At 40.4% G+C, this 120,860-nt stretch overlaps 13 protein-coding genes across 17 annotated transcripts; 7 read left to right on the top strand and 6 right to left on the bottom strand.

Annotated features, from left to right (window-relative positions):
- Positions 1 to 1,913: 1,913 nt before the first annotated feature.
- tmem208 (transmembrane protein 208) lies at positions 1,914 to 7,591 on the bottom strand. The gene is made up of 6 exons (XM_086292290.1): positions 7,405 to 7,591; positions 4,219 to 4,314; positions 3,880 to 3,939; positions 3,647 to 3,783; positions 2,676 to 2,760; positions 1,914 to 2,590 (listed from the first exon to the last, which is right to left on the bottom strand). Exons 1-6 carry the CDS (start codon positions 7,408 to 7,410, stop codon positions 2,453 to 2,455), a joined length of 522 nt encoding a protein of 173 aa, XP_086148416.1. The 5' UTR covers positions 7,411 to 7,591; the 3' UTR covers positions 1,914 to 2,452.
- Positions 7,572 to 10,920, top strand: LOC147339309 (stomatin-like). The gene has a single exon (XM_086292279.1). The coding sequence runs from the start codon at positions 7,745 to 7,747 to the stop codon at positions 8,597 to 8,599; it is 855 nt and encodes a 284-aa protein (XP_086148405.1). The 5' UTR covers positions 7,572 to 7,744; the 3' UTR covers positions 8,600 to 10,920.
- A 2,752-nt stretch (positions 10,921 to 13,672) lies between these two features.
- Positions 13,673 to 20,878, top strand: slc39a1 (solute carrier family 39 member 1). The gene is made up of 4 exons (XM_086292267.1): positions 13,673 to 13,915; positions 15,274 to 15,404; positions 15,813 to 16,115; positions 18,726 to 20,878. The coding sequence occupies exons 1-4, from the start codon at positions 13,801 to 13,803 to the stop codon at positions 19,077 to 19,079; spliced, it is 903 nt and encodes a 300-aa protein (XP_086148393.1). The 5' UTR covers positions 13,673 to 13,800; the 3' UTR covers positions 19,080 to 20,878.
- Positions 20,879 to 24,911: 4,033 nt separating this feature from the next.
- Positions 24,912 to 31,473, top strand: LOC147339307 (retinaldehyde-binding protein 1-like). Its single transcript, XM_086292253.1, has 8 exons — positions 24,912 to 25,022; positions 25,698 to 25,738; positions 26,170 to 26,298; positions 26,393 to 26,597; positions 27,800 to 27,978; positions 28,062 to 28,220; positions 30,206 to 30,316; positions 30,408 to 31,473. The coding sequence occupies exons 2-8, from the start codon at positions 25,730 to 25,732 to the stop codon at positions 30,552 to 30,554; spliced, it is 939 nt and encodes a 312-aa protein (XP_086148379.1). The 5' UTR covers positions 24,912 to 25,022; positions 25,698 to 25,729; the 3' UTR covers positions 30,555 to 31,473.
- A 2,977-nt stretch (positions 31,474 to 34,450) lies between these two features.
- LOC147339306 (monoacylglycerol lipase ABHD2) lies at positions 34,451 to 52,329 on the bottom strand. 2 transcript variants are annotated; one of them, XM_086292230.1, is made up of 11 exons: positions 51,897 to 52,329; positions 50,836 to 50,913; positions 49,961 to 50,176; positions 47,106 to 47,281; positions 44,753 to 44,920; positions 43,684 to 43,867; positions 41,895 to 41,987; positions 41,189 to 41,290; positions 40,953 to 41,022; positions 40,765 to 40,849; positions 34,451 to 38,374 (listed from the first exon to the last, which is right to left on the bottom strand). In XM_086292230.1, exons 3-11 carry the CDS (start codon positions 50,167 to 50,169, stop codon positions 38,166 to 38,168), a joined length of 1,296 nt encoding a protein of 431 aa, XP_086148356.1. In that variant the 5' UTR covers positions 50,170 to 50,176; positions 50,836 to 50,913; positions 51,897 to 52,329; the 3' UTR covers positions 34,451 to 38,165. The 2 variants fall into 2 exon arrangements, with proteins under 2 accessions (XP_086148356.1, XP_086148365.1); XM_086292239.1 differs by lacking the exon at positions 51,897 to 52,329 and adding an exon at positions 51,510 to 51,705.
- A 2,347-nt stretch (positions 52,330 to 54,676) lies between these two features.
- LOC147339305 (lactadherin-like) lies at positions 54,677 to 64,330 on the top strand. Of its 2 annotated transcripts, none has more exons than XM_086292217.1 (10): positions 54,677 to 54,942; positions 56,926 to 57,051; positions 57,132 to 57,263; positions 60,005 to 60,118; positions 60,310 to 60,491; positions 60,579 to 60,734; positions 61,465 to 61,609; positions 62,333 to 62,517; positions 62,988 to 63,140; positions 63,550 to 64,330. In XM_086292217.1, exons 1-10 carry the CDS (start codon positions 54,867 to 54,869, stop codon positions 63,691 to 63,693), a joined length of 1,413 nt encoding a protein of 470 aa, XP_086148343.1. In that variant the 5' UTR covers positions 54,677 to 54,866; the 3' UTR covers positions 63,694 to 64,330. The 2 variants fall into 2 exon arrangements, with proteins under 2 accessions (XP_086148343.1, XP_086148334.1); XM_086292208.1 differs by having other exon boundaries at positions 54,679 to 54,942; positions 62,315 to 62,517; positions 63,550 to 64,328.
- Positions 64,331 to 66,125: 1,795 nt separating this feature from the next.
- LOC147339304 (hyaluronan and proteoglycan link protein 3-like) lies at positions 66,126 to 70,819 on the top strand. Its single transcript, XM_086299276.1, has 7 exons — positions 66,126 to 66,181; positions 66,310 to 66,365; positions 67,010 to 67,171; positions 67,250 to 67,472; positions 67,568 to 67,713; positions 68,887 to 69,189; positions 69,620 to 70,819. Exons 1-7 carry the CDS (start codon positions 66,126 to 66,128, stop codon positions 69,913 to 69,915), a joined length of 1,242 nt encoding a protein of 413 aa, XP_086155402.1. The 3' UTR covers positions 69,916 to 70,819.
- LOC147339303 (uncharacterized) lies at positions 69,897 to 73,289 on the bottom strand. Its single transcript, XM_086299263.1, has 4 exons — positions 73,114 to 73,289; positions 72,409 to 72,586; positions 72,119 to 72,333; positions 69,897 to 71,379 (listed from the first exon to the last, which is right to left on the bottom strand). Exons 1-4 carry the CDS (start codon positions 73,135 to 73,137, stop codon positions 71,041 to 71,043), a joined length of 756 nt encoding a protein of 251 aa, XP_086155389.1. The 5' UTR covers positions 73,138 to 73,289; the 3' UTR covers positions 69,897 to 71,040.
- Positions 73,290 to 79,528: 6,239 nt separating this feature from the next.
- Positions 79,529 to 81,876, top strand: mibp2 (muscle-specific beta 1 integrin binding protein 2). Its single transcript, XM_086292194.1, has 8 exons — positions 79,529 to 79,796; positions 80,190 to 80,280; positions 80,479 to 80,527; positions 80,752 to 80,941; positions 81,025 to 81,096; positions 81,192 to 81,298; positions 81,405 to 81,495; positions 81,584 to 81,876. Exons 1-7 carry the CDS (start codon positions 79,771 to 79,773, stop codon positions 81,488 to 81,490), a joined length of 621 nt encoding a protein of 206 aa, XP_086148320.1. The 5' UTR covers positions 79,529 to 79,770; the 3' UTR covers positions 81,491 to 81,495; positions 81,584 to 81,876.
- An 11,562-nt stretch (positions 81,877 to 93,438) lies between these two features.
- bloc1s6 (biogenesis of lysosomal organelles complex-1, subunit 6, pallidin) lies at positions 93,439 to 97,886 on the bottom strand. The gene is made up of 6 exons (XM_086292181.1): positions 97,684 to 97,886; positions 97,386 to 97,484; positions 95,932 to 96,091; positions 95,116 to 95,203; positions 94,916 to 95,002; positions 93,439 to 94,812 (listed from the first exon to the last, which is right to left on the bottom strand). Exons 2-6 carry the CDS (start codon positions 97,447 to 97,449, stop codon positions 94,693 to 94,695), a joined length of 519 nt encoding a protein of 172 aa, XP_086148307.1. The 5' UTR covers positions 97,450 to 97,484; positions 97,684 to 97,886; the 3' UTR covers positions 93,439 to 94,692.
- Positions 97,374 to 108,214, top strand: slc30a4 (solute carrier family 30 member 4). 3 transcript variants are annotated; one of them, XM_086292159.1, is made up of 8 exons: positions 97,374 to 97,564; positions 98,327 to 98,836; positions 99,462 to 99,608; positions 102,501 to 102,654; positions 102,797 to 103,022; positions 103,444 to 103,549; positions 103,664 to 103,798; positions 107,016 to 108,214. In XM_086292159.1, the coding sequence occupies exons 2-8, from the start codon at positions 98,443 to 98,445 to the stop codon at positions 107,168 to 107,170; spliced, it is 1,317 nt and encodes a 438-aa protein (XP_086148285.1). In that variant the 5' UTR covers positions 97,374 to 97,564; positions 98,327 to 98,442; the 3' UTR covers positions 107,171 to 108,214. The 3 variants fall into 3 exon arrangements, with proteins under 3 accessions (XP_086148285.1, XP_086148276.1, XP_086148295.1); XM_086292150.1 differs by lacking the exon at positions 97,374 to 97,564 and adding an exon at positions 97,680 to 97,995; XM_086292169.1 differs by lacking the exon at positions 97,374 to 97,564 and adding an exon at positions 98,058 to 98,195.
- Positions 108,215 to 113,805: 5,591 nt separating this feature from the next.
- On the bottom strand, positions 113,806 to 115,229 carry coxfa4l3 (cytochrome c oxidase associated subunit FA4L3). The gene is made up of 4 exons (XM_086299249.1): positions 115,030 to 115,229; positions 114,835 to 114,923; positions 114,620 to 114,680; positions 113,806 to 114,311 (listed from the first exon to the last, which is right to left on the bottom strand). The coding sequence occupies exons 1-4, from the start codon at positions 115,066 to 115,068 to the stop codon at positions 114,243 to 114,245; spliced, it is 258 nt and encodes an 85-aa protein (XP_086155375.1). The 5' UTR covers positions 115,069 to 115,229; the 3' UTR covers positions 113,806 to 114,242.
- Positions 115,230 to 115,496: 267 nt separating this feature from the next.
- On the bottom strand, positions 115,497 to 119,943 carry afg2b (AAA ATPase AFG2B). Its single transcript, XM_086292134.1, has 11 exons — positions 119,809 to 119,943; positions 119,020 to 119,620; positions 118,712 to 118,897; positions 118,307 to 118,591; positions 117,882 to 118,067; positions 117,453 to 117,611; positions 117,141 to 117,350; positions 116,815 to 117,042; positions 116,109 to 116,243; positions 115,829 to 115,954; positions 115,497 to 115,711 (listed from the first exon to the last, which is right to left on the bottom strand). Exons 2-11 carry the CDS (start codon positions 119,611 to 119,613, stop codon positions 115,574 to 115,576), a joined length of 2,247 nt encoding a protein of 748 aa, XP_086148260.1. The 5' UTR covers positions 119,614 to 119,620; positions 119,809 to 119,943; the 3' UTR covers positions 115,497 to 115,573.
- Between the last annotated feature and the right edge of the window lie 917 nt (positions 119,944 to 120,860).

Here is a 120,860-nt window from a genome sequence, read left to right as displayed (position 1 = left end):
GTTTTACTGCCACGGTAAACAACATCCTCGCTCTCCCACTCTTTCCCCCCCCTTCCATCTTAAATCAGCAGCTGCGATAGGGATGTTCACATGCAGCACTGTGCTTTTTTCCATACTGTTGTACTTTACAGTAAAAAGCGAGACGACTTCATGTTATAGAGAAAAGGGGAAAGTTTGAGCCTGCAGAAAAAGACGTTTTCCTGTCTGTCTCAGGTTTCTCGCTGAACTCGCTGCACGGTTAGAACGAACATCAAATTTCGGTACATCTTATTATAGAAAGCACAACAGTCAGAAAACACAAAGTACACATGCAAGCCCCTTTGGGGGGGGTGGGGTTATGTGCGTGTGAGTGGCCCCGGCACTAAATTACACTGCAACATGCTCCCTCTCAAAGCCCACATCTGGGATTGGCCTTGACAACTGGATGCTGTGCTGCTCTAATTTTGGTTACTTTTGTTTATAACCCTATAATAGAGACAGTACAGGACCACAGGGCTGGGATGAAGGAGGACAGGACACAGGCAAAGTAAAAGCAGTTATTTTTAAAAAGCCTGTGGGGACACTGACTTTTTAGGAAAAGCATGAAGTTATATAAAATAAATAAAGCTGGTTAAATTCATTTTTGGGGGGTTTGTTTTGTTTGTAGATGCTTTTTCTCTTCTGTTTCCTTATAAAAGGATTCACACCATCACAGCAGTTCCCCGTCAAACCCGACGACTGCAGGTCGTAGCTTGTTGCGTTGGGTAAGCATGAACAGAACAACAATGCCAATCTGTAATTACACTGGAAGCAGATCAGGGCTTTGCCAGCCTAATTGCGCTCTTTGGAGTTTCAACATAATCACTAAATTCTCTTTACTAGCAACGGTTAGATGGTGCAGAGCAGGCTTTTAAACCAACAGCATCTCATTTCTCAATTGCTGCTGACTCGGGTCACATTTTTTCAGTCTTCTGTCGTCCAGCTTTGGTGACAGTGTGGAAACTGTAAGCTCAGTTACCTGTTCTTAGGACAGTGTGATCTTCTGCTGCTGTAGCCTGTGTGCATCCAGGTTCAGTGTTCACTGTTCGGAGGTGCTCTTCTGCATACCTTGGTTTTAATGAGTGGCTATCTGAGTTCAGCTCAGCTCAAAGCCGTCTGGTCGTTCTCCTCTGACCTCCAACATCAAGGCATTTTCACCCAGAGAACTGCTGCTTACTGGATACTTTCTCTTTTTCCAAACATTCCCTATAAACTCCACAGATGGTTGTGTGGGAAAACTCTAGTAGATAAAATCATCCCTGTTGCCCGTTCTGATGTTTGATTTGAACTTCAGGAGGTCCTCTTGACCACATGTTGAGCTGTTGCCACGTGATTGGCTGATGAGATATATTCATTTACAAGCAGTTGAACCCAATTAACCTAATGAATTCGCTGGTGAGTGGATGTGAGTTGAGAACAAGCTTAAAAACTGTATCATAGTTAGTTTGAAATAAATGGATGTCATGTGGATAATAGTACTGTTAGTTGTTTTATATAAGAGTTTCTGTAAACCATTTTCCTCCTCTGGCATTTCACAAAATGAATTCGTGAATTTAATAATCCTTATTATAACCGACCATTACAATTACTCATGTTTCTCTTTGTCTAAACTAGGCCATGAATATTTGATTGCAAATGACCGTGTCCTATGTGGATCATCTGGCTTCAGCTTTTGCCAAACATGACATTTTTCTTCTTCTTGGATTGATTTTAAAATCCGACATTTCTCTGAGAGTTACATTTTAAACCCATGAAACACCTGTCAGGTTTATTTACACCAAAACCAAATTTTAGTCTCGTAAGGAAACTGATAATCATCTCTCAATCCTTTAGTCGCGTTTAAGCCAAACATTACGTCTGCAAATAAATAAAATTTTAAACTCGAGACACTGAAGGAAGATTTCTTTTGTTTATTGCAAAATTGTTTCAATTTTCTTATTAAAACTCACTGGCATTCAGTTGATTTGACGACAGCAATAACTCATAAACGTCTCTTGATTCTCCGATGAATGCTCACAGTTTTTGAAAAATAAAACAAACCGTGCACCACAATAAAAGCGGCACTGACAGATTCAAAGAAATTTGGACTCATCTTGCTGTGGAACTGAAATCTGACTCACTGTAACTCAAACCTGCATGGGACAGCGCAGCAGCATTGTGCAACAGCAAAACCCCTAATCTCTGCCTGGGGACAAATTACATTTGGGCTGTAATATTATCTAAATAAGGAATAATTTGTTTCATAACTTCGGGAGAAAACTCAATCACAGGAGAGCAGAAAGAAAGCAAACACGGAAAACGAGATTCCACAAGATCAGATCTGGATTGAGTTTAATTTAATAACTAAATTTCTTCCTGAATAACTTATGAATTCCTCGCCATCTTCTAGATTAGATTCTGCGTATAAAAATACTGCTTCGCCTGCTCTGCAGCATCAGAATCGTCTCATCTGCCTGCGCTCTTGTCTTCTCTGCTTCTTCTCGTTCACCTCCTCCGGCGCCGACGGGCTTTCTGCCATAAACCAGGGGCCCAGGAAGTTTACCCACAGCAAGTAGAGGGCACGGGCCGGGGCCTGGCACACACACACAGGACAAACTTAAATTATGACGTGTGTGGAAAACAAAATGAAAAGAAGTCGGGACTACAAAAGCTCTTACCAGCAGCCAGAGATACCAGAAGTAAGAGGAGATGGTGCTGAGCACTTGCACTATGGCTGTGAGCAGGATCACGTCCTTCAGGTGTCTAAAACCAGAATTAATCATCACTGAAAAAGAACATGTGACCACAGCAAAGGACACAGAGCTCTCATCAGGCCGCCTGGACCTTTGCACACGTGCCACGGTTCAGGTGGTTTCCAGCAAATGTTTCACCTCGGGCTCCTCGAGGCGTTACAGTAAAGCCACATTCACAGTCTCATCTTGGAGTCTCGACATGGAGTACAACCACATGAATGTCTTTTGGGGTTTTTTAAAGTACAAGCGTGTTACTGGCAACACTCCTGACCTCAGGCGCCACCTTCAGGCCTGCACACTGGACTCTTCCTATGTTTTCATCCGCAATGAGGTTCCTCCTCACAAAAAAGTCAGGTCGGGCAGACACAGAGGTTGATGATTTGTGATGGACAATTTAGAGGTCCATCACCACTAGAGATTCTCTATTGATGTCTGGAGAACACGGCGTTGTACGGGACAGCAGCCAAATCTAAATCTGGTGAAGCCTTTGCTTGAAATTGAACTACTTTTATAAAGCGCTCAAAAAGATGAAGGAGCACTTTTTAATCAGACTATAGCATCAAGTCAGTTAAAGTTGTGGGATATTGATCTGGTCAGGATGTTAATCGGTTTCAGCTGCTTTGGTCTTTATGAAATTATCAACAGGTGCACTAGAGGGGCGACGATGAGCCTCCTTTCATTTGTTGAGCAGTATATTAATTGTGTCATTTTTTTTTTTCAAAGACAAAAAATGCTGTGAGAGCTCATGCATGTTGTTAAGTGGAAAAACACCAAAAACTCTGTTTAGTTTCCACAATGCACAAGTAGGACAGATATACCACCGCACTTCAACAAAAGCTGGAAATGCCTCACACACCTCACTGGACGGTGTGAGACATCTTGGAGGGACGACTTACTCTGCCATTCCCTGCTCCATGTTTAGGTCTATCCCTCCGTCCAGGAGACTTCCGTCGTCAGCAAACGCCGGCTTGGCCATGGCTGCCATGGAGCGGTAACTCCCGACGTACACCGCCAACGCGAACACGAGCAGCAACTGCCAGAGGAGTCGTAGAAGAGTTTTAAAGCCAGAAACATTCAATCCTATTTGCGGACATTCACAGTTTAAATTATGGTCTTTAAATAAACTCACCCATGTCCAAAATGTGGACGAACTGTAGAAAACCAAGAAATTTACAGCGGCGTATATCGCCTGCAGAGGAGCACAAGAGACCTGCGATCACTATTTCAAACAAATTATGAATTACATTTTTTAAAATAAAAAATGCACCTAAATCAATATATAAACACCCAAATCCTACAGTCAGGACTTAAACTGATATTAGATCTGAGTGTCCCAAATAGTCAAAGCCTCAGAAAATGAAGTGTGAACACACTTTGATCCCCTACGAATCAATTTCTCACCCTGGAGACCCTGTAAAGGCCTGAAAACATGACTGAAAACATCCAAAAACAACACAGGGCCTCTTACATTCGCTCCGAGGATGACTCTCGTGTAGAACTTCAGAGTGGCTTCATTCTCCTCGTAGATCTGCTTCTTTCCCTTCGTGCCAACTTTACCTTTGGGCTGATGGGCAAAACACAGAGGGCAATGACAGCGTTACCATACGTATCCAAGCATTTTAATTAAGGCAGGCGCAAAAGCTTTCAGATACTTCTTTCTTACTGTATGGTGTTTGGCTGGATCTATCAGCTTCTACCATAAATATCTGAAATAGAAGAACTCAACTCATCTAAAGCACCAATGTGTGTACGTCTTCAGAGTTATTAGATCTACAACTAGGTAGGGAACAATGTCTTAAAATGAGCAGGTAATCTTAGCGAAGATGTCACCTCTGGACTCGAGCTTCTCTCCAGTGATGATAAAGCACCACAAGACAGTAACAGTGGTTGTTCCACTGGCCCCACTTACATTTGGACATAAAGCATATGGACTAGGGCTGTGCGATATGACCAAAATCTCATATCCCGATAGATGTCCCAATAACGAAAAAATGTAATATTTTCTGTAAATTCTGTGACTCTCGGGTAGGTGAATTGTCTCCAGCTAGGCGTCGTTTACCTGGAGTAGAGTGTTTTAACCGATGCATGAAACTACACATTTTTAGACATTTTAGACACTTTTAGACAGGTTGTAACGTTCGCCGTTTTCTTTGTATTTCTTACACGGCGTGCTGCAGGGAAAAGCCTGTTCTAACGTTTGAGTCTAAGGTTTATTTTTTAGCACCTGACGACTCTTTTTTTGCTTCTCATCCGTCAATACTCTGCATACTTTTTCACGTGATTCCGTTTATTTTGAAAGGTCTCAACAGGATCTTGAGCTTTATTGTGAAAGGTTTATGTGGAAATAAACAAGCGGACATGCGATGGTTTTACCGTCGTTGTTGCTAACAACAACGCATAAAAACAGGCGCTTGTCCATCCGTAGTGTTGCTATATAAAATATAAGAGAAAGAGAAAACTTTAAGAAATTAATATAGCCACTACAGTGACCATCAAAATAATGAAAAGATATTGCCGTAAACAGTTTATTTTGCGACACCACAAAATAAACGATAGCGTAAAATGAAACGATAGACGTTTTTATATCGTCATCCGATATATATCGTTATATGAACAGTCCAAATTTTGGACTACACTTCATTTTCCCCAAAATTAATGTAAACACTTTAAAGCACATTTTTCACGCTTTTCCAACCAGCCAGAGGCCAGCCAAGTATTGTGAGTTTTCGAACACCTCTGGTTAAGAAATAGCATTAAAAAAAACGCCGTTTAATTATTCAAAAAGGGCGCCTTTACTCCTCGCAAAGGGGCGATAGAAAACCGTTCAGTGCCTTTGCAATCCCCAAAATGCGCTGTTATGATGTCGGGGCAGCATGGGTATGTGCAACTTGTTTTTTTGCGGATGCCATGATGCTGACCCTACCACAACTCCCCATGTCGCCCATATCTAAGACCGCTACTGGTTGTACGATTTACAAATGCATGAGCATACACTCAGAACGTTAATTCACTTCTTCAGTCCATTAAATACGACGTTACTATGATATAAAAACAAAAACAAAATTAGGTTAAAAAAGTGCGTCCTACAGAAGGAACACAGATTAAAGCTTCCACTCACATGAAACCTTTTCATTATGTTTTCAACTGATGATATCTGACATGATGCACAATAACTAAATATCAGTGTAGGGGTACAGTATCAGTAATGAATGAAGTGTGAAGGTTTTAGCAGATAAATGTAAATGTCTTTGTCAAGATCAATTTTGTCTTCAATGTAAAATATGATTTTAATGCACATTTTTATGTGATTACATTAAAAGTTTGCCTTTGCTCTGTTTATTGTTCCCTCTGCAAAAATACAGGCCCGAATCAAAAGATGTTTAAATACCTTCTTCTTCTTCATCTGCCTCCATCTCACCCTATCCCTAGCATCCCCCTTTATCACACCAACACTCTGTGCGTCCTCCTTCACTACATCCATGAACCTTCTCTGTGCTCCTGCTCTTTTCCTCCTGCCCGGCAGCTCCATCTTCAGCATCCTTTATTAAATATATCCTCTATACATGTCCGAACCATCTCAGCCTTGCTTCTCTAACTTTGTCTCCGAACTGCTCGACCTGTGCTGTAACTCTGATGTACTCATTTCTAATCTTGCCCATCCTGGTCACTCCCAATGAAACTCTTAGCATCTCCATCTCAGACACCTCTACCTCCTGCTATTCTTCAGCCACAGATCATCCCTGACACTCATCTCCACCTGCTCTACTCTCTTCTTCACCTCTCTCCGTTGTCTTGTATGACTGACTCCAGGTATTTAAACTCATCTACCTTCAGTATCTGTCTGATGCAGGGCAGTGCGTCAGCAAGAAGGTCCTGCGTTCAAACCTTTTGGCTGGCTGGTGCCTGTCTGTATGAAACGCTTCTCCCATACTGCCGATACCAATTCTTTTAACCTGTACAGGCAGCTTATGTAGGGGAGAGCGGTGTGTCATGATTTATGACATGAATCATCATCAATTTGCATATTCTGAACACATTTTAATGACCACCAAATCACTGTGATTTTTACTTAGTAAAATGAGTTAACACAACAAAACACACCTTTCAGCTTTTCATGTATTTTGGGGACCTGGAGTGTAAATGTGCCTGTCTTTAAAGCACTTTGGGCTTCAGGGACAGGGCAGCTTCTGTGGTATCAATGTGGCCATAAGGTGTAAATAAAATAAAACAGACATGGGACTCAAAACGAAAAGGTTCAGACATTTTTTCATAGTGTATATTTGAGGTATTTCTCTTTAATTTCCCCCCATAATTATGATAATAATTTAACACAGCTGAACTGAATCGGATAGAAACAAAGTATCCGCGCTAGTGTCCAATACCAGCGTCGGTATCGACACTCCCGATACATGGATCGATCCCTTCCACCAGTACTGCATAGCAGCACGCGTGAACGAAGCCGGGGTGGGAGAGATCAAACGTGAGAAAGTGACAGAAATTAGATTCTTGTGTTGAGTTTGTTTTCACGCCATCGCAGAACAAACCGCAGGCTTCTGATGCTCTCTGCAGCTGAGTCGGTGCATCAGCTGCGGTACAGCATTGAGGAAATGTGGAAGTGAACTACTCAGCTCTGCCGCATGTGTGTGTGCCTCACCGCCATTCGCTCTCCGGACCGGTGCTGCTGCTGCTCTCCTCCGCTGCCGTCTTCTTGGACATCGACCTCCGAGCCGCCGCTGCCGCTCTGCTCGTTACTGCATTAAACCCGTCCAGACTCTTGAAACACATCAGCACTCACGGCTTGTGTGGGGAATAGCAACACATCCGGCGCACGATTATGGCATCATCAGCTCCATTTCCGTCTCCCGCGTCTTTGCGTAATCGTTGTGTAGTTTTTTTCTGTTTGTGTTTTTTCAGGAGTGCGCAGCAGCTGCTCCAGTAAACTACTGCCATCTTTACCTCAGCTTAACAGTTAGTTCAGATTTTGGGCCCAGACAATGGCTGGCGACAACGAGGACACCGCCCTGAAAGAAGCCAGGAGACGCGAGCGTCAGGTAACTTTGGAGAATACTGACTCGGACATCGGGTTTTGCGGCTGGCTGCTGGTCGGCCTCTCCCTCCTCCTCGTGCTGCTCACCCTGCCCTTATCTATCTGGATGTGCATCAAGATCGTGAAGGAGTACGAGAGGGCCATTATCTTCCGCCTGGGGCGCATTTTGCGTGGTGGAGCCAAAGGACCGGGTTTGTTCTTCATCGTGCCGTGCACCGACAGCTTCATTAACGTGGACATGCGCACCATCACCTTCGACATCCCACCTCAAGAGGTTCTGACCAAAGACTCGGTGACAGTGAGCGTTGATGGCGTGGTCTACTATCGCGTCCAGAATGCCACCCTGGCTGTGGCCAACATCACTAACGCGGATGCAGCCACGCGCCTGCTGGCCCAGACCACCCTGAGGAACGTGCTGGGCACCAAGAACCTGGCCGAGATCCTGTCCGACCGCGAGGAAATCGCGCACAGCATGCAGTCGTCACTGGATGACGCCACGGATGACTGGGGAATCAAGGTGGAGAGGGTGGAGATCAAAGATGTGAAGCTGCCCCTCCAGCTCCAGAGAGCCATGGCGGCTGAGGCAGAGGCGAGTCGCGAGGCCAGAGCCAAGGTGATCGCCGCCGAGGGGGAGATGAACGCGTCGCGGGCGCTCAAGGAGGCCTCCCTGGTGATCGCAGAGTCTCCGTCCGCCCTGCAGCTGCGCTACCTGCAGACCCTCAACACCATCGCTGCCGAGAAGAACTCCACCATCATTTTCCCGCTGCCGCTGGAGATGATGCAGGGCCTCATCAAACACTGAGGAGGCTAAAATCCACACACTAACACAGCACGGATCACCTGACATATTACACAGTCCCTCCCTCTGTTAGGCATTCCTCTGTAACCATCAGGTAACCGAGTGGGCTTATTTTCAAGGTTTCCTATTAATAAGCCACGAATTAGTAATTATTGGTGTGGCACAGCTGATAGAAAGTTATTATATATAACACTGCTGGGGTGGGTTTTATTGTGAATTTCCACTTGTGGTGTTTTGCAGTGAACCATGGCAAACACACCTACAGCAGCCCGATTTACTGCTGTAGAAGCCTTGAGGCAAAGCCTAAGCCAAACCCCTGTTTTACATAGCAGGGATTGAAACCCATAATTAATTATATTAGGGCATTTTACAAGATATGTCATAGATTAAAAAATAAATAAACTGGGATGAACACAAATAGAGTCATTATATTAAAAAAAAGCAGTCATAAATGACTCCAGTCTGTCATTTACATAGCTCTGTGGCTGTGTAATTAAACCACTAGTGCTAAGATGATACTTGGTGAGTTGCTCCCTGTGGTTTATAATACACTGCATTGAGACGGTGGCATTTTTATTTCCTTCTTTCATCTGAACCTAGCCTGCTGTGTTTAACCAGCAGCAGCACTCACACATAGATCAGGAAATAATAACTATATTTTCTTTTAGCAAAGCAAGTTTGCTCACTTCACTTTGCTGTTTAGCTGACCAGCCTCAGCTCTCCATCAGCTCTTGTCCATTCAGCATGCTCGCTCAGTCAGTCCAGAGCCGGAGGTGCCAGACGCCCAGCAAAATCTCCAGCGGCTGGCTCGGCGTGCCTGCCAATAGCTGACCGCTGACTGAATTCGGAAATTGTGTATGAGCCTTAAACCAAATCAGCGAGAGTGCAGTTTAACTCTTATCTTGTTACATTTTGGTTACAAATGTAGAAATTGTGAGTTTAAGTGCCTGATAGATATGTGGTCTACAGCTGCACACACACACACACACACACACACCCTGGTCTATATATTTCTCAGCACTGGTACAGCTGCCAGCATCTCAGTGCTGCAGTTATTTAAAGTGTTTTCATTATATAAGTATTCTGACTGTACTGTCTGTTACTATTGCCAAAACCTTACTGAATGTGTTTTAGACTAATTTTAAGTGTAAAACTCAGACTAACCTTAGACCTGACATCATCGTTGTTACCTTTACCTTTAGTCTCTCCCGCTCGTTGGATGTGATTGTGAGGATGAAGGACAAAAAGCTGACATGTTTGTGTGAAATGTTGAATTTGGGCTTCAAACCTTGAATGCCGTGAATATTGTTAATGTAATGTATTCCACTTCGCTCCACTGACCATGAAGAAGCAGGGAGTCGTGTTTGAATAAGCTGGTCAGAAAGCGAGGATCAGTCAGAGTTACCAAGTAATTATACAGAAACATACACACACACCTTTTCTCTAGTTGCCACTATACTACTACATTATAAGCTGAAACAAGTCGATGGTTGCTGAACTTGTGTGTTTACTCTAAACTCTCTAATGATCCACAGCATGTAACGGGTGGACAAGCGGTTCAAACACCCACAGATTCATCTGACACAGTCAGAAGATGGGCCTGAGCAGCCACACCTCAGTACATGGCTGTCAGTTGTTTCTTTTATCTTGTTCATCCCGTCAACCTGTGTGGCTTCATTGTCTGCTTAGGTGAAGCAGAGACTGTAAATCTTACAACCAAAGGCCTTAATGTACTGACATGTATTCATTTTACAGTCCAGTATCACTCTATGCACTTCTATACAAAGTTATCTAAAGAAGTTACTTTACCTATTTTATTTTTTTTAAATGATATTTTATCACTTGCGCTCAAAAGCCAAATACTAGCCTTTGTATTAATCTGTATTAATCTGTAGTATATCTGCAGTTTGCATGTGTTTCCCTCTTTTTAGCATTTCAAGAACAGAGTTTCTAAATGTAGCTTGCATTGTTTAGTCTGTCTGTGATCAAGCAGTGTTTTATATATAGAGCCCTGTGAAGTTTATTATAGTTTTGCTGTTGCCTCACGAAGGGCTCGGTTTTGTGGGACAAACGGGTTTAAGTTACCTGTCGCTGCAGGATACAAAGGCTGTGACATTATATTACAGTAACTTTTATCTCTTTTTTTGCTGTTACAGTGAAAGAGGAGTATCAGATGCTGTGGAGCTTATGTTAAGTCAAAACATGTGTGTTGAAGTTGGATTCAGGATTATTGTTGGTTTTTGCTTTGCTGACAAACGTATATGATTTTGTCTTGAGATATGTATATGACAGATAAAGGTGACAAATAAAGATCTGACTGAAAAGCAAGTCTCATCAGCTGTCTTCAAACACAGGGTACTAAACTGGATAACTTATGAACAACTGTATAAATTAGCTTTAATTTAAATGATCATCGGGACAAAAACTTTTTTTGATTGTTTTTTTTTTTTTATTAAAAAAACATCACATTCTCTCAACAGCCACTTTATTACATACATTTCAGCAGCACTGGGTTGGACCCTCTTACTTTCAGAGCCTCTTTAATTCTTCATGGCACAGATTCAACAAGGTGCTGATTTCTCTGGGATTTTGGTTCATGTTGATGTGATGGTGTCACACAGATTGGTTCATCCATTGCAGCAGAAATAGACTCCTGAGATCAGACTCGTTTCCACTCTCCTGTTGTTCAGTTAGTGAGTCCATATGAATTACAGCCTTGGTTTCCTGTGGCACTCTGTGCGGTCTTCTGCTGCTGTAGCACATCTGCTTCAAGGTTCGACATGTTGTGTGTCCACAGATGCTCTTCTGCATACCTTGGCTATAACTAGTGGCTGCATTTTTGTCCGGAGAACTGCTGCTCATTGGATATTTTCTCTTTTTCAGGCCATTCTTTGTCAATCCCATTAGATCAGCAGTTTCTGAAATACTCTGACCAGCACCAATAGTCATGCCAGGTTCACTCTTTTTTCATCATACTGATACGCAGTTTGAATTTCAGCAAGTTGTTTTTACCGAGTTGCTGCCCTATGTTTTGGTGATTAGATATTACATTAATGAGCAGTTGAACAGATATTATACCAATAAAGTGGCAAGTGAGTGTCAAATTAGCTAAAAAACAACAACAACAACAACAACCACAAAACAAAAAACACAACTAGTTGGATGAACTTTCCCCAAAATGTTTTATTTTTCTCTTTGGAAGTTATTCTTCCACCAGCCTAGCTGTTCCTGAATTCTCCAACTAATTTGGATTCTTAGAGTGCCAAACCTCCTTCCTGTAGTTGAAAGTGAGTTGCGAACCATGGACACGGGGTTCCATCTGCTGGCCATTTCTAGAAGTCGCACTAAATAAATAAATAAATGAATAAATACATTTAAAGCAGAAACGATGTTTAGAATAGTTTTGCTATTCAAGTATTGTATTTGTTTTTTATGGGGTAAGGATATAATTTCTTTTATAGGGTAATATGATTTTTTTTCCTCTAGAATTTAATGTCATGGTTTAAAATGCCACAGTGCTGTCAGGGTCTCCTGCATGGGGTGGGAGATGTTGTCCAACAGAAATGACAGCTTAGCCACCATTCTCCTGTCACTCAGCACCTCCACTCTGTCCAGAGAGCATCCTAGAACAGAGCTGGCCCTCCGGATCACCCTGTTCAGTCTCTTCCTGTCCCCAACAGAGATGCTGCTGCCTCAGCGGACCACACTGTAAAAGATGGCTGAGGCCACCACAGAGTCATAAAAGGTCTTCAGGAGTGGGCCCTTCACTCCAAAAGACCTGAGCCTCCACAGCAGGTACAGCCTGCATCTGAATTATGAGTCCGGCCAGTTTATTGTTCAACAATAAGGTACCTGTAGCTATCCACAGCCTCAATGTCCATACCTTGGATGTTCAGTGGTTGCAGTGGAGGATGTTTGTGCCTGCAGAAGTCTACCACCAGCTCCTTGGTTTTTCTAGTGTTGATCTGGAGGTAGTTCTGCTGGCACCAGTCCACAGAGTCTTGGGTCAGTTCTTTGTACTCCCTGTCATCCCCATCAGTGATGAGGCCGAATACTGCAGAGTCATCAGAGAACTTCTGAAGGAAGCACTGGGAGTTGTGGGAGAAGTCTGCAGTGTAGATGGTGAAGAGTAACGGAGCCAAAAACATTCCCTGTGGGGCCCCTGTACTGGAGACAACCCTGTGTGACACACAGCTCTGAGTTCTCATGTACTGTGGTCGGTCGGTGAGGTAGACCCAGTATCCATGACGTGAGGTGATGGTCCACTGTGTACTCCAGCTCTCCTTCAGAACTGTGGGAAGAATGGTGTTGAAGGCGCTGGAGAAATCAAAGAACATGATTCTCACAATGCTCCCAGCAGTCTCCAGCTGAGAGACGGAACGATGTGGAAGGTGAGTGACAGCATCATCCACTCCAATGCCAGGTTGGTAGGCAAACTGAAGTGGGTCCAGTGATGAGCTCACCAGAGGCCGAAGCTGAGCTAGGACCAGCCGCTCCAGGGTCTGCATCAGGTGGGATGTCAGAGCCTTCGGACGTAGAGTCTTTGGCACTGGTACAACACAGAAGGGTTTTCCAGAGCTGTGGAACTCTCCCCAGCCTCAGGTTTAGGTTGAAGATATGCTCCATCACCCCACACAGTTGGTCTGTTTCTCCCTAACGTTTAGCAGTTAGCACCACAACCACAGTTTAAAATTTTAACAAGAAATAGCTTTGATCTATTAAAAGTAATAGAAAAAAAATTCAACCACAGTGATTATACGATATTTAAAGTGGGATTTTGTATATATAGTTTTCCGCATAGGTTTTATTATTAAGCAGGACTTGGATTTATTATTATTATTATTATTATTATTATTATTATTATTATTATTATTATAACTACAACAACAATAATAATGTTGTTGTTGTTGTTGTTAGTGGTAGCAGTAGAGGTTGAGATTGTGGTAGCAGCATTAAAATCATTATTAGAGAAGCATTGTTACTATAAAACAGTAAAGAGTAAAAATTCGCTTTTTTCCTCATTTGTTTTTAGCCACGCCACTTTTGTCCCTTCACGGTCCTCGTAGCCTGCTCTTGTCTAAATAACAACCCTGCGGCAGCGGCGGCTCGTCTGTCAGATTCTTTAGTTGGAACTTGCTGGAGTCGTCGTCTTGCGCCGATGTTAACCTAATATTTGTACCTCAGTCCTGAACTGACACTACACGATGGAGTATCTGTTCCAGGTGAAAATCGGCGCTCTGATCGGGTTGTTGCTCCTAACTCTTCTTTTTGGATTTATCCCCGCTCGGATCAAATGGTTCAGAGAGACAAATGGGACAGGTTGGTACACACTAATATGAAAAAGGAATGGCATAAGCAGCTGCTAATAGCAGCAGTATCTGTATTTGAGAGGATAAAATATGTGACTGCTATAATCTGATTTTCAAATACCGAGATCTCACCAATCTCAGCTCAAAAGGCGGAAAAGGGGAACAAATTATTAATATTACTTGTTCTCTGTTAGTTGTGTCTCGATGTCACCAATGCCGAGCTAAACGGGAGAAGTTGCTCATTCCTGTAAGGTATTCCTGCCTCTTTTGGGATTTGCTGCCATTTACAGATAAAGGCGGAAACCTTAATTTGCAAGAAATGTAAACGAAGTTTAGTGTAGCTTCAGAAAAGCCCAGTTACAGGAGCTCAATGGTTTCACCGTTGTAGCTTCCAGTGGATCACGTGATCACATATCACCTCGCTGAAATGTTTTAAGTGCTGCAGTTGATTTTTTTTAGCCCGGTCCTGGAAACTGAACATGCGCAGCACAAGTGTTGAAAAACAGGGTGGGTCTCACACGTGGAGGGCAAGATAATGCTGTAGATATTTTAATGTCTACATTTTGACGGTTTATTATTTCTAATATCACAGCAGTCATTTATGTCAGTCTAAAGGGTTAATCTGTCCAATCAAGTGAACCATCCTCTGACCTCTGGCTTCAGTCACCTGATAGCTGTGAAGGTTAAAACTCTGATGTCACATTTCTAGAACACAAAAGTGAAAATATGAATTTGAAAAAAATGTGTTATAGAGGTGAGTTAAGTTCGGCTTTCTTACAAGGAAGTGAAAGCATCAATTCTGGCTTATTGCTGCTGGAGTCCTCTTTTGAGTCATCATTGCTCATGAGCGTGTCACATGATGTTCCAACAATTCAAAGGGTGGAGGGAAATCCCGTGATTTATAGTTGGACATGTACCATTAATCTTTCAGATTTAGGTTTAGGTTCTACTGAACGATCAGATGAAGCTGAAGGCTAGTAGTGATTTAACAAGAGCCCGGCCCCTCCTGTGTTCAAAAATGATGACATCATTGTCAGTGTTCTTTATTTGTAAACAGTATGTTTTAGTGACAGGTCATAGTTTATTAGATTCCCAGCAATACATTTTGCATACTAGTCAGTAGCATGGGCTTTTTATCTGTTATGTTCTAATAAAAGAAATCAACATATAAGCTAGTACAGCTAGGGGAGTAATACAGACTGCCATCTGGCCAGGCCTCTGTTGTGAAAGAAATTTGATCTCCATTGGGTTTCCTGGTTATAGAAGGCTAAATAAACCAATAAAAAAGCCATTATATAGGACAAGGTTTTACTGCTGTGTTTAAGTTTGTGCTGAAACATAAAGCATGTTTTGTCTTCCTCTTTGCAGATATTCATCGCATGGTTCTCAGTTTGATCAGCTGCTTTGCTGGTGGGGTTTTCCTGGCAGCATGTCTGCTCGACATCATTCCGGATTATCTGTCAGACATTGGCACAGTGCTGGATGCTCGGGAGGTGGAGGTATCTCGGAATAATGATTTAGACGAACTCATAAAGGAAACAATATAATATAAGATAATATATCATATATTTACAATGCATTGATCTGTATTCCCAATTAATGTTATTTTTTTGCATGAACAACCTCAGATTTTCAGATTGTCACCTGTTCAAAGTATTTGTGGTCCAAAATTCAAACATATTTGCTCCACAGTCATGTGAAACCACAAGATTGAAAGGCTGTTTGTTATAGCTCAAAATACTATTACTCCTATTAATGCTGATATTTTCTATTTCATCTATTTTCATCTTCTACAGTAGATATCCTGTCTACTATTTCCTTCCTGTGTTAAACATCTATTCACTAATTCTTGATTTTACCACATTGACCCCGCTAACTGTTGAATCTCTGTATCTGGTCTTAAAAAGACCCCCTTTCCCCTTCCAGAGTTCATCATAGCTGCCGGCTTCTTCATGGTCCTCATACTGGAGAAGATTGTCCAGAGCTTCCGGGAGATGAGAGGGGCTCGTGAGGAGAGTGCTCCCCTTTTGCATGACCATGGGCACGGCCACGGGCTAGCCACAGCCCGTGATCTGGAGAGCAGCGGCCACCACGTTCATGTAGACTTACAGGCTCACTCCTCCTTTCGTTCCTTCATGCTCTTCCTGTCTCTCTCACTCCATTCAGTTTTTGAGGGTCTTGCTATTGGCCTGCAAAGCACTGACTCGAAGGTAAGACAGACCAAATCACCTGACGGTAACTGTGATCGCGTGCTCTTTTTTTTTTTTTTTCTTCTTAATCCACACAAACTTTTAAAGGCTCGTAATCGCACCTCTCTCTTGCTACGTGTCAAACCCGTGTCAGCATTTATTTGGGAAATTAATGCTCAGGTGAAGTTGAAGTCATGTTTGCAGAGCAAGTTTCAGTTCAGAGCTTCAGAAAACTTTGGCAGCAAAATGAGTCGGATTTATTTCTACTGATCGAATGACAGCACAAGCAGCTTTAGCAGAATTTCAGTCAGCATCTTTCATTCACATGAAAATTTGATGTGTGTGTTCAGCTGTACTTTACAACTGAGAACAATATATACAATACATAAAATGTAACTGTACTGTACAAAAGTCTTGAGTAAACCCCAGTTTACTTATATGTTGCTCTGGTCTAGCGCAATAGCTCTCCAAGCTTTCTAACACTTTTTCTGTTTCTTTGGACATTGGCTGCTTTTTCACCCATTTTCGGTCCACTCCCTGTACCTGACCATTTTCAGTACAATGTTTATTTTTTGTTAAGCCACTTAACACTGACATATGAATAGGGATGAGTATCGTTTAGGTTTTATCCGATACCGGTGCCAAATCGTTACTTTTGAAACGGTGCCGGTGCTCAAACGGTGCTCAAACCGGTGCTTAAAGAATGGAGAACACAAAATTGGTCCAAAAACCTCTCATGTTCAGCTGTTTTTTGTAAAAAGATAACAATGTTAGCCTTTTCTGCAGCTATGGGGCATATATGGTATCACTCTTGGCTGGAAGCAGTGCTTAAACAATGGAAAAAACACAAACTTTGTCCAAAAACCTCTCATGTTTAACTGTTTTCCACTTTTTCTTTGGTCATTTTAGCCTTTTTGGCCAGGGTGAAGGGAGTATCTGCCATCAAACAAGAAGACAGCCGCATGTAGCTATGATCATGTTTGCTAGTTCACCTTACATGCATTAATGTAATAACGTGGTTAGCCTACTCAACGTAAATTACACACGAACAACATTAAGCTACTCACCCAGAGAAGAACGGCTGCTGCTGCCATCATCATCCGTCATCATTTCTGCTACACTGGCAGGGCTAGGGGCCAGGACTCTCCTCTTCATGTTTTTGGGGGATGATGCATAACAGGCAACCCACCCGCAGTAGATGTGCTCGGTGTGAGGTCTCGCAGCAAGCTATCATACGGCGCATTTCTTGGCTTTTAACAAAAACGCTATGCGTCGCCAGGTGTTTCATCGGATTTGAGGTGTCACCTCCTTTGACAGTATCACAGTATCAGCTTAAAGCACTTGTTGCAGGCTGCTGAGTTTGCATATTCTGCTGTGAAGTACAGCCAGACTTTTGACCGCTTCGCCTTGGACATTTTTAATCTGTAGCTCTGCTCTAAAAGAACGTACGTACCTGGACCCGCCTACTATCCTCGGAAACGTAAAATGATTGGCTAGAAGTGTATCACAGCTCAGGAAAAAAAAGCACCGAAATAAAGCACCGAAATGTGCGCTGCTTTTCAGTCTGGTTACTATCGTTTATGTCAGAACCGGTGCCATCATGGCACCGGACACCGGTACCCATCCCTACATATGAATCATTCAAGCATAAACTTATCAAAGAACCTATTTTAATTGTATCTTTAGGCACTTTGTTACCAGCAGTCTGTTGTATAAACGTGTGATTTGTTGCCAAAGATAACACAGTTTGACATTATATTGTTTTTTTCACCACCAAGGTGATTTCCAAAGAGCATTTCTCAGCAGGCTGTCTCCTTTATGCTTAAAAAAACCAACAACAAAACACACAACCAAAAGAGTAACGTTGGTTATACCACATATTGATGTTCTAGCTCCTTACAATTATATAAATACGTTGTATTTGTATGTATGTTTGGACGTTTCAGTAAGTCCCCAGGATGGCTTAAGACTTTTGCACACTACTCTACAAATATTGCTAGGGATGGGAATTGATTAGAATATATCGATTCGGTTCCTCATTGATTCTCGCTGGGTTGTTATTGGCTCCATTTTCAGAGTCACCGCCATTGCTAAGCTGCAAAAAGCAAATTACATTCACACAAATTTATTGCATGCTGTGGGTCAAATGTTTGTGCATGTTTGTTGAGGTATTCCCCCTCTTTCCTGTGATCAGTGTTGGAGTCGTGACTCACAGTCATTATTACACATACTACACAGAACACTTTTATTAAAAGTAATGGACTGCATTACTCAATTACTCCCAGGAAAAAATCATTTGTTGTACCACTCACTAAATGAATTCCATATTAAAATAGCTGAAACACTTATCGGAGCCCATTGCAGTAGCTGTCATAAATTTGTGTTTTATAAAACGGCTTCTTCTCTGGCAGCTGGTGAATTTGTTAGAACTAAACACATAATAATTAAAACATGTCACAGAATAGATTCCTTTTAATAATGACGGAATTCCTGCTACCATTAAACTTCTATAATTTAGCCCCAGCCTTAGTACAGCTAGTCATCTACATGCTGTTGTTTGTTTCATTGTAATTACAGCTTTATAACACAAAGTAAATCTAAATATACGCAAAATGTCTTTATTTTTTCCAGGTACTGGAGATCTGCATCGCTATTCTTGTTCATAAGAGCATCATCGTGTTCAGCCTGTCTGTGAAGCTGATCCAGAGCACAGTTCACCCACTGTGGGTTGCCGCTTACATCGTAGTGTTTGCCTTGATGTCTCCTTTAGGCATCGCCATCGGCATCGGTGTGATGGAGGCTCAGCTGACAGCCGGACCTCTGATCCAGGCCGTGCTGGAGGGGCTCGCTGCAGGCACGTTTGTTTACATCACTTTCCTGGAGATTCTCCCGCATGAGCTGAATTCCCCCGGGAATCAGCTCCTTAAGGTGATGTTCATCCTGTTCGGCTTCACCATCATGGCAGGTTTGACATTTTTGGGTTGAAACTGACATTTCGTTACTTTCGGCTGACATTTCCGTCAGGATATCCCTTGCATCTGTTGTACAGCTCCCACAGATTCACTTCACTTTGGTACACAGAGACAAACTTGAAGGAAGACGTAGCTTTGCTGCCACAGGGTCACACCTACTCCTGGAGTCGTTCATATCAAAGGAGCGTGACAACATTTGGCATTTTATTGATTTACATTTTAACTTTTACAGTATTGCATATTGAAATACAGAGGACCAAGACATGAAGAATCAATGTCAACAAATGCTATAAAATACATCAAATAGTATTAAAAATAATTGTAGGCTAACTTGTTTCTAAAATGTGACACATCCTAATATTTCCGTTCTAATTTGCATCTGTATTTAACTTTGTGGTAATTCACCAATTTTTTTTATTTTAATGTACTTTTTCAAGAGTGCTTCCATATGGTTTCATATTTGTGTTTTATTTAACCCACCGCCCAACTAAATCATGTGTTGCCATTTATTTATTACATATTTTTAAGTGTTTTATGCATTTGTGCTTAAACATGGATTTTCAAGGGAGAATTGGTACTGGGGGTTGTTGTGTAAGAGGGAAAATAAAACATAACAATAAATAAATATGAATATTTAAAAAATGAATGATTAGTTTATAATAAAACGGAAATATCACTGGTAAAAATTAAATTTAAAAAAAGATTATTAATACAAAGGTAAATAAATACAGATGCAAATTAAATTAAACCAGTCAAAAGTTTGTCCAAACCTGTGACTGGATTGTGTTTCTGTCGCATTTTATAAATGATATACATTTGTTTATATATCATTTATTTGTATATTGGTTTTTGATTTGGGCACTTTTGGCCCTCCATAAAGATGAACTACTGACTGCAGTGCTGCATTTGTTGAATTCATCGCTGATGTTATTTTGAAATGCATGCTGAACGTTGCCTCTGAACTTTCAGGATATGCACATCACCACTGCAACAAAGGGGCAGTCTATAAGTATGACCTCTTTTAATTCATTCAATCACTATGCCTGGTGCCTCCAGAGCTTTAATATTTATAAATCGCAAGGTCAGCGGAGAAGTTTGACAGTTACTTCTTTCCGAAATGCACTGATTGTTTCTTTACTTTTGTTTCACGCATGTTGTTCTTTACAGTTGGCTCAGTTGGGTATTTGGGGTTTGTAAACTGGTTTTTCACTGACCCGGTCTTGTTTACTAAATGTTGTTTTTCCAGTGATTTTAGTAAGTTCTTACATATTGTTCTTAATACTCTTATTTTACTTCTTATTACTGAAAAGATGATGCATCACTATTATTTTAAAAAGGGTTGCAGGTCTAGTATAAAGTATCATATTTCAGCCTGCTTACACTCCAAGTACTGACTGTTATATTTAAGCAGTGAAGTATCTCTTGTGTAATCTTCTGACTCCACATACGTGCCAAAAGCAGGAAGTATAAATTTGATTGGCATGAAAAGGACACTGTCATCAAAAAAAGTGTTATAATGACATGACATGTCACATGCCTCGCCTTTTTTATTTTTATTTTTTAATGTCACCTTTGGTTAGCCAAAGAAATAAAAGCCACTCCTTTTCTTTAGCACAACATCACCCAGTTTGCACTCTAACATATAAAAATCATTTGAAAACCTTGACTGTCTTTTTATAAGCAAACTACATGTATATTTTGCGCCTTATGGTCATTCTTCTCATGAGAAACACGACTGCTTTTTGTTAACCTTTTCAAAGTAAAAAGGAACTTTAAAAAATGAGTGCAAGTTCTGGTTCTTTCTTTGTTGTTGTTGTTGTTTACAACGGAGCTTTCTCGTTGTCTCATCGTCTCATCGTCTACTTTCACTCACACATGATCTCATGCATGAACCCCAAATGTCATCATTCCCTGACTTCAAACCAAAAACTGCAAAATAAATAAGATATTTAAAGTAATGGAACTAACACACATACAGAGATTCCTTCATTTTTGAGTGGGATGTGAAAAGAGGAAGAATTTTTAAAAGAGGAAGATCACAGAGAGGGTTCATGATTGCAGGGGTGTGGTATGGCTACGGGCAAATGATGTCCTGTGGTGACCTCTAAAGGGAGCAGGTGAAAGAAAAACAAGTCCAATGTGAATATTTAACTTAACAAATTGGGTTTTTAAAATTTTGCGTGGTGTGTTTGGGGGTTTGATTGCATTTGGCAGCAGATTACTGGAGCCACATGGTGGGAGTGTTGATCCTCTGTCTTATAGCCTCATCCAAAATGGACAGCATACCAAACAGACAGAAATAAGAGACTTAAATCTAAGTTTTTAGGAATACCATTTAGTGATTACGTGTAGGCACATGAAGGCGACATTTCAAGGAGGTATTTTAACATTTGCAAACACGCTGGTCATCTCACTTAATTTTCTTTTTAAGTAGTAATTTAGTGTGGAACAACCAGGGTCTAAATCGGGGTGGGGAACTCCAGGCCGTGAGGGCCGGTGTCCTGCTCGTTTCAGATCTCACCCTGAGTCAACACACCTGAATCAAATGCTTAGTTCATTACCAGGCCTCTGGAGAACTACAAAACGTGTTGTGGAGATCATTTAGCCATTTGAATCAGCTGTGTTGGATCAAGGGCACGGTCTAAATAATAAAAACAGTGATATCGAAGTTGTATGCTGGCTGACTGAAGATCTTGAATAAATAATTTTACTTTTAGCATTTAATTTGTAGTACATCATCTTCATTCCCTGAAATCTTTAATACACTGTAGATTTTGCCCTAATAATTCCCATACACTGAATACATTTTACTTCTGTTGTCCACAATGTTAAAAGCATCCCCTTAGTATAGTGTAAGTCCCCTTTGTGCCCCCAAATGTTGGCAGTGCCCATATGGAAAGAAATAGTAAAAACTTATATGTGATTTGCTCATGAAAGTGGCCACTTTCTCATTACTTTCATACATTGTTTTAGTAAGTATCCAAAACATACAAGTTTCATTATATAATTTTTCAAGGGATCTTATATCTGTTTTCACTCTTATATGCTTTTCATACAAGTTTCACACAAGACAGATACAAACTTTATAAGATTTATATATATCTTTTCCATATGGGTGCCTCTACTACTTGCAGTGTCGTGTGGTGCACTGTCAGGGAGTGGCAGCTATGTTTTGAGGGTCTACAAAGTAAAATCCACATGAATGCCAGGAGAACCCTGCACTGTAAAAGGATGCACAGTATACTTCGCACTTCAGAGGTGATCAGAGTGCACTGAAACAGTAAAACAGCTCGAAATTCTTCTTTATTAGATTTGTGGTCACAGAGTCCTGCTTGTTGGCTTGCAGGGTGACATAACTGACAGGAATTCCTTCGCATCTTTGAGCTTTACTCTAACCCAGAGACAAGAACAAAAAAAAAAAAAACATAGCCACATCCGATGTGATACATGGAGGAGTGGTTAACCCCTGACTGCCTCTGTAAGGCAATAAGAGCTTATTCAAAAAAGCAGAAAGAAAATCACTAATGAGAGCCTCTGATAGACGAACAATGACACAGTAAGCCTGCCAGTTCTAGATCACAGAGGCCTCAGTGTGTGGAGGAAGGAGACCCGGCAGAGCATCAAGCTTTAGTGTGGGGTGGACGGTTTACCCATACCTCATTAACCTCCTTACAGTAATGCCATTGAATACTCCCATTTTGTCTCGCCGACATGCAGATTACATCCTAAGTACCTAAAATGCTCTCCTTTTTCATGCTGCGATGGCACAACTTGGTCTTAGGAAGCACAATGTCACAAACCACATAAAAAAAACATGATTTGTTTTTTTATAATTGCACAGAAAAGGTTTTTTTGAATGCACACCACATTTCAAAGATTGTTGCCATTTAAAAAAAAGGAAAAAGATTTAGGTGACAAATGTCATATGACTCATCCAGCCATTAAAGATACAGTCGATCATTGCTTCAACCTTATGTGATTAAAAAAAATGAATGTTTTACTAAAAAATATAGATCGATTTGTGTGTATTTACGTCTTCCAACGAACTGATGCGTTCACATAAACTTGGTAATAATCCATTAAAAATGCATAAGAGCAGGCCAGTTATTGGAAACCGCTATGTTGCCGCCATCTGGACATCTTGGTTCTGACTAATTACATTTTATGTATGTGAGCAGAAACTAGCATGTTTCTGCTCACATACATAAAAAGCATGTCAAATTGATATTGTCTCAATTTTGTTATTGTCAACAGCATAGAAGAGCGACCGTCTCCACTCTGAAAAGCTGACAACAAGCCAGCTGAAAAAAACCCAACAAGCACAGGTTATAAGCTAACATTACGCCATCTATGTTTGCCTTGAGTGTCATAAGAACCTTTGACTCTGATACTGAACGAGCAGGGAGAGCTCAGAAAGCTCACTTTTAAGGAAACTGGTCTTGATCTTCAACAAAATTCAACGGAGTTGAATTCAAGTAGTTCGCTCCTTGTCCGTACTCAGCCTCTCGTTACATTCTGTTCCGTAGATTTTATGTCATCTGTCTTAAAGACAAAACAAGGGAAGAGAAAAAGAATGGGGAATAGAAACTAATGGCCGGCAGTATTAAAAAGCTTAAACTAAAGAAAAACAAACTTAAAACAGACACACATCTACGTTAATACACATAAACACGCATACATATACGTGTAAAGTTTGCATTCTCTCCTGCTTACACTTATGATCAATTAACAAATCACCTAGTTAGACTAATTACATTTTTAACCAATTCAACATCTATTTTAATGAGTTACTGCACTGGCATTTCATAAGTACACAAAAAACTGACACGAACCTCCAGCATGTTTTGACCAGACAATGGCAGTTAGATGATAAAATATTAGGGGGTGCTCATGAACTCACAAATCATAATAAAGGGAACATAACAAATTTCATATCAAACATATGTCACAGCAACTACAAATGCTTAGTGGTATTAAGGTCACTCACGGTCAGCTAGACTGAACAACCAATAAAAGAAACTCTAAAAGAAATAAAGCAAAACATGGATTCTCACTTCCTGCAATTAGTGAGAGGAACTAAAAGAGAGGCCAGTTTGTCTGATATTGTGCAGTCATGGATAAGTAATCCATAATGTGGGACCCAAAACAAGTGATCCCCTCTGAGGAGGATTTCAAAGAATGTGCATAAAGGAATAGCTAATGGTCCTCTCGCTCATATGACATTTCCTCCTTTCATGTCACATGTGCTGGGTTAACAGCACATGTGACATGAAAGGTGGGATTTCTCCTACATCAGTGATAGTGAAATGCATATTTCATGAGAATGTGGAAATAAGTGCTAATAAGAACTGTTGTGGAAGGTTTGGTCCAGGGTACGGTGGTCCTAAGGTGCAAAACAAAAAACACACCACTTTGTTTAATTCATGTGTTTTCTCAATGAAAGGGTTTCTTTTATTCTGATTTTGAGGGCAGCACAGTGGTCACCTCACAGCAAGAAGTTCCTAAGCTTGATTCCTAAAGCCAGACCAGGCTCCAGCCCCCCCACAGTGCTGATTTAGATCAGCAGAAGAAAACGGATGGATGGCTCTTTTGTATATTTCTATGTACATCAAGAGCAAAAAAAGAAAAGAAGCCGAGTCATATACCTGTTCAATAAATCTTTTTTCATACAATTAAAATAAAAAATAAAAAATAAAATTTCACTTTTTAATTTCATTTAAAACAAATTCTATTCTTTGTCTTGCATGTTTCATTTTGGCACCATGGGACTCCATCCCAGCTCACGCTTTGCATCGCAGTTTGCATCATCTAGATTAGCCACCTGTCGTAATCCACTGTGTCATTTTAATCCTACTTTGAGTGTTTTTTCTTCCAGTAACTCCTCCCCTCGTGGTCCTCTCTGTCCCTGCTGTCTCCTCTGCCACTCGCTGTAGGTCTCTGATCCTGTCTGCTCGAGGTAAGGCTGCTCAGCTCTAAATCATTCGATAGACAGATAAACACAGACAAATAACATATGAGCACTTTGAGGATATATGTATCATATTTTGTGTAGTAACTAAAAATCACATTAAAAACAAAATATTTTTGCTTTGATGTCAATTGACAGAAACCTTGTTTTTTACTTTGATTAATACGTCTTTCATAGTTTAAATGAAGGATTTATGCATTTGTGCTAAGTTTCTTCTATTGTTTGCTGCACTGCAATCAGGTTTGAATTTTGCTCTCTAAAGAGCCTAAAACACTCACTGAAGAGAAACTTCAGCACCTGTGTCATGATTCTTGGTTAAAGAGCTTTAACTCAATTATAACAATTATTTGGCTTTATACAGAATTGAAACTATATTTAAGCAAATTGTTTATATATATATATATATATATATATATATATATATATATATATATATAAACTTTTCAATTAAAAAAATGCTTTCAGTCAAGCTGCTTAATGAGCAATACAATGTATTAAAGACCCACCTCTTCATTTTGAATGCTATTGCGTCCTCCTGGTGATGTTGTATTTGTGTAGTTCTCAGATTATGTCATACATCATTAATTGAAAGAGCGTCTGCATTGTTTCTTTTTGGTGTAATGTGGTCACGTTCTGTTTGTGCCAAATCTTCTTCCTCCACAGTTTTAGCGTCGCTGCTGTGAGACGCTGCAACCATGGCTACTGTAAGTTCAATTTCTCTGCAACAGTCCAGAGTGCTCCAGTGTCACTTTATCTCTGTTTACGGCAGTTAGGTCAGTTTCTGGCCTCAGTTCAGTGGTTCAGTGTGGGCTAAAAGCATTAGAGGGCTTTGAGGTCTAACTGTCAGCACATGATGCTGCTTAGTATTGTTATTGTGCCAGTAAATGCTGGCTCTGGGATGGGTCCTTAAGCTGTTTTTAAGAAATGGCTTTAGAAGTCCTTTCTGCGATCATGTGAAGCAGATTAACCAGACGTTCGCTGGCATGCATCGTATGGAGTCCGGAGGTCCTTGGACCCATTTTTTGCACAATTAATGCATACTTTTATTTTTATTTGAAAACTACTGAAGCCTGAAACGATGAGGTAAAACACAAACAATAAAGGAGGATTTTAACGTGGATTTTTTGTCATGCAGACTGGTACTTTTCGCATGGTGTCAGAGGAGGAGCAAGCAATGAGGTCAAAGCTGGAGCATTTGACAGTGAAGGATCATGGGCCTGTGTTTGGGCTGTGCCACAAACTGCCTGGACACACTGTGCAAAAGGTAAAGTAAGCATAGTTTCTAATGGCAGCAAATACACGAGTCATATATATGGTCCTTGGATGGCTCAGGGTTCGTGCTGATGTTACCCTTCCAGGCGAAGGATGAGCTGAATGAGACAGATGAGAGACGGGCATCATCACTGAAGGACCTGCGGGCCTTGATGAAAGAGAGGGCAGCCGATGGAGACGGCCTGGCCAAGCTGATCCTGGAGCGCTTTGGGGACAAACCCGACTCTTTGTTCCTGCGCTTCCTCAGAGCTCGCAAGTTTGATGTCGACAGGGCCCACGAGCTCATGAAAGGTGATTTCCAACCTACTAAATACAACTTTATGAGAAGCACTTTATTTCATTGAGTAGAGAGACAAAAAAGAGAGTTTTTTCCTTGCATCATTTTGGCACCCAAGCGCTTCAGTAATTGATGGTGAGGCCTCTTTTGTGCTCCTCGTATGCATGAATCCCAGGCCATCGCTGAGGCAGGGGGGCATGTGTTCATTAATTGGGAGCTTTGAGATTCTTCTGAGTGAGCTGACAAAGCTGTTCTTTGTGTGTCCAAATGGGACGGCAGGTTTGCTTCACTTGTGAGTCCGCCGCGTTCTGCTGGGAACTTCTGCTGCTCTGGGAGCGGGTTAAGATTAAAAAGAGCAATTCGACAATAGTGAGGACACCTTATGACTTGCCCTGCACACACAAAAACCTCTTAATCTTTTTTTCAATCCTCCGAATGATCAGAATGCTGTTTCCTAACCAGATTGGGTCAAAATGATGCCCATTTATTATTCCAATAATATAATAATGTAATATTCCATTAAACCTTGAGCTGATCTTAAACCTAGTAACCTTAACTCAAGCATTGGCATAATTCTGGAACCAGAATTTCTGAATCTTGGTGCTGCTGTTGTTGGAATACTCCATCCCCACAAAAACAAAAATAAACACCTGCACATTCATCAATATAGAAAAGTTGTTCCGTGTGAGACTGGAATCCATGCACATCCAGATGGACTGTCTTTCCCTCTCTGTCTCTCTCTCTCATAAACACATTTACTGTGGGTTAATTGGTGCCTTGCTTAGATGGACTGGAGCCCCACTGACACAGGACTATCATTGTGTGGGTGCATCAGAAATATGCAGTGCTGTGTACACTGTGGGGTTGTGAGTTATTAGTATCCAGTGAGAGAATTCAATTCAATTCAGTTTTATTTACATAGCACCAAATCACAACAACAGTCACCTCAAGGCACTTTATATTGTAAGGTAAAGACCCTACAAACCCAACAATCCAATAATCCCCTTTGAGCAAGCACTTGGTGACAGTGGGAAAGAAAAACTCCCTTTTAACAGGATAAAACCTCCGCCAGAACCAGGCACAGGGACGAGCAGCCATCTACCACGACCGACTGGTGGTGATGGGAGTAAAACGGGAAAGACGCGCCGTGAAAGAGAGATGGGGATTAATAATAACTAATGAGAATGCAGCTGATCTGTTGGTTGTGGTTCTCCAGGTTACGTACGCTTCAGGAAGGAGTATCCTGAGCTTTTTGAGAACCTGACCCCCGAGGCAGTCCGCAGCACAGTCGAAGCGGGATACCCAGTGGTTCTGCCCAGCAGAGACAAGTATGGCCGCGTGGTCCTGCTCTTTAACATCGACAACTGGGACCTGGAGGAGATCACCTTCGATGAGGTACCCGAAAAGCAGCCCTGCACAGCTGCAGCTCAGTCATCCAAGTGTACTCTGTGAAATATATGTCCTTTTGCGTGTAATAGGTGTTGAGGGCATACTGCGTGATCCTAGAGAAGCTGCTCGAGAATGACGAGACCCAGATCAATGGATTTGTGCTGATTGAGAACTTCAAAGGCTTCACAATGCAGCATGCCTCAGGAATCAAGCCAGCTGAGCTCAAGAAGATGGTGGACATGCTGCAGGTTAGGGCTGAGCGAAATGGCCTAAAATCCAAATCACAGTATAACATCACTGCCTCTTGGTGTTCTTTTACGTTCTTTTAATGTAGCTTTTCATTGTTACGCTGATGACCTGCAGCTTTATGTTCCTCTAACCATTGGAAATTGTGCTGAAGTCTCTAAACTAGAATCTTGTGTATCTGCAATTAGGGGCTCGTTATCGGATAATTTCTTGCTCCTAAATACTGATAAGACAGAGTTTACATGAGACTCGAAGGAGAGCACCATGTTGAACCACATGCCCAAGTTTTTTACAGCAGAGGTTCTTGTCCATGCATTTGTGTCTTCACGTATTGATTATTGTAACGGGCTTCCAAAGAAAAGTTTCAGAGGTCTACAGATGGTGCAAAATGCAGCTGCTCGTATTTTAACAAGAACTGGGAAATTTGAGCACATTACCCCTGTACTGAGAGCTCTTCACTGGCTACCTTGTCAGGTTCGAGCAGATTTTAAGATCCTGCTGCCCACCTACAAGGCTTTAAATGGATTGGCACCTTCATACCTCTCCGACCTTTTACACCTTGATGTTCGATCCCGTGCTCTACGATCTCAGGCCTTCTAAAGGTTCCTAGAGCCAGAAAAAAGACAGTTGGAGAGCGTGCTTTTTCTTTTCGTGCCCCATTCTTGTGGAACAACCTCCCTCAAGATATTAGCCAGGCACGCTCTGTGGAGGTTTTTAAAACTAAGTTGAAGACACATTTGTTCACCCTATCTTACATGTCTTAATTCTATGTCTTTTAGTTTTTAAATTCTTACTATTTTTAACTTGTATTGTGTTTTTACTTATACTGCTATTTATTGCTTTTATTTATTCATCTTTTTAGTTTCAAATAGCTGTACAGCACTTTGTTTGAAAGCGCTTTATAAATAAAGTTATTATTATTATTATTAATTTGAAGCATGTGCCGTAACGATATATATCGCGATATATTCTCTTCTTCTGTATACCGTATTTTCCGCACTATAAGGCACATTTAAAATCCTTTCATTTTCTCAAAAATCGACAGTGTGCCTTATAATCCGGAATAATCCCCAGAATAATCTGGGTCCAAAACACCATCTGTTTCAGGTCCCAAAGTCAAAGGAACACAGCGGCATCACTGAGTTAAAAACTGTCTAAATTCTTTCATCTTTAATAAAATGATCAGTGTTGCTGCTTTACCAGGTGTAACAATTAAGTTTAACATCCAGGCATCCATGAAAACAGAATTTATTAAATTTAACAGAGTTAGACGTTAGCAGGAAGTCAGCTCGCTAGTTTCCACCTAAACATGATATTTTGACTGAGAGATTTCTAAAAGACTTAAAACGTACAGCTCTGCTATCACTTCCAACATAAATGAAGACAGAAAACGAAACAGCAGTGACTTTTTTAGGGTTGCTGAAGTTGGACTAGCTGGTATACAATGATGTGTTATGTGATCGCTAGCAACACAGCTATGTTAGCATAAACACAGTGAAGCTGGAGGATGAATGCTATCTTTTTTCCACTCAATAAAAGTTAACGCGAGGGTTCCCGATGACTAGGGACAAATGCAATCGCATGACAGGATGCTGTAAACGGACCAAACTTCAGTCAGGAGAACAACTGAAATAATCAGATGGGAATAGAGCAGCTGCAAGAGAATTCAGCATTAATAAATCAATGGTATGGAAGTGGAGGAAGCGTAGCTTTTGGCTTATTACTGTCGCCCGGCATAATTTGCAGATGATATTGCTTGCAGCCGCTGCAATGCTTTCAACCAAAACAGGCGCAGCTTGATGACTCCGTCAACATGCGCTATCATGGTAGAGCGCCTAGTCAAAATCTCTAACATTGACCAAATTCATATAATTTCTACTGTATACCGTTTATATCGCCCACCCCAACTGCAGGCCCAAACAGACTCAGAATGAAAGCTGATGTGGAGCCTCAAACTAGTTTTTGGCTCTTTTGTGTTTTTCTGCAGGACTCGTTCCCAGCCCGTTTCAAGGCAGTTCACGTTATTCACCAGCCTTGGTACTTCACCACTACCTACAACGTGGTTAAACCCTTCATGAAGAGCAAGCTGCTGGAGAGGGTAAAGATAAGGGACACAACTGACAGCAGCTATATTTTTTTGGTTTTAAATCTAAGCTACATCTTTAAATGCTGATTCTAACTTCCCTCAGGTCTTTGTTCATGGTGATGAATTGGACAACTACCTCAAAGAATTCGATGCAGACATCCTGCCTTCAGACTTCGGTGGAAAAGCACCGGTGGCCGACTACCAGCCCATCGCCACAAAGCTTTTTGGCTCTGAAGACACCGCTCTCTGAAGAAACAATCCTCCCATTTCAAACCCAAGAGTAGAGCCTTTTACCTGAAGTGCTTTTTGTGTGATCAGATCAGATATGTGGTCTGTATTAAGGCTAGATTTTTACTTTTTTTAAAAAAAAAAAAAATTCAGGCAGTACATAGACGTATGTAGGGTTAGAAGCAGGGGATGTTTTGTGTTATATAAATGGAAAAGGTAAAGGATGTTGTTTAGATATATGAAGGAGAGAATAACTGATAGTAATCACTTGTTACTTTACATTGACATGTACTGACATTCCTCTCATGTATGACATGTATGAGTGGAGGAAGAATGACAGAGCTGGTCAAGACCAGACTGATTTGTGTTTGGTGTGCTTTGCCTCATAGATCAATCTGCTGTACACAGAACAACCTTTTGCTTACGACCCCGTGATACAGATTTCAACATAGCAAAGTCTCGAGGGGTGAATTTGAGATTGATATCCAGAGGGAAAACTAATAAGGCATGTTTTAGAATAAAGGGCCTCCTGATGCAGTGCCTTAAATAGGAACAGTTGCTTGCCTCAGTGGCCTTGTTTCAACATATCATGTGAGGCGTGATGTACCAAGAAGATGCATTCTGGAGGTTGCACTGGATTGAAAAATGTCAAATAAAATCTTTTTTGTGCATCTTTTTTTTTTAAATTAATGACCATTTTTATCATTTGTTCTATATTTTAACCAGCTAAACCCACTCTAGGGTTAAATGGTTATACCAGGGTTAATTAATGAGTATATTTAAAATAATGGAGTTTTAAATTAGAGACTGAATGATGTGCGATTTTTTTTAAGGCCGATATCCAGTCCTTATATTTGGTGATTTTAAAATCTGTTATTCTGATGTAGTGGCTGATATATTTTTTTCTTTCAGACACATGAACCATAAACAGATTTCCCACACGTTTGTTGTATTGTTTTTTGTTTGTTTAATGCTCTGCCCAGGGCTGGACTGGGACAAAAAATCGGCCCGGGCCCCGACTAGAGACCGGCCCACCAGGAATTATAGGAAAAGCCATAAAGCCTTTGAATGAAAACAAATGCTGTTGTGATGGTGATGTACACTGTTATGTTGGTATATATGTATGATTACATTTTACATCAGATGACCACTTTGGTTGTAAGATTCAGATAATTATTTATCAAAAGCTAGACATTTTAAATGAGAATAAGAAAGAAAAGTATTTCTTTGTTTGTGCCCCCTTTCCCTGTTAATGCCCTACCTGGCCCCCTGGCAAAACTTTGCTAGACCCGCCCCTGCACAGATGTCAGCTATGTAAAAAATTATCCTGGTGTTATTTGTCTCTCAGAAACAGTTCATAACTTCTCTTTAACTCATTCATGTCACCTAAAAGGTAAATCTGTTTCTCCATCACCTGTTCAGCTCTGATGTTTCAGTAAGGACATCTCCTGGTTACATCTTCATGTTTCCCTCTCACCAGACATCCAAACCGATATCATTATGAGCAGCTTGTATGTCTGTGGCTCCAGCAAACATCACCTGATACTAGAAAGTGATATTAAATAAATTCTAACAACAGCTTAAACATGCAGTTTTCCTCTTTCTGGTGCAAAGTGGGCGATAAACAAACAAGAGAGACGGGACTTGCGACAGAAAAGTCATTGATCAGTTTCGTGATTGAAGTAGCAGCAAGAGAGGGAGGGGGAGAGAGTGAGAGAAGAAGAGGCAGCTGTGCAGCGTAGCTGGATGGCCAGTCCAGCTATCAAGTCAAGTCAAGTTTATTTATATAGCGCATTTAAAAGACATCAAGTGTCGGCCAAAGTGCTGAACAGAGAGATAATAAAATCAAATAAAAAAGAATTAAAATAGATAAGAAACATTGTAAAAACACTGTCAGACATCCGTATATATAGACACACAAAGCAGACTCTTATATACACCTGTTTGTAGAAATATAGATGTACATGCACATATGCAGATACATATAAGAAAGTGTACACATTCACACACAAGCACACATACGTGTACATAAAATAGGTGTATACATATATACATGCATACATCATCCAATGAGATAAAAGACCAGAATAACTAAAGCAGAATAAAAGTGGTGTCAAAGAGATGCGAAAGCCTTTGGAAATCGGTAGGTCTTCAAATTTGATTTGATGACTTCCAAAGAGGAAGAGGAGTTTATGAAAGAGGGAAGACTGTTCCAGAGTCTTGAAGTGGCAATGGAGAAAGCCCTGTCACCTCTAGATTATAACTGGGAGCGTGGAACCAATAAAAGCATCTGACTGGAGGAACGCAGAGTTTGAGTGGGTAGGTGCAGGCTAAGGAGATTGTATCTGGAGCCAAGCCATGGAGGGCTTTAAAAACAAATAATAAATCCATGAGTCAACTCCATATTTAACTCGCAGCCAATGTAAAGATGCGAGTATCGGAGTAATACTCTCCTTCTGGTACTGATGCATTTTGGTTGCAGGCGGAACAGGCTTGAGTGACAGATGTGTAAATCGAGAGAGTTACAGTAGTCAAGACGTGATGATATGAAGGCATGGATAACGATTTCCAGACCTTCAGATGAAAGATATTTTTGAGTTTGGAAATGCTCCCGAGTTGGAAAAAACTGCCACGAACAACTGAATTTATTTGTTTGTCCAGCTTAAGGGTAGAATTGAAAATGAAACCAAGCTTTTTTACATGGGGGTGTACATTAGGTGATAGTGGGCCCAAGTCATTTCTTATGAGACTAACAGAGTCTTGCGTACCGAAAATTATAATCTCAGTTTTGTCGTAGTTTATTGTCATAAGAAACTCTGACTGTTATGACCTTTCAAACTACAGACTGAGCTCTAAGCTTTCATTCGTGTCCAAGATCCCGGAGAGACTCTCCCAGCTCCAGGCGTACTTGGACACGAACAATATTGCTGAGAAATTTCAATCTGCTTTTAAGCCATTGCTGGATAGCTCGCTCAAACTCAATAAGCAAGTGTCTGCTGTAGTGAGATCTAGCTTCCACCAACTGCGCCTTATCTCTAAGGCTAGGCATTATGTTCCACATGAGGACGTGGAGAAGCTTATTCACGCTTTTGTGACCTCCAGGTTGGATTTTTGTAATTAATTGTACTACGGTCTAAGCAGCTAGATCATCAGTGGGTAGCCACGTTTCAGTCATAAAAAGAAAGTCCAAGCCATGAGAGAAAAACAGGTCATCATGGTATATGAAGGTCTTAGCTGTGGCTCTGCCCAGGCCTCTGTTGCCAATAAGGAAGTTAAAGACCACCCTCTGATGGACAAACTATGCAAGCTCAATACTCATGGTAGATGTTTCTCGCTTATATTTTCTATGCATTGGTTATTATAAACGCTAGTATCAATACATCTGCAAGTAGCTAATATCAGCAAGCTGTAGCTTAAATGAATCAGTGACCAATGTTACCTCATACAGATTTCTAGGTCAAGCTGCTTTTTTAGGCCTGGCAAAACTCCAGAGTTGTCCTATCTTTCTGAGTTTTGAATTTTGTCAGAACCTTTCACACGACTTGATCATAATGTGTACCTAAAATCTGGACTGCAAGCTATTAAATTGCACTGCATTTAAAATACAGATGCCCTTACAGCATGCAGCATTCCCACCAACTGTTCTGTCCTTAAACACACCACATATTTGCTAATTGACAGCATAGATGGTGAAAAAACAAAACAAGGTTTGATTTAGTTGTGTTTTGATTACTTTTCCTGTGGTGTAGTACACATGATAACTGGGGAGGTAGAAAAGCTATAAAGATAAAAGGAGTCAATACATGAAGGCTCAATTCAGCACAATCTGTGATATACAAATTATTGTTAAATATTAAAGCGTGTTCTACAATATATTTACAAAGCTCTAATTGGAGGAGAAAAAAGAAACCATTTTTCTTTTGAGAAAATAATTTATTTTGGAACACAATAAGCACGTCTCCTCACATAATTAGTTCACACGCACACCACTGGTATTTCTTCAACAAACACACCCAGGGTTCAGTATCAGAGTACATTATGTTGTGTGACTGCATCCCCCCCTCTAGTTGTCCCAACACACCCTTTAGCCTTCATTCAGCAAAACTGTAAACACAAAATTAAAGCTGTATAATGATAATTGTAGGTTAACACACAGTGGGCTCCCATCCACTTGCCTGGTACTGACAGTTATGGATTCTACATTTAAAAAAATCTTTCTAGAAAAAAACAAAACAATAATATTAAGCAAATTTTACTCCAATCCAAGTTTTTCTTCCCAAATTTTTTGGACATTTTAAATTTACTCAAGATATCTGAGTCATTTAGTTTCCAAGCAATTAAATATGAGCCCATAAACTTGATGTTTGAAGCAGTGAGTTTAGGATAAATACAGAGGAACACAATTTTTTTATCAGTACAGTAAAATAACATTTCAGATCCCAGATCCATGAGAAATTATTACAATGAGTATGACATGTTTTGGTCTAATATACTTTGACACCATTTATTGTCACATTAGTGTTTAAATAATAAGAGAATCCCTTCTGTTTGGTTATTGCCTTTATTTTTCCATCCCTGGTCCCTCAAATCTAATATACACCATCTTTACATAGATGTTTTATTTTTGTTGTTAAAGTGAACAATTTTGGATTTTTGGGGATCAGAGGTGGTGATATGACACAGTATACACCTGCTGTATGTTTACCTATCAACACTCACACTCTACTGCATTTACACAAGCAGATAACACAAGAAGTCATAAGAACAATACAAAAATAAAATTAAAAAATACCCCCAAAATAATTAACTAGAAAAAAAAATCCAAATAATACATCCAAACTTGCATTTTTGTGCAAAGTTGTGGAGAGGCAAAAACATTTTTCTAAAAAAACAAAAAACAACAACAACAAAAACAACAAGAACAGCAACAACCCAAAACACATGGCTCGTACTGCAGAAACTGGGTTTTTGCTGGTGTCATCGAAATCGAGCCCGAATAAACCCAAACGTGTAATTTTAAATGAGAGCTGTGGACTACAGATGAACCATTTACTATAATCTGACTGTGGGTGGATGAGAGGATGTTTGCCACGAAGACTGGCAGTTGTAGTTCGGTTTCCCTGACAACAGATGGCAACAGTGATTTGTTGTTTGAGCAAATGCTGGTTGACGACCGCTAGACGTGAAAAGAAAGAGGGTGTTGGCAGGCCGACTGAAACACCAAACACAATTATGTCACCAATCACATCAAGTGCAGCCTCATTTCCAATACTGTTATAAAACTGAGGGTTTCCACTCAGAAGACAGGCTGATGACCACCTGCCACAGCGTGTCTCATTTCATCTTACAGTACATTAAAAACGACTCCAATGAGACGAAAAACAAAGAAAAAAGGGTTCACTGGTGTCAGACTGGTGCTTGGTGTTGACAGATGCCCTGAGTTAAAGGAGATGAAGTTGGATAAGAGTTCCCTTTTATCCCCACATTAGCCAAGCCAGCATTGGTGAGATTAATACCTGGATGTCATAGTATTTGCTCAGAAAGGTTTAAGGCAGTTATACCTCAGAAAATAACTGATAATAAAATTTCCAAAGAGCAAAAAGAGCAACAGATCAGATTCACAATTACAGCACTTTAAATACTACTACTGGTAACCAAGCAACTATTTCTAAAGCTAAGAACAAACTTTGGAACGCCATATATAAGCTTTAATATTCAATTCTTATTATCTGATATTTATTATTACTTTACAAGCTTCGATTGATTGACATTCAGTGCTGTTATATCCTGATATGGCAAACCTTCCAGTACTCAAACACTTCTACTTATCAAATACTATCAACCAGGTATTACAACACACAAACCACGGCCTAGGAAGCCTCATAAAATGCCCTGCTGTCAGTCACTTAATCATTTCAAACCACCCTTAGCGTCTCATCAGTGTTCAGAAGCAGGTTTTAGATCACACATTTCTTGGCTTTATATTGCCTTGGAAGAAGCTTCCTTAGAGCCCTTACAACAAGGTTTGAATTTAAATCGGGTTTTGAAAAGTCCAAAGGTCCCAGTCTTGCAGTATGATTTCAACAAGAGATGTTTGCGATCTTTTTTTCAGCAGTTCGTGCAGCAACACCCTTTATTCTCAGTGCAGTCAACAAAACAAGAACTGAGATTTTCGGCAAAGTCTTTGAAATAAAAAAATATTCCCTACAGTTAAAATCCATCTTCTTTCTTGCATGCAGCATTCTCCATCTAAATTACAGTTAAACAAACACCAGAATCATACGAACAAGCCACTAAAATAAATAGCGGTTGAGCTTTGGTATCTTCAGCCCTCCTACTCGTCAAACCTCACAGCTCAGATTATTACAAATGAAAAATTTGCTTCACATCTGCTGAACTTTCCCTTTTGTAGCACCACGCTCGCTAATCAGAAGGCTAAATTTTCAACATTTCAAAGAACCACATGATCATCTGCTGGAAAATGGAAAAGCTGTACTAAGATGTTCGCACCAAACCAGGTGGGTTGAATGTTAGCCTCAGCGCAGTGGCAGTAGGACTGTTGTGTGTGCAGTAAGAGACAAATATCAGAGACTTGGCTGGACCTGCAGCTGATCAAAGGCAACAGAAAGAGTAAGGAGGGCTCAAAGACACTGACAGACAGACAACGCGGGGAACATTTGATTCATCTAACGTTTCGTTATCATCCTCGCCCCTCCGTTAATAGTTTCCATATCTGCACTTTGACAAATAAAATGAGGAAAGGGGGAAAATATTGTGGTGTACAGTATGTAAAGTGCTGGAATCAAAGTGACAGAATGCAACTGTGGGAATGTACATGGATCCCATCTGAGGGTGGGGCTCGATCCCTGGTCACGTCTGGTAAGCACCAAAAACTTTGAGTGCCAAAACTATGTGCAGGATGATGTTACGAGCTGGAAACAATGTGTACAATCCTACCTTAATACTTAATAATCTACAGTACATTTACTACAAACAGCAACGCACCCAGAGGAGCAGACATAATGGCCAAGGGCTAAGAACAGAGAATTTAAATCAGACCAACCTCACAAAGACCACCATCCTGGGTCTTTCCCTACACAGTCTCACACAGACATACTCACGCACGCACGCACGCACACACAAAACGGTAACGTTTGTTAAGACAGCAGACTAGGCTATATGGCCTTGGCGGTGATAAGCAGTGAGCTTCTTACAGTTCTTCTTCGATGTAATACGAGGCTTCTTGTGTGCTCTTGTTTCTCACTCGACTACTCTAAAGTGGTGCTCTTGCTTTCCTTTAAAATGACAGCTTGACTTCATCGTCTGCCACTTTCGGCCAAAAAGAATCACTTAGCCGGGCGTCATTACTGTGTAGATGTAAAGAACCAAAATGTCCCTGCTCCGAGTCCTCGACATGGAAAAGAGCACGAAGGCAGTTAGTTCATTTTTTCACAAACTGTAAGGTGATTGTGATTACAAAGGAGGACCGGGAAAGATGGGTTGGTACTGGTGAGTCGCACAGGAGGAGAAGGCAGAGAAGAGATATCAGTTTAGAGTGTCTCCTCAGTGCAGTGTGGGGATAGTGGTGTTGGAGAAAGTGAAAGGTTAATGAACAAATGAGAGAGACAGAGGTTTATGCTTTCTCCTTTAAGCAGGAGCCCTCACTCAGGTGGTCACTTTGGCATGGTGGCTTCTGTTTCTCCCACTGACAAATGGCATTGGCGTAACCCACGATCACTTTGTCCATCCAGGTGAGAGGCTGGGGGAAGAGGACTGCACCCTCAAAGAAGCCCAGGTGGCCTCCATGAAGTGTCAGGGCAAAGATCACATTCGGCTTCTTTGCTGGAAGAGGACAAATCACATGGTAATTAGCCCTCTGTACTCTGCACAGTTTGTAATCGTCAGCATTGGAAGAACAATGTTCAACACATGCCCAGAAATGGGCTTGCAAGGGATTGTTAAGGGTGTGTTTGCACAGTCGAGCAGATAACAGTGCGATTACGTTTCTGGCCATTAGACACGATCAATATGTTACTCAGTTTGTTTGTCTGACAGCTGGCAGAAAAAAAACAACAACTTTGCTCCTTCAACCTGGAGGCAATTTTTAATGACTTTAACAGTTGAAACAGGTTTGCCTCGACTGACAGGTCTCACAGATTGTTACACCGTCTTTTCATTGCTTGTTGTCTAATTGCTTAAATGGTCATCCAGAATGGAAAAATCTATTTTCATAGTATAAGACTCATCATTTTCCATACCTCTCTCTTAATAAAGACTGCCATGTTGACAATCTTCCAAGATCCTTACGATTACATTTGTGTCCACATACTTATGGTAAAATAATGCAACCATTAATAATTGACGAGATAGGACTCCAGGCCAAACTTTAACATTTTCCCTTAGGAGATGTGACGACCTGTTTTCTATACTCTGTCCATACAGAAAACAGTAGTTTTCACACTGACTTTACGTCATTCACAATACACGCAATATACGAACCCTGAATATCTCTGCATCTGTGCTGCCTAATTAATAAATAAAAAAAAATATATATATATATATATATATTTATTTATTTATTTATTTATTTTTTTTTAAATGTGTAATTAAAATAATGATAATAATAACAATAATGATGATAAATAAAGTCTGAAATGTAAACTAGGTCATCTCCACACACTCACTCTGCTTGCAGCATAGTGCTGCTGCAGTGAACAACTATGGTGGGGTTTCATGAAAAGGACTGGCCTGGATCTCTTTGGTCTCCTGGACTTAACTGGGTTAGTGGGGAAGCCTGCTGTAGCAGACTAGTGACTAAGATCCCACTGGGCTTTGAACACTGTGCACTATTCATGACAGCTGCTGAGTTGCCCTTGGACAACTGCGTGCTCACCCAGGACCGAGAACTGCCGCCTCACTACGAGCTGAGCGACAGGGGCCCGGAGACAAGCTTGTGGTTTAAAGATTTTTCTTAGTCCCTAAATGCATCATTTACCAAGTAATTACTGAAACACAGTTGCATCAGTTTCATGATCTTATTTTGATTAATTATATTATTCAAATATCATTGCAATAAAGAAGCACCAACTATTCTTTGTTTTCTTTAATTCACCTGTAACATTTTTGCTTGAACAGGAACAGTCTTACTTAACAGTCTGCTGAAAGCTCTTATCAAACACTTCTAGTCCGAGCTAATTCCAGCACCAGCACAGCAAGTGTATTTCTGTCAGTCTTTTGATGGCAGTCAAGCGTCTGAGCAACTGTCTCACATTTTAGGTCATAGGGACAGCTATGACCTAAAATTTCTGTAAGTGTTGCTCTCTGGAGACATATAGGATACAGTACCATTTGCTTCCAGTAAGGACTCCTCCTACTCTCCCTCTTACACGCACGCACACACAAGCAATATTCCTTTTCCAGTAGAGTTAAAAGTGGTCAGTGAGTAAAAATAGCACAAAGTGAGAAGAATGGATGCTTGATAGACATTAAGTCATGTGTAGCCAGATTTGCCTGCTTATGTTTATTTATTATCAATCACCCTGCACCATATACGGGAGGACAGAAGGTTTTTTGGGGGGGCAGGAGACCAGTGAACCACTTTATCCAACTGGAGGAACACTGTGTTATATTTATGCGTTACAGCCGTTGCCACACAGCAGAAAACATTAGTCACAAACTGTGTGCCCCACCCTGTCCCGGTTGGGGTTGGATGCCAGCTCATCATAGGCCTGCTTAAGGCTGCAGACATGTTTTTGTTTGTTTGTTTTTTTAAAACTACTGAGATTCAACTGAGGCCAGTCTTTAAGACATTAACAGCTTTTTGTATCAACCTGAAGGAGAATTGTTTTCCAGCATTTTTAGAACTGTGGAAAATATAGGTGTTACTAATAATCTACAGTGAGTTATTTAAAGTTACATAATACTACAGTGGAAGCAATATTCAAAGAAATTGAACCCACCCTTTTCTTTATTTTTTAATTTCTTTTTATTTTGAGCAGGAAGGTCCAGGTGGGTTTTTTTGTTTGTTTTTTATTCAACACGTAATTTTACAGCAGGATTCTTATTTAAGGTCAGGAGCTTGATTTTTTTGATGCTACTGCAGCCACGCTATGACAGCAAGTTGATCCTGATCTGCACGGACCATTTAACTGCAACTCTGCCATCTAGTTGATAAGGTGATAAAAAAATATTTTAGTGCAGCTGCTGTTGCTATGCAACATGTTGGCAATTACCTGCTAGCGTGCGAGGGATGGTGAGCAATGAGTCATGAACCAGAGGATCATCTGCAGAGTTCACTAACAGCAGTGGCACATTGACCTGGAAATTTAAGAACAAAATGCCATCCATCAAAAAAAATACACAAACAGACCAAAAAAGAGAAAGATGGCATTTGTGAGTCGTATGCAAAAGCAGTTCTTACATTGTGAATATAATGTACACAACTCTCTTTCTCATAGTACTCTTTGAGAGACCGGTGGCCGTGGAATTTTCTGTTGAAACCCAAAAAGATCAGGTATTATTATTCAGTCCCTAACCCTTAGAGGGGTTTGATAGAAATGACAAGAATATCTGATATTTTTCAGATTCTAAGCACTGACAAAAAGTATCACCAGGAGCATCAAGAACATGGAAGAGCTGCAGTTTACTAGAACACACCTCATGATGTTGTCGTCAATCTGCATGAGAGATGTTGCTGTGTACAACCGACTTAGATCAGCATCAATCATTTTGAGCGAATGTCCTCCAAACAGACTGTGCCTGTAACATACAAACATTAACATGAACACAAGTAATTTTAAAAATCAATTAGTTCACAGTCATAACTGTCAGCTATGTACCAACTATTCCCTCTATTACACAGAGTGACAACGAAGACCAAGAATGGTAAGAACTATTCATTTATTTGCAGATTAGCATTTAGAAAGTTACTTTAGATGTTCTTTTTAGTAGGCTAGTGGCTCATTTAGTGGCTTTTTTAATTTTATTTTACATTTTTACTTAGTTTTGAGTAGTTTATAGTTGGCTTTATTTATTTTATGGGCACCTTAGCATGTTATAGGTAGGTAGGGCAAGAGCAAGAGAGGCAAGAGGAAGGTACCATTTCAGGCAGTTCAACCTACTCAGATCTGTGAAAATGATCATTGCTCAAATGAACCCACCATGGCTGTGGGTAATCTACAATTTCATTTATAGGGAAATTAGGAGGTTAGATTACTGACTGGGTTGTCTGATGAAATCACTGTCTTTGGCAAACACCATAAAATTTTCTCCCCAAACACTAAACATGTCAATTAAACTTTTCAGTGATTGGAAACAGAAGGCACACAATGTACTAAAATTTATAGCTGGGCAACAGTGGTACCTGTGTGAGAGAATGATTTTCTTCATGTTGTCGGCCATGAGAAAGTTATAAAAGCGCCTGAACTGATCCCACTGCAGGAATGTTTCCTGGGCCCTGAGAGAGAGAGGGGAAGGCAAACACACAGGAAGTTAGCTTTGTACAGACTGTCTGCAATCTAAACAATACATTGAATGTCCTGTGTCTACTAATCCACTAACACAAAGAGTCACACTGGTTGAGAGTAGCAATGGTGTCAGGCATCAATATGCAGCTCACTGACAGTGACAAGGTGACTCAAAACAAGAGCTCAAGAAAAACAGGTTCAGCAGCTAACTGCTGATTACAAAAAACAAAAACGAAAAAGGTTTCTTTTTTTGTGGCTTTTTCATACAATAAGGCCATAATATTAAATGTGTGTTATTGTAAGAAGAACATACATCGATCAGCCGCAACATTAAACCAGTAGGCAATAGTGAAAAACATTGATCACTCATTCCACTGCAAGCCTTGGGTCCTGGTATTCATGCGGTTGACACTACAATATGTACTGTGCCACCCACCTAAACATTGTTGTAGCCCAAGCACAACCCACTCGAGGCTACGATACTCTTCGATGGTAGTGGCTTCCCCAGCAGGTTAATGCACCCCGCCATATCGCAAAAACTTCCCAGGAATTGCTCGAGGAACCCCGAAAAAACAGAGCCAGCCTCCAAATTCTCAATCCGATTGAGCATCAGTCTGATGCTAACAAACGAGCCCGATCCACAAAGGCCTACCCCGAACCCGCAAAGCCCAAAGGATCCAATGCCGGGTGCCAGACACCACAGGACACGCCAAGGGGTCCCATGTCCATGCCCCGACAGGTCAGAGCTGTTGGGCGGCACAAAGGGAACCTACAGAATATTAGGCAGGTGTTTTTAATGTTGTGGCTGATTACTGTACAGCTTCAGCTCTCGAGGTACACTGACAGGAGGGCCAGCTTAAATTTTGGAAACAGATTTTAAATTAAAATTTTTATTTTTTTTTTTAAAAAGAAAAAAGAAAAACTGCAAAGCCAATTTGACAGACGGCCAGTCTCGACACACACCCATTCCCTGCTGTCCACACTGAAACTTTAATAGACCCGGCCTGTCAAGTCTGCCAAGAGATGCTGTCTGCATTTAAAAACACAGAATCTGACAAGAACACAGAGTGCAGACACCCGCATGCACTAAATAGACATATACATCATAATCTATTTGTAAATATTGTACTTTCAATACATTTATCTGGTTACTAGTTACTTTAAAAAGTAAGGTTTTATTGTTTTTTAAAATCAAACTATTAACTGATTGAAAGACAAATGACTAATTGACACTAGTCATTAGCTGGTAGGACTTCTACTCCTGTACTTCAGCAAAGAGCCATTGATAATGCCCAACATTATCAATGGTCCTGTAGACATTCAGAGTAAACTGTGGTAGGTGAATGAAGGGATCAGACAGGTCCTCAAACAGGTTTTTTAATGTGTCTCATTTCTTACATTTTGGGAGAAAAAAAATTTTTTTTTTAAAGTGGCAACTTTACCAAATTGGTGCAATCCATCAATAATTATGGTAAAAGGAAGAGCAGAAAGGGTAACCAGCTGACTGGAGCCGCTTTGCAGACTCATGGATAAACATGTGATTATATTATGCAAGCGCTATTCATTTTGTAGAATTATTCTGAGCTTCATTTATATTTAGAAATGTGAGCACATCAGTGTTAGTATTACAAAGCCGGTTTGACAAAACAATGCATGTAATTAAGAAATGAGACCACAGCAACCCACCTCAGCGCGCTGTACCCCTGACAAACGCTGACGCAGCACAGCACTCGCTCCTGGTTAGCCTTGTTCTCCCCCAGGAACTTACAAACGATGTTTCCACCCAGACTGAAGCCCACAACAATGAGCTGAGTGTTAGGGTATGCCCGCTTAATGTAGCCAACCATGGATGCAAATTCCCATGTGCATCCTGTAAAATGAAACAGTATAGTGCTATAATCAAAACACAGAAACATACTTTATTCTACTCGGCACTTCTGGCTGAAGATTTCTTTAATTCAGGGTATCAGATTTGAGTGTCTAAGATCTTTTAAACAGCACAGGTCTCATCATGCCCATAAAAAAGCCTTACATTCTTCTTTTTCCATAATTTACCGTTTACCCTGAAATAATGCTGTACAAGCAGGGCAAAAAAAAAAAAAAAAAAAAAAAGGATAAGCTGTTCGTAAGTGCACACTTTCACCAGAAATGCTTTAAACTAATACCTTCACTGTGCTCACCCCTTTTAATGGATTTTGGAGAGGATAGGTTAAGCCTAAACCACAACAGACAATTGGATGAGAGCAGCAGGCTGAGCCAAAAGCGATGACACAGCATTACTGACAGGACTGAATTCTTTTTATCATTGCAAATAATGGTTTTCATTCTTAGATAGACCTCTGATGAAAAACTGGTGTTTAACAGGGGTTCAGAAATTATTAGGGGTGGGGGGATGAGTCATCACTAGACTAGCTCTGCATGATTCACAGTCCTCTACTACGGCCTTTAGGCAGCCCATTTCATTTTTTCAAGCCCCTTTCCTCACTTTCTTCTCATTAGCTGCCCCTCACTGTCATCCACAAACAGATGCAGGCCTTATGAGCCTTGTTTGCTTACACCATATGTAATCAGTGCCAAACTGATACCACCTAAGCAGCATACAAGTAGAAAACTTTTGGTCCACAGACATAAATTGTATATAACATTTGAAACTGAACATTTACAATATAAACATTCAACAATGACAAAAATTATATGAAACACATTTTTTCAAAAGCCAAATAGGTACTATTTTGAGTTGGCTCACTGGTCTTACCATAAGTGAACATGCGTGGAGAGGTAAGCTCGATGTTGGGAAGAGCTCCGAGGTGATTCAGCACAGCACAACGATAACCATCCTTCTGTGCATAATCCACAAAGGTCCGGATGTAGTGCTTCTCACTATGGTTACCGATACCGGGGCATATCACCATGGTGATGTCATCTGGTTGAACAGGCAGATGGAGCAGGGCAATATTTGCAAGTGAGAAAAATGTAAGCAAAGATAAAGAAAGGAGAGTGTTACTCTCCTAAACAGCAGATCATCATAACAAAAGGAGCAAGGCAAAGCCCGGCAGCCAATCCAAGATAAAGGATAAGGCTGTCAATTATAGCTTTTCCAAACACAGTGGAAATAGCAACACTACTTTTGTCGGGAGTAAAATGTCATGTGAGGCTCAAGCTTTTTGAGAGGACTAATAGATCCAAGTTAATTTGATTGGATAAGCTCAAGCCTTCAGAGAAACATATGCATCTTTTAAAGGGTCCCCCCACAACTGAATTACACACATCTTATGCGTGATTTAAAAGAACAATAATGCAGCAAAGTCTCTTTAGTAGCTGACTTGCAAGGCCTGGCACAAATAACCAAAGTTGGACATGACACCACTGACAACGAATTTCTTTATTCTCCAAACATCAAACTTGTTTTATTTAGCCATATGTTCTATATAAAAACTCCCAGGGGCCAAAGTTTCTTGTGATACCCTCTAACTATTCTTGACCCTCGAATCGAATAATGAAGAAATTTATCAGGAACAACAAAATGGGAGAAACCTCAAGAAGATCAGCAGAGAAGGGATCCCTCGTCCAGGACTGACAAACACTCATTAGGTGTGGCATGAACGGACTAGACAGAAGTAGCAGTAGTAGAATTACAATGTAAAGCAACAGAATTACAGTATGAAACTAAGAACTACAATATATTAGATTTTAATGTTTGTCATGACAGTAAAGATCCAACTACGCAATGTACAGGGGCAAGAAAAAGTGTTCACCCTTGTAAAGCATCACGTAAAAATTCACACAGTAGAGCTGGACAAAATATCAGAACCCAAGGTCGATTACTTCAACAAAACTTGCATTCAACAAATGAAACCTCACTGAAGATTTGAGTTAGCCCACACCTCCAATGCTGTGAAATGATCTTAGGAGAGCTGTCCACCCCTGGCATCCCAAGAATGGCTGAGCTCAGGCAGTGCTGTATATTGTGCTCATCCATAGCTGTGATGAATGTGCTTTCTCTTGCCCCTGTTCTATACAACTGCATAAAAATGTTGGTTAATAAGAAGTAGGGCTGCCACGATTTGTCGACTAGTCACGATTACGTCGACTATCAAAATCGTCGACGACTGATTTAATAGTCGACGTGTCGTTTGAAGCTTTGTAAGATCGCAAAAGACGCAGGAATAATAGCAGGATTTAAGAGTGTAATAACGGACTGAAACAGAAGATGGCAGCACAGCATGTACAAGGATGCCAGCTGCCGTTAAACCCCGAAGAAGAAGAAGCAGCTGTGTCCCAGAATTCATAGCGCGGCCCAGCTTAGTTTCCAACAATGGCGGTAGCTAGTTAGTTTTAATATTACTCTTATTATTCTTTCTGGGTCACAAAATAAACGTTTAACATATTTTCAGGCGAGAATGTAGCTGTGTAAACCTCAAATATCGGCTCAGTTTATCAGGACACCACATATTTTCAAAAGCGCTCCGACGTTTTCGGAGACGTCTGTTACCCACTAGCTCGATAGCTAGCCGGGGGCTAGGTCACTAGCGCCGTGAGAACACCGGACTCCCGGCAAATTGTTTTCAAACCCACCGCCGCCGTCTTTCGCGACTCAGGTTAAATATATATGAGTCACTTAGATAAATTAAAAATGTTGTTGTTTGGCTTTTTTTTTTTTTTTTTTTTTTTTTGTATTTTATTTGTTCCTGAGTAAATCGGTTTGGCTGAGATTAAAGTTATAGTTTTTACACAGCTGAATAAACGTCAAGCAGACAGCTGATTATCAGAAGTGTGAGATGCTGGAGAATATACTCCGGTGTCCTGTTATATTTTAGATAGCAAGGAGTTTATTAAACTTTACCGAAACAATCTGCAAATTTCATTAAAATTGAATAAACTATCATCTTGTCTTTATTTTTAGTTAGCACCTTAAAAGCTTAAAGCTGTAAGCTAATGATAGTTATATAAGAGCAGATGCTGCTGGTGCAATAAGCTGTAGTTTTACGTCCAGTGGATGATGATCTGATTAGTCGACTAATTGCATAAATAATCGGTGACTAGTCGACTATCAAAATAATCGTTTGTGGCAGCCCTAATAAGAAGCAGATCCTGATCAAATGCATCACCTCCTGTCCGATGATCCCCCAGCGGCTCGAAGAGGTCGAAGGTCGCAGTCGCCCCATCCTGCATGGGCAAATATTTTCTGATTCCACTAGGGTGAGGCGAGCTCACCCGACCAAGTTTACCATACAGTGCCGTCTGGAGGTGACCACTCTTACCCCACAGTAATGGAGGAATGTACCTGGAAAACACAAAATTGCATTCCTTTGTTAAATTTGGTCTCGAAATATGAGCCCTCAGCCTAATGGACAGTACAAGGGCAGGGCAAATGCTCAGACACAAGATCAACACAGTGTTATCTGAAGCACATGCCTTTTGCATTTCTGGTTTATGACAGAGTTTCAAGCACAGAGTTTGCACACAAAGTCACATCTCTTTTCAAGACATTTAAAGATTGCTACGTGGACCCAACAGACAGCAACGTTTCACTAGTGTGTAGCTATGTTTTGTAAAGTTATTCGCAGAACCAGCGCTTGTATTCCAGTGACACTTCTGTAGGAGTTAACTGTAGGAGTTGAGTCTTTAGCTTATGTAACATTCCTTTGAGACACCGGGCATTATCATGAATCACTATCACATTTCCACACCGAGAGCAAAATAGTGTGAACTAACACAGAGAAACGTCTTCAACTTGCCACTGCAACTATTTCATCACATATTATAGGTAAAATATTAGGTTTAAAATCACGACAGTGGCGACAGGAACAGATAAAACACCGTGCTTTTCATATAATGCTTCAGCCGTTTAAATGGGATTGGCTGACATAAAAGTATTATTCAATATGGAAGATTTTGAAGTGACTCAGGAAGATATTTAGGAACATTTGAGTTAAAGACAGGCTAGATCTCCAAACGCAGCGTTTCGACAGTGATAACTATATTGGTTGAGTGCTTGTTAATAACACTTTAGTGAGCATTCAAGGCACTCTCTCACTTCTTCAGCTATATAAAAGGCTGTGTGGAATAGTTTCGTGACAAAACTCGGTAGCGAGCTATATCGGATAAACAAGACCAGCATAACTCTGAAGCACAGCTGCAGTGTGGACACTAGCTGTGTGTACAGCACAGCCCAAAACACGACGACAGTCAGCGACTGCCGAGAGTCGAGGCTTCAGTTACATCAACAGTTGCACAAGCTCTTTAACCTTATGTTTCCTCAACTCTTACAGTGGCTCTAACAATTACTTAATTAACAAATACAGTCTTACATAAGAGAATTATCTACCACAAAACAGACTATTGCCATTTAGTGATAATGTGATCGCCTCCAGGGTGCACTGTAGTTAAAGTTTTACCAAATCGTTCTAGAAGGTACTCTGCTGGCTTAATCCATGGCTACAGGAAGAGGATGACCTCACTGTTATAATGTGGACAGGAAGCGCGACACCAGAGTAGCTGAGTTCATCAAGACAATAAAAAATAAAAATAATGCTGTTATCAGTTTTCCTTTGCTTTTAACTGATAAAGTTTGAGAAATCCTTTTTAATAATTCTATATCAAATGTAACAGGCTCCAATCTCTCTTTGAATTGGGATAACTAGTGTAACCTTCTTGGGGTATGTACAGTGACTGTGCTATTGTCCTTTGTAGCTATTAGATAACAGAAAAAAGGAACTGGATGTGTCTGTGTGGCTTGATAAAACAAAGACCCGAAGTCCTGGTCAAAGTCCAAAATGACTCATGTCATTTATGGTAATTGTATTAATCTGCATGCTATCAGTCTTTACGTTCATTGGGCTTTTTTTTCTTTTCTATACACCAAATACTGTCAGATGCTAGCGACACACACACATTCACACACACGTATAATACTGGCCAATAGGAAAACAAGCTCTACAATGTTTTGCAATATCCTGGACAATCACCTGAAGCAAATCAGACTGCGACTTCTGCCAAATAATGAAATAATAAATAGCACGCTCTGTCATTTTGCATGTTATCCTAAACCCTATTCAACTGTCTCCAAACACAGCCAAACAAAAAGGCTGTTCACCTCACATCACCCCTCTTATACTTTCCACTGTGCGATCGATTTATTATGCAACAACACAGGATGTCACGAGTTACAAACGTGACTTCACAAAAATGAAGATAAAAACATCTCTGCTAAACTACACACTGGGACAGACATCTTCCTATTCTAAGCATAGAGCATACGGCTGTTCAGGAGGGAATAATAACAAACTAGACACAGATGTAAGCATCAGTGCGGCCTTATGATTCAATGACCCTGCAGCTGAAAGGCAAAGGGCTCAGTAACCATCCGTTATGTAAGCTGACACTCGAGGGTGCTTCGAGAGATTCGCCCTACAAAGCTGAAAGTTCCTGTCGAGTGTCAAAGCAAGAGGTGGAGAGATGCTCACTAAGGAAACACAACTGAGTATACAATTCCCACTCAAGGGAGTGTGTTTCCAGCAAAATTACAGGAAGTTTGAGGCATAACCTGGTTTAAAGCTCACAGCAAAGCCTTGTTCTGTTATGGTCCAAGAACGACTGCTTTGCGTCAGTTATTATGAGCTCAGATGAAACATTCAAATTATAGCAGTCATCATAGTTACCCTGAATGTGAGACCAGCATCATCATGAATGCAAATCCTCTTACCCTGCAGTGAATGAGCCTTTATTTATAATGCAAGTGCAACAAACTCCGTGCACCTTTGAGATAACCCCAAAAATACAGACTCATGTTTAATTCATGCAAGAGCCAACAGGAAGGCTGTGGTACAGACGTGTGGCACACTTAGGAGCACTGACGATAGCTGGGACCGCCGCCAGACAAACCGCTACCTTCACTGCTGCTGCACCGTTGCCGTGGCAACCTCCAAAGAGACATGCACAGAGAGAAAGGAAAGCAACTCACTCTTTGGTCAACTGAGAGCAGGACTTGAGGAGGAAGCGGTTGACAGCAGTGTCCTGGTAGATGAGGTCCGGGGGTGCTGTGGGGCTCTTGAGGTTCAAGCAGCGGACAATGATGTAAAGCACCGTGGCCACCGCCGCCAGCTTCATGCCATCAAACATTGCTGGCATCTCGGGAGAGATGGTGTGCACGTCGGATTCGTGGGCGCTCATGATTATTCTAGAAAACAAAAGCAGCCAATAAATGCAGAACTCCATTTTTAAACTGAATTTTAATATAAAAAGACATCGCTTGTACAAGTCAATGTTTTTTTTCCCCAGTTCTAGGGATTAACAATGGACTTTAAAGAAATAAATTAATTAAATATTCCCGAGGTGTCCTGCAGCAACACATCTGTGGGAATATAAACTCAAAGGAACTCAGATAAAGCAGAGTCAGATAAGACAAACCTGGTTATTTAATACACTCCCTGTAATTACATTACAGCTTAAACTGTGCCAATAGGAAGCCTTGCTGCATAGAAGATAGAGGTGCTGACAATGCTTTAAATAAATCATTACATATAGCAGACACGGTGAATCCTGACTAGCATTTCTCCCAATGTAATGTGCCAGCACAAATTTACATTTTAGCAGATTTATTAAATGTATTAATGTTCACAGCTAATAAAGTCTCCACAGGTGTGAAATTATAGGTAAACAAACAGAAACTATAAAGGGCACAGAAGAGGCTCAATGCCTTCTATTGCAAAGAAAAAAGGAAGTTCTGATCACTGATGTGCAACGCAAATGTTTGTGTGATGTTACCAGGCAGCCACATCAAACTGACATAAACAGAAACAGTCATAACTGAAAGCTAAAATAAACTAATATACTTACATTTTATGTTCAAGTTTGCCTCCAATGAAAATTCGTTTCAAAAGGTCCAAAGAAATGTGAAGTCACAGTGATGTGGTCCTGAAAAGCACATAAAGCAAAACACACACAAAGACCTTCACTGTACAGTATCAGAAAGTTATCTTTTTTCCTTAAACAGAAGTTTCATCTAAAATTAAGTAAGAATAATGACACCACTTAATTTGCATGGTAAGTAACTGCTGAACGATTACACATCCTCTTTTTTTAAGTTTCATGAATCTAAATATTTTAGTTTTGACTGGTGTCCTAAGCTCTTTCAGACACCTGTCGACTGTACTTATTTTCTAGCATGTTCCTGTTGCCATAACCAAGACTGTCAATATCAGACAGGAAGTTATAACGCTGCCTCCAGAAAACCTAAATGTAACACTTACGAAAAGTCGGCCTCAGACTTATTAGACCTTATTAAAAAGTAAGGCAATTAAACAGCCATCACGTGTAAACAAACTTAACACCAAAAGGCGTGTAAAAATAGCTTCAAAAATAACCCCACTAATACCCGTGTCTTTCACTGGAAACCAATCCAAAGAGTATATCTGACACATTAATACAACTAATGCCAAGAGACGGGGTGTAAACAGCTTTAATTTTACTCTCTGGTCTTTGTCACGACTCACAACAATCCTGAGACGCACCTTAACAGCCACAAGGGCACACAGATTCCATCAAGTAGCTAACCCAGTGAGAAACGTGGGCTTTTCTGGACGATAAAAGCTTTCTAAGAGCAGGCCAACGGTCCTCCTCCCATACTCTCGATCCTGAAAATGAAAACCGTGTCGCCTTTTGGACGAATTAGCTACCCACCCACCAGAATTTGCCGCAGTAGCTCCACATTAAGACCCCGCTTCGCCTTGCCCCTTCCCTAGCCGTAGTTTGATATCGTTTTAGTCCTTAAAAAAAAGCAGCGGAGCATACATGTTTTTAACGGCCTTCATTTCTACCGCTAATAATCGATTTAATGTTGCAGCATCACTTGAGGACCAAACCGGACATAGCAACAGTCGCATCTCCAGCGTACTTACCTCAGCAGGAAAACTGTGGGTCAGTTGCTTGCTTCTTAAAAGCGGCAGGCCTTATTTATGTTCGCAGGTTTTCTTTTGTTTAACGTGTCTATAAAAGCATGACAGCCTGATGTCCAGCTCGCCCTCACAGAGCCGAAGATAGCTGAAGTAGCGACTGCAGCGATGGGATCCCACTTCCTAGAAGAATCTGTCATTTGCATAACGAAGCCCCCATTGGATAAAATTGCGATGACGTTTTAAGGCCAATAACTTTCCACGCCCCTTCAGCGGTGTCATTTTCCACATTACACTACTGGTGGTTTATATATGTCCTACATATTAGCCTAAATACGCGTTCGGACATCTCTATCAATATTTGACCTCTTTATATGATTTTCTGAGGAGATACATCTCTGCTAAGAGTATCTGACACACAGCCAATACCGTCCCTCCCGAACGTGATAAAAACGTGAACTGAAACCGTTATATAAAGTTTCTTCTGCGCATGTCTCGGTCTATTAGCAACATTAGCATTTAGCTGTTGTTGACAGCTAAATGATGTCAGCGGATAGCGGATAACTTTGGGTTACTCGTTCTCTAGTTCTACCAGTATTAGCAACGTGAATATTTATTTTCAGGAAATTTGTTATTCTATAATTTAACTACTTAATTCCCATTTATTCTGTGATGGTTATTACAGCATCCCCTCAGCTGTCACGCCCACCTTTGCACCTTTTTGTATCGTGAAGCTTTAAGCATTCGACAAGCTGTAGCCTATATAACGTAAGCGTAAAATTCACAACAACACATTAGGCTGAAATACAACTATACACATTACATTTAATTGTATTTCAGGTAAACACGGGGGATGATAGACCTAAATGACCAGGCTTCTATTTACAGGTCAAGCCCTCGTCATAGATACGCTGAAGGTCAGTGTGACAGGACAACATAACATTCCCTGTCAAAGAGCCTATGAAAAAGATAATTATCAGGAGGACATGTTAGGTGATTGGAAGATCTAGAATGGTCATTTTTTGCTTGCCAATTAAACACAGCCAGTCTACAACTTTTAATAGCTTTAATTTATCACTTTGAATCACTACAACTCCCATGCCTTCGCTTTAAATTACACCTGTACTGCGCTATATATATAACATAATGTGTCGTACTTTAACACAATTTCTTCTAAAATTCACTATAAAGCATAGATTGTCTGCATTTACAAGATGCTATTTATATTTGCTTATGCAAAGTTATATATTTGTGTTATTGATCGGATCTTTGGGATTACGAGTCTAAATGAGTCCAGATAATTTCATAATATTAATAAGATTAATGTCCCCACTGCAATTGCAGCTTGATATCCACTAGATGGAGACAGAGTTTAATCTCCTTGTGGCGTCTATTAATTTGGCAGGCAACCGAAAGAGGCACTGGCTTTAATGTAGTTTGTCACTTTAGTTTTAAGTACCCTTAGTATTAAGTACTACTTAAAAATAAATAATGGCTATTATATATTTGGTAATAATCAGATCTGGATCAGTTTGATTTCTGCAGTGTGACTGCTCTGCCACCAAACAGTCGAGTTTTCCCACGAGGATTTAATTTAGACTTGTTAAATCCCTTGTTAAATCCCTCCGTTTCTTTTATGTTGGGGGAAACAAAAGATCCTGTCAGCAAAATGTTCCAACTGCATGTTTACATGTAATTTTACAGTACTGTGCAAAAGTCTTGGGCCCTCCCTAATTTCTTCACATTTTTCTGGGAAAATTAGAAATATCTTCCAACTGGTTTATTGAAACATTTTCAAAGATACAAGGAAATACAGTATACAAGGCAAAAACTGGAATATGTACAATTCTAACCAGCTTGAAAGTTTATATATGTTATGATCATCTTTGTTCTTCAACACAGCCTGAACACTCTCCAGAAATACGTCACCAGGCTTCTTTAAGGACATTCAAAGCTCTTCTTTGGATTGTTTACTACATTTTGTAATTTATAGCTTTTCAGTAATTGCTGATTTGGTACAAAAATGCTGTCAAATTGTGCTATCTTTGGTTAGATTCAGCTAAAGAAATAGGAAGCAGGCTGCTAGTAACATAAAGATACGATTAAAATTGCTTATTTACTAAGTTGTATGTCGTGTGTAGACACAACACTGGCTCATCTCTTGAGTTAGGGAGTTTTAAATACTTGAATGATTTATAGGCCAGTGTTAAAGAAGAATTTAAATAAAGTCTGGCTCCTTAGAAGGGAAATAAAAAGTGAGGTGTGGCTCAAGACTTTTGCACAGTACCCTATGCTACAGGTGTTTTCGTTTCCAGTATATAATCCCTGGGGCTAATTCAAATCTCAGCCTAACCTGTCAATCTGGCCAAGGGGAGGGGGTAGTGGTGCATTCACATGCTCACAATAAAACAAGTTATTCAACGCACAAATATTTTAGGGTGCACTATGAAGTTGAATAACAGGTAATTAAGCTGACTGATGCCTTTCAACGACTTTCAGTTAATTTTAGATAAAAGTTAACTCACGATGAAGAGACAAAATTAAAGTGGAAAATGCCTTTAATGGTAAGGCATATTAGAATGCATAAAGTCAATTTAAAAAATTGACCAGCACCATAGCACATAAATACATTTGTTTTCGTTCTTTGTTGTTTTGTTTAAATGTAGGAGTAAGTAAGTTTGAAGTCAACAAGAAGTAAAAAATAATGAAAGAAGTGGCGAACAGACTGCCATGAATGAATATCAGAGGACTTCCTCCTCACTTCTCTCCGCCCACCAGAAAACGTCACACGTCGTTAACTCGGGTATTAACGAAAATCTCAGCTCTCCCATTTATCACCCGGCTCTTCATCTGCGTTTTAGTCGGAATTGCGATATTTCCGACTGCATTTCAAAGCCGCATTGGTATTCAAATTTTAAAGGTAGCGCGTCTTTCCGGACAAACAACCCCCCGGGACAAAGTAAGGCTAAAACAAATATGAAACGTCCTGGAAATGTAACCCCAGCGTATGTAGGAACATTTGCTCTGCTGCTTTGCCTGCATTCAGTTACAGGTAAGTTTCCTTTTGAATAAACGACACGAATCAAAGCGGAATATTGCGTTAACGCAGAACTTAAAAGTTTACTTTGTTGACAGGTCTCTGCCTCTAACACTAGACTCCATTTCTCCTTAAGGGGACTCTGGTGCTGTTTGTTGTATTTTCCATGGCATTTGCTTCCCTTTTCCCCATTATATTGTCAATTCACTGTGAAGTGACCTACTTTGATTGCTTTTTGTTTTTCCTTTTCACATAAATCAACGTAATGCAGGGCGAAAAGAAAACAGCAGATGTACAACAGTAGCCTAAATATCTCAAGTATTTTTACTATTCTTACTTAAGCATTTAGGATTCAGTTTTGTGCACTTTTTTGCCCCCTGAAAGCAGTCAATGTAGACGTATGCCTATGATAATGTGAGCTCATTATTGTCCTGGTAGACTAGGTGATTAAATGTGAGACCGGTCTGTTATTACACGTGATACTCTGTTATTACTAAGCTCTATTCTGAGCAGTGATCATTGTACAAGAAGCGATACTTGCAGTAGTGAACAGTTCTCGTGGTTGTTTTCCCCTTTCTCAGTGGACAGTGTTTCTAGAAATGTCATTATTCTCACAGGCACACTTACAGGTGTCCCTTTAGTTGTCTCTGTGGACATCTACCTGGACTCACAAGGATTTGATGCAGATGGAAAGGAAATTAATGCCATCTGTGCTCCTGTCTGGGGCCATCATGAAGCAGCTGTCCACACATCTAAATTTAGTTCAACATGCAAATGTGATTTTGTTCTCATGGTGGTTGTGTACATTCAGAGTCCCACCTGTCTGTCAGGTGTGGTGCATATCCTGTCCCACCCCTGAGCTGCTGTATTGTCATGCTGTGTACCTAGTCTGTTATTCAAAGATCCGCATGCTTCTGGAAAACTCAGCTAATCCTGGACATAAACACATTCTGCTGTCAGAGGTTGGCTCATAAAGACAGTGGCTACATCATAGGACCAGCTGTTTTCCAGCTCACACAGCCTTAGACACTTTCCAGCATTTATTCGGGATACACTTTTTGAGAATTTAACCACATAAAACTTTATATTGAGTCACATTTCCACTGTATTTTGGGCTATTTATTTATGTGTTTATTCTTCTGATCCGTTTTCATGGCAAATAGTTTCGTAAACATAGATTGTGCTGTATTCAAGAATAATTCATGTAGGGTTTTGGCCTCACTGCCAAACAAAATGCCAGTAAATTGCAGTTTGTTGTACCTGGAGCTGCTCACAGTTTGAATGGTGACTGCTGCTGTTGAGTCAATAGACTGGAAAAAGAAAACAAACATAATGAGGTAAAGGTTTTGTAACTTTGAGAGATCTCGTATGACTCATAAGCTTTTGTCCTGCCGCTCCCATTGAGGTCTGAGCCATCATTTCACACAATCCAGGCATGATGTGTGACTCAGTGCCTCCCAGCAAAAACTGCAGGAGCACTGATCAGGGCAGAAACTCCAGCAACACCAGGGAAAGATCTCTGTGTTACTCTTTAGATACACCTGATGGCTGTACCCAACCATTTACCATACATTATCTGCAATAGAACTGAACTTTGGGAAATGCAGTGCTATATTGAGTTGGTAGTGCTGAGCGATACCATCTTTTAGACCTGGGGCATCAAACATAATGCCCGGGAACTAGAATTATCTGCCAAAGACACCAATTTGGCCCACTCTGCAGGTTTGAATAATGTAAAGGAGGGCATATATTTTGGAGGTTTGGAGCTTCTCCTGCTGATTAAGACATCTCCCGGGCCATTCATACTACAACAAGTAATTAATTAATAGATAAACAATTAAATGACAAGTTTTTTTGTTTTGTTGTTTGTTGTTGTTTTTTCACTATCTACTATAGAAATGTGTGCTTTTTGCAGTGGATGCATGCATGTGCAGCCGCGGTGTGAATAGTAAATACTAATAATCGTTGCACTGCCTTTCCTTTATCTCTTTCACTCAGCTGACTACTGTAAGGTAAATCACTGCTACAATGGAGCAACATGCGTGACTGGAGTAGGAGAGGAACCCTTCATCTGCATCTGTGCCGATGGCTTTGGTGGAGACAGCTGTAACCTGACAGAGACAGGTAGAGCTGAAAAGGAAAATTCTGGTGGGAAAGCACCGAAGCACGTACCGAAATTAACACCTTTCTTTTTCCATCTTCAGGACCTTGCAGTCCCAACCCCTGCAAGAACGATGGGTCCTGCGAGGTCATCGCTCCGACCAGACGAGGAGATGTTTTCAATGAGTACATCTGCAAGTGCCAGCCCGGCTTTAAGGGAGTGCACTGCCAGATCAGTAAGTTACTTCTGGCTATGAGTCAAAAGCCTGAACTGAACCCTTTTTGCATCTATAAGACTACTTGCTGTACTCCAGAGGACATTTAACTCCTTATTCAATGAATTTTAAAACAATTTCTGGCCACTTAATGTTGACATAAAAGATTTATCGTTTAGGAATGGGTTGCATTCTAATTTCTTTCAAAGTAGTATTTTTTAGAGAACAGCTTACCCAAAAATGTGAAAAACACAGTAGCAAGCTCCACTTGCAGCAGATTTCTCTAGAAGTTTTAACACAAGGAGTTTTTTCTTCCGGTCACAACTTCGGCAATGAAAGGGATGTGTAGTCCGCTCAGCAGCTTCATGAAAGGAGCCCATTCAGTGGCTTCTGTGGTTATTCTCTTTGGCTAATTAGTAAAAGACCACTCCAAGTCTCTTAGCATGCAGATGCTTCTCACACAGGGTCAACATTGCATCTATTTTATCCCAGTCAAATGAATAGTGAATTCAGTCATATCCTCATAGCAGAATCCAATACAAGTTTGCTTGTAAAATTAGCATTAAAACATGAGGATTATTAGTGGAGCAAATGCATGAGAAAATAACAAAAAGGGAGCCAAACTTAGGATGGGTTTTGTTTGTTTGTGTGTGTGTGTGTGTGTGTGTGTGTGTGTGTGTGTGTGTGTGTGTGTGTGTGTGTGTGTGTGTGTGAATATTATTCCTAGACACCTCTGAGCAGTGGCTGACATCCTGAACTGTGAGTTTGGTAGCAAAAATGATGAAAAAGATTTAATGTATAAACCTTCTGATTCAAAATCTTGCATAACTTTGTGAAGAGGCTTTTTTTCCCCTCTTTTCCTCTTTTTGTGGAGGAACAGCTCACCCTCCCAAAGCCCATGCTCTGACCACCAATTGTAGTGTTGGTGCAGTCTGGTCGTCTACTCCCATATTTTCTAATTTTGAACCAGGCAGACAATATACGCCGCACTATATAATATGTCCAGTAAATGCACGGAAATAACACTCCACAAAAAACAAGTGATGTGATAGTAGGTAAAGAGCCTTTGAGAAGTCACTGAGGTGAAGCCAGAGCGTGTGAAAATGAATTCCACTTGACAAAAATAAAATGTTCAGTACAAGCCAGATCTTCAGGCTTCAGATTTAAGTAGCAAAAAAAAGCAAAGGCTATTTCACAGTCTGCCTCTTGGTAAGATCATTTGTTTCTCAGTGTTATTAGCTGTGCTGTGCCCGTGCTGTTGTGACCAATCCTCTTAGCATTAACTGGAACAGGAATTAAACAGACCCATGTGGCATTACGTCAGCCCTGCATTCATTCTGAAGTTTCTTGGCGTTACTAAAACGGGTGAAATAAGGCATGTGTGATGCTTAGGTGTCAGTTACACAGCTTTCATCAAGTCTGAACTTAATAACGTAACAACGTTTTTGGACTTTACCTTTAAAAAAAAAATCGTATTAGATTTTATCACTGTCACTATAAAAGTTTGCACGTAAACTCCTCCTACACAGTTAGAGTTAAGCAAACAAAATTGACACATAGGTACATTAGGACCCTAAAGTTTCTTATCTATATACAATATTATGCCATCACATTGCCTAGCAACCACCTACCATCTGGCTAAAATGACACATTTGTAGCATTTATGCACCTATAACACCTTATAAAAGCACTGTATCATTGCAATTTTACAACAGTTAATTTATATTCAGATTATAAACTATATATTATGTTGTATCATCATATGTCATATCCCTGTATTAGCCAGTGCGCATACTATTTCTCACACAGAGATGAAAAAGCAGAAGACAGTGTATTCTGCTGTGTAGATCATATAATTCATTGATGCGGCTGAGATTTTCTGCTTGTGGATTTTTCATGGAGCAGGGAGTGGGGCTGACCTCCTCTGGCTGCGGGTTTGGGAAAACATCATAAACATGGTACACACTGGTTTTCAATACAAACCAAACACAAAGACTTAACATAACCTACTATTATTACAAAGCAATCTATATACTGGTCATTTAGTAAAACAGCACCTTTTGTCTTCTTAGCTGCTTACTTTCAGTCACATTTTGCCTTTTAAAAACTGAAGGAATATTGTTTGGTGTGCAGTCTCACTGCTTGGTTTAAAAATGAATAGGTTCTTTTTCAAACAGTAGAGAAGAAAAATGTGTAATCATCCCAACTGTCTGTAGTCTTCATGTTGTATGAGTGTGCCACCTTGTGGAGATTACCAAGCATTACCTAGACAGTGGACCTTCAATCAAAGGAGAAACATTAATGATACTTAATGACAAATTTCACTATTATTTGAAATACCTTCTTTTTTTTTCTTTTTTTTTAAAGAGCTCAGTTTGTGTATACTGCTGTTGAGCAGATGTTCTAGCTTGTTGCCAGAATAGTTGGTGTGTAAGTGTGTCAGGTGACACGACAAGGATATAACTTCAAAGTTTCCGCTGTTCCCACCTGTTCACTTTTCCTTCTTCAATGACGCCATGCCTCAGGGCCACTTCTGTCAACGCAATAAGATTGAAGAGTAATTATTTGTCACCAGCTGAATGCTGGAGACACAGTGAAATTATTATGGTCATTCACCTGCTTCAGTCCTCCACCAGTTTTCCCTCAGATGTTTGTGCTTGTTTGACAAGTGTGAACCGCATCTGAAGCACTCTTTGTTTGTTTTTGTTTTTGTTGTTGTTGTTTTATTTATTTGTTTTGTAATTTCTGAATTTGATTTTCAGATGTAAATGACTGTGAAAAACAGCCTTGTAAGAATGGAGGGCAATGCCGAGATCTGGATGGAGACTACTCCTGCCAGTGCCCCTCACCGTATGTTGGAAAGCAGTGCCAGCTACGTATGTGCACCACCATTAGACACACACATTTCAAACAGCCTGACAGCCTGTTGTTACTCGCTTTGCCTCAACATTTTTTAAAGAACTTAAAAACTGATGAGATATCCTTGTAAGCGTGGCTCACTCAAGCATGAGAAAAAGATCTAAAGCGTGGCAAGAGTAACAAAAAATCCCTCCATCTCATACCCCAGGGTGTGTTTCTCTGCTGGGGATGGAGGGAGGAGCAATCGTGGAGTCCCAGATTTCTGCTTCCTCTGTGCACTATGGCATTCTGGGTCTTCAGCGCTGGGGCCCAGAGTTGGCTCGACTGAACAACCAAGGCATCGTCAACGCCTGGACGTCAGCCACACACGACAAGAACCCCTGGATCGAGGTGAGAGAAGTGAATGCTTTTGACGAGACTGAGCAGTGCATGACCTGTCCAGATGCTCACTGACCCATGGCGTTTTGGTTACAACAGATTAATATGCAGAAGATTATGCGTCTGACGGGCATCATCACTCAGGGTGCCAGTCGCCTGGGCACAGCTGAGTACATCAAAGCCTTCAAGGTGGCAAGCAGCCTTGATGGAAACTCCTACATCACTTACAAAGTGGATGGCCAGCAGAGGGATAAGGTAGACACAACTTTGTACTACATATGTTATTTTCTATTGTGTTTAAAGTGGACCTGTTAAGCTTTTTCTCATTTTCTAACACATAGATACTCTTACAGTGGTGGATGTCGATATTAAGGTGTTAAACAATCTAGAACAATGAGATGAGGTGTAGAAGTAATCCCAATGAGCCAGACTTTTTTTTTCAACTCATGCCTCTCCCTGATGTTTATTTAGAGCTGTGTTCCTGAGATGACAGATGATATCTGCTCTCACTGACAAGCTCCACCCACCTCTTGTTTGAACCCTCTGTTTGTAAGAGGCAGCCAATCAAAAAAAAGCTGAAGGGTAGGCAGCCCAGACCGCCCTGTTGCACCAAAGTCCAGTGCAGGACAAATAAGGATTATTCTCTTTGTCTTCAAACTTCACAACTATATACTACCCTTGGGGGACCTGGGTATCTAGGGTAGCTAAGCATTTGACCTTGACCTTCAAAATCAACAAGATCATAGTTGATCTTGAAAAGAATTTAAAGAAACCATATTGAGTAATCTATCATATGAAAGGGCATAGAGAGAGCTATAAAACACACCGTGACGCCATTACAGGCTGACATCATCATGTTGTAATAAAAACATCATAAAACAGTTTTAGTATAGCCCTTGCCCTTTGGTGGGAGTTAGTTGTGCTCTCTGAGTGTTCTTGTTGACTTTGTTTATTCAGTTTGCTCACCTGTGTTTGTTTGCTGCAGGTTTTTGTGGGCAACATAGATAACGACCGCACAAAGACAAACCTTTTTGACGTTCCTATCGTGGCCCAGTACATCCGCATCATCCCCGTGGTTTGTCGCAGGGCCTGCACGCTGCGCATGGAGCTGCTGGGCTGTGAACTTCACGGTAAACACAATAAACTTCCAGCACAGCCGTAACACTTACAGCAAGGTCAGCGAGCAAAAGCAGTTAGATAAAAAAGATAGGACAATAATGAAAAAGGACAGGTGGTGTACGCTAAGTCGAAGTCAGGTCACAGCCTCTGTGAACCCTTAACCTAAACTGCATAACTCCTCGCAGCATCGTTAGTGTGTCTTGTGCTACTGTGTTGATGTCTTCTTACTGTGGTCTTGCTGACAGGTGAAATGACAGACTTTTGAAATTTAATTGCACCACATCTAGCCTAGTTTGACCACATAGAAGTTATCCACTATAGCTCTGTGGGTACAGTCCTTATTATGAAACAACAAAAGAAGCCATTTCAAGCACTCAAGAATAAAAACACTGCCGGCTGTGTTTTTGTCCATCTTCAGCTTTTGTCTTATTTGATCTTAATGCTAAAAGGTTTAAAGAAAAACAGCTCTGTGTGCTATGTTGCATGCTTTCTTCTGCATTGTGTGGCTCTTCTGTTTTTTTCCTTTCACTCGGTCACTGGTGGGTATTTGTGATTGTAATCAGTCACTCGCTTTGTGAATGTTCGTCATTCTTAAAATGTTGGGTGAAGTTGATTCTTCTTTTCTGTCGGGTGATTTCAATTTTTCCCCTCTTTTCTCTTTCTGTTGCTTTGGCTTCCCCCTCCCTCCGTCTGTCCGTCTGCCTTTTGATTCACAGTTTATTCAAACACGGCAGGTTGCTCAGAGCCTCTTGGTATGAAGTCTCGGTTCATCTCAGACGGGCAGCTTTCAGCCTCCAGCTCTTACCGCACGTGGGGCATTGATACTTTCACGTGGCACCCTCAGTTTGCCCGGCTGGATAAGGTGGGGAAGACTAATGCATGGTCTCCTGCTTACAACAACCGCTCAGAGTGGATCCAGGTGAGGGAAACCGCAGCAGTCACCTTTTTTAAAAATCTTGTTTTCTTTGAAGTTACTAGTTGGTAATGCCATTTTTTTCCTGCTCCTTCCCCGTAGAGATTTCGCAGGTCTTTCCTCCCCACTGCTGTCAGACTCCATAATAAAGACTTTAACTGATCAAGCACACACATCCATACATATGCAATAATACTAAGTGCAATAATCCTTTCTGTCATCGTTGTATTTTTACTCAGTTGTATATAGTATTTGTATTTGTATTCTATTTTTATCTTATTGTATATTTATTTTATTTTATTCTACTGTATATAGTATTTTATTTTATTCTATTCTGTACAGTTGTGTACTGTATTTATTCTTATTGTATTCTAATTTTTGCCTCATAACTTTTGCACTGTCCACTTCCTGCTGTGACAAAACAAATTTCCCACGTGTGGGACTAATAAAGGTTATCTTATCTTATCTTATCTTAGGTTGATCTAGAGAAGACAAAGCGCCTCACGGGCATCATCACACAGGGTGCAAAGGACTTTGGAGTAGTGCAGTTTGTATCAGTGTTTAAAGTTGCTTACAGCAATGATGGGGAGTCCTGGAGTACAGTGAAGGAGAACACCGGAAATGATAAGGTCAGACGTATGTGAATACCTGAAATGCCATTTCCTCTTTTTTTTTTTCCATATATGTCAAAGCTACGTTAAAAATAAGGTAAGATATACTTTATTATCTCAAAAGTTGAGAAATTGCTGTGTTGCAGCATCCAAAACATTAAACAAAACGTAATAAAATACAATATGACAAAACAATATTTTGATTCAGTAAGGTAGAAAAACAGGAGCAGTATTAAAAAACCTACACAAAATCATAGAAAATTCCACTTCACCTCCACTTCAGAAAAAAATTGTAATCTAACAAACAAAACACACACTCACACACCCACGCATGCACAAAAACAGTCACTGACACGTGTAAATGGGAGTAAGGTGTGTTCAAAACAATGTGTTTTCATTTAACAGTAACCTTAACATGTTTTTGCAGCTCTTCCAGGGAAACACTGACAACAACACCCATAAGAAGAATGTTTTTGAGCCTCCGGTCTATGCTCGATACGTCCGAGTCATCCCCTGGGAATGGCACGAGCGCATCACTCTGCGCATGGAGCTGTTGGGCTGCGATGATTAGAAACTAGTCAATAACCATTTATCAGCACTCCATCCTCATCCTCAGATGCTCCGTCTGCTCGCACCACAGCAGAGGACGGATCGCAAACAGAATCATTTGCTTTGTTTTTTACCCCATGGGAATCATATTTGCTGAATAGCTTGGACTTTAACACTTGTAGCACTTTGACTGTAGCAACCCCCCCCCCCTAATGTTTACATTGCTAAAAGTTTGTTTGATGCTGCAACATTGAACTGCTCACAGATCCCTCACAGATTGATAATTTGTCCTTTAGGAGCTTTTTTTTGCACAGATCTTCTCTTAGTCTGTCTAAGAATGCAAGCCCTGAGATTTTCCCGGTGTAATACAGAGTGTATTTATGGCATTTTCAACCACACAGGACAGGAACGCTTGTCCAGAGCAGGAAAATGATAACTTTCACATTTTGACTCCACGGATGAGTAGGGTTTTCTGTTTGTTTGTTTTGGGGGGGGGGGGGGTTAAACACATTTTGACACCTTTTTGCTTTGTTCCTAAATTTAATTTCATGACCAACTAATTCTTTTTACAAAAAATGTGAAATATGTAGAAAACAGCAACGTTTTGCATTGCTTTTTTAATTCACTGTTGGTTAACATTATTAAATGTTTTAAAAAAAAAACTCTTTCTACACTTTGTGTATCTTTTCAGCTGAGACACAAAAATCCATTTTTGAGCTGTTAGAGTGCCCATGTTAGAGTAGATGCTCACAGCTGATTTAAGCATGAGCTGACTTGTTAGCAGAGTCATGTACACAGGGTACAAAATGAAGGCGTAGATAAAGAAGACAAAAGTGAGCATTCTTTTGTACAACTCAGCATTTAAAAGGAGATAAAACTTAAAAGAAGGTGCAGTTTTTGAGCAGCCTGGCGTTGGCTGCGTTCCTCTTTGTTTCGCAAAGAACAAACTGTTCTAACCACACAAAACATGATGTGAGTCTTCATGCTCAGCCTGGTGATGGTGAAATTGAAGCTAAGGAATTCAGGAAATCATTTCTTAAACACTGATATACAAAAACTCATCCTTTAACTTACTATTATGTTTACAATTTTATGTCCTTTTTATAAGGTTTCAATGTGATTCCACTTTTATAGCAGTTTTATTTTACTCTCACATCCAATGGGAATCTCTACCAAACAGTGGAAACGTGGACGTCAAATTTGAGTGAGTGACACGCAGTACAAAAGTACAGGAATCACTCTTAAACTGTTTTCTAACATCCAAATTAGGTCAAACAGCCTGTTTATGTAATAAATGAATACATGATACAGCAATAAGAAAGAGACGTGGCAAAAATGGCATCCATGGGAGAGTTCAAAGAGAAAACCACTGCTGACTCTAGAGAACACAATGGCTCGTCTTACATGTGCCAAAAACATCTTGATGACTTTGGGGAAACTATTCTGTGAACTGACAAGACCAAAGCTGAACGTTTAGGAAGTTTTGAGTCTGTTACATCTGCGTAAAACTAACAGCATTTCATAAAAAGAACTTCATAGCAACAGTGAAACATGGTGGTGGTAGTGTGATGGTCTGCGGATGTTTTGGTGCTTTCCTGAAGTGCTAGCACACTTGGATATTCCAAAACACACCAGCAAGTTCATCTCTGAATGGTTCAAAAAATAAAAAATTGAAAGTGGCATAATTAAAATCTGGACTTTGATCTGATACTTAACACACCACTCATGCTTGAAAACCCTCCAGTATGTCTGAATAAAACAATTCTGTAATAAAGAGTGTGCCAAACTCCTCCACAGCAAGAGAGACTCGTTGCCAGTTATCGCAAACGCTTGAATGCAGTTCTTGCAGAAGACTTCAGCTTGCTCTTTACACCAGTAATTACACCTTGTTAGCCCATAAGCTCACAATCCTGGCATGTTTGGCCTCTGGCAACATCTTTCATCTCTGTAAAATAAAAGCAGTGGAGGTCAAAGCATCTCTAACACATGATACTTCTTCACTGTTTGTGTCTGCTGTATGTGACTGTGTAGGTCATGTTTTCCACACCATAAAAGGAGCTCTTTTTAAAGATTACGGTGTTTCTAGTGTTTCTAGTAAATGCTGCTGCCCTCCACAACAAGTATCTGCTTTCAAAGAGTTTTCCTCCACAAACAGCCGCTCAGCGATCCCATGTGCCGTTCCTGTTGAAGTGTATTACTGTGGTGACCTTAATATTTTTTATAGAGCCTCCACAAAGACTTTACCCAATAGTAGAATAATATGCGTAACATAAAAGGCTAAATTTCCATCAAAATCACAATGATCTTTAACTTTCCTTTAAAGCTATAAACCACTGTAACTGCGCTTACTTTGCGGGGGTGGGGGTAATTTCTGTAGGTCTTCTTGAACCGCAGATGCCCTACCTACCACAGCTTGCACAAAGAGACACACACGGGGATGTTTCCAGCAGCTTGATGACTGTGCTTAAGAATCAGAGCAGCGGTACGACCCGACACTCCTCGGGGAGAAGGTCAGGACATTCTTCATCATTATTAACTGGCCCATAGCTGCACCTGTTTTTTATCATCGACAGAGACCGAGGGGAAGCTAAATGCGGTATTAATATCCTGGGAATATTTTTAATCACTTTGCCTCCAGCTCTCCAACATCAGACCTTTCACACGAGGTGGAAAAACCACGCAGACAATTTCGCGGTAAGTGAGAAAGCCATCTAATAATAATTATTATTATTATAACAACTGTACGTCAGATATAATTTGTTAGCTTTAACCTCCTGCATTTTTAATTTCTCTTTGATATTTGGGCTGATTGGGACCTGATGAATGTAAAAACAAAGAATTACCAGATTTTTTTAACGAGAAAACTACTGTGACGAACATTAATGGCTATTGTTACATCTAAACACTGAAGTCACTTTAAGTGACAGTCCCGCAGTGTGAAAACGCATTTTCCCTGTATAAACACAGCAAACTATATACAGTGAGGTCATTACATTTGGCACACCTGCTAAAATTGTATCGTGCTTTCCTTTACTGCTGCTGCTTTATTATAACATCCAGTGTTCACAATACAGCAAGCAGAGTCTTCATTTTTTTTTAAAAACCCTCGAGAACAAATACTTTTTTGTCCTCCTCCCTGTCATCTCCATATTCAACATCTTTTGTCGACTATATCCACTATCCCGACTCTGCACATGCCCTAACCACCTCAGCCTTGCCTCTCCTTGTCTCCAAGCTGCTCAGTCTGAGCCGCTCCTCTGCTGAACTCATTTCTGATCTTGTCCATCCTGCTTCATGACCTTTAATGATTAATTAGCTAATATTTTTTCTCTTCGCAGGTTTGAGGATTGTGCAGACACTGATGATGATGATTTGGTGCTTCCAGACTGTATTGTTGTTCATAGCTCACCTGGTTCTCTCAGACTGGGCCCCGGCTGCCCCCCCAACCCAAAACAGCTTCTTCTACGGTGACTACCTCAATGAAAGCGGCAACAACGAACGTATGCACATTATTGCTCAGACCCTAACCTTTTAATATAAAATTAGTATGATAAGTTAAATCTGTATTTATTCTGCAGTTCATTTTATTGGTATGAAACTCTACGTGGACTCTGCTGAGCAATCAGTGCTTTCGGTCAGAGGGGGTAATGCGACCCTACAATGCAGATTTTGGTATGAGCCTGTGCCGAGCTCACCAAGGGAGGTCCGGGTCAAGTGGTCCTGGCTGCCCGCCGCTGGGGGACAGGAGACTGATGTGATCGTGGCTTTCGGGACTCGATTCCGAAGTTTTGGAGATTTCAGGTTAAAGATATGATCAACTGAATAAGATAACCTGATCGCTGACTGTTTGACCATGTTTTTCTTTAAACTATTAACATGCACTGTCTGTCGGGCAGGGGTCGTGTGCAGCTCCGACAGGATTTCCCAGGAGATGCTGCACTTGTGTTGAATAAACTCTGGCTGAATGATACAGGTCGCTATCGATGTACTGTGGTGGATGGACTGGAGGACCAAAGCGCAGTGGTTCACCTAGAGCTACAAGGTACTGCATTTACACCTTCAGCTATCCTGTTTGCTTCCGTGAATGAAAGCTGCGACATGTAGAGTCTAGATCAGCGGTCCCCAAACTTTTTTGCACCACGGACCAGTTTAAGTCCGACAATATTTTCACGGACTGGTCATTAAGGTGTCGCGGAGAAATTCAACAAAATAAAACCGGTACCAGTACCAAAAAGAAGATGATTTATTCATAACACAAGGGAAAATTCCCAGAGAAACAGAGTTAACGATAAAAACGTCGGAAAAAAACCCTCTGACAAGCTAAAAACCGATAAAAATGGGGCGATCGTGGCTCAAGAGTTAGGAGTTCGCCTTGTAATCGGAAGGTTACCGGTTCGAGCCCCGGCTCAGACAGTCTCGGTCGTTGTGTCCTTGGGCAAGACACTTCACCCGTTGCCTACTGGTGGTGGTCAGAGGGCCCGGTGGCGCCAGTGTCCGGCAGCCTCGCCTCTGTCAGTGCGCCCCAGGCTGGCTGTGGCTACAATGTAGCTGCCATCACCAGTATGTGAATGTGTGTGTGAATGGGTGGATTACTGGATATGTAAAGCGCTTTGGGGTCCTTAGGGACTAGAAAAGCGCTATATAAATACAGGCCATAAAAACCCTGAAAACCAGAAATTTCGCATCCGAGCCTCATCTTTTACGGCCGTTACCAAACGACTTACGGACCGGTAGCGGTCTGTGGCCCGGGGGTTGGGGACCGCTGGTGTGGATATCCATTATAAAAGCAGACTGCTTACATTTGCAAATAAATAATCAATTTAAAAAAAAAGACAAAAAAGAAAAGAAAAAAAACCCCTGCAAACAACTGACAAACATTTTACTTTCCAAATTGAGTTGTCATAGAAAACCACACAATTAACTTTAACCACTCATCTGTTTGGTTCAGCTGACCCAGTAGCCTGTGATTTCCCACTGTTGCAGATCAAAGTGTTCCGTTTTGTAGTTTGTAGTAAGAGCAGATGATTGCAAACCTACTTACTGGAATTTAAAAAAAACAAAAAAACAAAACAACAACAACAACCCCACAAGCCAGTGGTAGTATCACCTGGTAAGCAAAGTAGTAACAATAGCTGAAATAACAATAGCAGTGAAAGCTTGACACACTTTGAAGTCCACATAGATATTCTGATGTCTGATTGAATCTTCCACCCAGGTGTGGTGTTTCCCTACCAACACCCTCATGGTCGTTACCATCTGAGCTTCCTGGGAGCCCAGCAAGCCTGTAAGGAGCAGGACTCGACAGTGGCCACCATCACACAGCTCTTCCAGTGTTGGAAAGAGGGAATGAACTGGTGCAATGCCGGTTGGCTAGCTGATGGGACAGTCCAGTATCCGATCACGCAGTCCAGGGAGCCCTGCGGGGGAGCCCGCCTCGCCCCGGGTGTCCGCCGCTACGATAGACTTCACCTCTACCCTAATCACTACGATGTCTTCTGTTTCTCCTCTTTGCTCCAAGGTGAGGCGAAGCAGAAGGTGATGCGAGGTCAACAAGGCCACAGAGAAGCTAAAGTGATATTGAGTGGCCATTTCCTGATGTGTAATTGTGTTTTCCTTACTGTGACATGTCAAGATGCCCACACTGACAAAGATTAGCAGATCCATTACTTAGCAGTTTCACACCCTCATTTCTGAAGAGCACAGTGGCACAGATTCCCATTATCCCTCTCTTTAAAGGTGCTAAGACTCATTACTTGAGCCTCCATTTATTTATACATATAGTGTATGAATAAATGACCTAACTGAATGTTCTAATTCATCATAATTAATTTTACAGAAACTCAAGTACAAATACACATTAGCATTTATGGGTGATAAATCGCAGCTATATAGCAGTCTGAAACACGTCTGTGCAGCTAACTGTCAAAATAAATGTGTTTTATTCTAAGGGAGAGTCTACTACCTTCAGTCCTCTCACAAGATGAACCTGACTGAAGCTCAGCATGCGTGTCAGGAGGACGGAGCAGAGATTGCCAAAGTTGGACAGCTGTATTCTGCGTGGAAGTTCACGGGGCTTGACCGCTGTGATGCCGGCTGGCTGGCCGATGGAAGCGTTCGCTATCCCATCACCAGACCTCGAAGTAACTGTGGTCCGTCTGAGCCAGGGGTACGCAGCTTTGGTTTCCCACCTCCGCAGCACAAGCATGGAGTCTACTGCTACAAGTTAGATACTGAAAGAGTGTAGATCTCCACCCATCCTTGGTGGGCCATAACATTTAAATATTTTTTAAAATTGTTATTATAGCCAACAGGATGCTTAACACTGTAGACGAGTGCACTTCTGCAGTCTGCAAAACATCTACAGGTTCACAAGATGATGAACAGAAGAAACTTTAATGCTACAACATTTAAAAAAAAAGAAAGAATCTAAACTCATATACATTTCTTTCCATGTGAGCTACTACAGATTTTACTTATAATTACCACTGAAATTATTCAAGTAGAATAAAACTACTTTCAGCTGTTTCTTCATTAACAAGGGCTCACCACATCAGCTAGCACTGCACATTTGATTTAGCAGTTTTTGTAGAGCTTTTTCACTTCTTGGATCCATATGTAAACCACTACGCTATGGAGCTTTAAATACTCCAACAGAATAGTAAAAAGAAAATCCCTCGTTATATTTGACACGAGGATTCAGAGCTCAAATACTAGCATTCCTGTACTTTTTAAACATTTTTTTTCCTTTCACTTTTACTATAGCTGAGAGACAGCAGGAATATAAAACGAAAACCTGGGGAGAAGGAAAATAACATTCAACAAAGTTGCTGTCTGATTTCCTCTTTCATATATGAACGTAAAGCATTTACTGTGATGTCTCACCAAGCTGTACTTACATCGTATCTGAAGCACATGACAATCAACTCAAAATCTAGCAAAGGAGCCGTCTAGTTGATTTTTTTTAATGGAAATATATATCCTATTTATTACAAATAAAGACCCTCATAAAGAACATCTGGTTTTGTCTCTCTGCTGCTGCTCAGTGTTTGAATGTATAACTCAAGCATGCCACCTGTCCTCAACAAATAAGTCTGTTAATTGTTAAACTAAAAAAAAAAAAAGTGTTTGAATTCAACTATCCTGCTAATTCGCACACATTTATATTAAATACTGAAATGTTTGAAATAATTGTCATGTTGTAAGTTTGCATTTGAGATGCAGTAGCCTGGCACAAAGACACAAAACACTCCAGGCTTTGTCCACAGTGAAAAAGAAAACATATCACTTCCACTTCTTTAAGTAATTCATGTGCAATCAAAATAAATAAATCTGTATATATATATATATATATAAGACGGTATGCTCTTCTCTATGTAAATTGAGCTTCGAGAAGAAGATGCTCGATTTTCATCCTGACCCCTGCCTTTTTCTGAGGAGCCAACTTCTTAAACACTTTCGTGAGGGTCATAAAGTAATACTCATCGCAGTCTTGTGGTTTTGGAGTGTCTGTCTGTACTCCTTTGTGACATTTAGAGGAGTCCATCTCTGTACTCCTCTTCATTTTCCTCCCAGTGTCACATTTGCCTGATCTGGTGAAACTGTGAGACACAGAATGGCCGCCGCTGGCTCTGTGGCTGTTTTGGCCCTCTGAATCTTGGCCCTCTGAATCTGAGACGATAGTTATGCCGTTACCGTTCACATCCCTCTCCTGTAAAGATAAAACATTTTTTAAACCAATTAAAATCTCTTGGATGACTTTCCTTTTTGTTGGTTTGATGCTCAATTGGTAGAACTGGTTCCACATCAACAACGTTGAAAGAACACACTGAAACATTTGGAGCTATTAAGCAAATAGCTTAAATATGTGCAGGGTTCACATCTCGCCATAAGGATTGTGGTAATCAGTGGGACCTTCAACCGATGTTAGCATATTTAAATTTAGCAATGAAACAGAAGCAGCTGGTTGAAGGTAATGGGTATTAGGTGACTGCTGCTTGTCTGATATATGGCTGGCAGTGCATGATTTTATTAATATAAATAGAAAGGTACTCTACTACAATTAAAGGTCTGTAAAAATCTTAAAATGAAACCCATTCTCTCAACCCCCTCAGCCCCAGTTATCATGAATGTTGAATATCAGAGACATCCACTCATTCTGGGCCATCTCTTTTTCCTTCAGAGAAGGGGAGCTGTGCCCCATCTATAAATTTCTTGGATGTCCCCCTGATGTTTTTAATAAATGCTGGTTTGCTTTGTTTGGACAAGCTGACCAATTGGAAGTGACTGAGTCTCTTTCTAAAGTGGCTACAGCTTTTCCACTAGACCACACACAAAGTATTTAATAAAACTATAGACATGCACACTAAATATTTAGGAACATTGTTAAGAGATAATGCATATCTGCTTTAACGTAGAGCATGTGCAGCACTACACCATCACACCCTCACCATGTCATATGAAGGGCTCCCTCTGTCATTTTGGAATCTTTGTGTCAATTCAGCCTGTAGTTTGGATAATTTCCGGACCCTCCTCTGTTGTTGCTCACTGCAAAATGACAGATGACTGTGGAAAGTTTTCCTTCTTATCACTGTGGCTTTGCAGTACAAACAGTGGTAATGCGCCTGACTTCTGCACTGGAGTCTACACCTGTGGAAGGTGTATTCTGAAACAGAAAAGATGTAAACATCATGATTAGGAATGAGTTGGTTTAACTTAAACTTAAAGTTCTGAAACATACTTCCAGTTTCAAAGGCTTCCCTTTGATGGCTGTCCAAGTGGATCCTAAGACTGGGGCGGTTTGTGGGTTTGAAAATTTCAGGTGAACAAAACGGACAATGAAATTTTCCTGGAGAACAGCAAGTGTTGCATTTTTGCAGAGCAGGAATAGAAGATCCCTTCCGGATAGACACGTGAAACTGGAACAGATAATAAAGTCATTAATCCGAAAATATCAGATGCACGAAGAAGGGCAGCCAATAACAAGTCCTGATTTCTGCTGGAGGTACGACAGCAAGGAAGCTTAGTAGAAATGCAATTACTTGGAAACAGCAATGTGGAATTATAAAGTTTTAATTTGTGTTATTTAATGTGTCCAATGCAAGGGAAAAAAATGTGTAATTCTGATTGCAGTTGAATCACTTTTAATGACTCTTAGACTATGTTTGTCAGCAACTGCTAGCCTTTTTCAGAGTTAAACTTACTCCTTTGCATCTCTTTGTTTAAGAGATGCAAACTGTTTGTTTGCATTTTTCTTTTTTGACCTTGTTTAGGTCAAAAAAGAAAAATGCAAACAAACAGTTCCTGTGACTAATGACTAGCTTCATTGTTAGCCACCTGCTAGATAAGCTGAATGACACTTAGTTAGTTGCCAAATAGAAAACAGTCAACCTGCTATGAAGGCAAAAGACTTATAATCAATGCTGCCTAGAATAAAAATACTTACATTTAACTGCTTGGGACTGTCCATCTTTCTCACAGAGCTACCTGAGGCCTGCTCTTCTTCTTTGGGGAGCTCACTGCAGTTTTTCACCCTTTATATTGCTTTGCTGCCTCCCTCTGGTTTTGAAGTGTCTGTCTGTACACATTAACATTTTTGTACTCATTTTCGTCATCCTCACGTTCACCTGACCAGGGGAAGCGTCGGTGCTCTGAAATGATAGTTATTTTGTTACAGTCAAAACCTTTGATGTAACTCGCCTCTTAGTGTGATGCTCAGTTTGTAGTAACATGCAGGTAACATTATTCAGCATGCCCACATCTTTCTAAAGGCTTATAAACCAGCTTTGTCACCGACTGCTAACCATTTTTAGGGTTAAAGTTACTCTTTTGCTTCTCTTATGTTAAATACAAATATAAGCAAACAATTTCCAGTGTTATGATAGCATACATATCAGCCTATCTGATATGTTGCCTGTAAGCCAATTAGCTACCAGACAGAAGAGTTAACCTCCTATGAATATAAAAGGCTCATAATAACTGTTAGTTGCTAGCTAAAACAATATTTGCATTGAACTGTTGGTCACTGTCCGTCTTGCTCACAGAACTACCTGAAGCCTTTTCCAGTCTTTTCTATGAATATAACAGCAATTGGTTATCCTTTAAATTGCTTTACTGCCTCCTTCTGGTTCCTGTCAACAATAATTTGAGTCTTTTAATTGAATTTTACAAAACCTTTAACATTAATCCCCCCCCCCCCCCCCCCCCTTTACTAAGTCCACAGCCTAAAGTACATGTGCAAACTTGATCGTAACTTGCACCAGTTCTGATGTAAAACTGTAACCACTGCTATCTATAAACAGTAAGTACAGTTATCAGTAAAGAAGTATGCACAAATCTTGAGTCACTGCTCTTGTCTTTATATTTTGCTAGAAAACTGCTAAATAAATGCAGCGATTTTTTGAGTTTGTACAGTTCTACTGAACATGACAGTCAATATTTATTATGACCATCTTTATCCTTTGACACACCCTGAACTTTCTTAGACAGCTTCCTTCTTTAAATAGTCTTCAGGAATAGTTCTTCAGGCTTCTTGAAGGACATTCAAAGCTCTTCTTTGAATGTTTTGCCTTTTGTTGTGTTCTCTGTCAAATTTCTCCCACACTAAGGTTGAGGTCCAGGCTCTGTGGAGGCCAATCCATGACTGATAGTTTTCCACTATGTGTTTTTCTATCTAGGTGAGCTTCCAATGCATTGAGAATGTGTTTGGGATTATTGTGATGCTAAAACAAATGCGGTTCCCAGAAACTTTCCAAATGGTATTTCATGCTGGATTAAAATTTCACAGCACTTTTCTGTGCAGAACAGCAGTTGCTGAAATGAAGCCACAAACCCTCGTGTTTTACAGAGGCTGTAGGCACTCACCTCACTCCTGACCTCCTCTATACTTGCTGATGATGATTTTGAAGCAAAAACCTTACATTTGGATTCATCACTCCATAAGACTTCTTGTCACTGATTTTTAGAACAGTTTTTATGTAACTTGGCATGCCTGTGCCTTTTCTCCCTGTTTCCTTCCTTGAGAATGGTTTCTCGACTACCACCCTTCCACTGTGAATATTTCTGATGATGCTTCAGTGAACAGTGTAGATGGAGCAGGTCCTGTCAGGTCTTTGGTGGATTTTGTTCCCCTGTTTTTTAATAACATGACTCTCGGATACTTTTCATCTGCTGTAGATAGTTTTACGTTTAAAGATATACCTGGAAAAAAAGATAATAGGGGAAAAGCTGGGAGCCGAGGATCAAGATGATACTGACAACCTTAAAGCTGCTTAAAAGGGAAAAACAATATTTTACATGATGTTTCTTTACTGTTAATGCTGCTGTTTACTCTATCTGTACCAGACTTTAGACAGGACATAGTTTTTATTAGGTGAAGTTTTTGTTATTGAACTTCCCAACATGATCCCAACCATACTCGAGATGCTGACTCACAGTCAAACCAAATATTGCACTGTCTCAAACACAAATGCCTCATACACCTGAAAGATACTGAGGGGTGTGTGAATGTACACTGACGTTTCTGCTTTCTTCTCACTGTTCACACATAATATTTCATTTCAGATTTTCAGAGGTCAAAGCTTTGCCACCCAGAACTCCTCACGCTCAATTAAGTTGCCTTTGAAAATAATTTTCTGCATGATATTCACGCTGAGTTCAGGAAATCAAGGAAATCTATTATCTTGCCTGGCTGTGTGATGCAGATGGGGGATCATGTGAAATTAAGGCATGAATGTCATGTTGATAAGAATTTAAAATGCTTTGTTTTAAATAAGTAGATGCTACATATATCCTTGAGCTCCACATTACAACCAAAACATATGACTGTCATCTGGTGGATTTAAAGGTTGTGGTTCTCATTGCTTACCGAAAAGCCTCCATTTCAACCAAAGAATTGTCCGTTTATATATAACAGAAACAAAAATATGATGTTTTCAGAGTTTCGCTTTAATATAATAATATAAAACTGTCATTCAACTATAAAACTTTATGGGTGATTCAGTCCCTATACAACCACAGTGAGAGCTAAAGCAAATAATTCCTTGAAGTACATCCTAAGAAAGGCACAATCCCACCACTTGGAAAAGATGGTGAGCAAAGAGGAGCTAATCCCACTCCTCGTCCTCCTGCCGCCCCTTGATTCCAGATAAGACACTTTGATCCTCAGGTGTCCCAACAGGTGTTGATTGTATCTCCGGTGTTTGATCCTTTGAGGAATTTCCTCTGCTTTGCCACACGGTGGAGTCAGTGTAATACAACACAAGGACTTTTGCAGACAAAATAAGCAACCCCAGTCATCTCATAAACTGCTCACATAGGAATTGAAAAGGAGAAAAGAAAAAAAAGGAGGAAATGATCGTTTTAGATCCCAGACAATCAGTGAATCAACAATCAGATATAAGTCATTAAATGCTAGACAGAAAACGACCTTCAGAGAGTGCCACCTTCTTACTGCTTTTCTTTGTGAAACTACTTTCTCTGTACACAAACATCCTTTTTATGAATCTCTCGTTAAATGGAAACAGGGCATCCTATTGTGAGTCATTTTATACAAATTGGTTTGTTTGTATAAAATGATCTAAAACCTGTTTTTCTGTTGAGTAACTGGTTCCCGAAACTGACCCGAAAGCAGAGCACTGTGTGTTTGGCAAGCTATGGCATCTGTGTTTTATTGGAAAGGAAAGACACAAAGAGTGCAGTTTTACAGCCATGTGTAAAAATGCCTCGAAATAGAAACAAAACAAAGGCGGTGGATAAAATTTGACCAAATATGAGGCTGCCAAGTACACAAATGTTTGGTTTGTTGGCTTTACAATGTGGACTTTTAATAATCTACCTTGCATAACAAGTAATTCTTCACAAAAACATGCATTAGGTGGATTCATTCATTTTGTTCTCACATTAGAGCCAACAGCAGAATATGCAATATAGTTCCACTTCATGGTCCTTTGTAATGGCTTTATAGCAATTTTGTTTTAGGGAAAAAATATCCTGTTTCCAATACAGGTGCTAATTGCCTTGCAGGTCAGGTTACGGTAAATTGTAATTAGCCAACATTATACAGCAATCTGCCAATACAGCAATGTGTGAGAGATTTTACAGGACTCTGAAAACCTAAATATACACCATGCCTCAGTAGCTTGTAGAACCAGCTTCAACAGCAACAACTTGAAGTAATGGTTTTCTGTATAACTTTATCAGCCTTTCACATCACTGTGGAGGAATTATGGCCCACTCTTCTATACAACACTGCTCCACTTCATTGAAGTTTATTACCATTAGTTATGCATGCCTAAGTCTTGCCACAGTATTTCAGTCGAGCTGAAGTCTGGACTTATCATTTTCAGCCATTCTGTTGTAGATTTACTGCTGTGCTTGAGCTCAAGTCCTGTTGAACGACCCCGTTCTTTCCAACCTTTAGTTGTCACACAGATGCCCACATGGCCTACAGTTGAGTTTGTGGTCAGCTCAATGACACCACCACCATGTTTAGTTGGTATGAGGTGTTTGTGCTGATATGGCGTCTTGTTTTGTTTTTTGTTTTTTGTTTTTTTTTCAAATATGCTACCGTGCATTACAGCCAAAGATCTGTAATCTGGTCTCATATGTCAAAAAGACATTGTTCCAGAAATCTTGTGAGTCATTGTCATGCAACTTTACCAGCTCTAGTGTCGTGTTCTTTTTAGAGAGAAGCGGCTTTTTCCTGGCAACCCATCCAAACAAACCAAACAAGTATTTTTAGTGAATTTAGATATTGAACTTGAACATTTAACATACAAACCAAGGGCCTGTATAGTGTGAGATGTAGAATTTGCCAGAATTTGTGTTTCTGTAAAGGCGCTCACACTTTCTTATCAGCTAATCAGTTAATTAAGTGCATTTAATTATCAGCACCTGGCTGCTACTTGTCCACCTAATTCCTGTGGAAGCACCAAAGACGTACTTAGTGTCTTTTTCATGTAGAGCTGTTTTTCAGAGCACAATAATGATACAAAACTAACAAATATATTTAGGGTTCTAAACTTATGCATAATTTAACAATTATTATTTTACCTAATTTTTAGGTTAAAGGAGCATTTTTATATTGTGCTACATTTGCCTAGCAACATGAACTTTTGTTTCACTACAGGCTGCTTTTGTATACATGAGAGGACTGTAACACAGAAGTCACACAGCTAGAAGTGACTTCTTCAGTATTCTAGTTATCTATATTTTGTCAAGTAATACTGTGTAATACTCAGAGAAATTTTTTTATGACTTTTGGTGCAGATGTAGTCTCAGTATCAGAGGTGTTGATTATTTGACTGTTGACCTTGAAGAACACAATTACACCATAAAATGAAGGCTTTGTTGCTGATTCTTCTTCTTCAAGAAATTCATGAAACTCTCAGACTACAAGCTGCCAGAATATAGCTCTGTCAAACTATAAATATAAGTCTTACAAGCCTAACTGAATTCCACACTTGGCCACTTGCTCTTCATAGTTGAGGTTGTAAGGCCTAACACAGGCAATATTTTGGTGCAACCTCAGGAAACAGTGTCATGGAGTTGGTTGGGAAGTTTCAAAACAAAACAGAAAAAGGTCAGCAGCAGACTGGCCAAAGTAACACCACAGCAATGTGAGTGTGTAAAGACACACTCACATTGCACATTACACACACACACACACACACACACACACATACACATACATACATACATATATATATACATATATGCCACAAGGTTATGAAAGAAAATCTGTAAAAGAAAGCGGGAAATGGGAAATAATTGGAGAGTTCATCTTCCACCAGTTGCCCTAAAGTCACGCGTCTGTCAGCCCCGGTTACTCAAAGAGCCTCTGTCTTCTCTGATTAGATAAGTGAAATGCTACCAATGAGGCACTTTCTGTAAAGTGCTTTCTGTCTTTATGGTGATTTTACACCTTCTATAACTCAGTGAAGTGGCATAGTGTGCACTATAGGACTCTGTCTATCATATCTTAAAGGTGATGATATTGATTATGCCATGGTGCTCATGATAAAAATCAGGAATTCAGTGGAAAGCGTTCATATGACTTGTAGCTGATATTATATTACAGTACTGTGCAGAAGTTCATCTAAGTTAAAACTCTTTACAACTAGTGCACATGTGATGCATCAAAAGGTTATGCTGGATAAAAAAAATGTATCACTTCTGTTACCTCATTGTTACCATGACCACTTATTTTAAAATAGTTTTTTGTTATTTTAATTTTTGGTTTTATTGTCATTTCATTGTGCATATGTTTTTAAATTGCTGTACTAATGTAAAATGCTTTTGGGCTTTGAAATGGACCTAGAAATAAAACGTATTATTTTTTTATTATCTTTATGTAAAAAAAAATGTAAAAGGGGCAGTAACATTAAAAAGGTATGCTTTCCTGGGTCCTGTAATAACTCTGTAACTAACTAGACTTTCCTGGTTTGAGATGTTTCTTCTCGTGATTAAAATTAAATGGCACTTGCCTTGTAAAGTTCAAAACACTAAAAGAATACATTCGAAAAACCTAGCGGCAGTGTCTATTTCCATAAAATAGGGATTTGAGAGAAAAAAAATCCTTCACCAAGCTTCACCGAGCAGTTTCATGTAGGAACCTTTTCCATCGAAGTTGACAATATTAGCGGCTCGCATTCATGATGGCTGTGACGTCATGTAAACATTAATATAGCTGGTTAAATTAAGATGAAATAGTATAGTTTAATCGTATACTGCAGACCAGAAACAGTTAAATTAAGATTAAAATAAGAAGTTGACGCTACCTCTATTCCGCTTCTGATTGGCTGAGAATAGAAGCACTTACGCCTCCGGCCAACTCGAAGTGTTTAAATAGCCAATCGCGTGGCTCCCTCCGGTATGTGTAGAAGCGACAGAGAACCAAGGTCCTCTTTGGTGGAAGACCGTGTGCGCGTGACAGCCCGTCTCCTCCGCTCTTACCTTACTCACTCAACTCAAGTACCATGGAGGAATCAAGTAGTTGACGTTTCCTGCTGCAACCTTCTCTTTTTAAGCTTCTTCTCGTCTGATCACTGTGCTCCTGACCCGGTTTTATTGACGTTTTGACCTCTCGGCTACTTACGGAAACATGAAGTACATCATCGGTATTGGCGGGTGAGTACTAGACGATGAATGGCTAAGCTAAGCTAAGCTAAGCAACCTTGTAGGCCTTGTAAGGCCGTCACACGTGGGGACGGCGGTCATTACATCCGGTATGGCTTTTTGTTCGAACCGTAACGTTATAACATTTCGATTGCCACTCATTGGGTTCTGTAAATATTAAACTAACCATGTGGTAATTTATGAATAATAGCTAACGTTGTAAGCATGTAATATAGCCGAGTACACCATGCACCCGGCAGCCCTGACATTACACGTTAAAATGCATTAGATGAGTAATTAACGAGGAAATATGGCTGCCTACTACCTTAAAATGACCCCGCAACACATGCCCTATTTTACATCAACCACACTTCATTCATTTGAATTCCTTTTCTTCCCCTGTAGTGTAACCAACGGAGGGAAAACCACCCTCACCAACAGACTGATCAAGAACCTGCCCAACTGTTGCGTGGTACATCAGGATGACTTCTTCAAGGTGAGCCACATGCATATCTCCATATCTTTACATTTTGGATTTAGTTCACCAAAGAGACTGCTCTGGGTAGCAGTTTGACACAGTGTGTGTATTGTTAAAAACAAACAAACAAACAAAAAAAAATCTAGCGCCTTCCATATAGCAGAGTGTAGCATTAGTGGAATGTACCTGGGTACATCTCATCAATGTATGTTTCAGCCCCAAGATCAGATTGAAGTTGGTGAAGATGGCTTTAAGCAGTACGATGGTAAGCCTGGGTTTTTATGAAGGGCTTTGTGTGTGGGTGTCTGTGTGTGTTTGTGTTTTGCGTGTATGACTCAACCTTAATGTTGTGTTTCATTCCTAACGTGCATGCAATGTAAACGAAATCTGGGAGTTTGAACATGTTTCTCACTTGTTTTCTTTTTTGCAACTTTCTGCACACTTCTGTTTTTTTTTTTTCTTCCTTCTCCCCCTCTGCCATCTCTTCAGTCATCACTGCTCTGGACATGGAGGCTATGATGAGTACCATCTATGCGTGGCTGGAGAACCCGGTGAAGTTTGAGAAGTCTCATGGCGTTAATAACACCCTGGATTCTGAGATCGTGCCAAAGTCTGACCGCAAGGAGGATGAGGAGACTCACATCCTTATTGTGGAAGGCTTCTTGCTTTACACCTACGAGTAAGAATCTGTGCTTAGCTACATGTGAGTTAAGTGCTTGTTCTCGAAGTCAAATGACACCAATTCATCTGTACCTGTTGCAGACCTTTGATCGACGTGCTGAACCAACGCTACTTTATTTCCATCCCATATGAAGAATGCAAAAAGAGGAGGTGGTAAGTGCTCTAGTGTTGTTCTTCACATGTGTTTGCCATCCATGCAGCTGTAGCTTAATCTTTTTTTTTTTAACTGGTGTTGTGTCATTCTGCAGCTCAAGAAACTACCTGGTACCAGACCCACCTGGCCTTTTTGACGGCCACGTCTGGCCCATGTACCTGAAACATAAGAACATCATGGAGGCATCAGCTGTTGATGTTGGTAAGTTGATTCTGTTTTTTATTATTGTAAATGTTGTAACCATGTGTGGTGCTTTGTCACATAAAGGCTGACCACACTGATTAAATGTGTGTGTATCCTCTTACAGTGCAGCTGGACGGAACCAAGTCAAAGGAGGCGCTGTTCAACTTTGTCTATGGCGACATCCTGAATAACATCCAGAAGTCTCTCTAACAAAAGTATTAAAATCCTGTAATTATATAGCAAAAAAAACCTGTTTTATATGTAAACTTCTGTTACTGATTTTGTGTACTTTCTGTATTGCAGATCATCTGATTGGCTAAAAGGATCATATAATCAATCTGCAAGCTGAAGACCGCCTTGCCTTAAGTTTCCACCTGGCAGCTCATTTATCAGAGTGCTATGTTTTTTTTTTTTTTTTTTTTTTTTGTTATTTTGTAAATGTTTACCTTTCAGCATATGATGCTGGCATGATTTTATATCGATCGTATTTATTGCTTTGATACAGAGTACACTCCAAAGAGAATTGATGGATTTGTTAACAGGATGGTTGCACTCAAGTTGCGTATGTCAATAAATGATCCTCCTGCCAATTACAACGTGTACTGATTATTTTTAGAACATGACACTCCCACTTCAGCTGTTGCAAAATGGAACTTTGTGAATTCTGAAGTGTTTAACTTTAAATTGGTTATTTAAAATATACACCAGGAACATTGAGTAGCTGCTTAGATGGGCACATTTAGCTTTCTCTATCTTGCTCCCAGGCAACAGTTGGTGCAAACGATAAGAGGGTCTCTCCTCGTGAGTACAGCTTATCCAAATTCACACACATTTGGACTCTTCTTTCATACAGATTAAACTCAATTACATAACTTTGAAGTTTTACTGATTAAATGGGTTCGTGTAACAAATCGCATGAATAAACGGCTGAAAACAGTCTCATTTAGGAAAAAACATGCAGTGTCAGATTGGACAATGGTGTAAGGCACACAGATCATGTTTTTGAGTATATGCTATAGTTTGTTTCTTAAGCACATTAGTGAGCGGAGGTTGTTTTAAAAGTGTTTTTGATTATTAAAAAAAAAAGCACTATATAAAAAGCACTATGCATTTTTTTTTTTTACTTATGTCCTAAAATCTTAAACATCTACGGTGCTTAACAAATGTATTAACCACCTGTCATAAAAAGAAACATCTTAGGAATTAAATATTTTAGAAATGTAAATACCAGTAATGTTATTTATTAGGAAGGCAAACTGAATGTATCTTGTGTCCAAATTTGAGGCGACACATTGGACGCCTCATAGAAAAACTGGTAATTGCCAGTACTGTTAATTTAGATCCTGTATAAACCTTACACTTAGTGATCAGTAATTGGGCCCATTCACTCATTTTTAACGTTTTTATACCTTATCCTATAAACAAACTTCAGTTTTCCCCCATGTTTAGCAAATGTAGGAAATTTGATGTTATTTTCCAGCTTTTATAGACGTGTCAAAATTATATTAAAAATCCAACAAAGAATAAAAACCCATGACTGAGTTTAAACAAGTAGTGCTAATTACACATTTACAGAAACATCGACCTTCATATAAAGACCCCTACAGACTGTTAGCTAACACAGACCGTTAGCCACGTTTAAAGATTTCAAATGATACTTATTTAATGTGCATTTTGAATAATAAAAATAGGAATAATAGAAATTGTGTAGCCACATATGGACTAAACCCACATCTTTCTATGTAATTTTTTTGAAGCAAAAAAAGATGTTCCCTAAAAGTCTCAGAAAGTTTTCCTTTTGCTTTTGAAAATTGAAAAGGAAAAACTCGAGAGAAATGATATGAATCATTTCCCTAATGTTTTATAAACAGGCCTATATAATGTGCACGAGTCAATACAGAGTGTTGTACTTCTATTACAGCTGATGAAATCTAATTCAGCAGAAGAACTATCTGAGCTGGGTGTGTCCTCTGGGCCTCTCTGAGTCACTCCACACGTTATGTAATGTGGCTGAAGGAATGTATGGAGGCATTATGTAGGTCAGAGAAATGTGAGAAGTGTTTTTTCCCTCTTTGTCAGTGTCGAGTCGTCGTCTCATCGTTTGCAGTTATTGTGCAGAAAGCTCCTTTTCAATATCCTTTGGATTGGTTAAAAAATATGACTCATTGTACAAGAGGAGCCGTTTACCCTGATGTTAAACTAACCAGCCTTTTGAAACAAACTGAATTATATTTTTAGATCTGTCGTCATAAATCTTTTCCCTTTAGTAGTCACTGTTTCCCCAGTGTCCAGTGTGTTATTGTGGAATGAAACAGACATGTTGATATTATACTACAAGCATGCATGAAGGCCTGAGCGCATGGTACAAAGCAGCTTTTATGGTTTTTTGAGGTTAAAAAGCAGCTGCACTGAACAACCCCAGAGGAGGTGAATTAGGCTCTTACAAGCTGTGTGTTAGATTTTATTATAGATTTCATGTTTTATTGTTGTATTTATCGACATCGATGGCCTCCATACACTCTTCAGTCTGCTTAAACTTCCCCTCATTTTGGTTTTGATTGTTGTGATTTTTTTTCAGCGAAAAGCTTCATACATTCATTTAGAATATTTGATTTATGCTTGGCCTCGGGAGTAATTTTGTATCCTGGATAAAAGTATTGTACTGTGACCCTGTAGCGGCCATTCGGACCAACAATAGTCTGTCCCCCTTTTTTCAGCTTCAGCGTGGCACACGACAGGGGTGCCCTTTGTCACCTCTCCTTTTTGCAATTCTTTGTTCAATAAAAAGACCTTGATCAAAAAAAAAGAATATTTGATTTATGCCATTTAAACTTCAAAAATAATCTCTGCTTCAATTCTTCCTCCTACTAGAAGATCAGTGCATTCAAACCAGTATGTTCAAATGTTCATTCATGGGCATTGAGGGGTCAGAGAGAGAGAGCAGGAGAGATAGTGAGTGGGAGATCTTATTACAATCCTACACTTCTTGGGAATTTCCTGGTTTCATGCAGGGCAAAACCCATAATAATTCATCCCATCCATTTACAATGCAATTCCTTAGCTTGGACCAGACTTTCTGAGGCAGGAAGTCTGACATTGTGTGCAAAGTCACAGGCAGAGATATCAGTATTTGAAAATTCTCTGTGTGAGAGTCTCGCTGTGAGTGTACTCTGTGTACTAATGTCCTCAAATGGGTCAGCCTGGCACGAAATGATGCCAAGAATCATTTCATAGATGGTGTCAATTTCCTCAAGAAGTAGCAAACCTGTTTTAGAATGGGTGTAAGTGAGTCAGTCTAGACCTGGCTGTGGGAGATAAGCAGTTACATAACTCTTGATTGTTGCGGGCAGGGCCTGCCTGGGAAAAAATGAGACGTTTTCTCAAATCTGAACTGAGGCATGGTGGCATTTACATTTCCATGGCTTTCCTTACTTTACAAAACAAAGTGGCTGGCAAGTCAAGGACAACCAAAAACTAACAAGCTCTACTGGTGCAGAGTTGGGCCCCCCTTTGCCTTCAGAAGTGAAGTTTGTAGTGAGCTGATTTACTGTTATACTTCTTTTTACTTTAAGTGCAAAATCTCAGGTCTAAATTTGGACTGTTTATGGGTGACAAAAATTTTAAATAAAAATTAAATGCGGAGAAAAAATTGTGTCTGAAATTTTGACACACAAAATCAGTTGGAGGACTTTTGTGCTTATCTTGGTCCAGGACACTCTCACAAAAGAGATTCTTACTCTCAGGAAATACATTTCCCAGTTTATGTTATACATTGTTGCAATAATGTGAAGTACAAATACACTCACTGGCCATTTCATTAGGTACACCTTACTAGTACTGGGTTTAACCCACTTTTACCTTCAGAACTGCCTTAATTCTTCATGGAGCATATTCTAGAAGGAGATGGAAACATTCCTCAGAGATTTTGGCCCATAATGGCATGACAGCATCACACAATTGCTTCCGATTTGATGTGCATTCACAGATGACCTTGTGCTTGGCTCTAACAAGTAGCCATTCTCCTCTGACATCAAAAATGCATTTTCACCCATAGACCTGGCCCTCACTGGATATTTTCTCCTTTGCTTACCATTCTCTGTAAACTTTAGAGATGATCATGTGGGGAAATCCCAGCAGATCAGCAGGATATAAATCACTCAGGCCAGCCCATCTGACAACAACAGTTCGTCTTGACCATGTCTACATGCCTAAATCCACTGAGTTGCTGCTGTGTGATTGGCTGAACAGGTGTTGCAAAGTGAAGTGGCCAGTGAATCTATAACTTACAGCTGCAGTGAACTCCTCGTATTCAGATACAGCGCTAATAGAAAGGCTGTGTGGGGAGAGAGGACATCATCTTCTGACACTCCTACTGCCGTTGGACTGCAACACACCCTGGAGTTTTCCAAACCACACAAGCCACCGCACAAAAGGTTAGGAGGGTTGCAGTACTGGTTCTTGCTGGATTTTGTTTGTGCGTGTGAGTGTGAAAGTTTTTGTATGCCTGCTTTTCTGTCTGGGTGTGTGTGCGTCTTCTGTACCCGTCACTTGCTCTGTCTCCTTACGCACCTCTCCAACGTGCATCCTAAAAGCAGAGGAAGCAGCAGACGTCTCTGGTCGACTCAAATAGAGCATATAAAAAACCCTATAAATTCCCTCCAGACCTCTAACTTCAGGTTTGTATTATCACATCTCCACCTCACACAGGTCAGACAGGACACAGCCGTCCAACCGCTAACCACCCTGCCAGAAGAGGTGACTGTAGCTCTGCGGCTGCCTGTCTCAAAACTATCTCTTTGTCTCTCTCGCAGCGTTGTTGCTCTATTCCCAACCAAAGAAAACAACAAGAACAGGGCACATTCATTTAATCAAATCACCCTTTCCCTTCACCACAGCTTCACTGTTTAAAGCCTTATTTTCAGCCTACCAGCTGTTTCTATATTTACCTCTTTTACTGCAGTCTCCGAGGAGCCCGTGAAACCAGCCATTTGTGCCATAAACCCTTTTAGTGGCATTTGGGATTGTTGCAAGCATTTGTTTTGAAAATGTGACCAGCGTGGCAGCGAGCTGTTGCTGCAAGGTTCAAGTTGCACCTGAAGGCTTGAAGTGAAAACATCTACTGTGGTTCAACAACTATGTCTGTGTTTACACTGAGCAGAACTAACCTTGGAAGAAATTATACCACAGTGCAGACACAACAAGCCACCCGTTAACCCCAGCGTTACATTAGGTACTCAAACTGTAGACGCTGTACTGCTGTTTCTACAGCAGATAGGTGCTAGAAGTAGCATTTACTAAAAGCAATAATAATCTACTAACAAAATGTAAAAACATTGTATAAATGCAGGAAATTTTGTACAGTGACGCTCACGTCTTAGTAAATACAACTAAAAACTGGATGTGTAGGCTACAGTACAGTCATTTTCCTTTAGCAAGTAGAAAATGTGAAAGTCCAAATCATTAGAGTTATTATAATGGCTAGTTCTGCTCTGTAGTGTTTAGACTTTGATGGTTGAAACTCCCATGGTGATTAATCAGGACCAGCCTGGGTCCAGCTTCAGGGTGTTGGTGGGAATGTCAAATATTATGGCAGCATTACCATAACTGTGCTGCAACTTCAAAGGGAAATTTATTACAGTATAGAGGTTCAGTGAGTTTGTTTTTGATTTTTTACTGTAATGAAGGTACAGGCAAAATGCCCAGCTTAAAAGCATTTGCACTGGCTGTCATTTTTGGATTTTTACAACTAAAAAAAAAAAAAAAAACCCAACAAAAAACAAAGTTAGATTTTTCCAACAGCTCCATCAGCTGATTTTACTTATTTGGCACATGAGGTAATAACGTATAATATTATAGGTATGCTTAAAGGTAGGTCCTACCATATATATTGCTTTTGCATGTTAATGTCTGTTTTGGTAAATATTAATAAAATCTACAGACATGTGGCAAAAAAGCTTTCACAGTTCTGTGAAAAACAAAGCACCAAGTAATGGTGTCCTGTATGACTTCACCAGTCTCTCACATCTCTTACAAAGTTGCTTCAATTAATTGAGGCCTGTTATCATTAGTTATGCACACTAATCTTAGTGACTTATCTTTTTTAGCCATTCTGTTGTAGATTTGCTGTCGATATCATAGCTCTGCTGCATAACCCGGTTTGATCCAAATGTCAGTTGTCACACAGGCGGTCTAACATTCGACTTTAGAGTTCTTTGTTATTAACTCCGTGATTGCAAGGTGCCCCTTGGATTTAAAACAAGCTTTACCACCCCTTGCATTTCTGTGTTTGACAGCTGGTATGAGGTGTTTGTGCTGATGTGCTGTGTGTGGTTTTTGCTAAATGTGGTGCTGTACATTATGGCTAAACATCTCTTCTTTGGTCTCATCTGTCTAAAGGACGTCTTGTGGTTTGTTTACATGCAAACCTAAGATGTGCTGTCATTCTCTTTTTAGAGAGAAGAGGCTTCCTCTTTTCTAATTTTATTGTCATGAACTTTAACATTTAACATGCTAACAGAGGCCCGTAGAATCTGAAATGCAGCTCTTGAGCTTTTTCACAATGCAAAGTTGAGGTGAATTTTCTGAGATTGTGTTAACACACACCTAAAGCTCCAGACCAGTAAACATCAAAAACATCTGCACTTATAGAGGTGCTCACACTTGCTGGTGATCAGTTAATCAAGTGCATATAATTAGCAGCACATAGCTGACATTTACCCCCTTATTCCTGTGGAGGTAGAAAGGGCATATTAGTTTTTCACAGGATTACACAGAATCTCATGAAAGCTTCCTTTTTCACATGTAAGTGAAGCTTTTCATGTTTCATATCCCTAAACACAGCAAGCCTCTCACTGGTAAAATCCCAGCAGTGAAACTTTCACAAAGAGGAACAGCCGACAATCGACACTTTCATTACGTAACGCTCCAGTAGGTTGTCTGTTTATTTTATCAGCTCATCGCATATAAAATCGTTACTGGCAAGCCAGCGGTCAGCCAAGACAGTCATATAAAGTTTGTGGACTAAGATGAAGGACATCTTGCTCTGGCTGAGTTGAGTAAGCCATAGCATAGAAACAAAACACTTTATAAAATTATCACTGAGTTATGACATTTTCTTCCTTCCCATCAAAGCATAAAGTTGAAATATGTTTGAAAATTACTGTTTTGGAAAGATGCGGTGGTTACATAGTAAACTGTTGTGCTTAAAATCTGCACTGTACCATCTGTTGAGTCACAGAAACCTAATTACTAATCTTCTCCGTGCCCACTTATCCAGACTTGCGTATGTAGAGTTATATAAGACACAGATGAGAAGGGAAAGTAACCTCACTCACTGTCACTTTGGTCAAAAACACCACAGTGAGATATATTTTCCAGAAACATGGGTCCAGCTTCTCACATGGTAGTCAGCGTGCATGAATATTACCAGGCGAACCAAATGGTAAAAGCTGGAGAAGACAATATTATGAAGCAACCATGGCCAGTGTGGGCCCACGGACCATATCCTGTTGTGGTGGAGCTGGGAGAGGCTTGGTGCTGCCAGGCTGGAGCAAACCACAGCCTCCCACTCCTCATCCGTCTGAATCACTGTTTACTTAGACAGGAAGGCTGCACGCTACAGCATCATCTGCTGTTGCTCCAGTCTGTGACTCGCTTGCGTCTTTGTGAAGGAGGGGGGGTGTTATGTTTTTCCTGACGGCCAAGTTTCTAAAAGCAGAGACAAGTTTAAACCAAATGCCTGCAGGGAACAGAGCTCAGCCCCAGAAACCACTGCTCCTCTATAGCTGTCTACCTCTGGATCCTTCTCCTTTTGGGAGACCAGAGCCTCATTCAATCAAAGTATTAACTACTCAAGAGCAGATCCGGATACAGGTTCACTTTGTCAAATTTTATGAGTCCAAAAAAGGAAAATAAAACCACTCAATAGGTTGGGATAAATGTCACTTTTAAGTGGATAAAAAATTATTTGATTATAAATCAAACAAAAACCTCTTTACACAAAGGAGGTTTTTTTTTCCTTTTATAATAAATCACAATCCCAAACATAACCTCTCTCCTTTTTTTGGGTCTTTGCATTACCCATTTTCAGAAAAATGCAGAAAAACACCAGCAATTAGTGTTGCAAAAACGCATCCATATACTGAGCCACTGTATTTACAAAAAAAAAGTCAAATAAAATCAAAGTCAAGGTACTGAAAGTGATATTCAAACTGTGGTTTCCACTGTACTTCAGTTCATCGGTGTGGAACCGGAGTGCCCCTCTCTCCTAAGTCTGGACCCCACGATGCTTGCCACGCTGTGGTTCACCCCCGGCCGAGAAGGACAGGGCGGGTGTGAACAGAGTGATGTTGTTTTTGACTCAGTTTCCTGCTGTAGTAGTGAGTATAAAATTAGAGTTTTATGCGAAGTGGAAGGAGGTGGGAGAGACTCATGGTCGTGTTGGGAGAGAGAGGAATGTACCCTACTTTGCTGTCAACAAACTCCTGTTGTGTGTGTGCCTCGTACGTGACAACAGTATATAAAATTAACGTGAACAGAGACAATGTTTGTCCGTCTCGTGTTTGTTTACCAGTTCAGCGCAATTTAAGGTTTATGTGGGGACTGTTGAGGCCGTCTTAGAAACCAGCGAGGACCAGAGTCAGTAAACAAAAATCAGTCCTGCTGTTCGCCTCTATAAGAAAGTTACTTGCAGTCAGAAATTATGGAGGACCACAAGAGCCACGCGCATGGAAAACCAGCACCTGGACTTCATGCAGGAGAGAATTTCAACAATGTATTGTAAAAAATGGAACTTTATATGACAAATGTGGTGTGGTGCTTGTGGAATTTTTAACAAGGACCCTACAAAACTTTACAGTACTCATGCTGCCAAACTTCTGGTGGCTAGGTGCGCAGTTCCTGCTTTAAATGCATTCACTTTTAAGACTAAGAAATCTAAGTGATAAGAGGCCAGAAAATGTTTGAACTCGCTTATGAACCTAAATCACTGAGGCCGTCTCTCCTGCATGAAGGTTTTCCAGTGTGTGCGTCTGATGGCCCAAAGCTGCCTCAGAGCCATAACACCATCAATGGCTGCAGTATGGAACAGATGTGGGTGTGTCCTCATCTCCCAGAGGAATCCAAATCATCATCAAACAGCCCTACAGACACAAAAACGTGAAAATATAAACAACCAGACTATCAGCAGTGATTTAACTACGTTAAGACCTTTGTGAAAATCATTTACAGTATCACAGAATTTAAGGCCTTTATAATCACAGAGCATACAGAGAAAAGTACTGAACTGAATCAATTTCAGCTTTCGTTTTTCATGATGTATATTGTATTAATAATTACATTTCATTATCTGTGTCTTTACCACACAGGTGTAGATACTGTAGGTTCAGTGAATGCTTAAATTGCATTGATTAGAATATACTGGACATTCAAAGCTAAGATTCAGCGCACTGTGTTAGAGGCTGGGATTTGATGAATTCATCATATATACAACCTTTGATCATCGTTTATGTCCAGTTGAGAATGAATCTGTGCACTCACATATTAAATGAACTGAAATCAGTAGTGTGATCTCCAGTCTTGATATAAGGAATGAGAGAACTGACAGCTGTTATTTTAATCAACCTGTCTCCGTTGTTTTAACTCTAAGTATCATAAAGTAATGTGGTAACATCTGGACTGACGAGTTTACTGTCAGCATTTTAATCGCTAGTTTAAAGGCTGTAGGTTGCAGCCATTGCTCTAACACTGTATAAATGTAACAGGCCTCAGTGCCGGTTCTAATAGTCTGAGCTGATTCCAGCTTTATTTGTGAAGAGCACAGCAGCTTACAAAATCACGTAGCTAGCTCGTACAGCTGCCACGTAAAATTTTCATAAGCTAAGATGACCTTAAAATAACGGGGCTACGTGAGGTGATGCTAGCGTTAGCCATGTTAGCACGTTACCTTCAACAGGTGGTCAGACTGCGAAAACAGGCACTCAGTCAGAGGTTGAGCTCTCCGTTTCGCTGCAGGGTCCCTTCATTCATGTCGAGCCGAGTGTAAATCCAAAGGCTGCACGGCCTTTGTACAAGCACACACGCTTCGTAGCAGGGCGAAGCTATGAGCTAGAAAAATCCAAGCAGACAGCCTGTGTCTGTCCAACCAATCAGAGAGCTCCTTACATCCCACTGTGTGGCTAATTTGAATAGCCGCAAGGAAATTAATCCAAGAGCTAATCCGGAGCGAACAGGAAAGGGAAATGGATTTTGAAATGCAGTTTATTAAAGTGCAAATGCAAAAATGATTTTGAAATGCAGTTTATTAAAGAGAAAATGGAAAAAGGATTTTGAAATGCAGTTTATTAAAGTGCAAGTGGGAAAAGGATTTTTTTTAATTTTATTTAACCTTTATTTAACCAGGAATGTCCCATTGAGATGCAGTTTATTAAATTGGAATTCAAAAATGAATTTACAAATGCAGAATTTATTCTACAATTCATTATTTAAGCACAGAATTCTTTATTTCAATGCGCGTGGCTCTTGTGGTCCTCCATAAGAAATTGTCACCTGCCAGCACAGGATGAGGTTTTTAAAATATACATTAACAGATTAAAATTTTCAGTTGTGAGTTTTCATTTAAACCACAGAATATGCAGACATCCAAAAAAAGGAGAGAAGCATTCATGGATCAGTCACTTTGCAGGGGTGTGTCCCACATGTGCCCCATCGTCACAGAGCCAGATCCGGGTAAATTAACTGTCACTCTGCTGACACCTGGTGGACTTAGATGCTTAGTACAACTCATATAAGGTCACTAATTGTTCTTTTGTCAGTGAAATGTCCCAAATATAGAAATGTGTGAGAAGAAAAATAAATGTTGTCTTCTATTTATGGATATAAGAAGCTGGGAAAATTGCACAACACACTTACCAGACACTTTGTCAGGTACACATGAACAACCACTCATTAGTGCAAATATTTAATCAGCCAATCAGATAGCAACTCATCTTAACGATATCTGTGCAGATATCGTTAAGATGACAAAGTTGATGAAGTTCAAAGTGAGCATCAGAATTTGGAAGAAAAGTGATTTAAGTGACTTTGAATGTGGCGTGGTTGTGGGTGCCGTACAGGGTGATCTGTATTTCAGAAACTGGTGATATTCTGGGATTTTCCCAAACGAGCATCTCTAGGGTTTACAGGGAACGCTTCGAAAAGTATTCAGTGAGCGGCAGTTCTCTTGGCAAAAATGTCTTGATTGCAGAGTGGAGAGGATAATAGCCAGACTGCTTTGAGCTAATAGGAAGGCAAAAGAAATTCATTACAACAAAGTATGGAGAAGAGCATGTCTGAATGGACAGACTAAAGCAGATGGGTAGCAGCAGCAGAAGATCACACCAGGCAAACACCAGGAAAACATTGCCTGGTCCATTGAGATTGCCTTTCTGCTGCAACCATCGGTAAGGTCAGAGACGATGTAAACAACATGAAAGCACGGATCTATCCTGCTTTGTCCCCGGATGATTGAGCATCCTGCTGTGTATTAACTGCCTACCGGTCTTCGCATGACTGCCTCCAGCAGGATAACGCACCATGTCACATAACTCAGATCATCTCAGACTGCTTTGTCAAACATGACGATGAGTTCACTCTACTCAGATGGCCTCCACAGTCACCAGATCTCAGTCCAATAGAGCACCTTTGGGATGTAGTGGAATGTGAGATTGACATCATGGATGTGTACCTGACAAATATTTGTTTTGCTATCATATTCTGACCAAAACCTCTGAGGAACGTTTCCCGCACCTTCTTGCATCTGTGCCATGAAGAATTAAACGGCAAAAGGGTGTATCTAATAAAGTGGCCGGTGAGTGTATCTGTGCAGCCCAAAATGTAACCTGCCCAGATATTTACCAGACAGAAAACATTCTTAAGATTAAAAATCTATAAGCAGAAGATTCCTACTTTGCTCAAATCCAAGAAGCTTGCGGCATAAGCGCACTTTTTAAACTTCAGTAGAGTTTCAAACCATCTCGCAGCATCAGGAGCATGACCCACAGTGCCCCACACAAACACTGTCTTTGCACTTTTAGTTTGCTTCGACCTGTTCACCCTAAATTTTTCCACACATAGACAGCTGAGAAGTAAAGAATACAAAAGAACACAGCAATAAGACCGTATACTATAAACCAGTCTGTTTTTTTATTAATAGTACAAATACTGAGGTTTCAGGAACAACTAGTGCATAGAAGCCTCTCAAAAGGTCAACTAAACAAATTTACAGACACTGATCATTGTGATGGCAAAGTTTGATACATTTTTATTCATCCACCATCATAAATTAGCTACACATCATCTGAACGGCAGAAATGCAGTCAGGCAAATTTAGTGCAGACCTATGTGGCTTTAAACAGCATGTCTTGTTTTATAACATTCAACACTAAGAGGGTCCAGGAACAACATATTAATACTTCAACAAATGACACCAAGCGCAGTGATTATCCCAGGCTGTGGTCTGATGGCTACGTGAGTAATTTTCAACAATTCTGTTTGAAGAAGTGCACAAATTGGTGTGCCATCAGACACTGATAGTGGGAAGTACCAGCATTTGATGATTTAGTTAATGTCTTTGGTTTGTGGTCTTCTTGGCAATGTAATCTGGGGTCAATCAAACCAGAGGTTTTGCAAGTTTTAGTCCATGTACTAAGAATTACTTAAGAAGAGAAACATTTTCCAAAGCATCTTTCGGTTTCAAGACGGTTAAACAGATTTTTTTCTTTACGTTTTTTTTCCACTTCTTTCAATTCATATTAGTCACATAGAAAAATTACATCTTGTTCCAAATTTGTTTCCTTATGAAATGGATCTAAAGATGGTGGGTGCTGCCATAGAAATGAAGAAACAAGTCCCAGAGAGTCGCAACTCCAAAACTCAAGCAAGTTCCAGTTATTCTAGTCAGTTTACAGCCATTCCCGTTACTCCTAGAAACCAAAAACGTCTTTGAAGCCATTCTCAGCGTATAACGACTGCAGAAACAGCCATTAAGATAACAGGTGGTAAACTCTGTCTGTGCCACACAAACCTGCCTGCAACAGGAACAACGTACGTTTAAAACAATCATGCTTCAAATGCAGTTAATATTTCAAAGAAAATTTATATCAGTGAGCTCTGCATTAACATTTAACAATAATTTAAAGTAGAATTTGATATTAACTGTCATGGATTACATGTATCAAGCACGTTTCAAGTTGATGTTCATATAATATTTCCCCATTTCATTTGATCTTATAATTTTAAAGTTGTGCACTTTGGAAAATGGCTAGCAGTAACGTGCTTTATAATGAATAAGAAATGTAATAAATAGACTAAAACATGCAAACCTCCGCCCCCTTGCCCCATATTGTCTTTTAATACAGCAGACGCACTTGGGGATCCTACATTCTTTTAGCAGGTTTGGCGTTGAGCTGCCTTTCTCTCTCCAGTTCCTTCTCCCGCTGCTGCTCCTTCTCCAGCGCCTCCTTCTGCTTTTGTTGCTGCAGCTTCAAAGCTCTTTTCTGAGAGGACACAACATGCAGGACTTTGATTAATTTGCCTCCATTCAGTATTTTGCCCTCCTCTTAAGAGCACGGCCTCCAGTGCCGTCTAAGATAATAGTACCTTTAGTTTAGTTGTCTTTTCATGGAGCATAATCATCTCTTTCCTTATGTTCACCAGTTTATTGTGGTACACCTTCGCCTCTGTAAACTAAGGAAAAGGGCCTTGCTTACAAATCACTCCTGTAGGCTGATGTAGAGTGCACAAACAACAACAACAACAACAACAACAACAAATTAGATTAGAATTCAGTTCACACATACCAGGGAATTGAGGTCCAATAAGGCATTACATTCTCTGAACTTTGTGACTTCTTGGTCCAGTGTGTCCAACAGCACAAGCTGATTTTGTCTGAAAAACAAGAAAATAAAGTGATTATATAGATGAAAAACATCCCTTTTAAAAGTGTCCACAAGCTTGTGTTTGTTTTTCATGACACATGATCTCACTGGCAGCATCAGAGGAACTGGTCAAACCAACTGTAGTGTGTTTACTGTAGTTAGCGCCTGTGTGTTTTAGGGAGTTGTCTGTGCAAAAGGCAACTCGAAATTACAAAAACCAGATTCTCTAAACAGCTTTTTAGTCTCTACTCCAGGTTCATGGGTGCTTCTTATTAATGCAAATAGTTCAGTGATTACTGACAAGCAAAAAACTCTTGGGCCTTATTCAGATCCACCAATGTGTGCATTTACCTGACTGGACTTAGAACAATTGCAACAGCAGGAGTAATCTCATCCTTGATTGCAGCCTTTGGCACAGACTTGCCCTGACATGTTATTTGATTACCAGATCCTGATCTGGAATGCTCTTGTGTATTTACAGTTCCCCCACTGAAGCAGGCTGGACAAGAACATGCCGAAAACTGGAGAAACTGCAGTAAACGGAGCGAAATGGAGGGAACCTGCTGCTGACTGAAGCTACTTTCTGCTTCTCTCTTATTCACAAGGGGTTGCCAAAGCAAGTACCTCCAAATGCTTGATTTGGTAATTGATTATGATTTTTTAGGCAAATGTGTGAACCCTAACATGATGTCAAGCCCAAGAGTGCGTCCTGAAACAATGACACACGTCAATACTCACGTGAGCTCCTGGAGGGCTCTCTTAGAGTTCTGCAGATCTGGTAGGTAGTGAGTGAGGAATCCCTCTGTGAGTTTGTCCACTGCTTTCTTATCCACATACACGTTTTCCACCGGGGCTGAGCCATCCAGATGCAATGATTCTTGCTGGACCGACTGTAGATCTGTGAAATATTTATGAATATTTATGAAAGAAAAAGAATATCCTTTAAATGTAACGGGCTACCTTTTACTTCATTTATTCTAATTACTGAGATGTTGGCTTTCTTTGTTGTGAGTGTGATCTGGATTAGCTGATGTTTCAATGTCATAAATACAAGCTGAAAGCTTTACTGTTCTCATTCTATAAACATGTGCATTTCAGCTAATTGTTGGACCATCCACAGAATGACAGTTTAATTTAATTATCAAAATTGTATGCATGTTCTTTACTCTTTGAACCTCAAGACCAGAAGTGCCCAGTTGATTTCCCCAAGGTGCCACACGAGAAACCGTGAATGCTGTGGACGGCTGTACCAACAAGCTTCTAAAGACATAAAGTTACCATTAAGCAGAATGGAGTTCAGCCTTTTGGTGTGGCCTTAATAAAAGCTAAATGAAATTCACCTGAAAATCACATCATCCATACTTTATTTTGATTTTATGGATAATATGAATAACAGCTTTTCACAACTGTCCAGTTAAAGCCTCCATTATTCTATTTTTGTTTTAATAAAATAGTCTTTATTCTCATTGTGAATGTTAAAATGGCACTACGCTGTGTAAATGTGTGTCTCTCTGGAGGAGCTTTCTAAAGTATGATAAAGATGTTGTCATTGGGATTATCCTAACATCAGGTTAGAGAAAACATCAGAAAGGTTTCTGAACTACAACTGTTTGTATAGTTGCAGAGCTGGTTGTGTAGGGGTTACATTAAAATGGAAAATTTACTGTGAAGAACAACACACTTTGGCTAATGTGAGAAAAAAGCGTTAGCCTGCTTTTAGGCACCTCTGTGTTTTCAGTTAAGGGGAATATATTACACATTAATTTTTAATACAAATATTACGCTCATATATATATATATACACACACAAAGTCTGTCAACCCTTTGAAACCATAATTCCACATTGTGCTCTTGGTGCAATATGTGTATGAAAGTTCCCAAAGTTCCCACTTGTAGACAGTTTCTGTTTTGGTGGAGTGGCTTTGTGAAACTTCTCACATTTCTATAACACTGCTGAGGTCGTGTGAATGTATTTGTCATGCTGTGTGGATCTATAGTTGGGACCTATATAAACCTTGACTACGTTATGCGTAAAAAAATGCAGAAATACTGGTAACTCCACAAACAGTTCTTTCAGCTGTAGATTAAAAACCTTTTACAACTACTTGAGGATGCCTGAGTTGCCATGTCAGGGCTTGCAGTTAAAGCCAACCGCAAATTCAAGTGTAGGCAGCAGAGGTTTAAACACACACCTTCACTGTGAGGAAGTTCACTTTGGGACGAAGATCCTTCATCTTCCATTCCTTCTACCTCCATATGTGACGATTCTACTGACCCAGTGCTTTTCTACCCTACAAAGAGGCACAGAAAAGGCAGACAGTCGGCTTTTACTGTTTTATCTAGAGGCAAATATCAGCTGATCGAGCATCAGGTATGTAAAGGTTGTGAAGAACTAGCTAGCTTGCTCAGCTGCTCCATAATGAGCACAGCGTGATCCACGAGAGGCAGAGCAGCGGCTCGGCAGTCTGTAAACAGCAGTCAGCACCTTACCTGGTTTAATCGGCATGTATCAGTAACTGTAGCCGTGATTAGTACGGCTATGTTAGCAACAAAAAAAGAAGAAAACAGAGCGGAAATATTTTGGATTTGTCACTGCGTCTTAAAAGGGAAAAAAAAGACCCGTCATGTGATCTGTGTAATCACGTGACTGTGCCTGTGAAACCAAACTTGCTGCTGGGAATGTGTCAACAGCAGTACAGAGGTAGTTCTTTTCCTCGACTCTGACGGTTCAACCACATTTGACATGACCGTTTTTAACGTGGGAACGAAATACGTTTGAACAGTCTGAGGGAACAGTTAGTGGTAAGTCCCGCTCATGTTTCCTCACAGTCTTCCGCGCTTTGGTGACTGTGTGAGAGTCACAAGCCAACACCACAGGGTAGCTAACGTTTACTAGCTAGCTTGCTACTGTTTAGCCAATACTGTTTTTAGGGGGACTGTTGAACTCAAAGTTCATCGGCTCACGTGGAAAAGTGAGCGACTTGAGGTCTTATATTTGAAACGTAAGTTCAGCGTTTTGTCAGTCGTGTAAATAGCTCTTTGAGACCCCGCTGTAGAAATCGGTGAGCTGTGCGAACGTGAAGGGATGCTTTCTGTGTGTTTTTGATATCACTTATTTTTTTTTGTCCTGCAGTTGCTGAGATGGAGTAGACGTACAATCCCACCGTCGAGCACCCGCTAGAAAAGCGTGAATGATTACCCCAGAGAACAGCAGCCTACAGACAGAGCTCACCCTTATCGGTATCAAAGATGTCAGGTGGGAGCCTGTTCGGCAAGGTGCGGTCCGCCTTCAGGAGGGAGCGAAGCGACTGGGACCTGAGCGACACGGCACCTTTCGATTTTTCGGACGAGCTGGCGGACGATGAGGCGCCCAGATTCAACAAGCTGAAGGTCGTGGTGTCTGGAGAGATGTCGGACTATTCCGCCGGAGCTTCGTCCAACGGTGTGGCCGTGAACACGCTGGTGGCAGATGATGATGACTCCCTGCTGGACTCGTCTTCCAGCCTGGGCAGCCCGGGGCTAAACATGGATCCTTGTGACAGCTGCACTAGAAAGCGGGAGGCCATCAAACACAGGAGGGTGATGAAGAAGCTTGGCATTGCAGCTTTGCTGTATTTTCTCTTTATGACGGGTGAAATTATAGGTAAGAGATGGACCTTTGTCGCTGTGTGGTTGCTCACAAGAGGAAACTTAATAACAGATCTATGAATGATAAGAGGCGAATGAGATGTCAGTAGCAATAAAAGGCTTCCATGTAAGGCCAGCTTTCTTAAAACAAAAACACCATAAAGCATGAAGATTAGGTAAGTGTGAGCCAGTAGATTTCATTCACATGTCTCAAAGTTTGAGAGTCAGAAAGTGGCAGCATTTTCTTCATTGGTGTTCTGCGTAAGCTGCATGTCAGGATTGCAGGCAGCCTGCAGATCCTATGAGTGATTATACACGTCAAACATTAATTTCAGGCATGGGTTAAAACCTCTGCTGTTTATTTCTTGACGCCAGCCATCTCATAGATTAGTGAGTTTACTTAGCCCCGGTTAAAAAATGATTATTCCAGAAAGAAAAAAAGATGGTAGAAAAACACAAACTACAAGTCATGTTTAATCAAGGTTTTATCTGCCGTTCTTGTTTTGAACCCACATGAACTGGACTGCTCGTCTTCTTTATGTCTCAGTTGTCTCTAGTAAAACAGTACTTTTTAATAGTGTATTAGTTACACACAAGTTGTTTGAATATATTTTGTGATTATTATTATGTTTTGCTTTCAGGTGGTTATGTGTCCAACAGTTTAGCCATCATGACCGATGCGTTGCACATCTTAGCCGATGTTGTGGGTATTCTGTTTTCTATGCTGGCCCTCTTTCTTACGACTAAACCACCAACCAAGAGATTCACTTTTGGACTCCATCGTCTAGGTATGTTCTCATTTTTGTTATAATTCCAGGTCTGCCTGGCCGACTAACTCCCAGAACTTTTTCTGTTTTAAAGGTTTATTTCTTACAGTTTAAACCCAAAGAGACGTGCTGAGAAATTGCACCTTTTATTTCTTTTATTAAGATATCTCAGGGATTAGATGTGTAGTTAAACTTCTTTACACTGATGGAAAGGGGACTTTAACTGGTCCGGCCCACTTAAGATAAACTTGGGCAGTATGTGCCCCATGGTGTAAAATCAGTTTGACATCTCTGCCTTACAGCATTAGAGATGCATAATTGTAAAAGTTCTGCCAGAAACTGATAAATGTCATGTTGACTCTATGAATGTTATCTGCTATGAATGTTTATCCTTTGGTTATAAACCACTGTTTCTATTTTATGGCGGTAGAGTTAAAGTAAATATATAAATGTCTTCATGTGTCTCTGGATTTATTACAAAACTCTTGTTGAAGTGCAATCATTCATGTAGATGGCAACTACTTGAACTACAGGACGCATTGTTTTCTAAGTTTTGGAGTCCTTATACAGCAGTTAGTGTGGTCACTCTGTTTGGATCTAAAGGCCCCCGAATCCTAGATTATTTGTTTGTGTTGACTGCCCTTTTCTTCTTCTCTAGCTGAAACTGTGTTAGACCTTTGAAGTAGAATATCAGCTATGGGAGGGAATGTGTCTGAAAATAGTTTGATATTAGAGTGTTTTAGTTTACATTCAGCTAATGCTTTGTGACCTCAGCTAATATTATTCCAGCAGAAGTGTTGTAAAGTTGCAGTCCGTCATAATTTTTATTATCAGTTTATCTTAGAGTTTGTTTAGTTTACTAGGAAAGGCCTAGTTAACACATTCAATTTGCGCTGTTTTGTTTGACCAAAAGTCAGAAACGCCAAAAGTTCATCCTAGCTGGTTCCATTTGTGAAATGTGGAAATCTGTGGTTATTGGAAGACATCTCTGAGGAATCTCTGGGATAATAAAAGACCCAGCAGGGAACCTGACTTACAGTTTTCTTTCTTTTTGTATTTAAATGTAATGTAAACCAGGATAGTTCTGTTTTTTCTTTTGTTTTTTTCTTTTTGCTTTCTTTAATACATTAATTAATTAATACGCACCTCTTTGACACGTGATTGCTTTGGTCTGCTACATTTTATCAGTTCAACACTTATAAATATGACAGAGCAGATTTTTAACACTACAAATTTCTTCATTCTCCCAAGATTTATGTCTTCTTAAACAGCATACTCATTGGCTCGGATAAGACATGGTGAAATAATACAAAGCAAAACATGAGCTTAAGGTGGACTAGAAATAAACTAAAACAGGGAAAAAACTAACACAGGGTATTGGGGAGGAACAATTTGTCAGTAGACAAATAGAAGGGTTTTTCCTACATAGAAGAAAAAGTCTCTCTGAGCCGGGAAAACCCCACATGGTGGTGTCCACTTAAATTAAAATTAAGGTTCACACTAGACTTGTGTTTGAGCCATAAATAGAAATTATATTTGATCAGGAATAGGGCTGGGTATCGTGACTGATTTCTAGAATCGATTTGATTCCGATTCACAAGGTCCCGAATCGATTCAATTCTATTTAAATCTGGGAAATTTTGCCTCAGACAGTCAGAAATATTATAATTCAGATCAGCACATTTACATATTTTTGTACCTATAAAAAGGAAGCTGACACACGCAAGACTTTATCAAAGGTGTGAGCGTCACAGCAGAGGCCTTTGTGTCAAAGCAGCTGAAGATAAAACAGAAAAACATGAAGCAGATTTTCCTGTTCTGGATTTTATAAAAATATTCTGCAGTCGATCAAAAACGAAAGAAAACAATTAATCAGCACATGAACATCACCTCTGAAGTTACAGCGGTTTTATTACAGACACAGCGTTTTGCATTTTGTATAATTTTAAAAAGTTTAAATTTGTTCAGTATTGAACGGCAGAAATTAGGTTTTTCTTTTCGGAAGTAAGTAAAAGGAAACAAACAGCGTCCGACAGCCTGTAAACAACGGCAGAGAATGTGCATGTAGTGTGATTTTATCCTGGTGGAAGCAAAACAGCAAAAGTCAGAGTGAATTCATGACGATGTTTGTGTGAAGCGTAGTTTGGATCTTCTTTTGCTGCTGGTTCGGTCAATGTTGTTTGGAGAGAGATCAAACTAACAGCTTCAGAATCAGCGCAAAAAGGGCGTGAACACAAAGCTCGACCCGCCGACAGAGTCAGCGAGCTGTCGGCTTTCAGCCCCGACCGTGTCCGTGCCGTCGGTGAGAAAGTCACAGCTCGCTGATCCTGATGCTTCGGCGGGTCGAGCTTTGTGTTTACGTCTCTGTGCAGAAGCCTGTTCCTGCTCTCAGTTACTGTTTTAATCTTTGGTGGTTGTTGAAACTGAGATTCTGGTATTTCGGGCAAAATAAATTTATATTAAAAAATCGATTCAGGATTTGAATGAATCGATATCACGTTATCCAAGCCAGAATCGATTTTAATCGATAAATCGATCATCAAAACCCGCCCCTAATCAGGAACAGCATATAACTTGGAAAACAAATGTTAGATCAGGGGGTGAAGGTGCAGTAAACTCTGTTTAACTTTCAGTAAAAATTAAACCTGACAGGAAGAAAATGGTCCACAGTGGGCAGAGCGAATGAACTGAGTTATAGTAACTGAGTAAGAATAAGATCATTTCTGCTTTTTGGGGGGTAGTGTCATAGAAGCGTTATATCATGATAGTGTCTTATTCTAAGTTGCCTGATAATACTTAGTAACATTGAATAGAAATGCGAGATTAGATTGGATGGTCTAAAAAAAAAAACAAAAAACCCTTAATTTCCTAGACTGGTAGATAAAGATAAACTGGTTGTTTCTTCCTTTCTAGAGGTGGTAGCAGCAGTCCTCAGTGTGCTGCTCATCTATATACTGACTGGCATACTGCTCTATGAGGCAGTTCAGAGGACAATAAAACAGGACTTCAGCATAGACGGCGATGTCATGCTCATCACTGCAGCTGTGGGGGTGGCTGTTAACATTATGTAAGTAATATTACACACATCTTCAGTGTGTAATGTTTAACCACAGCTTGTGACTGCAAGTCTTTAAACCCCTGGTGGTAGCAGGGAAAAAAATATACAAAATGACTCAATTACTTCTTGTTTGCTTCCCTGGCTATGATAGAATGGGCTTCTTGTTAAACCAAGATGGTCACCTGCACTCACATAGCCACGGCCACGGCCACAGCCACGGTCAGTCTCCCGCCCCTGCTGGTGCTTCAAGTTCACAGTCGGCTCAGCAGCAGAGGCCACATGGCAGCCTCGCCGTAAGAGCTGCATTCATCCATGCTTTGGGAGATCTCCTCCAGAGTGTCGGAGTGCTCATAGCTGCTTACATTGTCCGGTTCAAGGTATGTGTTTGTTTGCTTTTTTTTTTTTTAACAGCTTATATTTATTTTTAATACTGCAGGTGTATTTGCTTTGCATAAATTTCATTTGAGACACACTTAACTGATTGAAAATGATCTTGAATGTTATTCCACAGCATAAAGTGAAAAAGTTTTGTTTTATTATCTTCCTCAGTGACAAGTTAAAAAGAAGTGTTGATGTCCCTTTGTCCTTATCAAACCTGCATTTAGAACCAATTAAACTAACTAAAATGGAAATGTCACTGAAGTTGCTAAACATGGGAATTTTGCCTTTTGGAAGTAGTAGTTATGGAGCTTTACAACAGTGTAGGTCTGATGTATGATAAATTGTATTTAATAAAATATAAAAAGAAGATTAATTGAGAAGATTCAGGAGGTTTGATGTAGCTTTGTGATTTCACAGCCAGAGTTAAAGTTGGCAGACCCCATCTGCACGTACATCTTCTCCATTCTGGTTCTTTTTACCACATTACGCATCTTACGAGACACAGGAGTCATCGTTTTGGAGGGTAAGTCCCATCTCCTGTTGCAGAATCCCATCAGGGCATTCTGTTTACTTTAAACAGTATAGAGCGGGATGGGCACACTAATTTGTTTGCTGACGTTTTCTCTTGCTGTGTCAGGTGTTCCCAGGCACCTGGACACTCAGCGAATCAGAGAGGACCTCCTTAAGCTGGAGGATGTCCAATCAGTCGATGAGCTGAACGTCTGGGCGCTGACGGCAGACAAGACTGCAGCACTGGTGCATCTACAGCTGAGTGAGTAGCTGCAATAAGAAATGTGTAATGTGATTGAAAATAAAAACCACAATTTCACGACAGTGCAGAGCAGGTGATTTTTCATCTGGCTAAAGCTTTTGGGGGGATTTCTGTATGCAGGAAAAACCCTGTTCAATTTGGGATTGACGAAACATCTTCTTGAATGTTACCTAGAAACTACTGAAACACTGAAAAACAGAACTTCTTTTCACACAAAAAACAGTTGTCATTGTTTGCACACAGATGATGAACACTTTTTCTTTAGTCGTGTACTTTACAATGGATGTAATACACTCACTGGCCACTTCATTAGGTATACTTTGCCAGTACCAAATTGGATTAAATTTTTCCTTCAGGACGAGCAGAACAATTATCAATAACAAGAATTATTCAGTGAGCTTATACAATGATAACCATGTAGTCAGAATTGACAAAAAAAGTAAAATTTACATTAAGAATTCCTTTAAGTCTAGTTTAAATATATTTTAAAAATCTGTTGGCAGTGACTTCTTTTGTGCAAGATAGAGTTAGTGACGTCATGAACTTTCTGCTGAGGAAGCACATCTGGGCTGTGGTTTAGCAAGCTTCTCTTATTTGTGCCATTTCTTGTACTGATTTGTCTGTGCTTTAAATGTCAGAAGCAAAGGGTCTGTGTAGAGTCTTTGTCCATCTGTATCACAGCCTTCTCTGGAATTTCTTTGTTTTCAGACTTGTTTGTTTTCATAATTCTGGCCCCATCGGACTTGACAGCAGGGAAGATTTGCAGGAAAAGTGCTCATACTGGTTGCTGCGAAATGTAGCGTGCTAGAGTATGTTTGAAAAGTTTGGGCCACACAAATGTTTTTTCCACCATTTTAAAAGTAAAGTGCCAGTTCTTCATTTATTTATTTATCATTGTTAGACAACTATAGACTTTTCTTAATTCAAGCTTTTGCTTTAAAATTAGAAATAAGTGTTTATAAAGCCAATGCAACAAAGTAGTGTATAAAACTGGCTTTCACTGTTTAACTCTGACCCACTTAACTGTATTGAAATGTGGCACACAGAACAGTCCACTCATGCGCTAAGCTGTAGATTGTACACAAGAGGGAGCTGTTCAGTCATTGTTGGAGTTGGAGCGTGAACTTTCACTGCCTACAGAAAAGTCAGTTCAACAATAGTTGCAGATATCAGCCTAAAATTAAATATGATAAAAATATGATTTCTTGATTTCTTTAGCAATGACCAGAATGCCAAACTCACAATGGCCACGTCCACCTTAAGATAATATAAACTTTATGTATTCCGAAGCTTGGACATGCCTGTGTTAAAGCAGCCAAAAATGTAATTATAACAAACATACAACAACTATCTTTAATGGTTATGCAACTCAATACAGTAGTATAAAGAGCGACTTTCATCTGCTCCATTTGACCTTTAGGAAAGGGTCACAATAGTGGGTAGCTCTGCATGTTTGATTTGGCAGAGGTTTTACACCATCCTGACACAACCCCAGAGGGATTCGTGTCCCCTCCTGGGGTCTTTGGCTTCTTATGCAAATATGTAAAGCACTACAATAGAGTTCCACTTCACTTCAATAGAATACAATGTGTAAAATTGTCCGATTTAACGAAGTAAAAACAGAATACAGTTCAGTGCAGTAAAGCAGTTTAGTGTCTGTGTGTGTTATGTGTTGTAGTGTTGTAACGGTGCAGGTTGGAAATCTTTTTACTTGACTAGGTCAGATTCGAAAGACAGACACCCTCTCTACTTTTAAGACTAGGCTTGAAACTTTCTTTTCTTTCTTTCTTTCCTTTTTTCTTTTCTTTTTTTAATTTAATATAAAGTTCATAGTTGGGGCTGGATCAGGTGACCATGAACCCTCCATTAACTAATAAAGTGTTAAGAGTCACGGTGCTTCAATAGCTGTAGGCTTCTGGGGGTATTTCTTCTTCACTCACCTCTTTTCACTCTGTGTGTTTATACACCACTCCGCATTCATTCATTATTATTAACCTCTCACTCTCCTCCACAGTGTGTCGGCTAACACTTCCTAGATGGCTGCCCCTCCCTGAGCCTGGTTCTGTTAGAGGTTTCTTCCTGTTAAAAGGGAGTTTTTCCTCCCCACTTTCTTTAAGTGGTTGCTCATAGGGAGTTGTTTGATTTTGGGGGATTTCTCTGTATTGTTGTAGGTTCTGAATTAAACTGAATTAAATTACCATAGCACATAACATGGTCAGGAGCAGATTGTGTTCAGAGTTTCAGGTTAAAATCACCTGGAAGTAAACTGAAACTGGAAGTGCCACATTTTCACTGATTCTTTTATTCACGGTATCCTCTTCAGAATGGATTCTCTGCTGCAGGAATACATATAGATGCATCTTGTAGAGGTCAACACAGCCAAAATGTGACCCAGCTGTGGCAACACAAACAGAGCATCACATTGTCACTTTAATTTACATTAACTTCGATGATGGCTCTTTTATTTTTTTCCCTCTGCTGTTGGAATTGCAGCTACTGCAGCACACATTAGAAAACTGATCTGTTACAGTTTTAGGTTATTCATCATCAAAAATTAATTTCACTTTGATATGGTGACACAACAAATCGAGTTCTCTTCTTTATTAGGCTATGGGATAGTGTCAGAGCTGAATGCACCGAGTAACCATTAATGTTTAAGTGCATGCAGTTTAAAAAGAGCACACTAGTGTAAATATACTATTACATTTATTCTTCTGCATGTGTTTGTGATCAGATGAATTTAATGTGACGTAAGCATGCCCAGAGCCAGAAGCAGAAAGCCTGGAGTAACAAAGAAAGCTGCTAACTGCTGTTGTCACACCCCTTACCTCTGACTGAGGTTTTTAAGTTTGTCGATCGAAAGCCTGGTCATGTTGGTATACTGCTCAGACAGATGTGTTGCAATGTCTAGACTTACTGTGAGATTTCCTGCATCTGTCCTCACGGCAGCACAGCTGAATGAATCTGAGAGGAGAAAACGCCTGCTGTCCAGTAAGTGGTACAGACGGTGGACAGGATTATCCGTGATGCATAATTTCTCCACCAAAGTTTAAACGGTGTCCAGTGTGCAGCCAATCACAGAGCCAGTCTGTTGGCGTCACCAGCCCTAATTATCATAAGCTGTTTGTTTGTTAGTTGCAAGTTGTTGTTGTTGTTGTTTGTATATGTGTGTGTATATATATATATAATATATTTAAAGGTCTCTTTGTGTGCACAGCGCCCTCCAGTGCTAACAACTGGGAGGAGGTCCAGGCAAAGGCGCGTCACATGCTGCTTCACACCTACGGCCTCACCAGGTGCACAGTGCAGATCCAGACACACAGGCAGAGGGTGGCACGCAGTTGCACAAACTGCCAGGAGGCTAGCGCCTAAAGAGGGAGGTCAGCAGTTCATCACACAGTGACGGATGGCAGAGAACGCAATATATAGAGAGCCCTGAATGTAACAGCGCTGCTGCAGCTCAATGCCACAGCAGGATCCACAGCACACTGATGTAACTGGAAAAAGAGGGGTGCCAAAGGACAGGCAGAGGAATAACAACAGATCTAATTAAGAGAGATCTACAGCCTCTGGGGGCCTCACGTCTTCACGCTTGCAAAGCTTTTGAAGTGGGAGTTGAATGTTTTACCTGAGTCAAATGACAAAAACTTGCCCTTAATTCACCATCAAGGCCTCTTCTAAACCATGTAACCTTTTATTTTTTGTTTTATAGATTGATTTGTCACCACTGATGCTTTTTTATAAGATGTAAATCTTACCTTTTGTTAGAACTGCACATTATGATTTTTATTACCGTACAAAGCATGTCAGCTGACATACCTCATGTCTAACAAGATATTTGGTCAGAGTGAGGCACTGTACTCTTTACAAGTGGAATAAGTGAGCAAAACCTGCACCACTGCATCCCTTCAGGAGACAGTATAGCTCATTATGTGCTTTGGAGCTTTCATGTTATTTAGCTGATGTCTGTAAAAAGGCAGACTTTAAGAGAATAAATAACCTTAGAAATTCTTAAATTACTAAAATTACCATCACTTAAAGTTAATTGGCTTTTTTTGATACTGACATTTTCTCAATTGTGATGAGAAGGCCACTGACAATCAAATCATGACTTTAACTAAGGGGACGTGCTAAAACGGATAGCTTCAGCATGGTATCATCCATCCTATATACTCCACTTTCTTTTCCATATCATCAACTGACAGTATTTTAACACAGACAGTATTTCAGAGTTGTGTTGTTTTGATGGAGGAGGTTGCGATTTGCCAGTCATGATCTTTAAAATGTTCTTTCTTTCACTTGTTAAGAGGCTGTGGGGGGGTTGTGCGTAAACCTTTCCATGTCTCTGATATTAATCACCAAGGAAATTCAGGAACGGTATCACTGTTTTTGTTTGTAATAAAATGTTTTAATTTTTTTGTGTTTCTGCCATGATTTTCTTGACAAACCGAGCTCACAAGGCAGCATAATAATAGTTAGAACTGCAGTGAGCAGAGGCAAATGTTAACTTTTCTTTATCTCTTTTCTGTTGCTAATTGTGAAATTGTAATATTTTATTCTGAATGATATTACTCATACAAAAAAGAGAGAGAACTGGAAATTTAAGAAGCCTGAATATAGAAGTTGCAAATCTTTGTTAGAAACATTGTAGCTCAATACAGGTGTACACTGACTTCATTAAGTACATCTATTCAACTGCTGGTTGCTAATACTAGCTAATTGGCCAATCACATGTCAGCAACTCTGGGCATGTAGCCATAGTCAAGACTGTGGGTGTCAAACATAAGGCCCAGGGGCAAGAATTGGCCCACTGTACAGCTTTGTAAAATTTGACTGAGAGGATTGATTTTGGACTTTTAACTGTATTTTAAAAACTTAAAAAGTTTTCCTATTCATTAAGATCTAACCTGTTGCCATTCATACTACACGAAAGTAACTAACTTATAAAGAATAACATTTAAAATATGAAAAAGTGACTTTTTTCACAACTCAATCTTTAGATTTAGTTTAGATTTAGCCATTTAGAGTAGGTACAATATAATACAATACAATTTTATTTATATAGCACGTTTATGACCAGGGGGGTACACCAAAGTGCTTCACAGTAAAAAAATGTTACATTTGAATGCATTTGTACAGCACAGTTCATCAAAACTTCAGTCTCACATCCATGACCACTTTAGAGTCACCAGTTAACAGGGAACACCTGCTGGCACGAGGATAACATACAAATTCCATACAGGCTCACCAAAACTGGACAACAGAAAATCGTAAAAAAATGTCTGGTCTGATGAGATTTCTGCTGATACAAGTGGATGCCAGGGTCAGAATTAGGATAAATTACATATAACAATGGATTCATCCTGCCTTGGATTAATCGTTTAGGCTACTGGTGGTGTGGGAGATATTTCTTTGGTACACTTTGGACCATTTAAGCACCACAGCTTACCTCAATCTTTTTGTTATCAAGCCGTTTATGACCACAGTGTGCCCATCTTCTGTTGGCTGCTTCCACCATGCTCAAGTCATCTCCAGTTGGTTTCTTGATCATAGCAATGGCTTCACAAGCACCAGATCTCAAGCCAATAGAGTGCCTTTGAGATGTGGTGGAACAGGTAGGTTCTTATCATGGAAGTGTGAAGCAACTGTGTGGTGCTGTCATGCTACTATGTACCAAACTCGTTGAGGAATAATTTGGGCACCTTGTTAAAACTATGCCATGAAGAATTAAGGCTGCTCTGAAGGTTCATCCTGGATGTTGTTCCAAAAAAGGGATTTGAGAATTGAAACTGTAATAAATGACTATGAATAAATGGCCTAAAATCTGTGAAAAAAACAATATGCTAAACATAACTCTCATGATAATATTAAGTCATGTTGAACCAGAAAGAACATTCCTATCATGGGTAGAAGCTGCAATCAGTTTCTGACAAAGTGACTCTTTCATTTTATTTATTTATCCAGGTAAAAAGTCTCATTGACATAAAAAATGTCTTTTTCAAGAGAGATCTGGCCAAGAGGGCAGAATATATAACACATATAACAACAAAAAGTTTTATAAAGATAACTTAAGTGATTGATAAGTTACAAGAACGCAGAGTTGTGAAGATACTTGCAAAATTTTCTTTTTATATACATTCTTCATGAATCCTGTTTATTACAGTATAATATTATACTTTATTTATTTACCAATATAAATAAAGATATTAGACATTTAAAAAACCCCACACAGGAATTCAAAAATTAATTTTTCAGACGATTACTTTTTGACACAAGTAGCAAGGTGTACCTAATAAAGTGGCCAGTAAGTGTACACTCACTGTTCAACGCTAGGTGGTGCACTTCTAAAAACAACGAAAGAATATGTTTCCTTGTGGTGAACAGCCCTGTGATGGACTAGAAACCCGTCCGCATTGTGCCACACCTCTTTCACAGTGACCCCCACACCCCCCTCCCACAACCCTTAATTGGATGGATGAGCAGATAGGTGGATGGGTGGATGGTGAATCTATTGTTTATACAGCAAAACTTCCTTTACCAGCATGACAGTGCAGAGTGGTGTTGAATGAATGCCTTGTTGTTACACGGAGCCATTATTGTCTTCACAGAATGAAACTGAAAAACTAGAATATAAATAAGTATTATTGAATGGACCCTATAATATGTCAACACACAGTGTGTGCTTGTGAATATCTAGCTTTAAATAGACAAACATACTCCAGATTACTCATAATTATGCAATGGAGCATCAAAAGAGTCATTGTTAGAGGCTTTTATAGACAGAGCAAAGTTAATGTTTAAAATGTAGACATATCAGAGGTTAAGTACTGACAATATCAAAAAAATCTAGGAGTGCCCCAGTTTCCAGGCAACAGCTTCTTTATCAAAAACCCCTGAAGCAGTGAACCAAAGGCAGTCTGGCAAAGGAAGAACTGTTTACAGCATGTACCTGTCTGCCTTACCTTACTTTAGGGGGCCATAAAACGCTGCTGTCGTCTCTCTCCTGTTACAACCAACTACTACAGTCGCAGCATATCACACTCAAGCTCACACACATGCATTTTAAAAAAATACTAATTCAGAGACAACAAGTGGCAGAAGGTAACTTTTTAAGTCTTAAAGTTGTACCCCTGTTAGCTGAGGAGGAAATTCCATCTCTTATTTTTTTTAACGTGCCCTGCAAACAATACCTGCTTTGCTTGGACGTCACATGATTTGTGGTGTCGTGATGTGTTTCATAGTCACGTACACAAATTCCAACACCACGTACGAGCGCGCACACAAACACACAGAGACACAAAATATCCTTCCTCTTCTGTCATTGTTCCCCTAAATAGGCTTTCAGCTGCGCTCCCCTTACCTGATAAAAGAAGCATGTTGTGACTGTTGTGTGTGACCTCTGCCCCTGTAGTAGCCTATATTTGACATGAGAGCACTTGTAGCCGGCAGCCTCAGTGCAAGTTGGCGCTTGTCCACAGTATGTGTAGTATATATATATATACACCTCTCACGGCACATGTAGCATCAGAGAAACAGAGGAAGGAAATGTTTTTTAAGATGTGCGACATGTGCGTTAATAATTCAACATGTAACTGAAACCAAGCAGAAAATGAACTTCCTGAAAAATAAGCGCAGCCCAGACAGACCAGGAAACAAAACCCACTACTCGTCTGCTTACTTTCTCTTTGTTTAGTGGTTAATAAGTCATAAGACTCATCCTTAAGGACCATCACTGTTTCAGCAGGCTGTGGAAGGGCACGTGGTGCCTTGAAAGGACGGACACTTTCTGGTGTTATCGCTCTTTTATGAGATGCAGTATGGGTGTTAAGAGGATTGTCTGTTATGCTGAAACACAATGGGAGCACTGAATGCCCACTCGGCCATAAAAGGAGCAGATGAGTGGAGATTAGATGGTGAAAAAAACAAAATGGAATCCTAAAAGTTCATCCTAAACAATTCTAAACAGCCGTCTAATGCTGAACTTTAAGTCTGAGCGTCTTGTGCAGCAGATTGTTTACTCAGTTGCTGTGGATTAAAATTGCTCAGATGACAAATGCTTAAAAACCCAAACACACACCTATACAATTGCATGCAAGCTTTGGCAAAGCTTGGCAAACAGTTTAGTTATGAAATCATGTAATATGATCAAAACCTAGACAGTGGCTGCTTGAGGAAATTGAGGGAATCTTCCGTGTCACTGCTGCAAAACGACAGGTGGGTCTAATAACGCCCATAATGGCACCACGCCATGTCCCAAAAAGCTGCTATTGTACCAAGCTGGCATGTTTTTCAGTTATGCTTGAATACAGAGCCACTGACTGTTACTAGTTACACCTGTTCCTTTCATATCCAACTATTTGTGGGGGAGTATTTTTTTTATGACATATTCTTAAGGCTATCCTTTCAGGAAGGATTCACTCATCCAAACAGAGGAAGGGGCTCATGTAGCTGTGTGATAATAAGAAGACCTGTACATTGCTCTTAGTCAGCATCACAGCATTATTTTCACCATACAGAGAAAAAAAACCCCAAATCAACAATTCTTAGTCAAAATATTCCAGCACGTAAATGTTTTTTTTTTTTTTTAAACAGAGTATTATTTCACGCCTGCACACTTTGAAGCTTCGGCTATCATATCTTTAGCTTAGCTTAAAATAAATACAGACATGTCTTCCTGCCCCGTGCTCACAAAGCACTACCATAGGGGCTTGTTTGTTTGACCAACAGCTGCTAAAAGAATGGTACCATGATGCTGGTCACCTCTACATGCTCCATCAGCATGCACCTGGCTCTGTGCTTGTTGGAATTTGGCAAAACTTTTGAAATAAGATGAAATTACCCACATTCAAATGATCTTAAAAGCAACAAGATATAATATATAATATTATATAATATTATATTTATTTTTTATAATATTATACTGTAATATATATATATATATATATATATCATTGTTTATTTGTTATTTGTTATTATTTTCATAGATATTGAGATTATTAGCCTCTATCTCTATTTACTTTTCTGCTTGAGCATTGTTGGATTTTGTGTATAATGGTCATGTGACACCTGGGAAGCATTGGAATGGAGCTGCAAGGTTAACGGTGGGGATGGAATGGGAAGGGGGGAGGATGGAAAATTGCATACATCACCATTGGGACTCTGTTGCCATCCTTTTTTTCTGTTCTTAATTCATTACACACAGGCCTAAGAGGAGCTTTAAACCCCCCAAATGAATGTTCCTTATATAACCAGTGTGCTGGAAAAAGATAACCAGCTTATGTGAAAGAGGCTGTGTGCAACAGCGATTCGTAGTATCTTAGTAAAGCTTTTAAAAATTCAACAGTGGATTTTGTGGTCCAGCCTGGCTGTCCGGCTAATTTCTTGCTGCCTGTGCAGATCTGCTCCCGTGACCCATTTGCTTGCATCTCTAATTTTATAAATTAGCTAATAGGTTTATTTTTAGCAGTGTGTTTATTTTGGAAAATGTCCCTCATCAGTTAAGAGGGAACTTCCTTTATTTTGATTGCCCTAAATTTCCTATGTTCACTTGAAAAAGTGTAAAGGTGAGTTTTGAACCGTTTTTGGTGTTCTGCCTTTTTAATGAGATATTTTACAGGACGTGTCACAGATAGCATGTGGACATCAGGTGCAAACACATTAGAATAATGAGACTGAATTCCATTCAGCTGCCTTTTAGCCCCGGGGTTCTCGTATTGCTAGTTAAGCTTATTAGTAACACCTGCACCCTTCCTGTTTTGATGAGTTGGCATGTTTGGTGTGAAAAACAGCAGCGTTGATGTCATGAAGCTGCTGTTATAAGAAAAATGCACAAGAGCTTAAAACTAACCATGTGTGGCATCTCTTTTGGCTACATTTAACTTCATAATGGATTTCTAGGTCAAACATACTCTCAGAATTAAATGATGCTTATAGTTTTATAGCAGACAGCACATTTAAATACGTTAGTTTGAATAAAGCACAAAAGCAGCACTGGGACAGAATATTTTTAAAATAATTTATTATCACTGTACAGTACATTACAAAATAAATCAACATTCTGTGTCTTTTCTATTAAAACACTATCGTACATTCACATCTACAGCAAGAACACGTGGACCACCAACCTTGGTAAAATAAATTCAATGATATATACTTCTGTAATAATATATACTGACAGAGACCCAGAGAAAGATAACATTATCATCCTCGGACTCAAAGGCTGCACGGTCGTCAGTTACCATATTTGCCTATTGTGGTGTGATGTGATGGATGTCCTTGAGAAAGGTCAGTACAGAGCAGGGTGAACCCCACCAGTTGAGCAGAAGCATTTCCGCACACTGAGTGTCAAAGCGTCCTAGTTTGTGCAGAAACGATTCTGTTAGACTAATGGGGGGGGAGGGAGCGGAGGCGTGTCGTCAGACTCTCGGGAGAAACCCGGGCTCTTTCACTTTGTGAGGCTCTTCACGATCTCCAGCTCCTCCACAGGCTTCCACTGCTGATTGATGGTGATGAGCTGCAATGAAATGCCAGAAATTTAAAAGAAAAAAAACATGACGAGGCTTCGTCTGACCTATTTATAAGTGTTACACTGAACAGACTTAATGATGTGGCCGCACCGGGGCTGTGCCATTACTTGTGGTAATTTATTTTCTCTCGATGACATTAATGACCGGCGTTAATGATAAAATTCTTTCCTCAATGACTCAGCAGATTGAAGCTGCAGGAGGAGAGTCTGCTTATATTTTGGTGCTGATAAGAACCGGAAGGCTTATTAGCCAGAATATAAACATTATTAAGTGCTCTGCAATGTTATTACATTACCTTCTGGGGCTTTGACGGGTCCAGCCTCTCCCATGGCTCTGGGTTGCTGGTCTTATTCAAACTATAAACAGTAAATTTAAATGCATTCTTAAGTATTTGTACACAACAGAGTTTAAGCAGCTGTGAAAGTAAGATAGAAGTGCAAATGAATCTAAAAAAAAACATAAGACAAATGCATTATTTTAATAAAGGAGAAAGAGCTTTGTAACACTCACATAACGTCAGGTTTAGTGAGCAGAAAGTAGATCGATGCAGAGGTGGCTCCTGTTGCAGCAAAAGCCATAAACCCTATCAGAGGGATGAGCTACAGCACAAAAAACAATCCAACAAATTAAAACACACAATGCCCCCCACACAGGATATAACTCAACGCAACAGAGTAATAATAATAATGATGATGATGATCTAACCTCCTTCCTTTTTCTCAACATTTGGAAAAATCCAGACATCTTTCTGATTGGTTTTAAGCACTCAAAGAGGAGTTAAGTGTATTTCCACTCAACTGTGGTTATTCTAAGGCTTCAAGCATCCACTTGCAAAACTGAAGAGGAGCAGTCTCACACGCAGCTATGTTGTGACAGTTTACCTGCTGCTGGGAACTCCTTTTAAGTGCGACACGGTGTGAGCTCATGAGATGGAGGCGGGACAAGAGGTTGTACGAGGTGATAAGCACGTACACAGAGAGAGTTTCCTGTACTGAAATGCACCACTGGAGGTTAACCCATCTATAGATGATGATCAATATATTTTCTAAGTCTGCAGCACCCTCCCATGGCCATGTTGTAAAAGTGAAGGTCAGTAACTGGTGGTTGGGTTTCGAGCCGATCTCAAAAAGGATGTTATTTGAAATGACTAAAAGAGAGAGAGTGTGTCAAATTTTAGAATTTTTTATTTTATTTTAAAACAATATTTGAGTAATGATACAATTTTAAGATCAGTCAAACATTATGTGTGTCATCGGGGAGGAGTTTCATATTTGTGGATCTGCTGTGCAGTCAGAGAGGAGCTCATTTTGCTGAGGGATCGCAGGAAATGCGTGTGTTTGATGTCTGAGGCTTCCATGTTCCCGTCCAGCAATGCCAAAAGAGCAGCCTGAGGAAAAAAACAAAAGCAAAACAAACAGATATTTTCAGTTATTTCAAATCTATCCGCCAAGAAAGGATTTTACATTTTACAAGTCTAAGAATTCATTTCATAAGTTTATGTCACCTCTTTGCAAAGATTTTCCAGGTCAGCTCCAGAGAAAAGCTCGGTCTTTGCTGCGAGATCCTCCAGCCGCACATCGGCACCCACAGGCATACGCTTTGTGCACACCTTCAGGACAGCAAGTCGAGCCTAAATATTAGAAAGTGAGGGTCATTAAACACAGATACGCTGACAGGAGAGGCGCGGTTACTTTATTTTAAATGACCTCTTCATGTTGTAAGTCTTTCTTACAACATTGCTGGTATATGTAATATATTTTGTCCTGTTTTGAGAAGTCCTTTACCTCATGGTCTGGTGGTGGGACATAAATGATGTGATCAAGTCTGCCGGGCCTGAGGAGGGCGCTGTCTAAACAGTCAGGTCTGTTTGTGGCGGCTACAACCATTACATCTTTGTTGCACACTTCCTGGCAGTCCAACTGTCAAACAGTTAAAGCACATAAAGTGTTGATTAAATTATGAACAGATGGATGGATGGTGTGTCACAATGAACTGCAGGATGGTATTATGTCCTCTTTCATAAAGGATGCTCCAGTGTGTCCTCCGCTAAAAGCTGTAATAAAGGAGCGTTTAGCGCATCTTTGTTACTTCCTTTAGTATCTGAATTCAAAAAGCTCTTATTATGACCGCCACACATCTACCTCACTCATTAAGAAACCGACTGATAGTGGTGACTGATCTTCAGGGCAGTTACTTTGGAAAGCTGTAACACCAAAAACCATTTATACAGAATCAGCTTTACGAGTTTGCCTCAAAATAGGGTTAAAAAAATAAATAAATAAACTTTTAAAAATTCAGCTGTTACAAGCAAATGTGGAAATTTTGGGGGCGATAGGAAAAGGGTAAAGCCAAAGATCAATAGATGTCAACCCCAAACATCTGAAGTCTACCCCTGAAAAAATCTGTGCTACTTTTACATTCACCTGTGTGCCACGAAAGCAAAATGAAACAAAACAAATTGGAAATTCAAGAGAAGAACCAGAAGCTGACCTGCTCAGGTGTGAGACTCTCCTCGACTCCCTCTGCCTGGAGGATCTTCTCCGTCCCTCTCCTCTCATGAGTCTTCAGGCCGATCCCATCCATCTCGTTGAGGAGCACAGAGAGAAGACGAGTCTGTACGCTGTTTGGTGTTTGACTGTGTGACCGCGAGCCAATCAGTGAGTCAATCTCATCGAGGAACAGGATGCTTGGAGCGCAGGCCCGGGCCTGATGAAACAGCTGCATGGGGACAGACAGACGCAGGGCTTAGTGGACGAAACACAAGGGAGGACACAATCATTAATGCTCATCTGTTCGAGATTATAAAAAGGAAGAACCTGAGCTAAAGCCTTCTCTGAATCTCCGACGTAGGGAGAGTAGAGGTCAGCGCCACTGACAGACAGGAAGGCACAGTTGGAGGAAGTAGCGGCAGCTTTGACAAGCGTCGTCTTTGCGCATCCCGGAGGCCCGTACAGCAGCACACCTCGAGGTTGACACAGACCTAGACGAACAAAGGCTTCAGGGTGCGCCATCGGCCACTCGATGCTCTTTGACGTGGAGACAATGAGGGAAAACAAACCTCCAGTAATAAGGTTTTTTCTCCGAATACATAAATGTGCATTTTTGAGCAAAGCCACTCAATTAGCTACCTGTCTTAGTTTGAGTTTGACGTCATCCAGGCCTCCAATTTGCTCCCAGGTCACCGGAGAGAGCTCCGTCCTGCCCATGCTGCTCCTAAGGCAAGAGGGACGCACCGACTTCAAAGCCTCATGAAAGTGCTTCATACTCACCAGCTGCTCCCCTGAACACTGCAGACAGTGACAGAAACAGCAACAGGTTTTTACAGCTGTCATCCACTCAGTCTCCCTATTATTTCCTATGTAATCTTTCACACATCTAAAGAACACATTCACTGTGAGCCTTTTGAGATGAATTTCTAAATGTGATTCTTATTCAGGCTTCAACTTTGACTTTACAATTACAACACAGCTGCACAATTTGCAATAAAGTGAGTCGTTCCTGTAGCAAAAAAGCAAAAACTAGTGTTTTGTTTCGCTGTGACAGGTCGCTGTGGTTACTTTGGAGTCTTCCCGTATAGCGTGCATGGCGGCCTCCCGGCACAGGGCACTGAGGTCTGCTCCCACGTAGCCTGTAGTTGTTTGTGCAAGCGCTGTCAGGTTCACACTGGGACACACAGGCATCCTCTCACACAGGACAGACAAGATGGCCTTTCTCTGCTGCAAGGTTGGAGCTCCGATTATAATCTGTGGGAAAGGCGAACACTCAGAGACTAACGACTCACGTACACATATCTGCACCAACTCACCGACCTGGACATTTATTTTATATAAAAGTAAAAAAGGTACATCTTGCCTTATAATCAGAAAAAACAAACAAAAAAAACCCAGCTGAAACCAACTGAAGAATTACAAACGTCATCAAATGTCATCTTTCTCAAGAAAAATTAAAAACACTGGATCCGTGACAGTGAGCGGACACGCACCTCTCTGTCAAATCTTCCTGGCCGGCGCAGTGCTGGGTCTAAGCTGTCGGGCCGGTTGGTGGCTCCGACGATGAGGAAGCGGTCAGACTGATTCATCCCGTCCATGAGTGTGAGAAGCTGAGCAACCAGCCGGTTCTCCGGTGCCGACGAGCTGGTTCTCCTCGGACACAGAGAGTCCAGCTCGTCTAAGAACAGCACACAGGGACCCTCATCTGCTGCCGATCGAGCACGCTCGAACACGGCCCGCAGCGTCTCCTCGCTCTCACCCGGCCGAGCCCCCACCACCTGAAATTATTGTTCAGAATTACTGGTAATGCATTTACATGCAAAATGCTTCGTGTATTACGAGGAACATTAGACGGCATCAACATTATGATGAGGTGTGATTAGTATCGTCTTTTTTACCTCTGGCCCTCTGACCACCACCAAGCTGGCTCCCACCTCACCCACCACTTGGCGGACCAGCAAGGTTTTGCCTACACCTGGAGGCCCCACCAGAAGCACCCCTCTGGGACAGGATACACCGAGAGAGCTCAGTGTGCTTGGATAGAGAAGTGGCAGCTTCAGCATCTCTCTAAGTGATGCAGACACCTAAAATGTTGTAAAAAAACAAACAAACAAACAAACCAAACAAACAATCAAAAAGCCCACACACATTAGGTGCTGTACAGTGGGAAAGAAAATGCTGTAAGGTGTCATTTAAATTGATTCACCTCCTCCAGGCCCCCCAGCTGCACCGTGTGCCGCTCCTGCAGCTGACTCCTGTAATGTCGGAGTGTCTGGACGCCAGCAATCTCAACAGCAGTCTTCGAGGTGATGAATCCAGCACTATCCGACTCTGGACTTATGCTTTCAATAACAACATATTTGATCTCTGTGTCGAAATCCTCCAGGTTTATTAAAAACCCATCATGGACACAAACACCTTTCAGCGTGTCTTTTACGAGCTCATGAACAAGGCGATGCGGTGTGCGTTTCCTGAAATCGACACTCTGGACTATCACGGTTATCCTGACGCCTTTCAGTTTGGAGCAGACCACAGGTGTGAGCTGAGCGGGGTCCAGGCTCAGGTGCGAGGGGAGCTCAGAGAGAAGACTGGGGGAGAAACATTTCAGGTCCATCTGCAGGAAGCCCTCTGCCAAGTCAGCCCGGGGCCAGGCAGTGCACAGGCAGCTTCCTCCGGAGACAGACACCAGCAGAGGGGAGCCCAGGTGCACACCCAGCGCCGACATCATGCCCGGACCAAGCCTGCATCTCTGAGAGCCCCGGTCTGATGGATCCACGGAAAGCAGCCTCAGAGGCTCCATACTCCACCTGATGGGGAAATAGAGACAGACACGCACGTAACGTTAGTGAAGCAGAGAGACGAAGCAGAAACTCAGAGGCAGCATAAAACTTCACCGAGGCTACATGCTACATGCTAGCCGTTAGAGCTTCTTTTAGCGGCGCTAAATGGACAAAACTCTGATTAAGATGGGTCTAAGCCAAAGAGGTTTAAGTACCGGAAACGGCTGAAACCAGCCGACAGCAGCCAAACAATCAGAAATAAAATGGGTGATAATACCAACTATATACTACACAGAACATATCAACTCCTACTTTACTGTTTACAAAATCCATGTGGCATTAAAATAACAGGGCCAACCAAAACAGCCTCCTGCGTGAGGTGACGCTAATCTTCCGCGTCTATACTTTACTATGTAAAAGTCTTCTGCTAGGAAATACAGTATATAAGACAAAGACAGTTTTTAAAATTTTCGTGAACATAAAAGTCAATATTTGGAATGTTTAGGAATCTTTATTCTTCAACACAGTCTGAACTATCTTAGTCAGGTTTTCTTGTGATTTCTTTACGTAGTCTTCAGGAATAGTTCCCCAGGCTTCTAGACAGACATTCAAAGCTCTTCTTTGGATGTTGGCTGCCTTTTGTTCTGCACACTGCTTCAATAATTTAGAGGTCCAAGCAACTGAATGGTCACATGAAACTCTCACGTCCTGTGTGAGGCCTTTGCTGTTTCCCCCCGTTTCTTAAGGACATTATTTTTTAGATATAATTTGTCTGCTGCATTTGTTTTTTTGTTCTTTTTAGGCCTGTCACTTCTTCTGTTGTTCTCCACTTGTCGATCTAATTTTATGCCTGTCAAACTTGTTATCTTTGGCTTTAATTCATAAATTCAACCGAACAAATGAGAACAAATGATGTGTTTTGTGACAGGCTGCTGGTCTAAACTCTCCAAAGAAAAGATTTGAAATCGGTTCTTTGCTAAATTGTCTGTAATGTGTAGGCACAACGCTGGTTCATCTCTTGAGTAAGGTGCCTTTTTATGCTTTTTCTTTTCTTTTTTTGCCTTTTTATGTTTGAATGATTCATAAGTCAGAGTTAGGTTAGCTTAACAAAAAACACTTCTCTGAAAATGGTCAGGTTTAAGGATTGGAATGAAAATAAGTGAAAAAGAATTTGCCATAAACAACAATCATTAGAAAACTATGGATAAGATACTTTAAAAACCCTACCTGCTAAAAATGACCTATTATTGTGTGAATAAATGTTTGG

This window comes from Aulonocara sp. 'chitande type north' Nkhata Bay, linkage group LG1, assembly GCF_057382095.1.
Source record: "Aulonocara sp. 'chitande type north' Nkhata Bay isolate Kocher_YH1m ecotype deep benthic linkage group LG1, A_spYH_male_GT1.1, whole genome shotgun sequence".
NCBI lineage: Eukaryota > Metazoa > Chordata > Actinopteri > Cichliformes > Cichlidae > Aulonocara > Aulonocara sp. 'chitande type north' Nkhata Bay.
The sequence above is the reverse complement of the archived record's forward strand: the minus strand, read 5'-3'. Positions and strand labels throughout refer to the sequence as shown.

What these genes read in the sequence shown, in the direction of transcription:
- mibp2 (XM_086292194.1), top strand. Translation starts at nt 79,771, where the DNA reads ATGAAGTACATCATCGGTATTGGCGG. An exon ending in TTCTTGCTTTACACCTACGA is followed by an intron (nt 80,942 to 81,024) that starts GTAAGAATCTGT and finishes TACCTGTTGCAG; the next exon opens with ACCTTTGATCGACGTGCTGA. An exon ending in GAATGCAAAAAGAGGAGGTG is followed by an intron (nt 81,097 to 81,191) that starts GTAAGTGCTCTA and finishes GTCATTCTGCAG; the next exon opens with CTCAAGAAACTACCTGGTAC.
- LOC147339304 (XM_086299276.1), top strand. Translation starts at nt 66,126, where the DNA reads ATGACTGTGCTTAAGAATCAGAGCAGCGGTACGACCCGACACTCCTCG. An exon ending in CGACACTCCTCGGGGAGAAG is followed by an intron (nt 66,182 to 66,309) that starts GTCAGGACATTC and finishes CTTTGCCTCCAG; the next exon opens with CTCTCCAACATCAGACCTTT. An exon ending in ACCACGCAGACAATTTCGCG is followed by an intron (nt 66,366 to 67,009) that starts GTAAGTGAGAAA and finishes TTCTCTTCGCAG; the next exon opens with GTTTGAGGATTGTGCAGACA.
- LOC147339306 (XM_086292230.1), bottom strand. Translation starts at nt 50,169, where the DNA reads ATGAGCGCCCACGAATCCGACGTGCACACCATCTCTCCCGAGATGCCA. An exon ending in TGCTCTCAGTTGACCAAAGA is followed by an intron (nt 47,282 to 49,960) that starts GTGAGTTGCTTT and finishes TGTGTTTTCCAG; the next exon opens with GTACATTCCTCCATTACTGT. An exon ending in ATTGACGACAACATCATGAG is followed by an intron (nt 41,023 to 41,188) that starts GTGTGTTCTAGT and finishes GGGTTTCAACAG; the next exon opens with AAAATTCCACGGCCACCGGT.
- LOC147339307 (XM_086292253.1), top strand. An exon ending in GGCCCACGAGCTCATGAAAG is followed by an intron (nt 26,598 to 27,799) that starts GTGATTTCCAAC and finishes GTGGTTCTCCAG; the next exon opens with GTTACGTACGCTTCAGGAAG. An exon ending in AGAGCAAGCTGCTGGAGAGG is followed by an intron (nt 30,317 to 30,407) that starts GTAAAGATAAGG and finishes AACTTCCCTCAG; the next exon opens with GTCTTTGTTCATGGTGATGA.
- LOC147339309 (XM_086292279.1), top strand. Translation starts at nt 7,745, where the DNA reads ATGGCTGGCGACAACGAGGACACCGCCCTGAAAGAAGCCAGGAGACGC.
- slc39a1 (XM_086292267.1), top strand. Translation starts at nt 13,801, where the DNA reads ATGGAGTATCTGTTCCAGGTGAAAATCGGCGCTCTGATCGGGTTGTTG. An exon ending in CAGAGAGACAAATGGGACAG is followed by an intron (nt 13,916 to 15,273) that starts GTTGGTACACAC and finishes TCCTCTTTGCAG; the next exon opens with ATATTCATCGCATGGTTCTC. An exon ending in TGCAAAGCACTGACTCGAAG is followed by an intron (nt 16,116 to 18,725) that starts GTAAGACAGACC and finishes TATTTTTTCCAG; the next exon opens with GTACTGGAGATCTGCATCGC.
- bloc1s6 (XM_086292181.1), bottom strand. Translation starts at nt 97,449, where the DNA reads ATGGAGGTAGAAGGAATGGAAGATGAAGGATCTTCGTCCCAAAGTGAA. An exon ending in TGAACTTCCTCACAGTGAAG is followed by an intron (nt 96,092 to 97,385) that starts GTGTGTGTTTAA and finishes AATATTTCACAG; the next exon opens with ATCTACAGTCGGTCCAGCAA. An exon ending in AGAGCCCTCCAGGAGCTCAC is followed by an intron (nt 95,204 to 95,931) that starts GTGAGTATTGAC and finishes CTTGTTTTTCAG; the next exon opens with ACAAAATCAGCTTGTGCTGT.
- tmem208 (XM_086292290.1), bottom strand. An exon ending in GAGTCATCCTCGGAGCGAAT is followed by an intron (nt 3,940 to 4,218) that starts GTAAGAGGCCCT and finishes GCTCCTCTGCAG; the next exon opens with GCGATATACGCCGCTGTAAA. An exon ending in ATGGAGCAGGGAATGGCAGA is followed by an intron (nt 2,761 to 3,646) that starts GTAAGTCGTCCC and finishes TTCTGGTTTTAG; the next exon opens with ACACCTGAAGGACGTGATCC.
- LOC147339305 (XM_086292208.1), top strand. Translation starts at nt 54,867, where the DNA reads ATGAAACGTCCTGGAAATGTAACCCCAGCGTATGTAGGAACATTTGCT. An exon ending in TTGCCTGCATTCAGTTACAG is followed by an intron (nt 54,943 to 56,925) that starts GTAAGTTTCCTT and finishes TCTTTCACTCAG; the next exon opens with CTGACTACTGTAAGGTAAAT. An exon ending in ACCGCTCAGAGTGGATCCAG is followed by an intron (nt 62,518 to 62,987) that starts GTGAGGGAAACC and finishes ATCTTATCTTAG; the next exon opens with GTTGATCTAGAGAAGACAAA.
- LOC147339303 (XM_086299263.1), bottom strand. Translation starts at nt 73,137, where the DNA reads ATGGACAGTCCCAAGCAGTTAAAT. An exon ending in ACAGTCCCAAGCAGTTAAAT is followed by an intron (nt 72,587 to 73,113) that starts GTAAGTATTTTT and finishes TATCTGTTCCAG; the next exon opens with TTTCACGTGTCTATCCGGAA. An exon ending in GGAAGCCTTTGAAACTGGAA is followed by an intron (nt 72,334 to 72,408) that starts GTATGTTTCAGA and finishes TTTCTGTTTCAG; the next exon opens with AATACACCTTCCACAGGTGT.
- coxfa4l3 (XM_086299249.1), bottom strand. Translation starts at nt 115,068, where the DNA reads ATGTCTGGATTTTTCCAAATGTTGAGAAAAAGGAAGGAG. An exon ending in TGTTGAGAAAAAGGAAGGAG is followed by an intron (nt 114,924 to 115,029) that starts GTTAGATCATCA and finishes TTTGTGCTGTAG; the next exon opens with CTCATCCCTCTGATAGGGTT. An exon ending in CTCACTAAACCTGACGTTAT is followed by an intron (nt 114,681 to 114,834) that starts GTGAGTGTTACA and finishes TACTGTTTATAG; the next exon opens with TTTGAATAAGACCAGCAACC.
- afg2b (XM_086292134.1), bottom strand. Translation starts at nt 119,613, where the DNA reads ATGGAGCCTCTGAGGCTGCTTTCCGTGGATCCATCAGACCGGGGCTCT. An exon ending in TGGTGGTCAGAGGGCCAGAG is followed by an intron (nt 118,592 to 118,711) that starts GTAAAAAAGACG and finishes CAATAATTTCAG; the next exon opens with GTGGTGGGGGCTCGGCCGGG. An exon ending in AGAGTCTCACACCTGAGCAG is followed by an intron (nt 116,244 to 116,814) that starts GTCAGCTTCTGG and finishes ACTGTTTGACAG; the next exon opens with TTGGACTGCCAGGAAGTGTG.
- slc30a4 (XM_086292159.1), top strand. Translation starts at nt 98,443, where the DNA reads ATGTCAGGTGGGAGCCTGTTCGGCAAGGTGCGGTCCGCCTTCAGGAGG. An exon ending in GGGGTGGCTGTTAACATTAT is followed by an intron (nt 102,655 to 102,796) that starts GTAAGTAATATT and finishes TGGCTATGATAG; the next exon opens with AATGGGCTTCTTGTTAAACC. An exon ending in CTTACATTGTCCGGTTCAAG is followed by an intron (nt 103,023 to 103,443) that starts GTATGTGTTTGT and finishes GTGATTTCACAG; the next exon opens with CCAGAGTTAAAGTTGGCAGA.